The sequence below is a fragment of the Nicotiana attenuata genome, chromosome 7, assembly GCF_001879085.1.
Source record: "Nicotiana attenuata strain UT chromosome 7, NIATTr2, whole genome shotgun sequence".
Lineage (NCBI taxonomy): Eukaryota > Viridiplantae > Streptophyta > Magnoliopsida > Solanales > Solanaceae > Nicotiana > Nicotiana attenuata.
Genome location: NC_031995.1, coordinates 4019624 through 4147930, shown reverse-complemented (window position 1 = coordinate 4147930; position 128307 = coordinate 4019624). Strand labels below are relative to the sequence as shown.

Here is a 128307-nt window from a genome sequence, read left to right as displayed (position 1 = left end):
CTTAGCTAAAACTAGACCCCCCCCCCCCCATCTTATTCCTATTTATCTGTAAGTCAAGTGTTGAAAGTTTGTTGATAATAAAAAAAAAATTCCCGAACTCCTCGCTTTCTTTGTCTCCGTTTGTCTAACTAATTCATATAATTCAAGTTTGGCTAGGACCCATAGTTGTGGACCTCGAAGAGTGCCTAACACCTTCTCTTCGAGGTAATTTCGAGCTCTTACCCGATCTTTGGTGATGCAAACTAGTTAAAATAGAGTTATTTGCAAATAGGTGTCCTAACGCACCTTAAACCTATTAGGTGGCGACTCTTCTTCTCTTTTAACACCTTCCTTAAAAGAGTTGTCACGACATCGAAACCCGATTTTGCGAGAAAAAGGGGCGCGACAGCATGGCGACTCTGCTGGGGATATTTTTAGGCTCTTACCATAAGCGAACTTGGTCTATATGAATTAGTCTTCTCTGATAAACGTGTCTTTATTATTTTTGCTGTTACATGAATATCCTGCTCTCGTTTCCCTTTTATTGCTACTTGTACACCCTTTTCCCTGTTTTCCCTTTATTTGAATTCGCATGCAAATCTCTGATCAATTTGGTCATAATATGCATTTTCCTTTAGACATTTTTTATGAATTGCTACATCATGTCTCTCCCCACCCTCACTCCCTTGTCTACTTTATTACAATTTCCACATTGCGCGTACTAACTTCTTCCTTGTTTTCCTTTCTTTTTATGTCTTTACGTTTCATTCAACATTACATTTACTGTTTTCATCATGCAAAATATTTGACAACGTGTTGTTTTATCTTTTCATAAAGCATGCTCCACATCATATTCCACTCGTGCGAAATTAATACCATGCGACGCTTGATGAGTGTCCGCGCTCTTCCTAAATCACCTTTTAAATTTGGAAAGGCTTATTTGCGGTAAAACTAGTCGATCAGCGGTGCAGTCAACGGTTCCGTGTCTTTCCCTCTCAAGTTGTCCGCTTGAGGGTACCGGTCTAGAATCTTCTAGAAACCCCCACTCTAATATTAACTGTGCATGCATCATGTCCAAACCTAGTATAGGTTAGAAGTCCGCGTAATAACTCGCTAAGGGAAGCCTTGTCCAATGTCCGTCGGGATTTCCATAATTCCAATGGACACAATCACGATCTATGCATTATTTGGAGAAAATGTGCCAATATGTTGATCATTAACATGCAACTAGCCAAATTCGGAGGGGAAAGGGCTAACTCTATTTGTTTTGCAGAAATGAGGCATGAAGTCCCCAGGTTCGGCATGGTTCAAAATATCCCACATTTGCTGCTGGATTGGTGGGAAAATCTCCCATCAAGTGACAAAAATCATGTGAAAAGAGTCCTCGGAAATTTACCCTCTTTGTTTCAGCCAAACAATGCATTAATTGAGGCCACCACCATGTTTTGGGATGAGAAGACAGCCGTCTTCCGTTTTGGCGACCTAAAAATGACTCCACTTCTAGAAGAAATAGGAGGCTTCGCTGGGCTCCCATGGGATAGCCCTGGTTTGTTGGTACCGGAAAACCGCACTTCTCGAGGTTTCTTGAAAATGATGGGTTATAGGTAAAATGATGAGTTAGTCTGTCAGAAGAAGTCTTACATACCATTCGATTTCCTTTATGAGCGTTATGGGCACAACAAGTCATATCGCCTTTATCATGATGAGTTTGCCATTATTTCTTTGGGTTGGACTCACCGCCGAGTTTTTGTATTCATTGTTTGCTTTCTGGGGATGCTGGTATTTTCAATACAGGGAGAAAGGATCTACACTCGCCTAGCTATGGTCACTAAGACCTTAATGGGGGGGAATGAGGGGCAAACTTACACTATTGTCCCTATGTTTTTGGCTGAGGTGTACCGGGCTTTAGACCATTGCAAAAAGGGGTATAGGCATTTCGAGGGTTGCAATTTGTTGCTGCAAGTATGGTTGTTGGAACACCTTCAGAGAGGAGAATACCGTCAAGAACTTTCGCGACGACCATGGAATGACCATATAGCCTATCACCATCCAAAGAGAATGACTTTTATCCCAAACAGGTTTAGGCAACCGGAAAAACGCTTTGAGCTGGGTACATTTCTTTAGCAATTTGACTGATGACAAGGTACATTGGATGTTCGAGTGGTTCCCTAGCAGTGAATTCATCATCAGGTCAAGAGATACTTATCATTTAGTGCTAATCGGATTGAGGGGGATCTATCCTTATGCTCCTATCAGGGTTATGAGGCAAGCTGGGAGAAAACAGGTTATACCACGAGTTTCTAAAATGATTCAGTACGAAGCGGACTTCTAAGGGAACGCCATTCCATTCAAGTTTGAGGCACAACATATGTGGCATCAAAAATTCATTGTGGAGAAAGATACCATCGAGCCAAATCGGTATCATGCCGGCCATGTGCACTTCTTCCATCATGGTTGGTAGATGATATAGTGGGAGAAGTCAAGCCAGGGATTAATCTGAAAAATAAGGTTATAGACGATGCTACTGAAGCACAAGTCAAATACACGATGTTGCACAAAAGGGTTTCGAGTCTGAAGCCAGGCGTTTGGAACAACATAAAGTAGACATGGAAGCAATCAATGAGTGGAGAGAAATCACTACTAAGTCAATAGAGAGGTTGGAGTATTTGGAGCAGGGGTTGATGGAGCTTGAGGGAAAGATGAGGAAAAGGATCTCGGACTATCAGAATGCAGAGGGCAACGAAGGAGGGCATCTAGCAAGGGCGTATCTACTGCTGGACATGCGCGACCTGGGAATCTGATTGATGGGGCAAAGAAGGCCAAGCATGGAGAAGGTCCCTATGGGACCAAATAGATTAGGAATAATGTTTTTACTTGCTTTCTAGACTCGTTTTAGACCTTGGTTGTAATAAGGCAAATGCCATTAGTGACTCTTTATAATTATTGTCGTTTTAGTAGAGATTTTGTTCATTTATCATATTAATGAAATGATGCAGTTAATAGCATCGATTTTCTCCAAATATATATGTCGCTTAGGCCTACCTCGGGCATAATAAGGTCCCCAAACTAGGACGCGAATTTATAATTCTGCAATATGTGTTTAGATACTGCAAATATCCCTTTAATGCTCCTTACTGACTCGTTTACCTTTTTGTTTTCTTCTTTTCTTTGTTTGTTTATTCCCATCCCCTAAGGTTGGTTTGTGCATACTCGCATCATCAGCATATCATACCAGATCTAGAGGTCTTCCACCTCCTCATCCTCCAAGTGATCCTAAAAGCAAAGGAAAAGCCAGAATGGATGATATGAGCGGTATCAAGAAAGATAATGCTACGCATGCAGAGAATGTCGATACTTCGGATGGTTGGAGTACTCCGGCACAGAATGACTTGGTTTTACAGTTAGAATAGAAGATATTGGAGTTACAAGGGGAACTTGAGCAGGTCCAGAACTTGGCAAATTTTTCCCTTACCCTGAACATCCCCGAAGTCAACCAACAAAACGCCCAAAACCCAGCACCTCCTAGAACACACAAAATCAACAAAATCCTCCCGCACCTCATCAGTATGCCACACCTCCTCAAAATCCTAATCCTCCGCCAGTACTGACCCCTCTACACATCATCACCATCCGACCCAGTATCCACAAAACTACCATACACCACACTCCTCAAAACGCACCACAATCTACCCCTGATCCCCAAAACTCAACCAACGACCACCACTACGCCCAAATTCCTGGAGTCCATCAAAACAACCCTATATACGTGGAAACCTTACCCCACACTCCACAACACACCCTGCACACAATGGAGTCAGCCAAAAAGCACGTGCTCATCAAGAATATAGCAGAGGGGCTCAAGAAACGTACTAGTCGAGTCCAAGGTGTTGAAGGCGATAAAGGCAATGAAGGTTTGAATTATAAGGATTTGTGTATTCAGCCGGACGTAGAACTACCAGAGGGTTACAAACCTTCTATGTTCTAAATGTTCGACGGGACAGGTGATCCGAAGGTACACTTGAGAACATATTGTGACAAGCTCGTAAGGGTTGGTAAAGATGAAAGAATTCGCATGAAGCTGTTCATGAGGAGCCTCACTGGAGACGCCATGTCCTAGTACATCAGTCAAAACCCAAAGAAATGGGTTAACTAGGTAAGTATGGCGTCAGATTTTATGGATCGGTTCAGGTTCAATACAGAAAAGGCGCCAGATGTCTTCTACATTCAGAATCTTAAGAAGAAGCCAACAGAAACTTTCTGCGAATATGCTACTCGATGGAGATCAGAAGCTACGAAAGTAAGGCCAGCACTGGAAGAAGAACAAATGAATAAGTTCTTTGCCAGAGCTCAAGATCCACAATACTATGAAAGGTTGATGGTTATTGAAAACCATAAGTTCTCCGATATCATCAAACTGGGAGAAAGAATAGAGGAAGGAAGTAAAAGCGGAATGGTGACAAATTTTGAGGCACTACAGGCTACAAACAAAGCCTTGCAGTTAGGCGGTATTTCTAAAAAGAAGGAAATAGGGGCAGTGATGGTAGCCCAAGGTCCGAAGTCTCCCCTCACATACCAAACACCACCACCCACATATCAGCCTTCACCTCCCTGATACCAACAACCCTCCGCCACTTACCATACTTATAACACTTAGCCAGCATACTACCACTCACCACCAGCCCGCTAAAACTACCAAAAACCCAAACCAAATTTCGACCGTAGACCGCCCAGACAATACACTCCTATTGCTAACCCATCGATCAATTGTATGAGAGACTGAAGGTTGCCGATTATGTCACTCCCATTCCCGTCGTTGCCATGGAAAATTCCTCTCAGTCGGTCAATCCAAACAGGACATGTGCCTACCACTCGAGCATGAAGGGTCATACTATCGATGAATATCGCACTTTGAAGGATAAGATCCAGACGCTGATTGACACCAAGGTTATACAAGAAAAAGAGGTTGCACCTAATGTCCGTAACAATCCCCTCCCGGATCACAGGGGCGAGGGGGTAAATGTGATCAAAATTGATGAAGAATGGGATCCGGAAGGATCAATCGGGCTCATTCGTGAAGGGGATGAACCTAAAATACCTCCAGTCGTTCTCGCACCTATTGTGGTACAGATTCAGTCACCAATTGAGGTTGAAGTAACCGCACCGACCCCATTTGAGGTTGAAGTAACAACGCCCTCAGCTACGCCAACTCTGTTTGAGGTGGAAGTGATCACACCCTTCACCGTGACAGTAGCACCCACACCGTCCTTTAATTCCAATACCATACCTTGGGACTATGCTGCAGAGGCGAGAAGGAAAGGAAAGGGGAAAATGGAAGAAACCGGTGCAGCACAAGGTATGACAAGGACCGGTAGGATTTACACGCCCGAGCATTTGGGAGGAACAAGTAAAGAAGCCACTCCCAAGAAACCTATTATTGAAACTGGCCCGGATGATCTTTGGAGAAAGGTGCAAGCAAGAGAGTATTCTGTGGTTGACCATCTGAACAAAACCCCTGCTCAGATATCCATTCTATCACTACTACAGAATTCTGAGGCGCATAGGAATGGATTGATAAAAGTGTTCAACGAAGCTTATGTACCCAATAACATCACTAGTGGAGAAATGGCCGAGATGGTGGGGCAAGTGTTGGAAAGCCACAAGATCACTTTTCACGAAGACGAGCTGCCACCGGAAGGACTGAGTCACAACAGGGCACTACATATCACAGTGCAATTTGAGGACAAATTCCTTGCCAGGATCCTGGTAGATGGGGGTTCAAGACTCAACATTTGTCCATTGACTACTTTGAAGAGAATGGGTAAAGGTTTGCATGGAACACGAGCAGGAACTATGAACGTGAAAGCATTCGATGGGTCCCAAAGGGCCACGATTGGGGAAATCAACCCATGTTCGCAGATAGTCCCGGCTTGGTTTGATGTTGAATTTCAAGTATTGGACATATCCGCCACATATAATCTGCTGTTAGGATGACCGTGGATACATGCTGCCGGGGCCGTAGCCTCCACTCTACACCATGCCGTAAAGTTTGAATGGAATCATCAGGAAGTAATCATCCACGGAGACGGAAGCAATCCTATTTATACCAATCAGACTGTTCTGGTCGTGGAGAATAGAAGGAAGTTAGGTGGAGAAATATACCATCGCATCGAGCGCGTCAATGAATTGAGAAAGACAAGTGGTGGAGTAACAAGATTGAAAGCATATTATTATGGACAGGGTATGAACCTGGCAAGGGTCTCGGCAAGAATATTCAAGGGATCACCAAGCCGGTACAATTAAAGCGTCATGGTACGACTTTTGGACTTGGATATCAGTACACCTAGCAGGAGTACAATGATTGGTCGCCGCCTTGGCATGGTTCTTATTGCCCTCTTGAACAGCCACGCATTTGCACCAGAAATTTCAATAGACTGACTTGATATGGGGATCTGAAGAAGATGAGGCTTTAGCTGGCCTGAGGAATCTATTTCTGGACGATGAAGACATAGATTGCAATGCAATAGTTGAGGAGGAGGAGGGGGAGGAAGACCTTACTATTCACACCATGGGAAAAGGAGTTGTTCTCAAGAACTGGACTGCCACACCGTCCCGGGCTTGTCGAATTCCTGGGTAGCCTAGCAATTAGCATAATTTATTTTTAAAAGCAATGTTAAGCATTTAAGACATTCTCAGTATTTTGTTTTAGACGTATTTTGTTTTGAAATAATTGCTCGAGTCATCGAGCCGTACTTGTTTTGATGTTTTCAAGATTTATTTAACGTATTGCTATTTTAGTATTTATTATTATCCTTTACATTTTCTCTCTACAGCATTATTATCACCTATCTTGATAAAGCGACGATTGTGACGTATAATGAGACAATGCAACATAAGGATAGTGATTCAGAGGAAATAGAAGAAGAAGAAGATATAATACCTGAGGAAATTGTTAGAAAATTTTGAGAACAAGTCTAAATTTAATCTGGACGAAACTGAGATAGTCAATTTGGGAGATTCTGCAACAGTCAAAGTCAAAGAAACTCGCATAAGCATTCACCTGTCACTATCAGAGAAGCAAGAGTACATTCAGTTCCTGAAAGAGTATGAAGACATCTTTGCATGGTCTTACGATGATATGACTGGTCTGAGCACATCCATAGTGGCTCATAAGCGTGATTACAAACAATGGCACGAGAAGTTGCCGTTCGCCCTACTTGGATATCGTACCACGATTCGCACATCAATCGGGGCAACTCTTTATTTGTTGGTCTATGGTACTGAAGCCATCATTCCCACCGAAGTAGAAATTCCTTCTTTGAGAATCATACAAAAGGTCGAACTCAATGATGTAGAATGGATACAAAGTCGTTATGAACAACTGGCTCTTATTGACGGAAAAAGAATGAATGCGGTATGTCACGGTCAACTTTACCAGAACAGAATGTCCAGAGCCATCAACAAAAAGGTCAGACCCAGACAGTTCATACAGGGGCAACTAGTCTTGAAGCGAATCTTTCCACATCAAGATGAATCCAAAGGGAAATTTTCACCCAATTGGCAAGGGCCCTACATAGTTCATCGAGTACTAACAGGAGGAGCACTCATACTTGCAGAAATGGACGGAGAAATTTGGACAAAACCTATCAACTCATACGCAGTCAAAAGATACTATGTTTAGGATTGTTTACATTTCTTCATTTGATGTTACTGAACTACGCTTGACCTGATTCCCGTTTAAGAGGGGATACGTAGGCAGCCCTGTGGGTTCGGTCACATCTTAATAAAATCTTCATTTTCCCCATGGTCAGAAACTGGGGCAGAATTTTGAGGAGGACCCTCAAAATTTCGGAGCAAGTCCAGCCAATTTCATCATATGCGGAACGGTCAAAGAATCACTTATTAAACTGGGCCAGAATTTTGGGGAGGACCTCCAAAATTCTAATGCAAAGAAATCGCAATGTCTCTAAAGTGTCACAGTCATTGGTTCATCTAATTTACTTGATATTGTATACTACTATGTTTTTAAATAACTACGTTCATCAAATGCACACCTATTTTTCGAAAACTTTATTTCTATGACAGCCAGACGTTACCCAGGGTAACTCAAACAGAATCGCAAGACAGGAAATACAGGCAAGACAGAAGACAAAAGCATGAACCAACCTTCCCCCATAGAACTCACAATTTTTCTTTGAATGCAGGAATAATAAGACAATGATATTCACAGATACATCAAGACACCTCCTTCGAGGCAACAAACAATCCAGCACGAACACCTTCAGCTAATAAATACTTTACTTTCCATTTGTCCTTGTCCCTNAAAGCATGCATAATTCTAGACTTCATTGTCACTTAGTGCATAAATCACTTAGGCACAACATCTACAAAGATTAATGACCGGAAATCTGCGATTCTTCTTAATAATCAGTATGCGACATTCGTATATCTTGTCAATGAATAACACAGGTTCTTCAAATTGCTTGCATGTTTGGATGCCTATCGCTTAGAAATCATGTTTGTAGGTTTTATAACACCTATAATCTGTAAATCAGTTAATTTAGAACAGTAGCATCGCATATACGATATTGGAATTTAGAATCACCTAGAATCCATGCATATAAGACTCTAAGTCTCTATTCCGAAATTATGTACCGCTTAAACTGCCTGCGTGCATTTGCTTGTTTATGTGTGGAGGATAACTTGGACCTTTAACTGTCTTTATGTGAAGTCCTACATGTTTTGCTTGTCGCCTGGTTTTTGCATTTTTAGCAGCCTAGATAAAGTCTAGAACCATCCAAATAGAGGTCCAAAACCTCCTAGACCATAGGTATGAGACGGGTAGTGCACGCATAGGGTATGACTTATAATTGAACTAGTGGGCTTTAAGTAACAACTTGAAGATAGTAATGGGGTAGCAGGAGATGATAGTCTGTACCCACTTGATAATATGAGTAACACCCCATTCGGAGGGAGTTACGAAGTAATATTTATGTTGCATGGGATGATCCTTTAGCCTAAAAAACTTAGGACCCCACCCCATCTTATTCCTATTTATCTGTAAGTCAAGTGTTGAAAGTTTGTTGATAATAAAAAAAACTTCCCGAACTCCTCGCTTTCTTTGCCTCCGTTTGTCTAACTAATTCATATAATTCAAGTTCGGCTGGGACCCACAGTTGTGGACCTCGAAGAGTGCCTAACATCTTCTCTTCGAGGTAATTTTGAGCCCTTACCCGAAGACACCATGTCATGGCCTGAGGATCTCTCAATATTGCACATCATTATTCAAGGGCGTCATAGTTCAGAGGCACCATTTTCATGGCCCTAGAACATCATATCTTGGCCTGTGAATCCCTTATCACGCGATTCATGGCCCAGGACGTCATGGTCTAAGGACATCATCCTCACCATCCAAAGACAACCTTCATGGTCCAAAGGGAATTTGCATCATGTTTAAATTCTCGCAATAATCCATATATATCTGCATGCATCGTGTTTTATGTTGTGACGACCCGGCTGGTCGTCTAAAGAATTAACGCCCCGATCCCTTATTAACTGCTTCCCCTAAGTTCATTTCTGCTAGTCTGGTTTGCCGGGACGTTCGGTGTTGGGTTTCAGCGAGTTTTGGGACACTTAGTCCCTAAATGAGAGCTTAAGTGTTGAAAAGTAGTCTGTAGTCGGAACAGTGGGAAGAAGACCTCAAAATGGAAATATGATGGTTTCGTTAGCTCTGTTAGGTGATTTCGGGGTTGGGAGCGTGTTCGGAATGTATTTTGGAAGTCCGTAGCTCATTTAGGCTTGGAATGCTGAAGTTTGAGTTTTTGAAGTTTCCGGCCCGATAGCGAGTTTTTGATCCGAGGGTCGGATTGGAATTCCGAAAGTTGTAGTAGCTCCGTCATGTCATTTGGGACGTGTGTGCAAAATTTCAGGTCATTCGGACGTGTTTTAGTTAGGTTTTTAATCGAAAGTGTATTTTGATGAAATGTGAGGTTCTTAGGATCAAATCCATGATTTAATCGAGTTTCCGACATTGTTTTAGGTGGTTTAAGGAGTGGTACAAGTTTGAATGAGGTATTAGGTGTTATTGGTGCTTTTGTTTGAGGTCCCGGGGGCCTCAGGTGTGTTTTCGGATGCTCAACGGGCAATTGTTGGTGTTGGAAAAGTGTACAGCAGCTGAAGGTTTCTGTCATCTGGTATTTCCGCTTCTGCGGCTTGGGAACCGCAGAAGCGGCCTTGGCTTCGCAAAAGCGACTTTTGGTCATCCTCCAAGAACCCGCAGAAGCGGTAGGATTTCCGCAGAAGCGGAAGTTGGGATTTTAAAGGAAGCCGTAGAAGCGGCCAGAGTTCCGCATAAGCTGGACCGTAGAAGTGGTCCCTTGACCACAGAAGCGGTATTCACTGTTCAGAAAAGGGAGTTTCGAGGGTAGAGTTTTAAAAGTTGGAAAAAATCAATTGAGAGCTCGGGAGAGGGCGATTTCGAGTGGGTTTAGAAGAGAAGATCATTGGGTAACGTTTCTTTAATCCTTTATAGTTATATTTCATCATTATGTAGCTAAATCCATCATCTAATTTCAAATGTGGAATCAAAATTGGGGAAAACTTCATAGGCTAAACTATTGGGTTTTGAGTGGGTGCTTGACCTCCGATTTGGGAGATTTTTATATGGTTAGACTCGTGAGAGTACGAGGGTTCTGAAAATGTGAAAATTATTCGATTCCGAGACGTTGGCATGAGGGGCGTTTTGGGCTTTTTGCCTAATTTCGCGCTTTAGCTTTGAATTAAATAGTAGAATCCGTTGCTTGAGATGTTATTTACAATGTGTGATTTAATTAAATAGATTTGGGCCATTTGGAGCCGAGTACTCGTCAAGAACGTGGTTGCTAGATGATTTTAGCCGGTTCGAGGTAAGTATCTTGCCTAACCTTGTGTGGGGGATTCCCCCTTAGGATTTGAGTCTTCTTTACTGATTGTATTCCTTGTACGCGAGGTGACGAGTGCGTGCTCGGATTTATTTGTGGAAAATTTGTCCCTTTTAGGCTCTTAGATCCTTGTAGTGACCGAATATGAAGTTGTTCTTGATACGATTGAGTTCTCTGTTATTAGCTTCACCTTTACATGTCTTACTTGGAATTTATTTGCCCTTTTTGGCTTATTCTTTTTGCCTGATTCACTTTTACTTGTTTTACTGTAGACATTACCCTTCTATAGTCACATTATCATTCCTAACTGCTTGTATTTATTTGGAAAGCATTATTTCTATCTCTCGTGTAATTAATTGGTCTTAATTGGAAAGACGTTAGATATCCTATGTCTAGTTGATATTTTCCTTAATTGTAATTATTTGATTCTCTTATTTTGTTCCTGTATATATTGTCATTTGTTGTGTTGTACTTGAGACTGTGATGCACGAGGTTTCTGCCGTGCGGTTGTTGAGACTGTGATGCACGAGGTTTCTGCCGTGCGGCTGTCGGTACTGTGATGCACGAGGTCTCTGCCGTGCGGTTGTTGTTGAAGGGTTGCACGAGGTCTTTGCCATGCTATTGTTGCTATTGATGTGTTGCACATGCGGCGTAATAAGGCGGGATATGTTATATGCTTATATATGGGATGCGCATGTGGCAGAATAAGGTGGGAACATTGTGATGCACGTGTGGCGAAATAAGGTGGTGCTTATTATATTATTTGCACACGTGGGGAAATAAGGTGGGCTATGTCAGGGGTTGACTGTAGAGAATTGTGACGGCCTGTGGAGGCATTACTATTTGTTTAATAATGTGATTGTGGGTTGCTTACCTGTATGAGCTTTACCACTTGGTAGTTGTGAGGAAACATCGTACGTGCGGTCCGTTCTCTTTTTTCATGTTGCTAGTTGGTAAATATTCTTGTTAAAAGCACTTGCACAAGCATACACGTAATTGGACATCCCCATTAGAAGGGAATTCCTTCTGATCCTACTAAGGGTGGAGATACGCCTTCGTTATCCATTATATATGTGAGAGTGGACCTAATTGGCCAGTTTGTTGTCAGTATGAATGTGAGATTAATGAGGCACAGGCTGCCAAGTGATAGATTTCAGATGCTGGGTTTTTTCGTGAGTTGTGGTTTGTCCGAGATTTTGATAAAATTGTGGAAGGAGTTGAATAAGACCTTATGTGATCATCATTGTAGGATATGAGTTATTGACTTGTTTTCCCCTTGCTGTGTTGTGACCTTAGGATTTGGATTAAGATTCTGCCGTCATTTCGTATCATTATTTATTATAGTCTTGTTGTTACTTGTTGCCCTTTTTCCCTTACCGTGAATTGTAGCACTTGTAGTCATTCATGCAGTCTTTACATGTTACATATCGTTCCCATTATTCCTATGATTATACTGTTTATTTGAGTGGTAGGTGCCTTGACTGTTCCTCGTCACTACTTTACCGAGGTTAGTCTTGATACTTACTGGGCACCGCCGTGGTGTGCTCATGCTACTCTTCTGCACATTTTTGTTGTGCAGATACAGGTACTCCCACTCAGTTCTGTCAGCCTTGGAAGGAGGCGTATCGGTAGAGACTTCGAGGTATATCTGCTACGTCCGCAGACCGAGGAGTCCCTTTTCCAACTTTCTGTAATAAGTATAGCTCTTTCAGTATTTCTCCCTTATATAGACATTCTTGAGTCAGAGCCTCTTATGTATCCCTTAGCTTGTGATTTGTGAGTTTTCGGGTTTTGGGAATGTTGTTAGCTTCGAGAATTGTTGTGGTATGTGCCGAGCGGCACCTTAAACACCGTTTTATTTTTCTAGTTCAGTTTATTTACTTTCTTCCGCAACTATGGTTTATCTTCCGCATTGTTAGGCTTACCTAGTCGTATGGACTAGGTGCCGTCACGACATATTCACAGAGGGCGAACTGGGGTCGTGACAAGTGGGTATCAGAGCTCTAGGTTGATAGGAGTCACAGATCGCAAGTCGGTTTATTTGAGTCTCGTGGATCGGTGCGGAGACTTCTGTACTTATCTGCGAGAGGCGATGTAACCGTTAGGAAAATTCCACTTCATTTGATTTCCCTGTCGTGCGAGATTTTGGCATCCACAATCCTAAACCTCTGTCTTCTACTCTCTCACAGATGGTGAGGACACGTACTACCCGAGTTGATCAGGCACCGGCGCCCCCTGCTGCAGCCGTTGGAGGTCGGGGCCGGGGTAGAGTTCGAGGACGCGCACGTGGTGCAACGAGAGCACCTGCGCGAGCTTCCGCCGAGGTACCACCAGCAGATCCAGCCGGAGTCCAGGCACCTTACACGCCTACTGCTACTACTACTCCAGCCCTTCAGGAGACTTTGGCACAGTTCATGAGTATGTACACCACTTTGGCTCAGGCAGGATTGCTTCCCCTTGCTGCAGCCACATCCTAGGCCGGGGGAGGAGCACAGACTCCCGCCGCCCGCACTCTTGAGCAGCGAGCACATGTTGAGTGGGTCCAAGAGATTATTCCTGCGCCGCCTGCGACACCAGTTCAGCCCGAGGGCATGGCAGCGACTTCCGAGCAGGAGCAGATGAGACTAGAGAGGTTCAAGAAATATGATCCTCCGGTGTTCAGTGGATTAGCATCAGACGATGCCTTGGGGTTTCTTGATGAGTGTTATCGTATTCTCCGTACTATGGGTATCTCTGGATCGAGCGCGGTTTCTTTCACTACTTTTCAACTTTGAGGAGCCGCCTATGATTGGTGGCGCACCTATGAGTTAGACAACCCAGACGAGGCAGCTTCAGTGACTTGGACCCAGTTTTCAGATATGTTTCTGAGAGACTTTGTTCCTCAGAGCCTTAGGGATGCATGGTGCGCGGAGTTTGAGCATTTGCATCAGGGTGCTATGACCGTCTCGGAGTATGCTGTCCGTTACACCAATTTGGCTAGATATGCCTCAGCCTTAGTTTCTACTGTTCGCGAGAAGGTTCGCCGGTTCATTGAGGGGCTATTCCGAGCATCAGGTCCAGCATAGCCCGTAAGTTGGAGATGGATATTCCGTATCAGTAGGTGGTGAACATTGCTAGGAGAATAGAGGGTATGCATGCTAGAGAAAGAGAGGGTAGGCAGGGTCATGAGAGAGAGAGCACACGAGATCAGGAGAGAGAGTTTGAGGAGGCGAGGAGTCCTCGTAGACCGAGGAGATATACTGGTCCTTATTTTGGAGGCAAGGTGCGTCATGGTAGAGGTTTTGCGGGTCAGCCAGTCCAGTTCGCATTTCAGGCTTTGCATGGTGACTCAGGTGTTCATGGGTCTCGGAGTACCCGTATCGCACAGTTTCCACCGCCTCGTCAGCAGATAGGGTGCTTTGAGTGTGGAGATTCTAGCCACATGGTGAGAGATTGTCCCAGACTTCGGACCGATGTGTCACAGCGAGGTATTCAGGCCGGTAGAGAGCGCCCAAGAGGGGGAGGCCCGGCTCGTTGATGGGTTTCATATGGTAGGTTTGAGGGCGATGCGCCAGCTAATGTCACTCAGGTACGAATTCAGTTTGTTATAGAGGGGCACTATCTGTAGTTCAGCACAGTTCTGCTTATTGGAGCGAGTCTCCTTGTTTGTTGTTCCATTTATGGGGGCGTTTCATGATTTGCACTCTGTTACGTGATTATTCTGTTGGGAGGTTCTATGAGTGACAGCCGTGTCTATCGTCCGTTTCTAGTTATTGTCGAGAGTTATGAGGCTAGCAGTAAATTCATGTTGTCTGTTCCGGTAGGTTTGATGTGGTCTCTGAGTATTCTTGGTTACGAGCTGTGATTTCTATGCTCCACTGGTGTGGGAGCCAGCCTGTGTTGTAATTTGTAGACGGAATTGATCTAGTGAGAGTCTCTAGATGGGTTGATGTGTGCCCTACTTGTGATTCAGTGTTGAGGGCGGGACCCTCGTGATTTTAGGTGTTTTGATATGTTGAGACTAGGCTGTGTACTGCAGTGAGAGTTATATCAGTATAAGATCCTTGTGAGTCTTTTATATATTTTAATTCTTTCTTGTTAGATGTTTTTGTCGATTTGTGTTTTAGAAGAATTTGTGCTAGTTTGATTTGCTTGTTAGTTCCCTTATGTGTTTCCTTTCTCATATTCAGTCATTTCCGTTCTATGCTTCTTGAGTTTTAGCTTGTGGGGTGTGTACCCGTTGGTGTTGGCTAAGATTTGATTATTCGGGTGTTTTGTTATGCGGTTTTTGTGGTTATTGTATCATCGCCAGTGTTGTGGAGGTTTGCAAAGAGTTCCTGTTGAATATGAGGCGTATGGCCGGTACGGATTTGATCTCAGGCAAGTATTGCTATCAGAAATGTTATTGTGGGCCTATGTGTGATATGGCATGTTGTGTGGTTGTACCCTGTGTGTGTTGGCTGGTATTGAAGTAGCTAGTTGAGACTGATACCGGATATGAATGTAGGATCGGGTCTTTTGGAAATGGATGGAAGGTAAGAGTTCTGGCTTGTAAGCTTAGTGGTGTTGCTAGGAAGGCTAAATTTCAGTTGAGATGGTGTCGTCATGCTTAAGTGGATTGGGGTGACGTGGGATCACCCGCGTGTGTATGTTGGAAGTGCGCACTCAGTGACTTGAGGACTTCAGGTATGTCTCTATGCTCGTTCGAGGACGAACGAATGTTTAAGTGTAGGAGGATGTGACGACCCGGCTGGTCGTCTTAAGAATTAACGCCCCGATCCCCTATTAACTGCTTCCCCTAAGTTCATTTCTGCTAGTCTGGTTTTCCGCGACGTTCGGTGTTGGGTTTCAGCGAGTTTTGGGACACTTAGTCCCTAAATGAGAGCTTAAGCGTTGAAAAGTGGCCCGTAGTCGGAACAGTGGGAAGACGACCTCGGAATAGAAATCCGATGGTTCCGTTAGCTCCGTTAGGTGATTTCTGGGTTGGGAGCGTGTTCGGAATGTATTTTGGAAGTCCGTAGCTCATTTAGGCTTGGAATGCCGAAGTTTGAGATTTTGAAGTTTCCGGTCCGATAGCGAGTTTTTGATCTGAGGGTCGGATTGGAATTCCGAAAGTTGCAGTAGCTCCGTCATGTCATTTGGGACGTGTGTGCAAAATTTCAGGTCATTCGGACGTGTTTTGGTTAGGTTTTTGATCGAAAGTGTATTTTGATGAAATGTGAGGTTCTTAGGCTCAAATCCATGATTTAATCGAGTTTCCGACGTTGTTTTAGGTGGTTTAAGGAGTGGTACAAGTTTGAATGAGGTATTAGGTGTTATTGGTGCTTTTGTTTGAGGTCCTGGGGGCCTCGGGTGTGTTTTCGGGTGCTCAACGGGCAATTGTTGGTGTTGGAAAAGTGTACAGCAGCTGAAGGTTTCTATCATCTGGTATTTCCGCTTCTGCGGCTTGGGAACCGCAGAAGCGGAGCCGTAGAAGCGGAGCCGTAGAAGCGGCCTTGGCTTCGCACAAGCGACTTTTGGTCATCCTCTAGGAACCCGCAGAAGCGGTAGGATTTCCGCAGAAGCGGAAGTTGGGATTTTAAAGGAAGCCGCAGAAGCGGCCAGAGTTCCGCATAAGCAGGACCGCAGAAGCGGTATTCACTGTTCAGAAAAGGGAGTTTCAAGGGTTGAGTTTCAAAAGTTGGAAAAAATCAATTGAGAGCTCGGGAGAGGGCGATTTCGAGTGGGTTTTGAAGAGAAGATCATTGGGTAACGTTTATTTAATCCTTTCTAGTTATATTTCATCATTATGTAGCTAAATCCATCATCTAATTTCGAATTTGGAATCAAAATTGGGGAAAACTTCATAGGCTAAACTATTGGGTTTTGAGTGGGTGTTTGACCTCCGATTCGGGAGATTTTTATATGGTTAGACTCGTGAGAGTACGAGGGTTCTGAAAATGTAAAAATTATTCGATTTCGAGACGTTGGCCTGAGGGGCATTTTGGTCTTTTTGCCTAATTTCGCGCTTTAGCTTTGAATTAAATAGTAGATCCGTTGCTTGAGATGTTATTTACAATGTGTGATTTAATTAAATAGATTTGGGCCATTTGGAGTCGAGTACTCGTGGCAAGAACGTGGTTGCTAGTTGATTTTAGCTGGTTCGAGGTAAGTATCTTGCCTAACCTTGTGTGGGGGACTCCCCTTTAGGATTTGAGTCTTCTTTGTTGATTGTATTCCTTGTACGCGAGGTAACGAGTGCGTGCTCGGATATATTTTTGGAAAATTTGTCCCTTTTAGGCTCTTAGATCCTTGTAGTCACCGAATATGAAGTTGTTCTTGGTACGATTGAGTTCCCTGTTATTAGCTTCACCTTTACATGTCTTACTTGGAATTTATTTGCCCTTTTTGGCTTATTCTTGTTGCCTGATTGACTTTTACTTGTTTCACTGTAGACATTACCCTTCTATTGTCACATTATCATTCCTAACTGCTTGTCTTTATTTGGAAAGCATTATTTCTATCTCTCGTGTAATTAATTGGTCTTAATTGGAAAGACGTTAGATATCCTATGTCTAGTTGATATTTTCCCTAATTGTAATTATTTGATTCTCTTGATTTGTTCCTGTATATATTGTCATTTGTTGTGTTGTACTTGAGACTGTGATGCACGAGGTTTCTGCCGTGCGGTTGTTGAGACTGTGATGCACGAGGTTTCTGCCGTGCGGCTGTCGGTACTGTGATGCACGAGGTCTCTGTCGTGCGGTTGTTGTTGAAGGGTTGCACGAGGTCTTTGCCGTGCTATTGTTGCTATTGATGTGTTCCACATGCGGCGTAATAAGGCGGGATATGTTATATGCTTATATATGGGTTGCGCATGTGGCGGAATAAGGTGGGGACATTGTGATGCACGTGTGGCGAAATAAGGTGGTGCTTATTATATTATTCTTTGCACACGTGGCGAAATAAGGTGGGCTATGTCAGGGGTTGAGTGTAGAGAATTGTAACGGCCTGTGGAGGCATTCCTATTTGTTTAATAATGTGATTGTGGGTTGCTTACCTGTATGAGCTTTACCGCTTGGTAGCTGTGAGGAAACATCGTACGTGCGGTCCGTTCTCCTTTTTCATGTTGCTAGTTGGTAAATATTCTTGTTAAAAGCACTTGCACAAGCATACACGTAATTGGACATCCCCATTAGAAGGGAATTCCTTCTGATCCTACTAAGGGTGGAGATACGCCTTCGTTATCCATTATATATGTGAGAGTGGCCCTAATTGGCTAGTTAGTTGTCAGTATGAATGTGAGATTGATAAGGCACAGGGTGCCAAGTGATAGATTTCAGATGCTGGGTTTTTTCGTGAGTTGTGGTTTGTCCGAGATTTTGATAAAATTGTGGAAGGAGTTGAATAAGACCTTATGTGATCATCATTGTAGGATATGAGTTATTGACTTGTTTTCCCTTGCTGTGTTGTGACCTTAGGATTTGGATTAAGATTCTGTCGTCATTTCGTATCATTATTTATTATAGTCTTGTTGTTACTTGTTGCCCTTTTTCCCTTACCGTGAATTGTAGCACTTGTAGTCATTCATGCAGTCTTTACATGTTACATACCGTTCCCATTATTCCTATGATTATACTGTTTATTTGACGGTAGGTGCCTTAACTGTTCCTCGTCACTACTCCACCGAGGTTAGTCTTGATACTTACTGGGCACCGCCGTGGTGTGCTCATGCTACTCTTCTGCACATTTTTGTTGTGCAGATACAGGTACTCCCACTCAGTTCTGTCAGCCTTGGAAGGAGGCGTATCGGTAGAGACTTCGAGGTATAGCTGCTACGTTCGCAGACCGAGGAGTCCCTTTCCAGCTTTCTGTAATAAGTATAGCTCTTTCAGTATTTCTCCCTTATATAGATATTCTTGAGTCAGGGCCTCTTATGTATCCCTTAGCTTGTGATTTGTGAGTTTCCGGGTTTTGGGAATGTTGTTAGCTTCGAGAACTGTTGTGGTATGTGCCGAGCGGCACCTTAAACACCGTTTTATTTTTCTAGTTCAGTTTATTTACTTTCTTCCGCAACTATGGTTTATCTTCCGCATTGTTAGGCTTACCTAGTCGTAGGGACTAGGTGCCGTCACGACATGTTCACGGAGGGCGAACTGGGGTCGTGACATATGTTTTGCAGGTAATCCAGGGAGTAACTGTTCCTCAAACAGGAGCAATCTTTGCTCCGATTTCCGTTTATAACGTCCACATTCTGAAACTATTTCAAAACGTAACCGACCATCATCAATGCCCGCTTCTTACTCTATGATCGTTCGAATATCTACTGATTGACATAGCCATAACGTCTCAAATTCACTCATGATTTCACATAAATTCATCTTATACTATCCTACCCCAAAAAAACCTTTTCCGAAACATGTAACCATTCATATAACAACTCCATCGGTTTCATTCATCGTTGGATCCAAAACTACACACAACCTGATTCCTGTAATACTAGGGATATGTAGGCAACTCAGGAACTAGGGTTCGGCCCCCATTTTTTCAAAATCACATCGTCTCTCATTCAATTCGGCCAAAATTGGTCATCATTTCTTTACCTGACAATTCTTTCATCATTCCCGGGTAAAGAGGGGCAGCTGTTGATACCCAATTTCGCCCCCATATATATATACATACTTTCAAAATAATATTTTGGCATCATTATTTAGTTTACAAATCTATACAAGCATTTTCTATAATTTTTCATAAATTTTAGAGCTTTAAATTAATTTTTTCTGCATTTAAATTACTTGAATAATTATTAATTATTCCTTCAGTTTATTTTGTGATGACTTAATCATCCAAATTACTATTTTGAATCCTCCGATATGCTTCATAATATTTTTACTTTATTTCGTAGAATTATGTTTGTATTTTTTAAGCTATTTACCTAATTTTGCAATAATAGCCTATATTCATGTATAATTGCTTTTATCTATACTATTTGTGCCAAAATAACCTTCTATATTTTCATAATGATAAATTATTATTGTTAATCATTTTATTGCATAAATAATATTTTTATTAAGTATTTTTTATAAATTATTTTTGCTAAATTTTGTGTATTTAAATAATAGCCCATTTTTAAGACCGAAATTCGGACCCAAATTATTCCAATTACCCCTGGCCGAAGACCAAACGACCCTATCTGATACCCGGTGGGTACCCATTTCCAAAACCCGACCCAACCCTTTTTTAAATACTGGTCGTTGATCTTAGAGATCAACGGCCCACATCTAATCCGCCCCTTTAACTAACCAAACCCCCCAAACCCTAACCATTCCCTCTAAAACCGCCGCCTCATAATCCTCCCTACTCTCATCTCCTCTAACCCTAGCCGCCTCACTCAAACTTTCTCCAAATTCGTCTCAATCATGGATTCCTTCCATGATTTTCTTACCTTTTATGTGATTCCTCGGTATTCCTTGCAAGATTATGATGTTATATGGTACTTGCCCCAAATTTGGCAAGTACCAATACCCAAGCGGGATTCCACCGCCTTCAATCTGTGAAATTTAGACGATATTTCATCTATATACATTCTATATGGTCCGATTCAGTAAGATCTTCGACTATCCATGCTTCCTTTTGAACCGGGGTTTGAAATGTTCCCTCATCTCTTACTGGTTCTTGATTGATACTTTTCCTTTTCCGTGTTTGACTATTCATTTCCGTATCTCTATTTAATTTGCCATGTTTCCCTATTTTCTACTTTATTTTTACCCTAAATCTAACTCAAAATAATTTTTGGTATGATTTTTCTCGTTCTCCGTTTAATCTTCTGTATTCCTTTATTTTTTGTATAATTTGTGTGATAATCTACACTCTGCACTCTTTTAATCCTGCTACTGGTTAGTGTTTAAACCCTCATAGTGTTTAGTTTCTCTCCTGCACATGTGTCTGAACTCTGATTCAACTGTGATGGTGTTCAACTTTGATGCCATTCTGTGACACATGAGAATAGGCTACTGTTCATGCCATGCTTCACTATAATTTGCATTCTGTGATCTCTTATCTCCTAAGACTAGCTCTAGATCCTGTAGCATCTTAACATGTTAATTTTGGGCTTCAATATTGTGTTTGTGTGATGTATTTGCATATTGTGATTAGCCAATGCCCTAGCTCTGTGGAAACCTCTTTACTTGAATGAACTTTTATTGGGTCCTGTGTATATCAGAGTGTTTTGTAATATTGCTCTGAGACTTGTTTAAACCATTTTCATGCTATCCTGATTCTCTAAAGGCAAACACTCTATTCTCTATGAATCTTGTGCTAGCATGTTTTTCCGGTGTGACTTGGTTCATCTGTTGTTCTCTCCTTTCCATGGTTATCAATATATGTATCCTTCCATTATGTTCAAGTATAGATTAATATGGCATTAGATTAGACCTAACCCAATTTAAACCTTTAATTGTCAACCTATGTTTTACAAACCTGCTTCTTCTCCTAATTCATATGATGACTGATTATGTGGTACTTTGATTATGTGAACCTGGCTTGAATTTGCTGGTCTACTTGAGCAGTTGTGATGTATGATCCATCTATGAATTTATGTCCATCCTCCTTACCTGTTACTTTGGTATTTTGAATCCCTATTCTTAACCGGCTGAAAGTCAAGGCTACCTAGGTTCTTTGTTGGCATCCCTAGTGTGAGCACTGCTCGGGGTCCATCTGAGGCCCTTGTGAACTCTGACACACTAGGGATTTGGCCTTAGTCATTCCTCTAACCCCAAGCCATCCCTGTTGCTCTATTCCCCTATCATGTGTTGTGTTTTGTGCTGGTTGTCCCAAGTGATGCATTACTTGGTGTTGTGGCTCATTGGAAGGGGGTTGAACTCCCCTATGGACCTGTGATCGTGTGGTATCTATGTTGAAGGCCCAATAAGGCTGGGTATTAAGTTGTTTTACTTGGGCCCGCTATAGGCCTGTCTATTGCCATGTAATATTATGATGTTTATTTGTTCATTTGGCAGTATTAATACCATTGTATAAACGATTGGGGTGCGAGTAAAAGAGGAAATGGGTTGAATGTAATATTTGCATGCAAACTGGGTAAATAACGTGCCTATAGGACTTGATCATTATGTGATATACGTGTTGTCCAATTACTATGTGCACTACAGAAACCATGCCATTAGAGGAAGCACACACACACACACACATACTGTCTGCTAGCAAACACAAGTAGAAAATGCTGCAATTACGTTTATTGCTATGTGTATTAGAAATACGGCCTATAGGAACAAATGTCAATGGACTATCCTTCAATTCACCTCAGCATATTCACTAGAAATCATGCCTATAGGACTCTTGTTATCTTGCAATATACACTAGAAATCACGCCAATAGGATTCTTGATCGCCTTCTTGCTATTGTCTCGCACTATTCACTAGAAATAATGCCTACAGGACCAAGTATAACCATAAAATCAGTCCCAGGCGCTAATCATTAGAGACCACGTCTATAAGATATCATTATTCGTTTAATAACCGCTAATGATGCACCTCTCAACTCTGTTCACTTAGACCACTATCAAAAGCATGCATAATTCTAGACTTCATTGTCACTTAGTGCATAAATCACTTAGGCACAACATCTACAAAGATTAATGACCGGAAATCTGCGATTCTTCTTAATAATCAGTATGCGACATTCGTATATCTTGTCAATGAATAACACAGGTTCTTCAAATTGCTTGCATGTTTGGATGCCTATCGCTTAGAAATCATGTTTGTAGGTTTTATAACACCTATAATCTGTAAATCAGTTAATTTAGAACAGTAGCATCGCATATACGATATTGGAATTTAGAATCACCTAGAATCCATGCATATAAGACTCTAAGTCTCTATTCCGAAATTATGTACCGCTTAAACTGCCTGCGTGCATTTGCTTGTTTATGTGTGGAGGATAACTTGGACCTTTAACTGTCTTTATGTGAAGTCCTACATGTTTTGCTTGTCGCCTGGTTTTTGCATTTTTAGCAGCCTAGATAAAGTCTAGAACCATCCAAATAGAGGTCCAAAACCTCCTAGACCATAGGTATGAGACGGGTAGTGCACGCATAGGGTACGACTTATAATTGAACTAGTGGGCTTTAAGTAACAACTTGAAGATAGTAATGGGGTAGCAGGAGATGATAGTCTGTACCCACTTGATAATATGAGTAACACCCCATTCGGAGGGAGTTACGAAGTAATATTTATGTTGCATGGGATGATCCTTTAGCCTAAAAAACTTAGGACCCCACCCCCATCTTATTCCTATTTATCTGTAAGTCAAGTGTTGAAAGTTTGTTGATAATAAAAAAAACTTCCCGAACTCCTCGCTTTCTTTGCCTCCGTTTGTCTAACTAATTCATATAATTCAAGTTCGGCTGGGACCCACAGTTGTGGACCTCGAAGAGTGCCTAACATCTTCTCTTCGAGGTAATTTTGAGCCCTTACCCGATCTGTGGTTATGCAAACTAGTTAATATAGAGTTATTTGCAAATAGGTGTCCTAACGCACCTTAAACCTATTAGGTGGCAACTCTTTTTCTCTTTTAACACCTTCCTTAAAAGAGTTGTCACGACGTCGAAACCCGATTTCGCGAGAAAAAGGGGCGCGACAAATACAAGTGCATCTCCTCTTCTCAAGATTCATAGTATGTTTACCTTCTGTGATTTCAAAGCCATAGTCTCCATTAAAGTTCAAAGTGCAAGCATGTGATATTGCCCTACAGTCATTGTATAGTTTCATACATGGCGGACTGAAATTGGCATCCCAGCTTATAACTTTGCCTTCATAATCTGCAAGCCTTTCCATTACCTTGATCTTTATTGCCTCCAACATCTTGATAATTGGCATATGTCTAGCATCTAGAATCCATGCATTAAAGGACTCGGTAAAGTTGTTATACACCATTAGATTTTTACAATGTGTATCAAAGTAGGCTCTACACCATGCTTTTGGTGGATAGTTGATCAAGTCCCTTGCAGAATCCTTTGACATCCCCCCAAGCTTCAACAATTGATCTTTAAACTATTCTTCATAAGTGCTTCAAGCACACCACCACATCAACTTCCTCATTTCTCCACTCCTCCATTTTTTAACCAGTTGGCTTCAATGTGTCTAGCACAATACTTGTGATGAGCATCAGGTAGTACAGTGCTCACATCATCCAATAATCCCTATGATAACATCAAAAGCTAAAGAAATCAGAAGGCATTGACAAACTGAAGAAACAGAAGTGAAAACAGAAGAAAATCAACAAGTTAGTTGAAATTTCAGAAGTGAAATTTGGTACCTTTTGCATATCTAATATAAATGTCACTCTAGCCCCATTATTTAGGTCCAAAGACCTCTTCAAAAGCTCAACAAACCAACTCCAGGTTCTGCTTGTTTCCTTGTCAACCACTGCCCAAGCAAGTGGATAGAACTGATTCATAGAATCCTCTCCCATGGTCACTAATAGCTGACCCTTGTATTTTCCTTTCAAGAAAGTACCATCCAAACCAATAAGTGGTCTCAATACACTTTTGAAGCCTAGCTTCAAAGCTTGGAAACATATCTACAATCTCAAGAACCTCCTTTTTCCTTCTTCCAAAGCATCCTTTGATATGTTGAATGCAACATCACTCCCAGGATTAGACTGTCTTAGTTCTTGACCATAAGCTTCAAGCTTGTTATATTCATCCTTGAAACTCCCATCTAACTTCTCAAGGACCATCACCTTAGCCCTTTTAAGCTTAGATTTTGTCATATTAAGCTTAAAATCTCTAATTCCCCTCTCATATCCTTAATAGTATACTTGAGATTGTTTTGTAGTTTATTCTTAAAGTATTGTGCTAATGTCTTAGCATCATCCCTTGGATTTTTATAACAAGGATTACAATTATGGATTGCTTTCAAGTTTTTGATACTAAAATCATTAGTATTTTATCCCTTGAGATAGAACATATAAAAGGGCATCCAACATCACAAACATATTTAGCCCTAGTAGGATCTGTTTTTTCAGTCTTCAAGTCATACCCATTAGCAATTGCATAATAGTTCACTACCCTTCTAGCTTCCACAATATCCTTAAATGTCATACCCTTATCCAACTCCTTAAAGTTCTCCAACCCATCACTCACTACCCTCCTCCTTTGTTTGCCAATCACCTCAAGTCTTTCAGAATCATATTCAACATCAGATGGAGCATCAACATCAAAATCATAATCCCCAATAACATGTTTATTTTCAGATACTGCTTCAACATCTACATGACATGTTTCAGTATGATACAGAATACTTTGAGTATGGATAGTCAAATCTAACTCATCTACAACAAACAAGTTTATGGTTTTGAACTCCAAACATATAAGACACAGTAATGCCCTGATACCATCATGTCCATCAATTATATAGAACCCATCCGACGGCCTAACAACTAATCGTTGTTTCACTTTAGTAAACCCTAACTCTTTTCTGAACTCTTCACATAAATCTTTATAAGACAACAAATTTGAGTCAAACCTATTCCACATATGGACCAGCTTCTTACTATACAATAAATCTGGAGAAATTACCCATTCACCCCCATAGTTGAAATACACATCCACTGTTTCAGTCATGGTTCAATAAAGTTCACATGCAAATGGAAAATAAAATAGAAAATTGAGCGAATAAATCAGAATTACACGTCCGCAATTAAAAAAATACAAGACTAACAAAACCCTAGAAAGACAATTTTGGGGGACCAGAATAGAAAAGAACAAAAATATAAAAGGATGGAACTTCAGAGAATAAACAATGATTTACACTATATTTATGAAAGACAAAAACAAGTAACCCCACGTGCACAGCCATCCCCACATGAACAGAATTTACACCCACCCTATTAAACCCCACCCACCAAATTAAATAAGTTTTTTCATCTTTAAATATGCTACTAACCTTGATAAGTTACATCAATATTCCGACAAAAGCAAATTTTGAAGCCACCGTCGACAATAGCTTGGCTTCCGTTCGAAAACCTAGTAAGACTAAAGAGGGATTTTTTAGAAAGGGGATTTGTTTGAAGAAAGAGATGACTGGGGTGAAGGAATTAAGGGTTGGGTTAAAAGATGGGTTTGTTTTATCGGGTTGGGTATGGGTAAGTAATTAAACATAATCAGGGTTAAAAGAAATGTAGGGTCGGGTAAAGACGGACCAATAACATACATACACGTGAAAATGTGGGGTCTAAAAATTAATTTTAATTATTTAAAAACAAAAAAATTGAACCGTTTGGCAATAAATGGCATAAATAGGCCAAAAAAATAACGGTAGTGGCATGGAAATAGCGCCTTTTAACGGATGATATTGATAGGCCATTTCTGTAAGTTGAGTGGCATTTTTAGGCCTTCTCCGTTCCAACAATTCCCCGTGGTTAGGTTCAATCCAAATCTTCAAATAATAATAGATCTGCTTAGTCTTCTTTAAGAAGGATATAAAAGTTAACACCAACGCTCAAAAAGCACATGCAGTAAAATCTATAATCTCATCCATCCCGTCACACTTAAAGGTAAAAAAATTTCGATACTATAGTTCACATCACTTAAAGGCTCCTTTCCATTTTTGTATAAGGAAAATATTCTTGTCATGAAATTAAGTATTATTAATGCATTATTTAATTTTTTTGTATAAGATTTTAAATTACAAATACCATATCATTATAGTCATTTCAATATAAAACTACATAAAATAATATATATAAAACGTTTGTAAATATATGTGTTATATATTACAGAATGTTAAATAGGTATATGCATATTAGTAGCCTCTGACTTTTTTTGCAAACATGTAAGCAATTTATTAAAATAAGTACTATGAAGATATTATCAAGTTTTATTCGTGATAATACAAACAAGATTTGTTTATTCGGCAAAATATGAAAATATTTAACAAGGTAGGTGAAACAAATATAGCGGTACCAAATTCTATCCTGCCTAGCAAAGCTTATGAACAACTAAACAAGCGTATATTTTTCATTCTTCCGATTATGTAGCTCCAAGTCCATTTTTGCCAAAACTTCCTTGAAATAAGGACAAAATATAAATAGTAGCGTCAAATCATCCTATTTGTACAAATCACCCACTAAGCTAGGATAAAGTGAACCAAAATCTATCCACAAACATTACACAGGAATGACAATGTATAGCCGTTTTTAAAATGGTCTTATTCAAGACTCCATTCGAATAATGCACCAAAGAGAATATTCTTCTCGAATGTTGTCAAAAAAGCTTGCAGAATTAAATGAACCAAATGTATTTGCTTCGTTTACTTATAAATGGCTCCTAAAAATCAAAGGAAAATATCATAAGTTTGGCACATTCAGCTATTAGTGAGACTTATTTTCTTGAGAAATTTTTTTGACTTCGTAGAGAGAGGTAGATTAGTTTAGATCGTTCATAGTAATTCTACCTATAGAAAAGATCATCAGAGAGAAGACAATCCATTTATGATTTCAGCCGAGAAGACTAGTAAAAGGAAGGATCAAGAATATAGTCTAAAAATATATATTATTTATATTTATATATATTTTTGTATATTATACAAAAGATATACAAATTTTATACATTTTACGACTATCGAACGTAAATAATTTCGACCACGGGCTAAAAGTGATATTTGCCCAAACATTTCCAAGCCCAACTTTTCCAAGCAATCCAGGCCTCACAACTTACCCATTCTAAGGCAAAGAAACCTCAGCCCAATCTTATTTGGACCCTAAATGTAGTTAGTTTTCATACTCTTCTTAAACCCTTCAAAATTTGTTATGATACAGCAAAAACCCCTTTCTCTTGCTCCTCAAAACCTCTTTATAGCTCAAAAAAATATCTCTACCCAAAGATCTCCAACCGCCTTCACATTTTGCTGAAGGGTAAACCAGTTGCCTCTTCTTCCCTCCTTTTCATAAACCCTAATAAAACCCTCTATATAAACATCAAGATCTTACTCTCTTGGCATATTTTGAAAAAAAAAAATGAATAGTCTTTTTGTGTTGAAAAAGTCTTCATCTTCTTTACATACCTCAAAAAGGGTTGCTCTTAATGCCCTCACTCATCTATTATTCTCGCCGTCAACGTCGTCCGGCGACAAGTTTATTACCGGAAATGCCCTCCCGACTTCCCAATTTAACAGCTTTACCACTGCTACTAGTTCAGTAACTGAGAAATGGGTTGATAGTAAATTTAGGTTTTCTCTTAGAAGGTTTCACTCTAGTGGTAAATTACAAGCTGGATATGCTGTGGCGGATTTGCCTGAAGATGATGAAGGGCTTGAGATATCAAAACTTGGTATTTCTCAGGAGATCGTTTCTGCTTTGGCCAAAAAAGGAATTACTAAACTCTTCCCTATTCAGGTTTTAACCCCCAAAAAATTTACTTTCTTTTAGCTTTTTTGGAAATGTTATGTTAATTGTATTGTATCTAAGTTGACTACAAAGTCTATGTGTTGATTGAATCAATGTTGATTGAATCAAGCTATATGAGTAAGGAGTTGGTAATAAATAACATAGTTGAGGTGCACAAAAAAAAAAGATGGATATATAATGATGTAAAGTGAATGATGCCATTTTCCCTCTATTGGTTGAATATTTCCAAGTGTGTGACCATTTCGTCTAAAAGCTTAAGGTGTTTAAGTTGAAGTTGTTAGAGACACCGCGTTTTTATTTATCTAATTTTGTCTTCTACATAATATATGTTCATTGGAGAAAACATTTTTGCCATTACCAAACAAACCCTTTAATGTATGTTTTTGCTTGTCTTTCTGTTAATGAAGTTAAAATATTATCCAGGGATGAGTAACTTAGAGTTGTATGGTGTACTCTCATGGGGTGGCTTTTTTAGTTTTTATAGTAAAGCACTTAACAGTTATTTCAATAATGGCACACCTCAACTATTCCACAGGTACACGTAACATTTATTTTAATAAACCTCGATTATTCCACTTAGTAGACGCTACCCGACCATCACAGGTATTTGGTAACTTTGCACCAGCATAGGCAGATGTGAAGATATCACGTAGTTTTTTTTTTGGTCTCATCACAGGTATTTGGTAACTTTGCACCAGCTTAGGCAGATGTGAAGATATCACGTAGTTTTTTTTTTTTGGTCTATGTTAGGATTTGAATCTTGGTCTTTTTAACCACTTCATTAGTGAGGCACTTACCATATCAAGATTTTCTCTCCTAAAGTCGCGTTTAGAATGTGATGTCCTTTTGTGTTTTAATTTGTAGAATGAGCTTAATTTAGTCATTTACTGCATGGTTTAATGCGTAGCCTTAGGTTAATTTGGTCATGTGATGCAAGGCAAAGAGAGATGCGGACTTTAATTCTTTTTGGGTTGTACAGAGAGCTGTTATGGAACCAGCAATGCAAGGATCTGACATGATTGGTCGAGCTAGAACTGGAACTGGAAAGACACTAGCTTTTGGCATTCCCATCATGGATAAGATCATTCGCTTCAACGAGAAGCATGGGTTTGTTCAGTTTGCTTTCTCCTCTGGGTTTATATATTAATAGTATAAATGTGCTAGCAGCATGATATATAGATTTGTCATCTGCTAGGTTTGGCTAGTGTTATTAAAGTTTGATTCTGAATATTTCTTGAGAATTTGAAACTTGTTACACTTGAGAAATTCTGCTTATTTTTAATTGTGCAGACGTGGAAGGAACCCATTGGCTATAGTCTTGGCACCTACAAGAGAACTTGCAAAACAAGTGGATAAAGAATTTTTTGAATCTGCTCCTGGTCTGGATACCCTGTGTGTTTATGGTGGTGTCCCCATTTCACGCCAGATGAGCTCCCTTGATAGAGGAGTAGATATTATTGTGGGTACACCAGGTCGGGTTATTGATCTGCTGAAGAGGGGTGCTTTGAATTTGTCAGAGATCCAGTTTGTTGTTCTAGATGAAGCTGATCAAATGCTTAATGTGGGGTTCGCGGAGGATGTTGAGACCATTTTAGAAAATGTTCGACAGAAACATCAGACAATGATGTTCTCAGCCACAATGCCGAGTTGGATATTAAAGATTACCAACAAGTTCCTGAAGAATCCTATTCACATTGATCTTGTGAGGCCAAAATGCTCAACATTTTAATACGAATTTCCTTCTTAATTTGTAAGAACCCTGGAGGCTAATTATTCAAATAATTTATGTCTAATGTTTATCCCAGGTAGGAGATTCTGATCAGAAATTGGCTGATGGGATTTCCTTGTTTTCAATTGCTTGTGAGATGCATCAAAAACCAGCAATTCTGGGTCCTCTTATAACCGTATGGATATAAACCCTCAGTCTCCTCTCTGTCCTACTTTATGTCCAACATATTGTTCTAAGCCATTCTCTATTTTTTTTTGCCACCACCATAAAGAGAATGGTCTTTCTGCTATCTACTTTTTCGACAATCATTAATATCTGAAACTAATTGAGCATTTCATTTTTTCTGCAGGAGCATGCAAAGGGAGGGAAGTGCATTGTTTTCACTCAAACTAAACGTGATGCTGATAGATTGGCTTATGTAATGCAAAAGAGTTTAAAATGTGAAGCTTTACATGGGGACATCTCACAAAACCAAAGGGAGAGAACTCTATCAGGATTTCGCCAAGGTCAATTCAATGTCTTGGTGGCCACTGATGTTGCTGCTCGAGGACTTGATGTACCTAATGTTGATCTGGTTGGTCTTTTATTCTCCTACTTGTGATTCTGGGTTGCAATATTCTTTTTCTTCATCTGCACTTTCCAACAAAGAGAGCATATATCAGAAAACCTTCTGTTAGAACCGTTGATCAACAAACCAACAAATATACCTGTAATAGAAGGCGTTAGGTGGAAGCTGCATATCAAAGTATCAAATCTTGCCTGATCTTTCATATTTTAAAGGTTTAAACGTCATTTTAGAACTCAGTACAACTTTACACGTGTGCTGACTAAGCAATTGCGCCAGTTCCCTTTCCTATGTTTTTTTCCCCGGCAGCTGCACCACCGTCTATTGAGTGATTTATCCTGTGTGCATTGCTTTCTCCTACTTCTCCTCTGAACCTTTCTAGGGGAAAGGAACAAAAACTTGAAACCAATATCTGGCCAGTGCATCAAGTCTGCTGTGTATACCAGGGAAATAATTGAATATTGGAGGATAATACCTTTTCTAATTTTTTTTTTTGCATATTAGAGGACAAATTATTAACTGAAATAGGATGCTGCCAAGAGTATGTAAGATGCGTCTAAGACATCTCTGCTTTCTATGCGTGACACCAATTAGGTATCATGAGAAGCTTCTGCTGATGATATTGAGTCTCTTCAATTGCAGTCTGCTTTTTGTCTTTTTCTTTCTGAAGGTAAAGTAGATATTTTGCTGCTCAGGTGGTACATTATGAGCTTCCAAACTCATCAGAGATCTTTGTTCATCGATCCGGTCGAACAGGGCGTGCTGGGAAGAAAGGAAATGCAATTCTGATATATTCTTCAAGCCAACATAGGGATGTGAAAGGCATTGAACGCGATGTGGGATGCAGATTTATCGAGGTTAGACTGCTCATATCTCTGGTGCTCTTACTTTTTGATGTCCTCCAATCACATTTTACCCTCATTGTCACCTATGATGGCACTGGTGAATGTGAACCTTATATGGAAACAGTTGGAGAAAACAGCTGTATGCTCTAAAGACTGCAATTGCCACGTGAGTTGTGGCTGCTGTAACTGTTAGTAGCTCTGCAAGCCTCCTTTATCATGGGGTCCAAAAAGTTGACTTGTTTTACTCCCTGTCTCCATTTATGTGACACTCTTTCTTTTTTAGTAAGAATGACATCTTTCTATATTTATGAACAATTTAACTTTAAAATTTTCATTTTATCCTACAGTCACACAAATGTCTATGTCTTGTTTTAGAATACAAGTTTCAAAAGTTTTTCTTTCTTTCTTAAATTATGTGCGCAGTCCAACACCATCACATAAATTTGGACAGAGGGAGTAATAAAGATCAAAAGTTCTTGCCCGAATGTTTTATGATTGCAGTGAAATAGCGTAATGCATTGTCGTACTTTGATCTTTTAGACATATTCAACGTTCTTTTCACTTGCTGTTACTATTATTTTTTTGAAATCTCCGAGGACCAGTAGCGCCACTGTTTGAAACTTATAATGGGCTCGTCCCTCTACACTTCTTCACTTAAATGCCATGCTTTTGTTTGTGGCAAGGTTACTGTTACTATTACTTTTGAAGATATCTCTTGATGATTTCAATGTAGTAACTCAGGTAGATATCTTTACCTTGGGTGCCAAGTGAAATAATGTCACAGAAAATGGGGGTGATTGGCATAGATTCAATGGGGCATATTGTAAATGGAGGTAGTTAGATCTAGTACTTCATTGGCATGCAAACTATGTGAGGGAGATGTGGTGTGCAATTATTTGAATACTAGCGTAGACGAACTAAAATTTAATTTCATGTAGACCTTTGAAGTAGTTCAGGTACTTGTGTCGTTTACTTCATGGAGCATGGTTTCCCACTCTCTATGTCTTCTGTTCTTTCCCTTTTGTTGAGAAAGTCAGACGCAGGGCTGAATCTTTATTTCTTTGTGAGGTTCAAATTAAGTGATTTTCTACTTTCTATCACTATTTTCATTGGTCTAAATGGTTACTTTGTCTTTTGATAATCGAGAAATCGTGAGGGTCGGTAGCAAGTGGTTTGAAACTCAATGGATAATGAGCCCATCGCCTTATCCTGATGTGTGTCTAGCCCACACAGTACATGCTGCACTTTACGTCTAGACCAAAGCCTTGGGGCCAGTCCGATGGATACTTAACTCAATAATATTGAACATGAGAGTACATAAACTGGAAAAGAGCTGAAAATGAAGCGTTTTAGTGCTGGCTCCAGCAATTTTCAAAATCTTGTCACATAAGTATCATAGTACTCCCTGTTCTTGCTTGGCCAAATTAGGTTATTTGTACAGTGGTAACCAAGGTTATTTTCTTATTTTATCATCTTATCAAATTATCTTGTTTCCATGTATTTTTCTGAAAAAAGCTTCCAAGGATAGAAGTGGAGGCTGGAGCAACAGACATGTTCGGTGACATGGGCAGAAGTGGTGGTCGCTTTGGCTCTTATGGTGGCACGGGAAGTGGTCGCTTTGGTGATTCAGGTTCAGGTCGTTCTGGTGGCTATGGAAATTTTGGCGGCAGGTTTGGTGGGCAAGGCGGATTTTCTGGTCGAACAGGTGGATTTGGTGGATCTGATTCTGGACGATCAGGGGGTAGCTATGGTGGACCGAGCTCAGGCCGCTCAGGGAATTTTGGTGGCTCCAATCGTCAGGGAGGATTCGGTAATTTTGGTGGTTCAGACCGTAGTGGTGGTTTCGGAAGCTTTGGAAGTTCAAATCGGACTGGTGGCTTTGGAAATTCCGAGAGTTCAGATCGCTCAACTGGTTTTGGAGGATTTGGTTCAGGCCGCTCTAGTGGATTTGGTGGTGTCCGTTCTGATAATGAAAATCGTTCGAGCCGTTCTGATGACTTTGGAGATGGCAAGGCTAGTGGTGACCAAGGTTTTGGGAGGAAATTTTTCTAGTTCTTTCTGTAAGGCAAGTTCCTTGTTCTCCACTGATGAATTTGATACTGCCATCCATATGGTGATCGATAATTCTCCACTTGTTCCTACTTGTATAAAAAATTGTTAAGCAGGACTTACTCCTTTACCAACAATAATAATATAATAATCATAACAACAATAACAACTGGACACAGAAGTTGGAAAAGTGGAAATAGAAGCGTGAGTCTGATATATGAAAGCACGTGAGGCTGGTCTGTATAGGTGGGCATGCATGACTTTTAAATCGTTTGCCCCTTCTAAGAATGGTTGTTTTTGTTTGAAACAGTTCCAGCTATAAAAGCTTTCTAAAGGTTCCTGTTGTCAAACGGTCATAAAACATCTTAGAATGGAGTGATGGTGTTAAAAAAGGATAGTATGGTTAACTGGCAATTGTCTTCCACATATAAAATGAGAAGAGTTTAAACCAGTTTCTGTGACTGTTGAAACCTGTGGATATGCTGCAACTGTAGCTATACTCAGATGTTACATGTGGTTGTTTTGGCTATGGTGTTCCATGCTATCTCCTACTCAAGAAAATAAGGGGGGAGGGGTTAGCCAAACATAGTATAATTTCTTTTGTCCGTGTTTGAATGAAATGCTGCATTTTATCCTATTATGTCCACCATAGAAGGCTTCTCAGGATTTGCCCTTAGGACTATGTTTTGATGTAACAGCACTGGTTTGTTTAACAGGCGTGGACTCTGTGAATATGGCTATTTGGGAATGACCATAAAGAGAGAAATGCGCGACTGATGTCCAATTTGTGAAGCATCTGTGTTGATTGCCAGGCTCCGTGTTTAGAGTTGCTGTAGCTTCAGATTTTATAACTCAATTGCTATACTTAGAATTCCATAAGAACAACCATTTTATATCCACTTGGTAACACCTATATGTAATCTACAGCTATCGAGAAAGTCGTTCTCTTGCATGCTATTATATTGTTTAATGGTCGTAATTTTTGTTCTCAAGCTTGATATTAAGTTGTGTTATCCGAGCTGTTGATTGATTATCCTGCAGTATGTAGAGACAGTTTAGATGTTCTACTCTCAATTTCTAAAAACAATGTATCGGTATTTCCTTTCCGGTTATTATACCAAATGTACAAAGGATGCTTTGATTTCTCATTCCAGTAGGAGATAAAGGTGCGTCAGGAACACTTTGTTGGTGAGTGTTTTACATTTGATTGACGTTCATATTTTGCCTTGACGTTTGTTAATTCGTCGTGTGTCAAGTGTAGTTAATTTTAGAAGCCAAAATAAACATCTTTTGTTTCCGTTGCATATGGTTCCATTTTATTGTTAACACTACATTTTGTAGCAACGGTCAAGTTGTCTCCGTGTGACCGATAGGTTACAGGTTAAAGCCATAGAATCAGCCACGGATGCTTGAATCATGTCACACCCCCTTGGGGTGCGGCTCTTCCCTGGACCTTGCATGAACGCGGGATGCTTCGTGTGTCAGGCTGCCTTTTACTACATTGCCTCCTTATATAGGGCGGCCACTTTGAGATATTGTTGCATTTCCAGTTTTAAACTACAGCATCGACATGTACGGAGTAGTGCGTGTTTTCGCTTCCAAAACCAATATTTTCTTGTACTCTAATGGAGTTCCAAAAAAAAAAAAAATAATGTGTATGCGCTAAAGCATACTAATATTTGGTTAATTGATAAAATTACGTAAGAGTACATATTAATTAACTATGATCATGTGATAAATTTTATGTGAAAAGACTAATGTCATATGTTTTCTCATGAACGCACATTGAGTACTAGTGAGTTTTTCCTTGTTCATATAGTCCTTCCACACAGGAAAAAATATAGTTACTCTAGGTAATTGTGACAAGTCAGACTTAAAATGTTAGTTCTTGATATAGTTTGATGTTAGGAAAAAATTCTGTATCAAATACAGTGCGAATACGATATAGTTTATTATATTATTATTAGCAATATATGAAGTATTTAAAGCAAGATTTTAATCCAAAATTAATTAAAAATACTTGCCAGAAAATATGCTTCTTGTCCCCCAAAGGTCTGTTCGGCTGGTCGGCAGTTCGGCCTGTCATTTGTGTAGTGAAATACTAAATCAAACCAAAATTATTGAGTCTTTTAGGTTTTATATTTTCTAATTGCAGTTTGTCTAGTTGATTATGTACGTTAAGTTTTGAAATCTTATATTGAAAAGTTCCATAATAAAAACGAACTATTTGCCTGCCTTGAATTTAATATCTATTTTTCCCCGTCCAGTCATAGTTTTTTTACAAATATAAAAATAAAGAATATAAATTGGAGAATTCATATTTTACTGTCACAATACAGGAAAATTTTTATTATACCAAATATTTACATCAAACCAATAAGTACATGCAACAATGTGTCTTTATATACAACATTATCATTAATTAATACATATTTTGATATTAGTTTATTATTTAATTATGATAAATTAATATGATCTGACTTAAATGTCAGAGTGCAAATGTTTCTTCAACCCTCAGAACACTATAACTTAACAATTTGAATTACCTCATAGCAGTGGACATAGTGAACGAAGATGGACAGATTAAATGACATTATATACCAAATATTTATTTGAATTTGGTCAGAACATTATCTAGAGAAAATAGTTGGCATGTAATGCAATTCTTCACAATTAAACCATTTTTAATCCTATAACAAACAAATAAGTAGGTTAATGCAACTAATCAAGAATTCATGCCTTTTGGCTGGCTTGAAGTTAATATTTTTTAATAGTTTATGCTTGCAATTGGCTTGACACATGCCATTTTTTGAAGGAGGAATTAAGAGAGGCGGACCTAGGTTAGAAGTTATAAGTTTACGTGTACCCAATAGTTTTTTGCCCATATCTCATATATGTATTAGAAAATTATAAATTAATTATAAAATTAGTTATTATTGTATATTACTTGAGATTGATTTAAGAACCCAGAAATTTAAAATCTTGAGTCCGCGTTATAGTATTTGATAGGCTTTCTCATTTTATCTGTTAAAATAGCATGGCATAGCCAGTTTTCGGACTGGTCATTCAAAAATAGCTAGCGTTTACCAAGTCAATGCAAAATAGCCACTATTTTGCTGCAGCAGAAACCGGTCCAGCATAATATACTGGAGTTCGGTGCACCTGTGTATGAACTCCAGCATATTATGTTGGACCGGTATACTTGCTGGAACTCCAGTATATTATGCTGGAATTCTAGTGTACTTATGCTGGAGCTCCATCATATTATGCTGGAGTTCCAGTATACTTATCTTGGAACTCCAGTATAATATGCTGGAGTTCAAGTATATTTATGCTGGAACTCCAGCATAATATGCTGGCGTATTTTCCGGGTTTTGAACAGTGTTTTCACTCAGATTTATCTTTACATGAAAAGTGGCTAAATATCGATTACTTTTGAAACTGAGCTATTTTTGAACGACCAGTTGTAAATCTGGTTATTTTTGAATTTCACCCAATTTATCTTGGACTGCTTTTATTATCTTCAAAATTCAACTCAATGTGGATAATTTTAAAATCTTGATTGAGATTCTCGTGAAAAAAGAAAAACGCATGTTGACTAAATTTGAAACTTTATTTGCTAAAAGAGAGGTCCCTTATTATTACACTACTAATGAAGTAAAGTGGGAATCTTAAATTTGAAGTAAAGTTAACTGTAAAAAAATATTTTTCAATTAGCAGATTAACCCTTGCCAGTGCATGTGATAATAGTAATTATGAGAAGATAGTTTTGATATTAATTCAAAACTTTCTAGATTAGATAGATCAATAATAAAATGACAAGTTCTCATGCCCACCATAAAAGTAGAAAAAATAAAAATATTCCATTCTAAAAATGTAAAATTTCTATTTTTAGTAGACTTTCCTTCTTAGTCTTTATATTTTAGACCTCTCAACCTCAACGCTAAAAAAGGCAGCCCAGTGCACAAAGTATATCACGTTTATGTACGATTCGGGAATGGGTCGCACCCGCACCTTGTTTGAAGCGGTGTCACATGACATCGGTTCGTCGAATTTTTTTCGTATATCTGTATGTATAAATAATAAATAAAATTAAAATATTGGGTACACATATAAAAAATAACACCGCTTGTCGTTATAATAATTTATTCATTTGTTTACTTCTGCAAATATTGACGCCGATTACAAAAATTCTTGTGTACGCCATTGCCCCTAGGGATGTGATGTTGACATTCTATCTTAATACAAGCATTAGTGACTACTTTCACGACTTGGACTCGTAACTTATAGATCACTATTTTACCGTTGCTCAAGGCTCCATGCACCTTAACACTGATAAAATAAAATAAAAAAAGGATGCATTGATTTGCAAAAAGTGAGTGACAGATAATTCTAGTAATCTAGTCAAGAACAGTCAAACAAAAGTAACTAATTAAAGGACAATAAAACCCAAAAGCATATAATATAACTACAAAAAGCGACAAAAGAAAAGTATAATAACAAGACAAATATTAGAATTTAAAACAAAACTCAAGAAATAAGAACGAATCTGAACTCAGCTGGCAAAACCAAATAAGGTTGGCGGGTAATAATACAATCCATACAAAATTATAAATTGTTTTTATGTTATTGAAAAGGTAAAAATACTTTGTTTTTGTCTACAAAGCTAGATAATTTTTGGTGATGAACACAAAAATATATATTAAAAATAAAAAAGATAGTAGCTTTTCTTTTTCTTTTGTTTCTTTTCTTGTTTTCATCATTACTGTCTCAGAAATTTGAAACAGTTTTACTTCTCTTTGATAAGAAAATAGAATTAAAATTTAGTAAATCACCAAATCCAAATGATTTTATGATCTGGGGTTCTTGATTCTTCTCCTAGTGCTACAGCTACTTGTTCTGTAAGTGAAAATGGAAAATTCCGTGGTTGTTTCTGTTCAAGAAATGCATCAGCCACCTTCAGCTGAATTTGATTCTTCTGCTCATTCTAATCTTGTAAGTATCTCCTTTTCTTTCTTTTATATTATGCTTCTTATTTACTGTTTATCTTGTTGTTTTTTTCCTCACCTTTTTGTAAGGGTTGGTGAGTGTGTTTGTGTAAAGAGGGTTGCTAAAGGAATGATAAAGAAGTGATTTTTCTTCTTTTTCTGTTGTGGGGTTTTCTTGAATTTAATGTTTTTGGTAGTTTGAGGAAGAAAGATGTGACATTTCTGGTAGTGGTGGAAGCTGGAATGTGAAAGGTTTGATTTTTTAAACCTTTCTGATAAGTGAGTTTGAATGTTGGATAAGTGGTGGAAGCTGGAATGTGAATTAGCTGGTTTGAGATTTTTATGGAATTACTTTAGCTAGTTTGGTGCTTCAATTTTTTTTTTGGGCATTTCTTCCTTTTATGTCCTTGTGCCATCTATTGGAAACAAACTCTCTAAATTCACGGTAGGGGTTAGGTCTGCATACTCGCTACCCTCTCCAGACTGTGGGATTATACTGGGTTTGGTGTTGTTGTATTTCTTCCTTTTATGAAGTAGAAAAAAATAGGGAAAGAAATAATCGGAGTAATGTGTGCCAAGAAGGCCTAGAGTCTCATTTTTGCTGACCTATATTAAGATTTTAGTTTTACTTATTCCACTGTTCTTCAGAAGTAAAGGGTCTAGACAAAGTTGCAACGTTTTGCTTTTAAATGAATTTGTCATTAGATAACACCAATTTGTCAACTCATTATGATCTATGGTTCTCAAACCGCTCGTGGCGGATCAGTTTGTGCTGCAATATAAGTTAAACATGCTGATTATTTCTTGCGTTTGTGGTTGTTGGTGCCTTTGGTCTGAATTTTACTTCGTGTTAATAGAAAGGAGAGAGAGAGGAAGCCACTTTACTGCGGCAGCAGTCAACAAGACGGCCAAATCTCTCCTCTCTGCAAATACCTACAAGATCTTTGGAAAATGCATTATCCAGTTTTACAAGAATAGATGTTCCAAGTCCTAACTCCGCCCGATCAGGGTTGCCCCCGAGGCCCCACTCTGCTAAGTTCATGTCATCTATGAAGAATCTGATTCCACAGAAGAGCACTAGGACAAAAAATGTAACCCACGATGGCGAAAAGACAGTTCTCATTATCCCAGACACGCCACTTTCGGATAAGCCTTCAACTTCAAGATCGTTTTCTCTGAATAAAGTTTTGTTCTCTTCGACGACAAGATCAATCCGCTCTTTACCAGAGACACCATTGGGAACTGTGCTAAAGCCTGCAGTGGACAATCATTTGGATGCTCAGTTAGAGTTAATTGTATGTCATATATCCTAATATTTGCCTTATTTGGATGCAATTTTTGTGTGTACTCTTTCTTACTTTTTTCTTTTTGTACCATTGATATATTTACTGACAGAAACCTGAAGCTCAACAGCATATGAAGCGTTCATTTTCAGTGCCTATACATGTTAAAAGCAGAAGCTTAAGGCGGACAGATACTAGTGGCAGTCTCATCCGTGTCATTTCGAAAGCTGTTCGCCCAACTACGGATTCTGATGCCTCAGCAGACATATCACAGGAAACAGAAAATGGTATGCCAAATTTTGTCTCGTCCTAGCTCTTATAAATTTTATACTCACTTGTCACTAGCTGCTCCAATTTGCTAATGCTTCACGAGTGTACTTAATAGTGCATATGCGAAAACCTATTTTGATCATTTTCTGGACTAAAAAGGTTCTTGGTACAAGCCTACAACACTAACTGTTTTACATGTATGTCTGCCTATTGAGATGTTAACTCTGTATACATGTCTGTCTCTGCCTATTTGTGGCAAGCTATACTGAAACATCCTTTTATGGTAAGAGCTTCTTTTATTTGCTCATGTTTTACTCCCTCAATCCCAGTTTATATGATGCTCTTTCCATTTTGGTTCATGCCAAACTTTTTGACACCAATCCGAAAATATTAGTGTTCTATACAACTTCAAGAATTCAAATTCAATTAACTATTTCTTAAATTTTGATGTGATAAGACTAACATTTCAACCGTGAACTTTAATATTTTGTTGCACTACCACTAACATCATACATAAGTCACTATTCTGGTCTCAGTGTCTAGTCAAGGGAGTATCATTTGTAGACCGCATTTTCAATTAAAGAGCTCTTTATCTCAACAATTTTGGTAGAAACGATCACGGCTTTAAATTAGTAAGAAATAGAATCGGCTGTGTTAAATTGGAAGTATTCCTTTACAAGGATTAAGAATACTGAATGGTGAATGTTTCTTACTTATCGCAATTTACTAATTTCTATTTGGTCGTGTTCACTTTCTTTGGCTCTTTGGAGTAGACAGAATGCTTGGATCGAGTAGGATGGTAGATACTTCATCATAGGTAGGAGTGGCAAACGGGCTGAGCGGGTCGGATATGGTTCGGGTCGAAAATGGATAATGAAAAACGGATAAATTATCCGGCCCGACCCATATTTAATACAGATAAAAAACGGATTAACCGGCGGATAATATGGGTAACCATATTATCCATGACTTCTTGCATATGATCACTTTTGGGAGAATTCTTAGTCTCCCTAACTTGAGGAACCCCCAATTTGAGGCTTTACAAATGTAAAAGTTAGACCCATTGGTTATCCATTGGTAACCCATTCGTTATCCATTTTCTAAATGGATAATATGGTTCTTATCCATATTTGACCCATTTTTAAATAGCTCATTATCCAACCCTTTTTTTAGTGGATAATATGGGTGGTTAACTGTTTTCTTTTAACCATTTTGCCACCCCTAATCATAGGCAATAGTTAAGAGTAAAGGACATGACTACTGCTGTCTCCTTTCCTTGTTCCAGTACATCCTATGACATCTTCACTGATTATCTTTTGGTGACTATAATGGCTTTTTTCCTTCGCTATCTACAGCCACGGATAATAGTGGTGAAGATATTCCTGAGGAAGAGGCTGTTTGCAGAATTTGTTTTGTTGAACTTGGTGAAGAAAGTGAAACATTTAAAATGGAATGCAGCTGCAAAGGAGAGCTTGCACTTGCTCACAAGGAGTGCACTTTGAAGTGGTTTAGTATTAAGGGTAACAAGATCTGTGATGTTTGCAAGCAGGAAGTGCGAAACCTCCCTGTAACATTATTAAAAATTCAAAATCCTCCAACTGCTGCCAGAAGGTCCCAAACTGTTACACAGCAGAGGGAAGTGCCTCGCTACAGGCAAGTTCAGCTAATAATGTTTTACGGCTTCCTTTACTTTGGCTTGAATTTTACGTGAACTTCCAACTTAACAAGATGTTAGATAAGTACCTCTGATCTAGTACTTTGTTAATCAAGGCAGATGCTTTCTGTTAGGAAATGTAGCTTCATGCGTTGAGATTCTATATGCCTTTGTAATTCAGTCAATAACAGATATGACATAAACATTGGAAGCTTTCGATTCTTTATGTGATAGAGTCACTAGGATCTTCTAATCCTAAAACCTTATCAAGTACTTATGTTTTCCTGAGGTGGGGGTCTATTGGAAACAACCTCTCTATCTCCACAAGGTAGGGTTAAGGTCTGCGTACACACTACCCTCCCTAGACCCCACTGTGTGGGATTATACTGGGTATGTTGTTATTATTATCTAAACATTTGGAAGCTTTTGATTCTTTACATGATGCACTGTAAAGCATAGTTTCTTTTAATAATAAATCCTTCCCAAATATTGAAATCATGAATGCCCTGGATCTTGATAAACATTACTAGGTTTCTTCACAAGTGTAGAACAGATTTTAAAATGAGATTCAACTAATTCGTTTCCATCTATCCTTGTGTATAAAATGCTTGAAGATAAGGGAGGGGGAGGAAAGGGAAAGTTGTGGAGTCACAAAATCTGGCACCTTTTCTCCGTGTTGCTTCAGGCAACTGAGTGAAAAGTACACACAACAAATAAAAATATTTAAAATTTAATTAAGATTGAGGAAGGAGATTCAATCAGTAGAAGTGAAATTGGACAAATTGAAGAAGCTTAAACCCTCTGATATCTGAAGATTATGCGTTTAAATCATCAAACTAAAACTTTCCTTGCACTTGTTTGGTGACTTGTCAGTATTCACACCATGATAATTGGTGTCAATAGTTTCTCATTTATTTCGTGATACCTTTAACCAGGTTAATCTAAATGTTAATGAATGTCGCATGGAAATTTATTTGTCACACTTATTTGGGTGTTTCCTCTTTTCATTGCCGTCAACAGAGTCTGGCAAGACGTACCGATCCTTGTCATGGTCAGCATGCTTGCCTACTTTTGCTTTCTGGAGCAGCTTCTGGTACTTTCCTTTTGTTTCTTCATTGTTAAATATCTTCCAATGTGAGTTAAAGTCTAGCTAATCCAGTAAATTTCACCTAAATTGCATTTCTTGGTACATTTCTGTCCTTTTCCAGAATGTGCATTCTGTACTTATTTCATAGGGTTTGTGCATTTCTTGACTCTTGTCCTACTTTTTTGGACTCTGTGCATAATACCAACTTTCTTAAAGAAATGCTAAAATAGGACTTCCTCTAACGACATTACTTTCTGATGCAAAAATTCATGTACAACCTGTTGATCAGCCATTTGAGAGTTCAAAACCCATATTCATTTATACATTATATTTGTGTGGATATTTGAGGACTTGAAAGATAAAAAGAGATCAAATGTTATCGTAAATATTGTTAAAATAAAATAATTATTAGTACTATATTAAAACGTCTTAATTTGTGTGCATATTAAGGTAAGGGGGAGATGTTGGAAATTTGATGCTTTTTATTACTTCAAGAAATAATATTTGAATGAATATAGGTTTTGAGCATCAAAAAGACTGATAAAAGAATCATGTGCAAGGCAGATTACTTTTCCATCTAATATTAGCACCACTAAGAGGAAAATCTCATTTTTACACATTTTTAGAACGTTGGGGTTTTATGTGCACATATAAAATAGTAGGAAAACAAATGCAGAAACTCTATAAACTAGGTACTGCACATTTGAAAGTAGTAGGCCAAAAAGGGATGACTCTTATAAACTAGGTTATAAGATGCAACTTTAGCTTTATTTTATCACCGGTTTCTTTGTTCAGCTTGCGTAACCATCATGACATTCATATTCTACATTCATGTTATCATATTTTAAGAGGGTATGTAACAATTTCGTGTTAAACCACGAACTTCTTGAAAGCCTAGATGGAAAATTGGTATATTATGTCGTGTGTGTGTCAATAGGTTCAGCTTGTTGCGCATGTCATAACTCAGTATGGACTAAAAAGAATTGGATAGTGAGTCTCTTCAAGTGTCAACATTTGTAGTGATGTTTAGAACTGTCCAAAAAATATTTAGGAATCCTATTAAAGTCACAACCATTTCTTTGATCATATTTCATATAGCATTCACATTTCTGTCTGATGTTAGAATATTGTGTTTATCATTTTCTTTTTTTTTGTATTGTGACAGGTGACTGACTTAGGCGCTCGTGCTCTTGCTATCTCTTTACCTTTCTCTTGTGTTTTAGGTCTCCTTTCTTCTATGATAGCTTCTACAATGGGTACGATTGTTTTCCCTTCTCTATTTTCTTCTCATCCAATGTCATCTCTGAAATGATTCCACATATAAAACCTCTACTTCCTGGCCTTTTCCTTTAACTTAATTGAATAAACAACAAATATATTATGGCTAGAGAGACAAAGGGGGCTGTTAATCCGCTGAATTTTTGTTGGATTTTGTCTCTTAGATATCAAGTTAGCAAGAACTATCAAATCACAATCAATTCAATTTCACCATTTCTTAACTGGAAATGAACTTTATATTAAAGGATTTAGAGCCTGTTTGGATTGGCTTAAATTTTTTTTAGCAGAAATAGCTTTTAAGCCAAAAGGCAATAAGTTGGGGTTGTCCAGCTTCTTGCTTTTGGCTTGTTTTAAGCAGTTTTTAACTTATTTTTAGCACTTTTTGACTTTGCCAAACAGTGAAAAGCTAAAAAGAGCTTAAAAGCTGATTTGACCGGCTTAAAAGCCAATTCAAACACCCTCTTAGTGATTTACACACGACTCTTAATTAGCCATATATAGTGGAATTTTGACCTTCAGTAAACATGGTTAACGTGTTTGGATAAACACTTTGTGTCATGCCAGAGCCTGCTTGGGTAAAAGTTTTCTGTTTTTGCACTTTAGCTATTCCATTTTCGCAAGCCCCTCTCTATTGCAAGGGAGACATCTCTCTTTTGAGGATCAGTCCTAAGTAAAAGAAAAAAAGGAAGGAAGATCTCAAACTGCTTATCATGCTGTAATACATACCTCATCAATAGCCATGAATATAATGAAATTGACCTGACAGACAAAGTAACTGAATGGCTCTGTCTTTTAGAATTTCGACATGTTTTTATTGTTGGCTCATTCGTCGATGTTCTTTACGTCATTTTGATATTTTTTGGGCCGACACGTTCTTTGTCCATTTGCAGTCAGCAAGAGTTACATATGGGCTTATGCTTCATTTCAGTTCGCAATTGTTATCCTCTTCGCCCATATATTCTATGCAGTGGTAAGAGATCTTTCACTCTTTAATTTCTTGCATTTCTTAGCGTCCTTCTCTCTTATGTATGTTAGCAGCCGAGGGAGGGGGGAGGGGAGGAAGTGAGGTTCCTTGTTTGGACGATAGGGGAAGAATGCTGTTGTTTTCACCTGCAAAAATAACTGATACATAAAGATTTGCATAATTGCTGTATCTGCAGCTTAATGTTAGTGCACTCCTATCGGTGCTGCTGTCCTCCTTCACTGGGTTCGGTATTGCAATTAGTACCAACTCGCTCCTTGTAGAGTATTTGAGGTGGAGAGCAAGCAGACGTCTACGATCTTCCCCTGCACAGGCAACCAGTGCCGTGCAACCACATGTTCTGCCTGATCAAAGATATTATAGCTACATTGACAACACCTCACGCCAACAACGCCATAATAATAGTCAGCAGCAACAACACCAATCATTGCATAATCCTGTTGTTGGACAATCAGAGAATCCGGGGCTGCAAGAGATTAGGATTCAGAGTTCTTAACTCAGACTTCTAACATTTTCACAGCATTGGGCAAATAGTTTGAAGTCAAATCAGTGGTTGATGCTGATTAATTTCCAGCATTTTTGTATTTTGAGGAATTCCTTATCTTGTGCTGCTACTTTAAGTAGTACCATGAAAATTCACTTGGTACTTAGCTGCACAAGGAATAGGCCACATAGAAAATGTGCCATTAAGGGTGGAAAAAATTGCAGAAATGGGATAGTATAGGGAGCTTGTAGCCGTAGGAGTTATTTTATCATGAAAGTATTTGGAAGCATGGAATTTTGAATACTTTTGATATTTTATGAAATATAAAAAGGCTTATGCTTGGGTGTCTACAACTATCAATTCTCCTCTTTCTTTTTTTTTTTTTAAATTTTCTAGAAAGTTAGCCTGGTTTTTATGCTTTTATTCATTCATTTTGCAAATTCAAGGCGAATAGGGGTGGGCGTTCGGATTGGATATGAGAATTTCGGTTTGGATTTTCGATTTTTAGATTGAAAAAATTTCAATCCAAATAAGTTCGGATTGGATCGGATTTTTTAAGTTCGGTTTCAGATTAATCGGTTTGGATATTATGGATTTTTGGTTTTGAGCATATAAGTTGAGATGTTTCTACTTTTTACAAAAATGAATATCCAAATGAAGTACTCATATTAAATTGCTTGAAAAGTTCCTCATTCTTGCTGCAATCATCCAAATAAAGTATTGAAGTAATAAAATTATGATTTTAAAAAAAAATAACAGAGACATTGCTACGGCCGATAAGAAGTAGCAATAGTAAAATCATGTCCAAATAGAAAGTATTCAGACAATAACTTATTATTAATATTAAATTTATGAGATAATATCAACTTGGTATTTGGTAGGGTATTGAACTTATTACTATTGACATATAGATATGGACTAAATATAAAGTATAAAAAATTGGTTTTTCGGATACCCAAAAATCCGAAGTATCAAATCCAATATTCAATCCGAAATCCAAAAGTTTTAAAAATTAAATCCAAAATCCAATCCGTAATCCGAAAATCCAAAAAACTTGGATTCCGGTTTGGAATTCGGATTCGCCCAAACTATGCCTACCCCAAGCAAACATCGTTGAATAGATAGACTTACACTTGGGGAAAAATGACATTGTATAGTCGTTCTCAAACTAATAGCCGAGATTTTTTTTTTGTGTGTGTATGTATATACATTCTGTATGTTATATACAAATTTTATGCACTTTTTTGACTACCGAAAGTAAATAGTTTCTGACGCGAGCTAAAAGTGATAATACCTCAATAAACTTCTGGACCCTGGATTGGCGGCTTCCAAATCTATTTAAAGACCCTTCTTGTATTGATGCATGCTTTATTCGATTCGACTCCATCCCCACTCTATTCTAGTACTAATGGCATCAAGTATTTGGTCAACTACTATCTTTCTAAAACTGATAAAAGGAAGAAATAGGTTTTACTCCAATTTACAAGATCTACCAGACTATCTACTTTCCAGGTACTGCATTAAACAAGAGTTACATAATAAAGAAGCATCACATAGAAGTCCATCTCTCTCAGTTACAGCAAGTTTTTCAACTAAAATTGAGAAACAAAACCTGGAAATGTTCATTTCCTTTGAACTACAAACTACATTATGTTACAACGACCAGTAAGTAAATCTTTTCTCAGACTGCTAGAATGGCTTGGATACACCATGGTATATTTGTGTAAAGTGCTATCAAAATTAAAGGATAAAAAGAAAGTCAGAAAAACAAAATACACAGGGAATAAATTATACACAAGCCTCATTTATCGATTTCCCTTGTTCGCTAAAAGCTTCCACATATAGTGCTCTGGGAATTTGGGATTTCCTCAGCTGAATACTACTCTGTAGGTGCAACATGTCACTAGGTAACCTTAAATTATCGCACAAGACTTCTGCTGTTTTTCTTCATAACTGCTTCAAGGAACCTGTACATCCATTTATCTAGCATGCCTATTATACAGAAAACATTAGGCAAATATGTGAGGATGTGTGATCACTGATTAGATTAAAGATTTCCTACTAATTTCACAGTCCAGTTTCTTAACTGCAAGAAACAGCTTTAGGGGAATATCCCTGAAATTCCAAACAAAAAAAGATCCTAAGAGGAAGCCAAAAGAATCAGGGGAAAACACGTTGTCCATACGTAAATCTACGACAGACTTCTCAGGGAAAGTTTAAAAACTTGCCAATATTAGGCCACTCCCTAAACCTATGACTGTTATAACCCCACATAAAAAAAAATCGGTATCTAACTAAACAGACACAATATAAACTCCAAATCATTGGCAGATGCCAGGTCTATGTTATTTCAGCGAAATGCGTGAATGGAGATAATGTTTGAATGGAGATCCCTCAACTGCAAACATGGGGGAAAAAAAGATTATAGAACACGGGAGAAAATTTCCCAAGTATTGGTTGAGACTCTTAGAAGATGATCTCCCCAGCAAACACTCCGTTCTGAATATGCAAGAAAGAAATAAGAATAAAAGATAAGAATAAAGAAGTCTAAAGTATCGCATTTCCTGGCACCAAAATACTTGTAAGCATTTTCCACACACCAGAGCAAATGATCAACAATTTCTTCCCACACAACAAAATGCAGAGCATTAAGATCAACCTTCAAATGACAAGAATGTATGTGCAAAAAGAAGAGTAGAATAATAGCAGGGACTTCTGGCTTATAAGAGAATGTTTAACTTCAAAAAATCCTACAGGCTACAGCTAAGTGTTGGAGGCAAACCTGTCAAGGCAAATGTACCACCCAGAACTGCACAGAGCCGAGTAATAAAGTGCAGAAAACTGCGACGTTCTTCTCTGATGGTCACAGTGATTGGTGATAAATCATATAAGAAATATACAGCTGCATTAATTGAGAAAGACAATAAGCAAAAAAGTACAACGAGAGAAAGAGAAAAGGCAACAATTGATAGAAAGAATTTGTTTTTTGAGTATTTAAGACTTAAGAGATGCACCTGGCCATGTCCGATCAAACTCATTGATGGGAGAAAAGTATTCCGTTACAGAGAACTGATTAGTTGGCAAAACTTCTTTTGATAAATACCTGTATTCAGTGGGAACAATCTACAAGACAAAAACCAGAACTTCAAAATGCAGAATAGCAAAACAACAGAACATTAGCTTCAAAGAAAAACTTGGTATGAGATCCGCACAACTTAACTAGACCATACATTTCAGCTAAATGTTAATTACTCACCATAAATCCATGGAAATTTCTCACACTTTATGGTATACTTAAAAGATAATTTGGCTAAGGATAGTGGGAGGTACCAGGAACAGAAATTACTCCAGTTATAGAACTGCATATTTATAAAATTGCTCCTTCGGTCCAAATGCAGGTGTCAAATTTAGTTTCGACTCGACTACTAAGGTTACAGTGGGAAATTTATCATATTTAAATTAAAGTGGGCCCAAAAGTGAAGATAAAGTTGACTTCCAAAAAAATTGAATATCGTTAAAGAGTGAAAACAGGACTCATATTAACCTTTTTTTATACTAAAGTGATTAAAAAGTATTAATAATGATAGACAAAAAGTTCTCATTTCAAGTGGATACGATTTTGAGACAACCTAAAAATGGAAGTAGGACAGGACAGACGACACAGATGAAAATATATGTTGTTAAACGATCATTTTTTAGCTAAATATATACGCTGTTGACAATCATGGCCTGATGCAGAAAAAATAGTCTCCTCACTTTCAGTTCAAAGTGGATATGAAGATCATGCACTGCAGTGCATGTCTCCACGAACCCCATTCACCCATTTAGTGCAGCTGTTGGGCAGCGCAAAAGCTAATTAAGTTATTCTGGGACTATAATTACAAAAAAAAAAAGGGACACTTAAGGTCCGGATTACCAAGTCATTCTATTTAATATCGTTCTTTTGTGGAGAAAGTATGATTTATGATCTGTATAAACAATCAATTGCACAAAAGTGGAGCTCCGCAGTACAACGGAAAAGGTACCTAAATTCAGCGATATCTCCTTTTCACAACGATTCCAGAAAGACTAGTGATAAAAAGTTAAAACAAAATATTAAAAAACATGTACAGAAAATAAACTAAAGCGAGCAGTTATACAATTCATTTCATCAGTTCGAGAAAGATGTATGGCTATGTCCAAATACTGTAGGCAACATATTCAAACTAAACATCAAATAAATGTCTATAATCTCAAACGAGGGCTACAACTCAAACCTTAATGTAATATTTGAATGTTCCACTTGCCCCACGCAGAATTCGTTCTGTTCCATCAAGCGGGTTGTGAATACCTGGATATTTGGGCCCAAATGATAAGTCATGGATGATATGGCTCACATTGACATGAGTAGAACCTCCAAAAATCTGCAGTGGTTAAAAACAGATACAAACAGGAGTAAGCAAAAAAAAGAAACAGGACAAATCTGATTTATATAAGAACTTCCAATAAACTAATTCCTAAAGGTCATTATTTTCAAGTCTATTATAATTTTAGCATCTTCCAACTAGAAACCTCCAAAGATAGCTGTTTCATACATAAATAGAAAAGAAAGATAAATGGAGAAGTCAATGTCTTTTAACAGGTTGAGTATCATTGTAAAAATCACACCATAAAAGAACATAGAATCCACGAGAGCTAACCATTTGAGCAACAAAAATATTCAACCCATGAACAGATATATGGAAATTCCCAGCAACACGTTGGACATCCAAAACACCATAGACCTGCAATAAACAATACAATTACCATTGCTTATTTAGTCCAAGTGGTATAACGGTATGAATCTCCAAACCTTTTTCATAATCTTATTTCCGAGGCACAAAGGAGAAAGAGAGAAGAATAACAAATAAAATAATAAAGCTAAAAATGAAAGAGGCACATACTCTGCATCCCTCCCCATTAGCCAATGCTTGCTTAACCTTCTTAATCATATTTTCAGCATCTTGATCGAACCCTTGCAGATGGGTTTTGTTATCTGAATCTTCATGATGGTCTTTGTGGTCATCTGGTTAAAGTTGTCATTTAAAACCATGTTATTAAACATATACTAATATATTTTTATCCAACAAAAAGCATAATTAAAGTTCACTAATGTGAGGAGGAAAAAGTTTATACGAGAGTCAGAGCAGAAAAGGAAGACATTACCATGTTTATGTTCCTTTTCCACAAGGTCTGACAAATACTCAGTTCCAGTAATATGGCCATCACTGTTCAAGCGAAGCTGCAAAAACTCTCAACCATTAAGCAAAGGCTATGCTATATATATATATATATATATATACTGTTTTCAAATTTTACTAAAATAAAAACAAAAACTTAATTAAGTATTTCATGAAAAATATTAAAATCATTTCTCTATTTAAATTATACTTATTGTAAAATGAAGCTTGATACTGTTTAGATCCTCAGGTTAATTTATTTGATCTATCGATTCATTACCAAAGTAAGTGTTGGGCAATCAATGCTGTCCTGCGTGGAGCATGTTGCCTAGAAGTTGTTACAGTTTTTCTTGTCATTAGATATAATTGGAATTCTCTTTATTTTAGCAACTTGCAAACAAAGCAGAAATATTATGACGTAATGTCCTACTTCTTTTCTCGTAATTTGACACCCAAAACCACTTTTTGGAAAGATTGGCCAAACACAATCTATTTATCAAAAAATTAGAAAAACACTTCTCAAATGAATTGGCCAAACACAAACTACTTCTCTCCCAAAGTACTACTCAGAAAAGCAATTTTGACAAAAGTACTTCTCAAATGAATTCAACAGTTTTTAGAAGCTTGGCCAACCAGGCTCTAACTACTGTACGATCAATGTATCTTCAGCCTCGCATAAAAGCATGGTACCTGCAGTACTGCAAGTTGTAACTTATAACTATAAAAACTAAACAAATATGCATCAATGACGGGTTAGTAGGATTGGCTACATGAATCCTCAGCAACTATTTCACATTTAGGTCCATTTCATTCAAATACTAAGTATTTATCTTTTAATGCTAATTAGGGGTTCACAAAAGCTAGAGGTTTTCTAAATCTCACAGCTAATCCTAAACAGATATACAAGTCTCTAACCAGGAAAAAAAGATTTCTCACAAACATCGGATTGTCAAAAACAACTAGGCCTTAATCCAAACCATTGTTATTGCCAACTGTTTTCAGTGTAACTTGTAACCATAAACACTCAAACTATTTTTAATAGTTCAGTTCTCTTCAGATGCTAATATGTGACTAAAGCAACTAGCCAACATAAATATGCCAAACATGTCTGGCAGAAGAAAACAATGGCGAAATACTAAGTGAAAACAGAAACAGCTTTCGTTGTCATACCCCGCTACTGCTGCATCTTATCCCTCCCACCGTAAAACAAACACGAAAAAAGAAAAAAAATCTAACAAAAATAATATTACCAGATTAAGTCTAATAAAGGCACAAAGTAGTTGCTAGTGAAAGTACGGTTAACATACTACAAGCTAAGGTGTTATGCATCATCTTTTCATGCGAAACATGGTCACTTTCTTTTCAGTTTAATGGGCAGAGCACCTTTTTCTAAAGGTAAGGCAGAGCACGAATTTTCTCAATTCAAAAAGACCAGTTACCTTCCATATGTTTGTATCAAGGTCTACTTCATGCTTCCCCGACATATCAATTGCATCCACACTTAGAACTACCACGGTTGAAGAAATTAGTCAATGCCTGAAGCATTTAGATAGTAGATATTCACACAAAAAAAAAATCTTAAAGAGTGTACGCAAACATAAGACCATATGGGGGATCATTTTCCGTACCATCACAAGGTAAAGAGGGGAATGTCATATTAATGTGTATGGGTAGAGTCTCTCCACGTCTCAAGTCAACAGCCATCTGTAAAAGCATAAGTCAGAGCAGAAACCTTTAAACAACCCTTAAGTGGGATAGCAATTATCGAATAAGGTAAACAATGACGAGAAAGCAGCATTGAAGAGGAGGATACCTGATGAACTGTATTTGTACTAAGATAGTAACTCAGTTCATGCAAAAATAGTGTTGCCATGATAACCAGCCCCACAATGGAAACTAGTGAGAGAGAAAAACAAAGGAGTAAAGTTAGTAAAGAATCAAATTAAAAGAAAAAATTGCAGAATAGAGTAAGCATGATTTCTACTAATGGTCAATTCAAAATTAGCGCCAACTGAAGCAACCAACAACCGTCGCAATTCAGTACCATCCCCTATGCACTTGACCAGGCGCAGGGACCAACTTGGACAGAAGTGCAGGAAAAACGTTTATAGAATCAAACAACCAAGGAATGACCAGAAGTAGCATCAATAACTTTAATAATGAAAAAAAGCATCTCCAAAAGTCGTAGCAGGTCTAAATATAGTTTAGAGTCAACTAACTATACAACAACAACTACTCAGTAAAATCCCACAAGTAGGGTCTGGGGAGAGTAGAGTGTACGCAGACCTTACCCCTACCCCAGAGGGGTAGATAGGCTGTTTCCGAAAGACCCTCGGCTCAAGAAAAACATGAACTAGCACAATTTAGATATAAAGACACAACACATTTAAAGAAATACTGGGTATCTGAAGTTCAGTTACTTAACTGGCCCGGGTACCTACATCTACCATATATCTACGGGATAATTATCATTTCACCCTTTACATTTAACATGGTATGCTGTGGTAAAGCTGCTCGACGTGTTAAACATATGATGTATGTACATTAATCAGTTAGCATCAGTCCTAATTCAAATAATGAAAAGCAGTTAGCACTATCTTTCCTTTTCCCTAAAACAAAAAGGGGGGGTCATGATCATCCCCAGCAATAAGAAACAATTCCTAGTTACCCATATGAAGACAAGACTGGGAGTAAGGAGATAATATTAATAATAATAGTAATAATACCAAAGGCGCCAGATTTAGTCTTCTGTAACAAATGATCTTCTGCACGGGGAAAAGCATCCAGGGCTTTTAGAACTTGCTTCACCCCCATCTCTTCTCTATATTTTCTTCTCAATTTTATAATACTGCAACCAATCAATCAACTAGAAGACTGCCGTACAAAAATGAAATAACGCTCGTCGATTAGATCAAAGCTAAAAATCAGACATTTCTGGGGAAGAAAAAATCATAAAATTTAAGAAAATTCAATGATGTGAGGAGTTGTAAATTGTAGAGAGAGAAAGTACCTTGATAGGAGAGAGAAGAGAGAGCAGGCCGCGGGAGGAGAATCCGATCTCTGATACTTCTCGGAGGGAAAACGACGACGACAAAGATCCTTCAAGAGACCAAGCAAGACTTTGTTTTCCTATTGGGTTTGGGCCTTTTGGGGTTGAACCGGGTGAAATGTGCAGAGATAGCCATTCTCAGATATACTATTTAGATATTAGCCAGTACTTGTATCTTTAAACTAAAAGTCTTAACTTCACTACAATTCAGAATATTTTTGTCCTGAAAATTTGAACGAGAAAACTAAAATTTAGGACACACTAGCTAACTAGTAAATAGCAACTCTTTAAAGTGGCTATCTGGTGTCATTTATACGGTGAAATGCACATAAAGCTGTTTTTAGGATCGTTAGTTATTTAAATAATAATAGACAAAATTTACAAAGTATTTAGTATTTAGCCATCCAGAATAGGTGAAGTACATAAATAACCCTCAAAGTGGATGATCATAAATCTTTATCTCTGTTACCTATAGCCAAAACTTCAAGTTTAATAACTATTGCCTATCGCTTGTCCCATGGCAACACTTTTAATTTTTATCTTGAAGTTTTGTCTATGGGATAAGCGGAAGTCAAAAGTTAAATATCACCAAAAAAAATATCATATTTCTATAAATTCTTTTATCCTGAATCAAACTCCAATATGAAAGTTTCAATTTCGGTCAAGAAAATTTATATTTTCATAGCTTAGGCAGAAGTTAGTTTTTGCATAGCCTAATTTCAGACCCTAAGGTCTGAAGAAGAAGCAGTAGCAGCAACGACATCTTTAAGAAGGGTCTGAAGTTGCCAAATCTGGCCAAATGTTAAATAATTTTTTAAAACTAATTACTCCTATATTTAAAATAGTGTACGGATGCGTTCAATTCTAAAAATCTTTCTTCCCCTTTCCCATTTCATCTAAATGCTTGAGTCTTTCGAAATTCTTGATGTCTACAATCATATAATATTTTTAAATTGGGGATCATAGTAACTCAATTGATTGGCTATTAGTGTTCGATTTTTTATATTGTTAGTCCCTTCTTCATTTCTCACTTCCTTCCCCTATATGTATAAAAAATAAATAAATAAGTGATACAATGTTACTTTTAATTTTTTTTAAATATTTGTTTATCCGTTACATAACTAGACTGAGATAAAAAATTGTATGTCACATTAACTATGACGTATCGTGTTACAAAACTACAATTTTGACAGCAACATAACTTTTGAGCTCTTTCTGATTCAAGTTAAACCAAATTTTCAATAAAATCCAAATATACTTGTTAAATATTCACATTTTAGGCACCTCATCACATAATCTTCACAAGACAATTACTCCTTGTATACAAAGCATGACAATATCACAAGCTTTTTACTTTCTTCATACCATGAACCATGCCATATAAGGATAATGCCTTTTCTTTATATAATATATATATATATATATATATATATATATATATATATATATATAATAATTATAAACAACAACAACAACAATAATCCAGTAAAATTCCATTAATGGGTCTGGGGAGGGTAGTGTGTACGCAAACCTTACCCCGACCCCGAAGGAGTAGAGAGTTGTTTCCGAAAGACCCTCGGCTGTTTTCCGAAATCATAAAATATATATATATATTTGTTGTGTGTGTATTTTTTTTTTTTGGGGGTGGGGGGTGGGGGTGGGGGGGGGTGGGGTGGGTGCTGTGGTCTATTTAAGAAGCACAGAATCCGTTTTCTTGAGTATTCAAACTTGGCTCCTTTTGTCTAAACGGTCAATGACACACCTTTTATATCATTTTCTAAACTAGGATGCTGAGGAGGAAGCTGCTTTTGGTTTCTTTATCTTCGTTTGTTATACTTCTTTTTATCTTGTTTATATCATTTAATATTCGCTTAAACTTTTCGTTAACAACTTCGTTAAACAACACCATTTTATTGCAACAATCGACCCAAATGAACACACAGTTCACCCTCTTAATAGGAATCTTTACACAACCAAAAAATTTCGATAGACGTCATTTCCTTCGTCTGGTTTATGGAATTCAATCCACACCCATAGCTCGTGTCGACGTGAAGTTCATTTTCTGCAACATTACTAACGCAGAACATCGGACTTTCATCGCCTTAGAAATCATGCGTTTTAATGACATTATCGTCCTCAACTGCTCCGAAAACATGAATAGTGGCAAAACTTACACTTACTTTTCTACCCTTCCTCGAATCCTTCCTACACGTTACGACTACATCATGAAGGCGGATGATGATGTGTATTTGAGGCTAGCACCATTAGCAACATCTCTCCAACCATTACCTAGGGCTGATTTATATTATGGCTTTGTTATACCTTGTCCTAGCATGAACGCGTTCGTGCATTACATGTCTGGGATGGGGTTTATTTTATCGTGGGATCTGGTGGAATGGATTGGAAGATCGAATATTCCTGTGAATAATACTTATGGTCCTGAAGATAAGTTGGTTGGTCAATGGCTAAAATGGGGAAATAAAGCAAAAAATAGATTTTCTAACAAGCCACAAATGTATGATTATCCAGGAACTAATGGGAGATGTTCACATGAGCTAATCCCAGATACAATAGCTGTTCATAGGCTAAAGAAATGGGAGCAATGGATAGATGTTCTAAGATTTTTCAATGTAACTAAACAAATTCAGCCTTCTGATCTTTATAGTATATCATTTGATTAATGAAATTGAAATTTTTGTCTATGTTGTTGGTTTTAACTAAGATTGACTACTTTGCAAGATATAAGTCTTTTATCTCCCATTTTATCACAATTAAAAATAAGATTTTAGTAATAACGTTCTGTGGCGACCTCTTTAGTCGTGACCAAAAGTAACTGCCAAGTTGTCGCAATAAATAACGGCTTAGCGTTGGACTATATGTCGCCATTTTGAGTAGCGACCAGTAGCGTAGCCAGGAATTCCATCAAGGGTGTCCAAAATTTAAACAAATCAATAATGTTTTTATCGATGATTGGTGTACCAAATTTTTTAGATCTAATTACGCAACATTTTGCAAAAAAAAATATTGAAATTTTATAAAAGCAAGCATAAAACCAAAAGAAAGAGAGAGATTTCGAGAGGAGTTGTAGTTTGTAGAGAGTTTTTGTTGAAGAAGTTTTGTAGAGCTTGACTTTTAAATTATAAAATTTATTTAAGAAATAACTTTTAGGTAAAAAATTACTTATAAGATTAGTTGTTTATTTCTACCAAATTTTAAGTTTTAAGAGTTATTTTATTAGGAAATTTTTTAGATTGAAAAAGAATCAAAAGACCATATGGTGGTCTTTATTTTGTTTTGGCAAATAAAATGGGCAAAACTTTGAACCCGTAAACAACACGTTACTTTGAACACCTGAATCGCTATATTGCTTCACTTAACTCTACTAAGGATGTTCAAAATATAATATATAACCATATAAAATAGTATTTATCTTATACACGCATTATAATTTTTAAAGGCAGAGGATGTGCGCTTGACCACCCTTATCATTGAGCGGCTACGCCACTGGTAGTGACCTACCTTAAATTTATTTGTGAGGCATTGTTACCTTTTTGTGGCAATTTTAGTCGCCACAAAAACTTTATTAATAAATTATCTTTTGTGGCGACATATCTCGCCACAATAAGTTAAAGAAATGCGCCACAAATAAAGTTACATAGGTCGCTTTTGTGACTGGCGACATATTTGTGGCGTATTCTTTTACCGCTTTTGTGGTAGTCGCCAAAAGAATTAAATGGCTTCTTACGTTTTTTTTTTCCCCGAATAAAATTCATTCTAAAATATTTTCTCTTGCCTGAACTCATATAAAAAGGACTGTATCAAATAGGGGTGTGCATTCGAATCGGTTTATTGATAAATCGAATCGATTATTTGTTATCGATTTATCGATTTTGATTTCGAAATTTTCCTTATCGAGTTATCGATTTCGATTTCAATTTTGTCCTCTTCGGTTATCGGTTTATCGATAAACCGATAAGATATACTAAAAAGATAAATATACCCTTATTGTATAATACCTTTCCTTGTAAAAGAATGTGATGTATTACAAAGTTCTTAATATTTTTCTTAATTTCTTCCAGGTTTAAAGGTTAGGACTTTCAGCAAGGGATACCACATTTAAGGAATGATCATATTTAAAGCTCAAGGGAATGAAGTTCAAATTAATGGAAAACAGAATTAGCCGTGATGATGTATTTTTTTTTATACCGTTGGAGTGTCGGTGGCATACATTTGATCCCTTACATTAGTTTCGTTGCATGTGCTTGTTGACACAATTTTTATGTTATAAATGGTGTTCGTCTTATTTTAGCTTCTTTTTGTTCATATTAGTTAGGCGTGTTTATAGCGATATACTTTCCGTGTAATCCCGCAAATTTTCTTATTGGTGTAATCGATAACCGAATCGATAAGTCCCAAAAATCGATAAATCGAAATCGAAAAAATCGAAACCTTATCGAAACGATAACGATAAGCATATGTACAAATCGATAATCGATAAGTAATTATCGATAAGGGTCAAAATCGAATCAATAAATCGAATGCACACCTCTAGTTTCAAAGTTCAACTCACCTGGTTGTGAAAGTCAAAACTTTCAATTCTCCACAATAGACTGAAAAATCAAGTTTTTTTTTTTATAAAAAAAGTTTGTTTTTAAACAATAAGTAAAACTCGTAATTTTCAAAAGACACAATTCATTCAACAAGAAAAGGCTGATGAAGGAGCAAATACTATACAATTCTCTGCCAAGTAAGCACAATTGAAGTAGCTGCGAACGAGAAAGTTGGTGACTTTTGACTTTTGAATCCTCAGTAAAGGGTGAAAATGCGCTGGTCTCCATTTTTAGGGATTCCTCTAATAGTGGCACTTCTCTCTTTACTCCTTTTCAAGATTTTCCCTCTCAAATCACTCTACTCTACTCCACAAGTTTGTCTCTTTAACTCCATAATCTTAATTGTATCAGTATCTTTTGTTGTATAATTTGTATCTGAATCTCAAAATCACTTTTTTATTTTGTGGGGTTCTTTTTTTTTTTTTTTTTGAATTTTCAGAGACTTTTTACTGTTGAAGAACTTGCAATTTACAATGGGTCTGATCCAAGCTTGCCCATTTTTCTTGGTATTATTGGGTACATGTTAAATCTGCTATACTACTCTTGTGTCATTTAAAGATTGCATTTTTTGAACATTTGGGTGATTTTATTGCTTTTGATTTGGTTGCTATTATTAGGTCAGTATTTGATGTGAGCAAAGGAAAGAGTCACTATGGAGTAGAAGGTGGCTACAACCATTTTGCTGGAAGGTCTTTTTTTTTTTTCAAATTCTTTTGCAATTGTTGTATTTATGCTTCATAATTTGTAATCCTTATTGAAAGCTTAATGTAATCTTTGATTCTATCACTTTTGGTTGTTTATGTGGGGAAAATCAGTTATAAACTTTTGCTAGTTCTGTGTCATATAAGGCTAATCTCATTGGAGTATTTTTAACTGCTCGGTGGTTTTCAACTAATATATGTTGTTTCTACAATTTTCAAATTTCAGAGATGCTTCGCGTGCATTTGTATCCGGAAACTTTACAGGTTAGAATCTTTTGATTATATTTCCAATTTTTTTGGAATATATATATATATATATATTCTTTCATATTATTTCTGTGGTGGTACTAATATTGTCTTCTTTTGTCTTTTGTCTTCTTGAGCCGAGGGTCTTTCGGAAACAGCCTCTCTACTCCTTCGGGGTAGGGGTAAGGTCTGCGTACACACTACCCTCCCCAGACCCCACTAGTGGGATTTCACTGGGTTGTTGTTGTTGTTGTTGTTGTCGTCTACTGCACATCACATTTTGACTGCGAATAGTGCGAATGAGATTTCATGGAGGAAGCACAACCAACTTAATAAATCAGCCTTCCTTTCTAATAGATGAAAGATCTTAATAGCTTCAGATTAAGTCCAGCCTTGAGAAAAAAGAGGGTTCCTTTGCTATGCTAGCAAACTGCTAGATAAAGTAAATTAGCTTGATTGGAAGACCTGATGATATGTATGCCATTATTTGGAGAGTGGTGGGAATTATGGTTTATCGCTAGAGTTCTGTTATGCTTTTGCTTACTTGAAGGAGGAAACAATTACTGTAGGGTTAGGGTTAGCCACTGTCATTCTTTTTCCTTTTTCTTTCTCTTTGAAAGGTTAGTAAGCAATTAGGGATTATGGTTTATCGCTAGTATGCTTTGCTTAGTGGTTTAGCACCAATGGCATCTGTAAGGAGGAAACAATTGTTGTAGGGTTAGCCGCTGTCATTCTTTTTCCTTTTTCTTTTTCTTTGAAAGGTCAGTAAGCAATTAGGGATTATGGTTTATCGCTAGTATGCTTTGCTTAGTGGTTTAGCACCAGTTGCATCTGTAAGGTGGAAACAATTGTTGTAGGGTTAGGCGCTGTCATTCTTTTCTCTTTTTGTTTTTGTTTCAAATAATATTTGAACTGTTATCTGATCAAAATTCATCTTCTATATTTATCCCCTTGGATCAAACAGTGTTCTTTTATGTTGTACAAACAGGTTGCTTGTACTAAACTTAAAAGAGTTTCAAATCCTATAGGAAATTTTAGTATGCAAAGGAGTAAACTAGCAGATATTGTGACACATCAATTCTCCCCGCGGTTCTTTACCATATTGTGAAGTGGGATATGGACATTCATTGGCCAAGAATTATCCTATCTTAAGTTTAATATTGTTGTGATCAACTTCTAAGGACCAAGAGGTCTTTTGAACAACCAATAACTAACCATATATTGATATACTGAAACTGGGCAAAAGCTTCAGCTAGAAGGCGAATGCAGAATGAAAGCAGTAAATTGGGGAGCTTCACAACATCCGTAGTGAAAGAGGCTAGAAATTGAAAGTTATGCTCTCTGGTTTTCTATCAATTGAATTATTGTTATGACAGTACGAACTTTAACTTGTTCTCTTTTACGGGGCTTCATAGAAGGGAAAAGAATACCTATTATTCCTGCTTCTAAGTAAGGACTAGACTCTTTAGACTTAATCAAGTGCAACTTATCAAAAACAAAGTTTAGTCAAGCTTGAAATCTATATAATTTAAAGAATGTGCTTGATCTTGTCTATTTCTGTAAATCTTTCGATTTCCTACAACAATTTATATTAGGAAAAGAAACGGAGAACTATGAATTATGATGTTTGAAGCCATTTAAGCAATAAATTTTGCCTTTTAAAGAATTCCAGCTGTGATTTTCACTCTGGACACAAATAATAACCTGCTAAAGAGAATTCCCTTTTCTTGCTTCTACATAGTTTGAAACCAGTAAAGTGTAACAAGACTGATGCCTAAATAGCTAAATGCAGTACTTGTGATATTTGAACTTCTTGCTTGCTTGCTCTCTCTATTTCCGTGATATAAATGAAATATGATTCTTATATTTTGGTTTTGTCTTGATGATTTGTGGCTTCTAAAATTAAGTTCTTTTCTTCTATATTAATTCAGGAGATGGACTTACTGACTCACTGCACGGTTTATCCAGTGCCGAGGTAGTATGATGTTCTGTTGTCATTCAGTGGGTCTGCTTCCTTTTATTGAATTGTACTGAAGTTGTATTAATATCAGTCTGCAGGTTTATCTTTTAAGTGTGCTGTGTCTTTTTTTGTCTTGATATGGAAGAACTTATTTTCGACATCTCACTTGTATAGGTTAAAAGTATTGTTGACTGGAGAGACTTCTACTTCAGAACATACACGTGAGTAATTCATCTTCAAATTTCTTAATCTCTAGTTTGGCAATGTAAAATGCAAACAGTTAATCTGTTTGAAAGGTTATCAGCAATGTTTTCACTTTCTTATTCAAAACTCCGATTTATTACTATTTAATTTCCATGATATTTCTGCAGAACATCAAGGAATAGTTTCTTCCTAATGGAGGATTAGACTTTACTCTTCTCTGCTAATTAAAATGGAGAACAACAACAACAACCCAGTAATAATCCCACTAGTGGGGTCTGGGGAGGGTAGAGTGTATGTATACCTTACCCCTATCCCTTAGGGTAGAGAGGCTGTTTCCGGGAGACCCTCGGCTCAAAATGGAGAACAAAATAAAATAAATTAAATCCTGGTTCATATCTCATGTTTTTTGGCGACTAAAAAGCAATAACAAAGAATTGAATGGATCTCTAACTCGCTTCCCTTCTGGCAGATTTGTCGGTAAGCTAGTGGGACGCTATTATGACAGTGAAGGCAATCCAACAAAGTACTTAAAAGGTGCTGAAGCAAAGGCCGCTAGAGGTGCTCAGCTGATGGAAAAACAGAAGAATGAAGAGGCCAAACTACCTAGCTGTAATTCAAGATGGAGTCAAGAAGAGGGTTCAGAGGTATAATTCTTTTTTCAGTGTTCCAAACTCCGTACCTCAAAGATTTTCCTTTTAAAAATTAGGTATCGGTAGGGGAAGAATGAAAGGAAGACGAAAGGTAATAGCTTTCCTTTCCCTGTTTGCTTTAGGGTGAGAACGCGGAGTTTCGTAGGATAATACATTATCCCTTTGCTTGGAGCCCAATTGAAAGTGATTATTTTGGTTGAGGCCAATGATAATGGTTTTTTATTTTCCAATGAATTTTTTTATTTCTCTGTTTTGTCCTGACTTTCTCCTTGGGAGACAATTTGATGGGGAAGGAGATGTTTTTGTATGCAAGTCATCTTGGTTCGTCCCACTCTTTCCTAACCAAATAAGGGAAGGGAAAACTTTCAACTTTCCCTCCGTCTGCTTCCCCTGTCTTCAGACAATGGACAGGGACGAAAAGTAAAAGGTAATGGGATCGATACAATTTTTCAGTTCAAACTTAAGAGAGGAGGGACGTATCCTGTCGTGCTTCTCCAAGAAACAAGTGATTGTTGTGATATGATTGTACATTAGTTCGTATTCTTCAAAAGTTAAGCGTACGAAAAATGGATTTCCAACTAGCACATTCCTGCAAATGTCTCTTCTCCGCAATTGAATTTTCAAATAGTTTGTGTGTCATTCTCGATAAAGGGAACAAAATTAGATGGGCAGGCTCTTGTTCCTGAATCCTGTATGCTGTACAGAATGAAACTTCAATTTTATGTACTGCTGTAATGGTAGAGATATTGCAGATAATGTCATTGCATGCTTCTAAACGCTTGCTAAGTAGCAATATTATTTCATTTTTCAGGTTTGGTGCGACGATGGATATCCAAGATTAGTTCAACGACCTGAGCAGATTGCATTGACCGGAAAAATGAGCAAACGATGTGCTTGCTTTAAAGAGGATGATCTTGGCCAGCCAGGTTTGGAGGTCTACGAAGGATGTGATTATTTAGCCAAAACATGCCGGCTATAAAAACTGCAGCTGGGGTTTTATAGCACATCTGATATCAATTCCACAGACATTTATAAAAATTTCCATGTCAGGAAATTTTGTAACATTACCAATATTTCTTGGGACAGTAATTTCCCCATCTTCGAAAAGCGTAAGTTTATTTTTAAACTTTTTTTTTTTGTTTGCAACTCTTGGAGCATTAAGTCGTTTATTCATTAGTTGGAAATTACATTGTTGTGCATGTAAAGTAAATGGACCTTGGACCATACTTTCTTTCTTTCTTGCGATATTTTTAGGAAATTTTACATCCTATAACAAACTATTACACCTTATTTATTATAAACCAAAATAATTTTAAAATATTACTTATAGCTACCTTCTTATTTTACTGACTGTATGTAATATCAGTCAGTAAAATAAGAATAAACTACCCGATTTTCCTCGTCGTTGAACATGCCATTCATCAAATAAGCAAATGGTGGTTGGTTGTCAGTGGACTTCCAATTGAGTATTCTGGGAATCTGGTTGTCAACTCGGAGTGCAATTTTGGGATCGACCTTTGAACAACACTCGTACAGCCATACTTGCATAGCAAGAGGCATGCCAGCAATCCTGTAATATTTCTTCTAGGAATCCATCTTCCGGCTAATAGATTTGAGAAGGGCGATGAATGTCTCTTTAGCCCATGGGTAATCACAATATCTCTCGCTCTTGACCAAGTCAAAATGTTGTCTTGGAATGGTTGTGCAATTTTTCTCATTTGATAATATGAATGTATGTATGAAATACGACACAATTATTTTAACCACCCAAATTCTCGGCATTAAAGCATTTTATCAAATTATTCTTCATAGTCTTTGCTCCGCCAAAGTATGTATCCACAAGCCTGTTATGCCTCATTGTGTGGAACTTAAAATCTTTGACACCACCAACACAATTTAGACCAGTGACTAACGCAAACTCCCTGAGTGAAAAGCACAATGTTGTGCCATTTACATGTATAAGAAATGCGTCAAGAGAACCTTTTTTAAGCTCTTGTGCCATGAAGCATCTGAACAATTGATGTTGAACTTTACAATGCTTTATACCGAGGACTATACCAAAACAGGTTTGACCAAAGAGTTGGTATTGTTGTGGACTAAGCTTTTCTTTGAGGTCGGAGATCATGTCGGTGTTAGTGTATGAACAAGTATGCGGCGATGAAGTAAGCGGGTGTTTAACAAAGAATTTTATTTCCTTCATACAAACACCACAAAAAAGTAAATACAGATAAATACAACTAGGTTGGTACAATACTTTGATTGTGTTTAAAATAGATGGTTTCTAACTTCGAATACATGTATACATGAATACATTATTTTCATTGTATCCCAAAATACAGACAAAATACAAGCTTGAATCATGACAATATTAATACAATATTGAGGATTTTAGTGGATATACCTTGTGCATACTTCTTCAGGGTTCTTGAATCAACCATTAAGGAAGTTTCTTCCTCAAAACCTAACAATGGCAAAAATTAAAAAGGAGAGCAAAGAGAAAAATAAGAATGGCAGAGTAGTAAGGAAGAACCAGCCATGTACTTTACCAATTAGTAATGAACCTCGGTTTTTAGGAGCAAAATCGTGGTGGATTCATTCTAAGAAATTTGCTCCAAAAATCTTTTGCTGAGAGAGAGAAAAATCGTGTGCTAACGGGCAGAGAGAGATAGAAAAAACATAATTAGCATATTTCACGCCTCATCTGTAGTGTATATAATAAATATATATTTTGCTATAAAATATAAAAAATAGCTATAAGTAATAATACTTTGAAATTGTTTTGATTTATAAATAGGGTGTTTAATAATGAGAGCTTATTATAAAAAATATGCATAGTTTCTAATTTACCCGTTCTGTCCATATTTTTTCTACAGTTATTATACCAATCATTAAATACTAATTAATAGTAGCTGAATCTTCCTAATTTGTCGAGCTAAAATTGAGGAACAGAATATTCTAAAAAGATTTGGCGTAAATCAGATCAAATTATATTCTTCCAGATATTCCTATTTAGGCGCGCTACAATTATGGAAGTAAATATTCTTCCACATATTTTCCACCATTGATAGCCATTAAAAAGCTTGAAAGCTTTGAATTCAAATATGGGTTTTCAAAATCATTATTTGTTTGGATTGGGTGTTGTTGAAAATAATTGGGAATATGGTTTGGAGTTTATATCTCAATTTTGAGGGGTTTTGGTGAAGATTGGACTTGGTTTTGACTGAAATTCAGATTGAAACTCGAAGAAGAAGAAGAAAACATATTGCAGAAATTGTAGATAAATTGTATTCTGATTGTAGATGCTTTATTTTCTGTTTTCACAAATAAAAAACGGCTAAAACTTCTACAAATCTTCTGAAAAACGTAATTATGTCAAAATCACAATTATGCTACAATTTGATGGGAATTGGGATATAAAAATTCAATGTACCCAGTTTGTAGATATTTTGTAGATAAATTGTAGATTATTTGTATTCTAATTGTAGGTGCTTTGTTTTCTGTTTTCACAAATCAAAAACGACTAAAACTTCTACAAATCTTCTGCAAAAAATGCAATTATGTCGAAAATGCCAATTATGTTACAATTGAAATGGGAATTGGGATATTAAAATTCAATGTATCCAGTTTGTAGATATTTTGTAGATAAATTGTAGATTATTTGTATTCTGATTGTAGATGCATTGTTTTCTGTTTTCACAAATCCAAAACGACTAAAACTTCTACAAAATCTTCTGCAAAAAACAGTCTACAATTTATCTACAATTTTTCAATAATTTTTCTACAATTTCTGCAATATGTCTTCTTCTTCTTCTTCTTCTTCTTCTTCGAGTTTCAATCTGAATTTCAGTCAAAACCAAGTCTAATCTTCACCAAAACCCCTCAAAATTGAGATATAAACTCCAAAACATATTTTCAATTATTTTAAAGAACACCCAATCAAAATAAATAATGATTTTTGAAAACCCAAATTTGAATTCAAAAGCTTCAACGCTTTTTAATGGCTGTCAATGGTGGAATTGCTGCTCTCTTGTCTCTTTGAAGGTTTGTTCTTCTTCATTGAGAAAATTTGAAGCTGAAGGTAAATGTGTGTATGAACTTTGAAGATTTGACTTCAATTTTGATGAACTTTGTTGTTCTTCATTGATGAACTTCAACTGGAGTAAAATGGGGAACCAACTTTGTTGAAGGGTTTCTTCAATTTTCTGTGAATTTAGAGGGAGAATTCGGTTTTAGAAGATGGAAAATGATAAAAAGAACGTGGGTATGGTAAAACGTGGGTGGGACTGAGGGGTTAGGAGAGAAAAACGTGCAGATTCCTTTAATTAAGGAGTAAAAAATGTACAATTAATTATACCTATAATTAATTATGATATAGAATTGGTAATTTGGTATATTAAGTGTAATTAAGTCAAACTTTAAACATTGAGGGTAATAAGGTTTCCTATGTGGCATAGGAATGTAAAAATCTCTTAATAATTTGCTACAGGAGTAAAATTTTCTTTCAACAATATGTTGACTGTTGTCCATATTTGAAAATAAGCCCAATAGTAGTGGGCTCTTAAGCACTGGTCCAGCAGAATTCTAAACCAGTATATAGTCTACACAGTTGCCTTTACAAACCCCTCTCAAAAACCCTAGTCTCGTCCCCTTTCCTGTTCTCTCTGTCCAGCGCCAACCATGGAAATCGACAATCCTCCTCCGACAGAGAAACCGGCGGTAACTCTACCGGTAAAACCCAATTTCCAACCTCTAAAAGCCCACGAAATCTCCGACGGCCAAGTTCAGTTCCGGAAAGTGACAGTCCCACAGCACCGCTACACTCCGTTAAAAAAAGCTTGGCTTGAAATCTACAATCCAATCTACGAGCAGATGAAAATCGATATCCGAATGAACCTCAAGAAACGTCGGGTTGAGCTCAAAACCCGACCCGACACACCCGATATCAGCAACCTCCAAAAATCTGCCGACTTCGTCCACGCTTTCATGCTAGGGTTCGACACATGTGATGCCGTAGCATTGCTCCGTCTCGACGAGTTGTACGTTGATTCGTTTGAGATTAAGGATGTGAAGACGCTGCGAGGGGAGCATTTGTCTAGGGCTATTGGTAGATTGTCAGGGAAAGGAGGAAAGACGAAATTTGCTATAGAGAACGCGACGAAGACGAGGATTGTAATTGCGGATACTAAGATTCATATATTGGGATCGTTTACCAATATTAAGATTGCTAGGGATTCGCTCTGTAGCCTTATCATGGGGTCTCCTGCTGGTAAGGTTTATTCTAAGCTTCGATCTGTTACTGCCAGATTGAACGAGATGTTTTAATTTATGTTTTTTTTAATTATAGCAATGTTTAATTGTATTAAAATTTTGAGCTGATTGGAAAATTTAGGCTGAGATATGTATGTGGCTCTGTTTTTGTGGTCTTTAATTTTATGCAATTTTAGTAGTGGAATATAATATACTCCATTGTATTGGTTTAGCTTGGCTTAATATGAATTGGTTTGGGTCTTTTGAGTGATCGCTTGTTTAAATTGTTAAATGTATTTGATCATTCCATTGATTTTTATGATCATGAACTTGTAAAGCGGGCTATTAGGAAAGAGGAGCTATCATGAGTGGCTTTTGAAAGTTATAAATATTTGAGACTGCCGCAGGTATCCCGGATTTATGCTATTGTTTACATGTCTTTTGCCTGAAAGTTGCATTTCTTGTATGTCAGTCCATTATAAGTGGCATAATAAGGGATAGTTGTTGAGTGAATGTACTGCGGTAGCTGGAAGTTTGTAACTGATTTTGATCAAGTTGAAGATTAGTTACATTTGCTGTTTCTAATCTTATGAATTCACTATGCAGCTCAATTTTCCCCTTGGTATTTAAATGTTAAAAATTAATTATTGTATGCTTTTATGCATGAAGTTCTATTACTTGAGATATTGCATATGTTACATCCTAGCAGATACAACAATTGTGACTTCGGCATTATTCAAAATTATTTTTCCCATTGCTGCATTATTCCTCTCCTCACACAAAAAAAGGAGACTGAAAGGAGAAATTTGTTTCATTCAAAAGTGCTTTATTGGTTTAATGTTCTTTGGTGGCTCTTTGAAGAGTTACTCGGGCTTGGATTGTTCTTTAACCAGTGTATGATACCAGAAGAACTTGGTTTGTTCAAAAGTGCTTTATTGGTTAAATGTTCTTTGGTAGCTCTTTGAAGAGTTACTCAGGCTTGGATTGATCTTTAACTAGTTTATGCAATGGCCACTTAGAAGGGAAGGAACATGACGTTAGTTGCTTAGAAATTCAGTTAGTTACAAAATGAAGTGTTTGGTTACATATTAGCGTTAATGATGGTAGTTATAATACAAGTGTTTTTATAGATATTGAGCTGTACATAAATACTGAGTTGTACACGAGAAGCAAAGCATGAATTGAGCCTTGGGGCTGAAGTCATTTGTAAATTCTGTATTGCCCATGGGGCTGAAGTCATTTGTAAATTCTGGATTGCCTTGAACATTTTTATTTGAAGGCACCAGTACTATGGTTGCAACCTAGTGAGTTTATGATCTCAGATGTGCAGAATACTGACCATTAAATCGTAAGAAAATAGTTGATGCACATGGATGTGTGGGAGCACTGATGGTCTTTATGCTAAATGTGTGGGTTGAAAATGGAGCTGTTAGGAAACCCATACAAAACCAATTTGCAGCATTGTTTTTTGGACCATTGTCATATGTGCTTTTGCCCTAAATAGTGATCTTTCTTCCTCTATTTATTTCCTTAATGACACGAGTCAGATGCGAGCTTGCATTGCTACATAATTGGGTACTTGATCAATTTACCCAATAAAAAAAGGCAGCTCGGTACACAAAGCATTCCTCGTTGGTTCGGGGAAGAGCCGCAGTCACACAGAGATAACTTTATTGTTGCTCCAAGGATTCCTTCTTGATAGATCTAAATTTGAGGAACACTTCGGACGTGTGGATGGTGTTAATGTAGATCAAAGAGAAGAAAATGTGATGACTAAAGAATAATAAAAATGTGGAGCTAATTATGTTAAAATTGGTATTGGAATTCTGCGAACACTCAATTGCAGGCGAACCCGAATGCTTTATGTGACCCATATGGAATTTTCTTTCATGAAAGAAAAAAAAACCCATAGATGCCTCAAATGTTATCTGTATGAGCTTTGCTACTAGATCTCACTCATAGTTATGGTTTCATTAGTTTTCCATGTGAAATCCCTAATATATGGAAGATCAAATTCATAGTGTTTGGTCGAAGGAAAATTGGATGAAAAAGATTTTGGCCAATTTATTTTTGGATTGATTTTTTTTTAATTTTTTTTTTTGAAGTTGGTGTTCGCTCGACAGTTTTTGCAAAACAGGTTACACTTCTCTTCAATTTTTGGAAAACTTAAAAGGAACTTTTAGGAGTTTTTCAAAAGCTTAAAAAAATTCAAAGTTTGTAAAAAGATATATTACGTAGTAACTTTTTTTGCAAACCCTATCAAACGCAAACTTTTGACAGAAAAAAATAGACACCTTTCATTGATTTTTCCAACCAAAAGTTAAAGTGACAGAAATATGTTTCGAGGAGGGGAAAATTCGCGACACATCAAACATTTATACTGTATTTATCACTCGCAGCTTCAGTAAATTTACTATTTGTAGCTATATTTGAATTTCCTAGGAAATTCATGAAATAAGATATTAATTATTTTGAACTAAAACAAGAGGGCAACTAGCTCTTTCAACTCCATAGGTTAGAGCTCCTGCTTAGTTAGCGGAGGTTTTGAGTTCAACTTTCAATAAGAGCATTTTATTTTTTTGTATTTTTGTATTTCGCCTTAGTTGTATCCGTTGCGCAAACAAATACAATTCATGGTTGCGCGTTTGAATATAAGTGATACAAATAAATGATAATTAAATAGTAGTTACGAATAATAATTAGATAAACTATAGTGATTTATGAAAATTACTAAGCTGCCTCCTGAAACATCACTTTCTTGCTGGTCAAGCATAACTACTTCGGCACATTTAGCATATACCCTCCCTTTGTTTATTTAAGAAAAAAAAAAAGAAAAAGGAAAAACGTAATAAACATATTTTTTGTATAATAATTTCCTAAAAATAACAGCGTAATTCATCACCATTCACGCCTAACTCTTTTTTCCCCCTTTGACTTAAAACAATTATTCACAATTATTCCATTTTAATAATTGTTTTCTCAAAAACAACGTGAACCATCACTATTAATACGTAGCTTTTTTCTTTTCTTCCGTTTTTATTTTCTTTTCCCTTCTCCACTCAAAATAATATTTTTTCCTTTTACTTGTTTTTGTACTATTGGTGCACCAGTCATGCATCTTTAGATCTTTCTCCTTATCACCAAAACTAAAAAAGACTTTTAACTTATATACACCTGTAAATCATATTACAGGTAATCATGTAAAAAATTTATTTTTAAAAATAAATTAAATTATTATTATAATATGTAAAAGTATGCTATAACAGTATAACATTTTTTTACATCGTCCATAGTTAAACACTTAAATAAAAATCTAAATATTCTTTCAAGATTCTCACGTGTTAGCTCACGTGACATACCTAACTCATCTCACTTTTCTCGAGTTTTCCTTTTTTTTTTTGTTGTGAATTTTCTACAATATTCTTTTTTTATTTGTTCAACAAGTGTAGGCTTCCGATTTTTCAGCTCAGCAATCCAATAAAAACCCCCATCACTCGTTCATTAGTTTCTCCACTACAACACTTTTTGCTCTCTCTTCTCCTCTACTATATCGCCTCATCTGTATTAAGGTAGTTCCTCTTTTACATAAATCTATGTTTATATCTTTTATGTTCTTAGATTTGACCGTACAGATCTGATTGATGTACTAATTTTCTTGTTTTTTTTTTTTTGGGTGAAGAAAATTTTAAGATCTGAGATATGGGAAGTTCAGGAGATGCATGGAAATTGAAAGACCACCCTAAACTTCCAAAGGGAAAGACAGTAGCTGTGATTGTTTTGGATGGTTGGGGTGAGGCTAAACCTAATGAGTTTAATGCTATCCATGTTGCTGAAACTCCTGTTATGGACTCTCTCAAAAATGTAAGATTTTATTTTTTGGGTTAAATTGTAACTTATGGATTTATTATTTGTTTTTTTTATCTGGGTTTTTCCTAAAAATCTTTTATATGGTGTTCCTAGAAAAGCTCATGTAAATGCTTTTTTTAATTTCTTTGTTTAAAGATTGTTGCTTTATGGATTTATGATTTGTTTTCTTTGTCTGGGTTTTTGCTAAAAAATTATTTTATAGGGTGCTTCTAAATAATGGAGATTGATTAAGCTCATTGAACTGATTTATTTGAATTTCTTTGGTTAAAGATTGTTGCTTTATGGATTTAAGATTTGTTTTATTCATCTGGGTGTTTGCTAAATTTTGTTTCATACATGCTCTGAAAAATGGAGACCGATTAAGCTGTTTTATTCTTTGTTGTTTTATGAATTTATGATTTGTTTTATTTATCTGGGTGTTTGATAAAATCTTTTTATAGGGTGCTCCTGAAAAATGGAGATTGATTAAGGCACATGGTAATGCTGTGGGGCTTCCCACAGAGGATGACATGGGCAACAGTGAGGTTGGTCACAATGCTCTTGGTGCTGGAAGGATCTTTGCTCAAGGGTGAGCTCTTTGCTTCTCTTTTTAACCCATATACATATGAAAGACAATTCCTTTACATGTTATTCTTTTGTTGTCTTTTGAAAACATGTTTTTGCTGGACTATTCAGACATCTTGTAGGTTGTTTAAATTTTTGTTTTTTGTTGGGGATTCTTATCTGTTTAATTCAGTTTGAGATTGGTTGTTTATAGTTAATGTTATATGATTCATGCAACAAAGTTGTGATGTCCTTACTTTCAACCAATATGTTAGGGAAAAAAAATCGTTACTTTAGAACTGAGTGGAGTTTAGTCCAAAACACTCAGTCTCAACTAATCAAACAAAAGAGAAAGAAAATAAACAGAAATAGGAAGCAAACACCAATCTGTGGATTAATTGTTTTCTCTCCTTTATTGGCTCCGCCGTTGCTGTACCTCCGTACACGGCTCCACATCGCAGAACAAGCGGTTTTGTTTTTGAGCCTATTTCTAGCACCATTCGTGATTAAGGACTTGGTCATACTTGCCTGATTCCATATGATTTTATGCAATCACTGGGCTAGGGTAGCTATTCTTACGTTGGTATTTTTTCTTTTAAAAAAAAAAGGTAGTTGCTTATTATTGTCTCTGATGTATTTCTTTGTAGTGCAAAGCTTGTTGATCTGGCCCTTGCCTCTGGTAAAATATATGAGGGAGAAGGTTTCAAGTACGTTAAAGAATGTTTTGAAAAAGGAACTTTGCACCTCATTGGACTCTTGAGTGATGGAGGTGTCCACTCCAGGCTTGATCAAGTGCAGGTATGCATGTCAGTTTTTTAAACAATACAGTGATGATTGATTTACGTTTTCCAGATACCTATTGGTTTCCACTCACTTCAAAGTCAATAACAATCACTCACTCCGTCCACTCTATGTGAACCTTCTCGGAGTACGAGGGTCAAACAGACTAAATTTTGGTGTGAATTCGAGCATAGAATTCTCAATTTTTTAAAAATAATATGTTACCTTCTCAATTTTTTTTTTGAAATAATATGTATAGAAACTGTACAAAAAGTAATAATTCGTAATTAAATATTTAAAAGTATTTTCAACTGACGTGGTCAAATGAATGTTGTTCGACTCCCCAAATAGCAATAGTGTCACATAAAGTGGAATAAAGGGAGTACGTTTTTTTCCTTAAGTCGGTATATTAATTGAATTTTCTAGTGCCAAAAGAGGTTGCTACATGTAATCTTGATTTTTGTTGCAGTTGTTGCTGAAAGGTGCTGCTGAGCATGGTGCCAAAAGAATTCGCGTCCATGCCCTCACTGATGGGCGTGATGTTCTAGATGGTTCTAGTGTGGGTTTCATGGAGGATCTTGAGAATTCTCTTGCACAATTACGTGAAAAAGGTATTGATGCCCAGGTTGCATCTGGCGGAGGTCGTATGTATGTTACCATGGATCGATATGAGGTAAATTTGTGGCTTTTAATATTGGTCAAAGCTTCTGATGTCCTGCGTAAAGCTAGAAGCACCCTTCATCAGAGTTCATCTCAATAATCTGTTAAAGAGACTTTTAGTCAACACTGGCTTGATAGAATTTCATTTAATTTTATTTCTTCAACTTGTCTAGGTATATGATTGGTGTTGAATAATATAATCAGATAAAATTTATTGTTGTTGCTCAGTGCTACTGCTTCCTTAACTGTCTTCTGTCTTAATTTCCTTGTTCAAGAAGCAAATCCGTTTCATTGCTCTCCAGTCTTAGTTTTAACTGTATATTGTTGTACCAACTCTTTTTGACATCAACATTTAATGTCTGTAGCTGTCTCATAAATAAAATGAGATGGGACCTAACTCAACTCCAAAAGCTAGTTCACGAGGTGAAGACTTTGTTCAAGACCATATAAAGAAACTAGAACCCATTCCTTCAACTAATGTGGGATATTCAAACACCTGTACGCCCAGAACTAAACAACTACAGCGTGGATAACATAACATAGAGGCTCAACATTGGATAACCAAACAATAGGGATAGATCTGGCTATACCATGTAATGAATGAAGAGATGAAGAGATTTTGATAATTCTGAGCTTGAATATTCCTTCGAGCTATGGGGCTCAAAAGGTGTAGAGGAATGTGCTAAGCTAGGATAGAATCAGAATTTACATCATAGAATCCTCTAGTATACTAACAATCTCACTCCCTAATTGGTCCTAACTGTATATACAATATTCTCCTCAATTATAGTTTATTTACCTTATAGTATTCCTAACAGACACCAATAACACATCGCTGCTTATCAAAAAAGGGAAAAAAAAAGAGTTTCAAAATACAATACTTTTCGGGTACTACCATACTACATTGACATTGACGTGTTCTGTTGTTTGTGATATAAACAGTTCTTCTGAACCTTCTAGAGTACTTTTTCCTTCGGTTGCTTTTCTCTGCTGTTCTGAGCAGGCCGATTTGATCAAGTTGACTTGATCAACTGTCATTAGTTGTCATACCAATTTCTATGCTTTAAACAAACTTTCTGGGATTTCATTCTTCGTATCCTATTGTTACTTATCATTTATTCGTTTAATGCCAGAATGACTGGGATGTCGTAAAAAGAGGTTGGGATGCTCAAGTTCTTGGTGAGGCTCCACACAAGTTCAAGGATCCCGTTGAAGCAGTTAAAAAGTTGAGGCAGGAACCCAACGCCAACGACCAGTACTTAGCCCCTTTTGTTATTGTTGACGATAATGGAAAGCCCGTTGGGCCTATTTTAGACGGTGATGCTGTTGTGACTTTCAACTTCAGAGCAGATCGTATGGTCATGCTTGCAAAGGCCCTTGAATACGAGAACTTTGATAAATTTGATCGTGTACGAGTCCCTAAAATCCGTTATGCTGGTATGCTCCAATATGATGGTGAGTTGCAGCTTCCAAGCCACTACCTCGTTTCTCCTCCAGAAATTGACAGGACATCTGGGGAGTATTTAGTGCGCAATGGTGTTCGGACTTTTGCTTGCAGGTAAGTTGATGTGATATCTTATTATTTGTTCATGTCTGATTTTCGTATAGGCTGCTGCTATTTTTATTAACATAAACCTGGAAGTAAAACAACCTTTAGTGTTCGAAAAAAGGAATTAGAGATACAATTAAGAGTTTATTCGATAGATTGATATGCCATTTACATAATAAAATATTCCACATGAAGAAACATCTATACTAGAGTTTATAATTATTTTTGAGCTAGTATTAACAACTCTTACTCTTGTTTAAACAGCGAGACTGTTAAATTTGGTCATGTCACCTTCTTTTGGAATGGAAATCGCTCCGGGTATTTTAACGAGAAATTGGAAGAGTACGTGGAAATTCCAAGTGACAGTGGAATTACATTTAACGTTAAGCCAAAAATGAAGGCGCTGGAGATTGCTGAAAGGACTAGAGATGCCATCCTTAGCGGGAAATTTGACCAGGTAATATATGGAGTTGCTTTATCAGTGTTCATGTTTTCAAACAAGACTTTCTTTTTTTAAAATAGCAAGCTTACCGTGGTTTCAAATTATTTATTAGGTACGTGTGAACCTACCTAATGGTGATATGGTGGGGCATACTGGTGATATCAAAGCAACAATTGAAGCTTGCAAGTCTGCTGATGAGGCTGTCAAGGTAATGATGCTTCTTTGGATTCAATTGTTCCGAGTGTCATAAGATTTTTCTCTTACCTTTTTGTGATATCTTTAATGTTTTGCGATGATAGCTGTCATTGTACATCAGTAATGGTTGTGACTTATCTTTCTTGCAGATGATCCTTGATGCTATTGAACAAGTTGGTGGAATATATCTAGTTACTGCCGACCATGGAAATGCTGAAGATATGGTTAAGAGAAATAAGAAGGGAGAGCCAGCTCTTGACAAGAACGGGAATATTCAGATACTCACTTCTCACACTTGTGAACCTGTAAGTAATTCATTCATTTTTTTTTTTTTGCAATGAGAACCTAAATTTGTATCTGTTTTTTCTTTTTTCGCGTGGCGATCTGAGATATAGAAAACTGGAACAGCATGCATTATTCTAATACTTCCAGCAGTTCCTTACCCTAACATCAGATCCAGCTGTTTTAGAAGAATATTATTAGCGAGAAAGGAGACATTGATTAGTACAGAGAGGCGGAGGCGGAGCCAGAATTTCAACTTTATGAGTTCGGGAATTTAGAACGATGACTTTGAGTGCTAATATCTGGGTTCTGAATTTAATATTTCTACATATTTAATGAATATTTTAACGCAAATATATTGTTTGAGCAAAATTTACTGGGTTTGGCTGAACTCGTTGCCGGGCTTCTAGCTCCGCCCCAGTAGGGAGGAGGGTAAGGGGGACCTCCTGATTAGTAAATCTCAGGATTGTGTTTATTTATGAGGACAACATCAAATACTTATCTTTGTCATCTTTCCAGAGATTTTGTAATATGAAAATCTATTGAAACATATACTAAGAGTTATTGAAAACAGTGGTTAGAAATTCGGAAGAAAGGTTTAACTTAGCAACTGCATCATTGCATGTGTGCTCTCCTATTGTTGGTTTGGTTCGTGGGATCGATAATTCTTTTTTTCTCCTTATAGGTTCCTATTGCAATTGGTGGACCTGGACTGGCACCCGGTGTGAGATTCCGCCAAGATCTCCCTACTGGTGGGCTTGCTAACGTTGCTGCAACCTTTATGAATCTGCATGGCTACGAGGCACCAAGTGATTACGAGCCAAGCTTGATTGAGGTTGTTGACAACTAGATATCTCAGAGAATTTAGGGGGGTTGAAATTTTGGCGCAAGTTGAAAGTGATAATGACTACTACATTCTATACACTTTCCAGTTTATTTGAATAAGACATTTTTTGAGCTTATATTAATAGAAGTTGACATTCTACCACATGGCCTTTGTTAAGCTATGGTGGAAGAATGCAGTATACTTTTCATGTTAAACCCTGTAATCTTTCAATGCATCAAGTCATATCATGAGATTAAGTTTTCATTTGGTGGAAAAAATTCTTAATCCTTTACTATATGTAGCAAGAAATGCATAATCTGTTTGATGCTCCTTATTTTCTTCTTCTTTTTACCTTGTATTTTTCCGTGTGTAGTTGATATAAATTCGATAAATTTCTGTATCTTGGTCCTGTAACAATAAAGGCCAGTTCCTCTCGTAATATACTTTATATTCTCAACCAGTTTATCCTTTATAATTAATCAACGAAATATTTAGGGATAGAACTTAATTTTCACAAACTGGGGTCTGGAAGGGTAGTATATACGCATATCTTACCCCTACGTTGAGAAGATATATAGACTGTTTTCGGTACACTCTCAACTCAAGAAAGATGAAAAAGAAAGTTGTAGCAACAACCAATAATATTAGCACTCCAATAAGAAAACTGAAACAAAAGAAAAATAAAAAGTAGTAGAAAACCATGACTAAGAAAATACAACACTAACACTAATACTAATGTCCTTAGACCCGTCAACGTCAACTTCTCATACCTCATTATTGGGGCATTGCTGCCTCTCCTCTTTGTAAAAATAGAACGGGCTAACTAATTTTTGGATTGGTCATTGAAAAATAGTAGGCGTTTGCAAAGTCATTTAAAAATAACCACTATTTTGCTGCAACACGGAAAGTTCCAGCATAATATACTGGAGATTGGTGCACATGTGTATAACACACGGAAAGTTCCAGCATAATATACTGGAGATTGGAGCACCTGTGTATGAACTTCCAACATATTATGCTAGACCAGTATATTATACTGAAACTCCAGTATATTATGCTGGAATATTTTTCGGATTTTGAACAATGTTTTCGTTCAGATTTATTTTTACACGAAAAATGGCTAAATTTCGATTGCTTTTGAAACTGTGGCTATTTTCCAATTACCACTTATAAATCTGGTTATTTTTGAATTTCACCCCTCCTCTTTACGTACCGAAACCATCTAAGTCCGCTTCTTGCATCTTATCCTCCACAGAAACCACAATCACATTGTCACAAATTCCTAATCTTATCTATTCTGGTCTCTGTTTTAAAAGGCAGAATTGGGACTCGCCCCGGGGCGGAGCACTCGTAAAACGCCCCTGGACTTATGTGTGGGGCTTAGTTCCGTGAGACTTACGCTTCGGCCACCGGGGCTTACGCCCCGGACACGCCCAACGCCCAGGGTACTAGGCTCGCCTAATAGAACTTTATGCAATTGTATGTAACTAACCTTGTAAATCCTCAAATTTTCTTAACAAATCGTTGACTATTCAAAATTACGTATTTCTTAATCATAAATCATTTAGTTGAGAGTATTTTATGTCATAACTAAAATAAAAATTATAGCCTGTTATCCGCTAAGACTGCTATGATAGTAAATTTTAAATAAATCTTTCATTTCAAAAGTATTTACTTATTAGCTTTTGTTATGTCTTTACTATACAATAGTCCATAAATTTTTTTTATAATTATTTTTCTAAATATTATTTTTTTCACGTTTATGAGATACAATACTTATTAATTTAATATCTCAGTATTAGCTAGTAGCTATTTACAAATAATTAGTTATCATGATATTGTATGGTGAATTATGCGTCAGTTTATTAACTTATTGAAACTTAAAAATAGATGATGCTAGAGAATCATATTTAAATTGTGAATTATGTTTTTATATAAATTCTCTTTCGGATAGAAAGCATATTAAATAAAAGTAGTATTTTAAGTAAAATATCAAATGTATCGTATTGTATTGTATTTTATTATATTATTTTGATAAACGGACTACAACGTTTGGATAGATTGTATTATTTGTCGTTGTTTCATGTTGTCATGCACCGATAATATGAAGAATAAACTTGCATATTATGTGATAGAATTATTATATAAAAAAGTAGGATAAAATATAAAATATGATTATTTAATATTAAGGAAGGGCAAGATGAGAGAGGAAAGAATGTAACGATGCGACCACATCAAATTGGTCGTTACATAAAGTGATATTTTTTGTCATTATGTAACGATGAATTTAACGATACGATACAATAAAAGTTAAGTAACAAGCAAAATAAATATTGTATTTAAAGTAACAGTACGATACAATACAATAGCCAATAGGTAAACAACCATCCAAACAAGCTGTTAGTAAGTGACTATCACATGATTATATGTTGCTTTCTTTGAGCTGAGGTTCTATCGGAAACGACCTCTCTATTTTCACAAGGCATGAATAAGATCCACGTACGCATTATCCTTCTCCTACCTATTTATGCGATTATACTAGATATGTTGTTGTTGCCTTTGTTTTAAGTTCTACAAAAACATGTTTTTGCAGTTAAAATAGATGATAGCATATAAATCCTCTGTAAATTTGAATTCATCAATTAGGAGAGTTTGCATGAGTTTAAATTTTATGCATGTAAATAATCATATCATTTAATAGTTAATTACACGTAATTCTATTTAATAATATTGATCGATAACTTAGAATAAATAATAAGTAGCTTATTATAACATAGAGTCATTGAGTAGGGGTGCTTATCAGATTGATCGGGCGGATAATTATGCTTAACGGTTCAACTTAACGGTTATCGGATTATAAATATAGTACTCCGCTAGCCATCCAATAAGACAGCGGGCAGATTGGTATCATATTAACAATTATCGGGCGGTTATCGGCTAAACCAAATAGAAAGTTTTTGAACAATAATTCAATCAATACCAAACAATTTCAAATCAATACCAAAATTTTTATACCATCTAAGATCTAACCAAACGGTATTTTTTAATTGAAGAGTCTTCAAGACTACTCATACCGTTATACATCTATTAACCAAAATTTTAATACCATCAAGACTTCTCATACAAACATACACGTATTAATTATTGAGATTTTAATTTTTCGACTTCTCAGTTCTCAGTTCAAGAGAGAGACGAGACTGACGACTTCTCTGCCTCTAATGGCGGCAGACAGTAGAGAATTAGAAAATACTAGAAATTAGGGATTTAGCCATTTAGAGTTTCAATAGTACTTTATACACATAGGGGTACAAGTGTAAATATAATTTTTTTTAACGGGTCAGTGGTTTACCCGATAAGAAAATTAAGTAATCTGCCTTCAAACCATTAAACCGTTAATTATAAAATCTCAATCCGTTCACTATCAATTACTCCGATAATCCAATACTATGCCAATAAGTCATCAGTTCGATTCGGTTAATGGTTCTAGTTCTGATTTTGAACCGCCCTAGAGCCATGGAGAGAGGTGGTCCCCTAAAACCGCGCAAAAAATAATACCCTCACAAAGGGACCCTTAATAATATAAGTAAAAAGTAAAATAAAAATGCCAAACTACACTTTTCTCCATTTCTCTTTTCATACAATCTTGCCCCTAAAAACTCCATTAACAAATACCCAATTCTCTCTCTCTCTCTCTCTCTCTCTCTCTCTCTTACCACATTCTAACTTCCAACCCAACAATCAAATCATTTACCCTTCTTTAGCTCCTCTTTTGTTTCCCAATCAACTGCTTTTTTACCCACCTAAATCTACTACTCTTTCTTAGCTTGCCGACAACTTAAGGATACAATTTGCTCAATCAGTTTCTGTATCCATTTTGATCTGAATCTTCAAATTACTTTCTGGATAATTGCAGATTTTGCCCCAATCGCACTTCTTTATTTTCTGGTAATCTTTACTTTTCTTGTACGGAAATGCTTTTTGGTTTTCGTTCTTGATTTTGTTTGTTAGTGGATTATCTATAATCTGATTTCTGCGAGTTGGTTTTTGGGTGATTGTTTGTAGTATGCTTATTTTTACTAAAAAAAGATTATGGTTTGCATAAGTTAAGTTAGACTTCAGATGTATTTTGAGTTGAATTAGCTTTTGCAAGAAGTTTACTTTTATCGATTAGGACATTTACTATTTTACCTGCTTTACCTTAGTGACAGATTCTATAAAGTAGTGCCATTGTTGTTTTTGTAGTGTTGTAATGCACTAACTCTTTGTTTGTTATTGGATGACTTTGAATTCCCATTGAATCTTTTCATCAAGATGCGTAGTTTGTGCTGTTGATGGAGTTGACTGGTTTAGATGTACTGTAAATGCAATTGCATATTGGAGTTCAATTGTCCATAATTAGTTCATTGTTGATCATAGATACTAGGTTTAAAAGGCTTAAGATTCATTACTACCTTGTGCATATATGTGTGTCCGTTGCTATCACTCTTGATCAAAACAGGTTTGAGGGGTTAGGTGGGCGCGCTTATATATTGCTTAGGAGAGGAATTAACTTTTTTGGCAAGATCTGATATAACAGGTCAAAGAATCTTGTAGAGAAATAGGGTAGACCTTGTTTGTCGTTTTGAGAGAATGATTACCTTGTGTAGCCAGCTCTTGAAAATATTTGCAACGAATGAGTGAGAGATTGTGTTGATAACTCCAGTTCATTGTGGCTCAATTTATGGCCTCAAGGCATCCTTGCATATGATTAGGAGGACTAGACTTTTCCCGTTAGTGGCTAAGCTATTCTGGATAGAGTTATCAAGTCAGTAGTTGTAACGTATGTAGGATGTGTTTTCTTTTCTATTGAATTTGAACATCCAAGGGCAAACATCGAGAGGCAAATTTATTTATTCATTTTACAGTAACTACCTAGCTTGAGTGTTGATTAATGGAGGACTTGTGTGTTACCATGCTCACTGGTAAAAACATCTGTACTTTCTGTAATCTCCTTCTGGTGTTGCATCAGTTTTCATAATTTGGTATCTGTTTGATCTAGAGGCTAGTATTCAGAAGATTGAGTAGGTTATGCAAATAAAATGGTAGCAAATCCTTTGTTTATGTTAATGTGGACTTCCTGGGAGCAATACTCTGGCAGGTTGTTCAGTGGTTGGATATTAGTAGTCCTTCTTTCTGGATCTCTATTTTAGGCCGTATGTTTGTTAAGTTATTATTTCAGGCTGGCCCTCCCTCCTCTCTCGAATTGTTCTTAAAAAGAAAATTTTATGCACTGTGCCTTGTATATGGATCCAAATCTCTAGTACCGGAGGAGCCATCTGTTTATTGAGTTTTCAAGTTAAGCAGGAAAGAAACAAAAAAAAGGAAAGGCAGAAGCAATTACTGGTATCTGGCATCACGTCCTATATTACTAGTTGCACTTGTGATGGCATTTTATCTTGTAATTCTCTTTAATTCTAAGTTGTCTGTTTAAGGTGTTAATAGGGGATGGTTAAGAGCTCTTGACTGTTTGAAACTGGCAGTACTGTTTGTTGAGAATCTCTCCAAACAATTTTCTTTCATATAACTTATTGGGCACGTATGTGTGTTATAGATATCAACCGATGCTTTTGCTTAATGCTGCGCAATCTTCATCAATAAAATGATTTCGTACTTGTAAAAAACATTAGCCTATACTCTTTAATTGCAGATTTTTTCTTTCACCTCTGTGTTTTGCACTTTTGCGTGCTGTCTCATTACTATCGTTTTCTTTTTCTAATCTTTGATCATTCAAAGTTGCTCCCTTTTTTCTGTTTCTATTTAATTAATTTTATGTTATTTCCTTTTCTGGTGTTACATAGGAGTCTCTTTCGTTAATTGAAGGATTTAGGCATACAATTTCAACTTTTCAGTTTTTTCTTCCCCCTGTTATTATATATGGGCTGAGGTGTTTGTTTCATGGGAGGTGGGGAGGATGAGGAACCGCCATTAAAACGTGTGAAGTTATCCTCTGGACAATTGGTAGATATTTCGGACGGGACATTTGTTAGAGATCGTGCAAGTTGTTCATTGGGTGACTCAATGGCTCGGCCCCTGGATCTTCAAGGGGATGATGAGGTTGTTGGTACAAAAGGGGTTGTCAAGAAAGTTGAATTTGTTCGGATCATAACTGAGGCATTGTATTCTCTTGGTTATAATAAGGCTGGGGCCCATCTTGAGGAAGAGTCAGGGATACCCTTGCACTCTTCTGACATTAATTTGTTTATGCAGCAAATTCGTGATGGTAAATGGGATGAAAGTTTAACCACATTGAAAAAAATTGGTCTGGTGGATGAAAAAATTATAAAGTTGGCATCGTTTGTGATATTGGAGCAGAAGTTTTTTGAACTGCTGGACAAAGAAAAAGTCTTGGATGCCCTGAAGACACTGAGGACCGAGATTTCACCTCTTTCCATAGAAAATAATAGGGTCCATCAGCTTTCCTCCTTCATTATATCACCTTCTCAGCAGGTTCTTTCTGGGGTATCAGGTCAAGGTATAGTGAGAGTAAAGTCACGTACAAAGCTTTTAGAGGAATTGCAAAGTTTGCTTCCCCCGACAGTTATGATTCCAGAAAAGAGATTGGTACATCTTGTTCAACAGGCTCTTGACTTGCAACTAGATGCTTGTAGATTTCACAATTCTGTAGTAGGTGAAATGTCACTGCTCACTGATCATAAGTGCGGAAGAGATCATATTCCATCTCAAACTGTGCAGGTTAGATCTCATCAATATTTGGGTGTTTTTTTGTGCTACAAGCTTTTGCATTCCGCTGATTGTAAGACATGTTCAATGCATCTCGCAATCACACACTAGTTTGTCCTATCTTTATCTGAGAATATAAATGGTGGTTAATGAATATGATGGCAAGTGTTATTCAAGTTTATTCCTTTGCATTCTGAATCATTGTGGTTAAAACCCTTGCTACTGCTATTTTATATCACTGTTTGAATTACATATGATGGTGTTCTGTTGAAAAGCATTCACTGAATTCATGCTTGCTTCTTTTAACTTTTTTGTGGTTGAAGGTTTTGCCTTTTTTGCATATGCTCTTTCAAAAGGCTTGTTTTAATAAGCATGGACGGGATGTTTCTTAGATTGTTAAATTTCTGTAAGACATGTCGGGGAGCAATTAAATTGTTGCATCAAGTTTTAAAATAATATAAGTCTTTTATCTTTTTCGTATAAAAGGCAGCCCCGTGCATTAAGCTCCTCCTAGGAGTCTGAGGAAGGGCCAGACCACATGACAATCTTATCTTGATTTTTGCAAGATATTGTTTTCACGGGTTTTATCCACTGAACTTCTGCTCGCACGGCAGCAACTCTTACCATTACGCTTCCTTCAAAAAAGAACTTCCATTAATAATGTAACAAGTTAATATCCACACACAAAACGAAACCATTTAAACTGCTTCAGCGTATCTATAGTTCTATACACTAAAGTACATTTACAAACTATCTAGAAGCTAATGTAATCCTTCGTTCACCAAATAGCAAAGGAAGAACAGTGATTCGACTCCAGTTTTCAGTGCTGCTGATCTCCAAAATATCGGTTCGTTTTCAGTAGTCATCTACCATGAAACTCTAACTAAAAGCATATTCGTTCGTGCCCCTGTTTGTTCAGCAAATTAATATGAATAGTTCAGTCGTATCATAGCGAGCTTAATAGTGAATGCGGTTTCTTTCTTCGGTGCTGCAGTTAACGGTAAGCACTATTGGTTTCTGGGAGCTTTGTGCTTTCCTGGTCTTTAATGAGCTTGTTTCCACCATTTATGAGGCTTTTGTCACAAACTCACAATGATTTGAATCATTTGATGGATAGTTGCCAAACTTTTAAATCATGAAATTTAGCTCCCTTTCCTTTGTCGCTGTATGTTCAATGTGTAAACAAGTAAGTGCTTTTTATTCTCTAGTTTTTGGCTTTGTTTGGGATGAAGGCGTAGCTAGTGTTGTTCATCTTGTTTATACTATTTGCTAGTTGACCTAGTTGGGGTGTTTAACCAGAAGATGTGGTTGGATCCACTGTGAGTGAACGCAGAAAGTATGTGCCTTTGTTTTGGGAGGGTGGGGGATGGGGGGTTGTAAAAGTGCGAAATGTAAATGTGCGTGAGAATTTTGAGCTTCACTGGCTTTCCACTTGATATTTTTACCAGCTTTACATGTGTCAACTAGCTGTTTTTGTGTTCTCTGTCATTTTAGAACAATCGTTGGTACTGGAGTTTGATTTTTGAAGATCAAATTTGTTAGACACCTTAAGCTCTAATTGTTTCTTTGTTGCTTCTACTGCACCAGATTTTACAAGAACACAGTGATGAAGTCTGGTTCTTGCAGTTTTCCCATAATGGAAATTACTTAGCCTCGTCATCTGCTGATTGTTCGGTCATTATATGGGAGGTATGTTTAAATCCTCTTGATATTGTTGTCATAACAATTGTTGTTTTTTCAATTTAGATCAATTTTCACTTTGCTTTTTGTTGGATTTCTTTTCTCCACTTTGTGCATCTTATGTTGCAGTTCCTTTCGTATGGTCTTTTACTTCTGCCTTAAAGAATTAATATCCGGAGATGATGCCATTCTTGTATGCTTCAGAGTCTCATGGCATGCCACGTATGGGTCCTCAAACAAACAATTTACGTGGTTTCCCCAACCTCATATAGTAATACAACCAAAAGTTATTCATTTTGATTAAAATGGTGACCTACCTTGCCCCTTGGGGTTTTATATAAAGCAAAAGTTTGTGAATTAATGTATTACTCCCTCTGTTCCATTTTATGTGACACTGTTTCTTTTTTTAGTCTGTTAAAAAAAGAATGTCATGGCTTGTATTTTTGGGTCCACATGAATTGCAGTGAAGCCTATGTAGGCTGAGGTGTTAGTTGTCCAAAATTTATTTATTTAATGTCTCTTTTACTTGTCCATAATAAATTAAAAAGCAAAAAGCAAAAATCAGTTGCAAGCTGATTTTATATATAGACTGAGGAGTTAGTTTCATGGGGCTTGGGCTCTATGTAAAATATTTAGCCTCATAGATTGTCCATTATCACTGATTAGAATAGTGCAAGCTATTTCATGGTTCAAGTTAGACAATTATTGTAATAGATGTCTCATCCAGAACTGAATAAGGAATGCTAAAATATATTTTTCTGCCTGCAATAATATATTGATTTAGTTATTCATTATTATTCCATTGTTAAGAACAAAGTTATTATATTGGAATGGCTAAAGGTGAATATGTTGCCAAATAGTTATGGATGGCATGTTAAAACATTGATGTGCATGTCTATGTTAAATGTTGATGTGCATGTCTATGAATATTAGTTGAATACAACATCAATTTAAAGTATATTTTGGCTTTAGTTCCATTATAATTACTCCTTTCCTTCCAATTTATATGACACACTTCCCATTTGGCATGTTCCACTATTCTATTTTAAACAACTTTTAAGAATTTAAATTCACTAAAGTATTCACACTTTAACTTTGATGTGATGTTTGTTGTCTTTTCAATACTACTTTAATATACTCTTCCATCATCGCTAATGTATTGTATAAGTCAAAATAACATCTTTAAACTCTGTGGCCAATCAAACACCCTGACATAAAATGAGACGGAGGGAATAGTGTTTCATATCATGATTGATCCTTCCTTTTTAAGTTTCAAGAGAAATAAACACATGGAAGAGTTCCATGTACTTTTGAAAAAATGAAAGCTGAAGGCCAATATTACTTCACTATAAGGAGGAATTTTGAACAAACTGCCTAGAAAAGAAATGTTAAGGGTGTTCTAGATGCGATGATGTGCTTTATTCAGCTAGCTTTGTAAGTTGGAAATCAGAGTTTTATATTGTATTTACTCCTTAAATAATGGCTGGTACTTGTACTGCTTCTGTTTGCTTATCAACAGGATTAATATAGAACATATTGGGTTCATGTCCTCTTCTTTTTGATGCTTGATTATATTTTTGAGAGCTGTGATATGCAAGGTTCTTTCTCCTCCAAACTTTAAGATGCTAATATCAGGTGCATTTCATTTTGGTAAAAGTTAAATAGTAAAAGTTGGTGTTTAAAGGTTAAATAGAAAATATGTTACCTTTTTCAAAAAGAAAAGGTTAAATAGAAAAAAATGGTCTTTATGTGGGAGGGAGTGGTGGGTATGAAAGAAAAGAGAGCTGTTGATCATGAAGATTTGAACTAATCAGACAGTTGATAGCATTTAAGTTCATCCCTTAATTTTCTGCTCTTTATAGGTCAAATTGGACGGTGTCTTCTTAAGGCACCTATTTTCTGGTCATCAAAAACCTGTCTCCTATATATCATGGAGTCCTGACGACCATCAGATTCTCACTTGTGGTGTAGAAGAAGTTGTCAGACAGTGGGATGTCGAGTCCGGTGAATGTATACGCATTTATGAGAAAAATGGACTTGGTTTGATCTCATGCGGATGGGCTCCTGATGGCAAGAGGATATTCTGTGGTGTAACTGACAAAAGCATTAGCATGTGGGATTTGGAAGGGAAAGAGCTGGAATGTTGGAAAGGCAACAGGACTATTAGAATATCGGACTTGGGAATAACAAGTGATGGGAAGCATGTTGTCTCTGTTTGTAAAGAAAATACGATAGTATTATTTGAATGGGAATCAAGAACAGAGAAAGTAATTCAAGAGGATCAAGCAATAACCTCGTTTGTATTGTCCACGGACAATAAGTATGTATTGGTTAGTCTTTGGAACCAAGAAATTCATCTTTGGGATGTACAGGGAACTGTAAAACTCATAACCAAATATAAGGGGCATAAACGTTCTCGTTTTGTTGTGAGGTCTTGCTTTGGAGGACTAGATCAAGCTTTCGTTGCCAGTGGAAGCGAGGACTCACAGGTACTTCTTCTCTTATTGATCTAGAAGCACACTGCCTTTTTATGTTGCAGAACTTTTTGTTGTCGTTGGAGGTTTGCGTTGTATGCATATTAGCACATGAATAAATTGACAATTCTATTCCTCAAATCAGGTTTGCATATTGCAGATGGTCTGTCTTTTGACCATAAAAAGCTTCTTTCGTTTATTCATTCATACACCATGTTTTCCAGCATAAAAAAGTCCTGTGAACAAGTTATGATTTTTTAGAATATAATCATTTCATGTTTATGCTTCATATATGCAAGCAACATCATTATTTGTCTTGCATTTTCTAGGATTCTTGTAAAATGATGCCCTAAAGAGTTAATTCTGTTGTATTCCTGTTGTTTGAGTATTTCAAAATTGCCTTTGGCAATCTGCTTAATTTTCTTTTTGAGTTTCTTCTATCATGAGTAAAGTGTATTTTCCTATTTGGACCCACATCCTGCCTTTGTAATAACCACTGCTCTCAATAATCATGGTTTTCAAATGCTCTCTTCTTTCCATGTCATTGAGTGTCTCGTTATTGCAAAATTTCCAGTTTTTCAGAGTTTTTCGGACCATTTATATATCCTTGCCCACGTTATCTTTATTATCTGTAGACAGTTGGATTCGGACCTTGTATTCTCTATAGAGAGACTTTGATCTTAGTCTATACCATAAACTTAGTGTTAGTCTTATATCCTTGAGAGAGACTTTGATCTTGGTCTATACATTACTTTCAGGTTTATATATGGCATAGAGGCTCGGGTGAACTTGTTGGGACATTGGCGGGACATTCTGGGACAGTGAATTGTGTTAGCTGGAATCCAACAAATCCTCATATGCTGGCATCGGCAAGTGATGATCGTAGTATCCGTATATGGGGCTTGAATCGAGTAAATATGAATCAGCATGGCACTGTTACTAATGGCGCGAACTGCTGCAATGGGCGAAGCTGAAGCCAGATACAAAAGGACAGTGTGTAATGTTTACAAGATTGATCTCTTACCCCTGTTCACTGTTCTCTGTATATTCATTACGTTCATGTCAAAGCAAACATTTATGACAAACAAGAATGTGAAAATTGCATTCAGTCCATCAATAATTCATGTACTTTCTCCATATCTCTGTTCTCAGTGATTGCTTTGTCTTACTGAAGTTAAGCTGGGGAAGTAGTCAAATAGTTTGAACAGGTTGGATGCACTGTCATTTGCTCGTATCTCCCAAAAAAGTAGTGAAAAGAAGGGGTTTTAAGAGGGGATTTAACTGTTATTCGCGGGCATGTTATCGATACATAGTTATAAAACTTGCCTATGGTTTAGTAACTCAAAATTTGCATATGAGAAGTGAGTTTTGGTCCTTAGCATAACCTGAAAAAGAAGAGAAAACAGAAGCTGGAGTGATCAAACTCCTCTGTTTTCTCTTGCACTCAATTTGTGAACATAAAGTTTCCAGTTTTCTTTTTGAAGGGGAGCTTTGGTGTAACTGGTAAAGTTGCTGCCATGTGACTAGGAGGTCATAGGTTCGAGCCGTGGAAACAGCCTCTTGCGGAAATGCTGGGTAAGTCTGCGTACAATAGACTCTTGCGGTTTGCCCCTTTCCTGGACCCCGCGCATAGCGGGAGCTTAGTGTATCGGTCTGGTACCGGTCTGCCCTTTTTTTGTTGAGATGATTGCATAATTTTTCCTCAAGATTTATCTGTTACTAAAGCCTTGTGAGTTGAGTTGTTAAATGACTTCTCTTCTTGAACTACACTTTTTCCCTTCCAAACAATATAGATTAAGACCTTTAACAGAGTAAAAAACAGGGCTTTAAACATCTCTAAAAGGGTGTCAAATATATGCAAAGAAAATATTATATTATTAACATTAGCTTCCTCCAACAATACTTCAAACATCTCTACAAACTTTTTTGGGGTGGCTTGAAAAGAGAAAAAAGAAAGTCCAAATAAGCAACTCATCTCAGCACCATATGTTATTTTAAGAGGGGGGAGAACTAAGTACATACAAACTTAATACTAATGGTTTTACTATTTTCCATTTTTAAGCAACACTGAAAGAAGTGGTAGCATTCTCCACAAACTTCCTAGCACCCTTAAACCATCTCTTGTCACCAGCTTGTGCTTTGCAGATGTAAAGTTTGCTATCATTTACTGTAGCTGAGATCAATTGGTGCTTACCACCTTCATCTCCATCTGCAGTTCTTGTCAATACTGACAAGATATAGTACTCTTTTCCTCCCACAGTTGTGTTTGATGCCTCCAATAGGTTTGCAGTTGCCACTGCACCAGATTCAAATCCACCCTGCAGCAACAAATTCCCTCTTCATTTTTGTATTTGATACACTAGTATAGATAGTGCTTTAGCAAACAAATGTTGACAGGGCGGATCAATGATTTAGATTCTGTGGGTTCAACTTTTAAGATTTTTAACATTGAACCCATTGTATTTTTAAAGTTATGGGTTCAGACCTAACATTTATTGCAATTTTAATGAATTTGTACACATAAATTTATGCTATGCGACAAAAGTACTGGGTTCAGATGAACTCGACGGCCATACTCTACATCTGCTCTTGAATGTTGATAATTGTAGGGCATTTAGGCCGACATAGTTATCCGGTATCTCTGCTAGTAGGAAATAGCTGATACCTAATGGAATTAGGGGTGGACATAGCGCTTTGGCTACGAGCTCGGTTGAACCCAATAACTTTGATCCAGACTCTGTATTTGTCTTAAAAAATCTGTTGAATATGTATAAAATATTAATTTAGAACCGAATGGCTTAAAATATTAAAATCCTGAACCCATTAACTTCAAATCCTGGCTCCTCCTCTAAGTGGAATAGTGTAGGTGCGCGCAAGTTGGACCAGACACTATCGATATTAAAAAAACTATAGGGCATGTATTTCTAGGACTTACTTCACTTGTTCCATGTAAAAGTATTCCCACTCTACAAATAACCAGAACAACAAATCCTTTTTACAATCATTCACTGTAGTTATGACTACTTACCTCTGAATCAGTTTTACCAAAGTAAGCTTGCTTTCCTAGCAAAAAGTCCACCTGCTCAGACAAAATATGAACAAGGTCAAAACTCATCACTTTTTTGTGCAATTTTCAGTCTATAAAATGCATGCTTAGAGAGAGAGAGAGAGAAAAATGTAATTACTTGAGAGAGGAACTCTTCAGGGGAGCCATAGTCAGTGATGGATTTCTTGTCAGTTGGAGTGACAGTGACAATGAGATTGCTGGTGGAATCAAAGTTGTCTTCATATCTGAGAACTTGACCAGGGAACTCAACTTCTTTGCTGGGGTTCCATTTAGCTGGGACTTCCAACTTGAATCCATCTCCGTTGTATGCCAAGAAATCAGTGTTTTGCTTTGGCTTACCAAAAACATTTGCTGTATATATATATATATATCACAAAAACCATCGTTAAATTCCATCCAATGATCGTTTTAAGCCTCATCATGTTATTCCGTGAAAGAAGGGGAGCCTTGGCGTAACTAGTAAAGTTGTTGCCGCGTTACCCAGGGTAAGGCTGCGTATAATATACCCTTGTGGTCCGACCCTTCACCGGACCTCGCACATAGCGGGAGCTTAGTGCATCGGGCTGTCCTTTATGTTATTCCATGGAAGTTGTTTTATATAGGTTCGTCTGATCAATATTCTGATCATAATGAATGTGTTCAAAGGGATTTAGTTTATATACACTAACACCGTAAAGAATGAATTTACTGTCAGCGTATTTAACTAGTCTTGGATTATTAGTGGTGTAGGTTGTTCCACACTATTTTTCCGTTTTTTCATAGTACTGTGGCTTTATTACTGATTGTTGTTATTGCTTTTTCATCTATTTTCTGTTTCCTACGATGCTTATATTATTTTTTTGATTTTTCTATTGTCTATTTTCGTCTTCTTGAGTTGAGGGTCTCTCAGAAACAACCTCTTTATCCCTCCGGGGTAGGGATAAGATCTGCCTACATTCTATCCTCCCTGGACCCCATTTGTGGGATTTTACTGGGTTGTTGTTGTTGCAGCATATTTAACTCGTTATTACAGGTTGTATATACGTTCTACTTTCCAAACGGCTAATTTCACATATTATGGGCAAGTATGTGTAGTTATTTTTTAATTGATCAGATAGTATACAACATTCTTTGAGACAGTATGTCAAAATTGAACTTGACATACCAGCTTCTCCATAAGCAGCATCGGCTGGGGAAACTTTGGAACCAACGGCAGCAGCACCAATGAGGACAGTGAGAGCCAATCGTCGAGAGACGGCGACACTATTGCCATCATCTTCTTGAGCCGAGGACTGTTTTTGGGCACGGCAAGCCAATTGGTTAGGCTTGAGGGATGAAACGTACCTCTGTGATGACACTGAGGATGTTGTTCTAGCTGCTGAGTTAGAGAGTGCATGTTGGTGCAAGAAACATTGGGTTGAAGCCATTGCTTACAATTAGCCTTTCTTTTCTTTGTTTTTTGGATTGGTTTCCTCTTAATGTTTGTGGGAGGAATATGTTTTAGATTTTGTGATCAATATGTGAAGGGAGATTGCCTTGGTTTTTGAATGTGTGGGAAATGGATATTGGGAAGATTAGATTTATGATGTGGGATAAGGTTCTTGAGTCTTTGATTGGTGCCAAATGGACATTGTTTGTTCTAGTTTCCACTGCAATCTCCATGTCATAGAGTTGTGGGGCTTAGTTTTGAGCAAGTGTGTTTCCAACCACATTTCCTTTCAGCATATATATAGTACAAAATATATATATAGTTGAAGTGCAGCTTTTGTATGTTTATAGGACTAGGAGAGTGACTTGAACATTTTTTTTCTTTAGTGTAATAGACACCAAAAAAAAAAAAAAAAAAGATTTTTTCTATTGTTAGTCGCGCCAGAAACTATTTACATTTTATAATCGAAAAAGTGTATAAAATTTGTGTAACTTTTGTATATAACATACAAAAAATATACATTTTTTCGGCTATTATTTTAAGAGCGGCTATACAGTGTAGTGTACAAGTCACAAATGGAGCCAAGTTTAAAATAGTAAAACTTATTTCCGTGTGACCGATAGCCACAAGCTTATCGGTGACGGGTTCAAGCCGTGAAAGCAATTCTTTGGGTACGCCTTTCCCTGGACCCTACGTGAATACGAGATACTATGGTGCATTAGGCTGCCCCTGGATATAATGACACAATAAAAACAAGAGGTCCCCCAAGACCACTATTATACAAACAATGACAGGATTAAATTAAAACAAGGAGCTAATTGTCACGACCCAATTCTCAACCTGGTCGTGATGGCGCCCCTCGTGAAGTCAAGGTCAGCCAACAGAACATTAACACTTCTTTTAACAATTTCTTAGCATAAACAGGTCTAAATCATAGTTACTGAATAATCAATCATAAGTGCGGAAATAAAACGTAACATAACGGGAAAAAAACCATCCCAAACTCAGCCTGATGATCGGGGTGTCACAAGTCACGAGCTACTACAGAGTTGATGAAAATACTACAAGTCTGGGAACATAGTCTGAAGATGAATAAAATATGCAGAAGATAAGGAAGAAACGAGGCTGTGGACGTCGACAGCTACCTCGTCTCTCCTAGCCCGCCTGGTCTGGAAGGAAATCAGCGCTCAGGTACGAACTCAGCTGTGCCTGTCTCTGCACACATGGTGCAGGAAGTAATGTGAGTACTCCGACCCAGTGAGTAATAAAAATAAATAACGATTGAGAACATAAAATCCCACAAGGGCAAAATAATGCTATCTCAAGCAGCAACATAAGATAAACAGTAGAAGCCAGTGAAATATAGTAAGAAAAATCTTTTTGAAAACAGTTAAAAATCAATCATACTCAACCAGTAAGTCAGCCAATGTTACCTGACCGGTCAGCCATTGTTACCTGACCAAACGCGTATAACAGTGTCATTGTTACCACTGTTCAATATTTAATCACTCTAGATGGGTACCCGCGCTCACTGTGGGTGTGCAGACTCCGGAGGGGCTCCTACAACCCAAGCGCTATATTGTCATAAGGCCTGAAAGCCTGAACATATCAACATGAGGCCTGAAAGCCTTCTCACAATACACTCGAGGCCTGAAAGCCTCCTCTCATCACTCGACATACCCTCACATAAGGCCCTTGGCCTCAATCAGTCCAAAAATAGTCATAGCCCCTCGGGCATCATTAAACAATAATACCCAGCTCAACAATAGTTCAAATATCAGTTAAAACTCCAAGTTTGAGTAAAAATATAGCTGAGTTCATGAAACAGTGTAAATCACATGGACTGAGTTCAAATAGTATTTCAAATAGTGAGGGAAAACAGTGATAATAGCTCACAAAGAGTTCAAACAGTCGGCAACAAGCCCAAGTATGGCAATGAGCCCAAAACATAGTGAAAACAACAAGTCATAGTTGACACGCAGTAAAATATTATCCGGGCTGGACCAAGTCACAGCCCCCAATAGTAAATGACCCCGCGCTCGTCATTGAACGCGTGTCTCATCTCAACAAAGCACCAAGTTGTGCAAATCCGGGGTCTCAAGCCCTCAGAACATCATTTAAAATCATTACTCACCTCTAGCCGGTCAAAAGTCTACCTCGCTATGCCTTTTCCCCTCGAAACGACCTCCTTGCGCGTCGAATCTGATCAAAACCACAAGGAATACATCACAATAGGCTAATGGATCATAACCCAATCGAAAAGACTCGAAAAATATCAAAAATCACGAAGTTGGCAACACCCGAGCCCCGGGCCCACTTCTCGAAAAATTACGAAACTTACATCACCGGATTCCTCGTCTCGCCACGAGTCCATACATATCAATTTTACCAAAATCGGAGTCCATTTGGCCCTCCAAATTCCGTTTCAAAATTACAAATTCTCAAGCCCTAGCTTTATCCCCTTTTGGTGATTTCAACCAATTTTCATGTTAAATTTAGCATAATTTCATGTATTTGGGTCAAGGGACTTACCTCCAATCACACCTAGTCGAAATCCTCCTTCAAATCCGTCCAATAGCTCTCAAGCTCGTGTAAAAATGGTGGAAATAACTTAACCCTCGTGGATGAAAATGATATTATAAAACCCCTTCTGCCTACAGCGATTTTCGCTTATGCGGTCCCGCTTCCGCATATGCGGGACCGCTTCTGCGGCCATTTCACCGCTTATGCGGTTTTCACTTAACTTACCACTTTCGCCTTTGCGACATATTCTCCGCTTCTGCGGATTACCAAAGACCGCTTCTGCGGTTATTCACTCGCACCTGCGGACCCGCTGATGCGAAAAGGGGTCCGCTTATGCGGAACTCATCAATTCAACACACGATCGCTTCTGCGCTTTTCCACCCGCTTCTGCAGAACATTTCCGCAGAAGCGGAAATACCAGATGACAGAAATCTCAGACCTGAAGCAACTTCCAAAAACTCTCGTTTAACCACTCGAATTCACCCCGAGGCCCCCGGGACCTCAACCAAAAACACCAACACATCCTAACACCTCATTCAAACTTGTTCCAATCCCCAAAACACATCTAACAATGCTAAAACCATTAAATCACATCGGATTCAAGCCTAAGTTTCTTAAAAACTTCCGAATTACGCATTCGATCAAAAACCCAATCAAAACATCTCCGAATGACCTGAAATTTTGCACACACATCGAAAATCACCTAACGGAACTACTACAACTCTCGAAATTCCATTCCGACCCCCGGATCAAAATCTCACCCACCAACCGGAATTCGCCAAAATACTAACTTCGCCAATTCAAGCCTAATTNCTAATTCCACACCGGACCTCCAAAATCACTTCCGATCACGCTCTTAAGTCACAAATCATCCCCCGAAGCTAACCGAATCACCGGAAATCACATCCGAGCCCTCTAACTCAATAGTCAACTTCCGGTTGACTTTTCCAAAACAAGCTTTCCTTAAAGAGACTAAGTGTCTCATTTCCATCTAAAACCAATCCAATTCAACTCAATCACCTCAAATACCGATAATGAAGCATAGAGAAACATAATATGGGGAAAACGGGGCGGTAACTCACGTGACGACGGGCCGGATCGTCACACTAATATTTGATAAGAATGAGGTACAATCTAGAAATTTGAAGATCACAAATAATAGTAATGGTTAATTCATAGTACACTACAAACATTATTAGAATTAGATCAAATTTTATTAAAATTAATAAGACACAGTTGAGATAGTATAACATGAAGTACTTAAAACTATTAAATTATCACTGTTCCAGTGAGGCTATAATAATTTGAAGAGAATTGACAACTTGTAGGAACTTAGTTAATTTGTTCCACTTTAATTATTTTTTTTATTTTTTTTGTGGTCGATAATATTTGATTTTGTCAGATATCAAGAAGGAACTAACTTCTCTTTTCCAAAGTTGCCCTTGAAGTAATTAGCCTAGGAGTATTTGTTATATTTCTAATGAATAAATTAAGGTTAATATAATCAATTTTATTGTTAATTAATATTAAAAGGTAAATTCCTTCATATATGTAAAAATAACCAAAAATCAATTAAAGTGGACTGGAGGGAGTATTTCCTAAGTTGAAAAGATAAACTACTAAAATCTTTTTTTCTACAGTCTTCTCCTCTTTTTTTTTCTTAACTAGTTTTTAGAGTACGCGCGTTGCGCATGTGCCTCGTCTCAATAAATAATTTTTTTAAAAATTATATTGAAAATATTTTTTAAGTTATAAAAAATTTAAGTTCCTAAAATTAATGAATGTCTATCTTAAATAACTCAATAAATGGAAGAAAATAGGTCTCATAGATGTCCTCAATCATCATGCAATATATTCAATTTCACAAGCTATCACGTTTCTTCTTTAGTTTCAGCAAAAACAAATGGTTTGAAGATTTTAGAATTTCACTAAAAATATTTTCAGAAAACTATTCCCAAGTTCATTCGAGAAGACACATACGATGTTAACTATACTTTTATTATAGTTTTTTAAAAATTTGTCAAAAAACACAAACTGAAAATATCTTTTGATCTTTTAGAGATTTGGGAATGAAGAGGCTGACCCTATAACTCATGAAAAAATTAATAAATGACAATGTTAAGTGTAAAAATTAATTAATGGTGAGTTACTATTTCACAATAAAATAGATAAATAATGAAACTTATTTTAAATACATTTTATTTTCTACTATTTTATCTTTATTTCTTCAAGTTAGTACCTTTTCCAAATCTGAATCTTAATATTGTACTAAGAATTTTGTCAACTTGAAAAATAATTCTATTTATATGATGAATTTGGAAAATAATAGAATCCGATTCTTTTTCTATTATCGTATTTTAAAGATTTAATTATTTGTTCTTAATATTAAAGAAAATAGTTTATTTTTTCTGACTCAAACTTTTAAGATTAACTGTAATAATTATTTTATCAACTAAGAATTCTCTTTTGAAGGCTAAGAAATGATAAATGTATCTTAGGGTTCTTGTGTTATAGGTAAGACAACAAACGTGTAAAAGTGGATTCGCTATTTCATATTAGCTGTTTTAAATAGTTAAAATTGTATTGTTAATTTGATTCCTTTGATTATGTTCATTAATCAACTATTATGACAAAAATGAGTGTGTCTTTATTTTAGGACTCTTATATTACATATATTGCTATAATTTTTATATATGCTTCCTTATTTAATCGTATAAGTATTACGTATAATTTAGTGATTATTACATCCCTCAATTTGATTTATATATTTAATGTAAGTTGTAGAACGCTAGTGTTCTTTTTTATGTGTTTATTCGAATAAAATGGTAAAATTTAAATCGATTAAAGTTTTAAATTTTATGACTTGTTACATAGTTCAAACAAAAAAGAGTGTAATAATAGTTGATTGTCCTAAAAATTAGAAAAATAATTAAATGACTATTCTGTCTAGTGTAAAATAGATTATTTTTATAAGCGAAAAATATTTCACTAAGGTTATTTGTGCCTTTTTAATGTAGTATAAATATAGATATAGATTGATTCAAGTGTGCATTTTACCAACTTGACTCTTGATAATATACTATAACTCAAAATGACGAATGTTGTTCTCATTTAGTTAGCTCAATAAAGAAAGAAATAATCCCTAAAAGTCCTCAGACATCTTATTGTAATTTCTAAAAACTTCTATAGGAATATCTTATAAAAATTATTATAATTTTATGACCTAATACTAAAATAAGCAAACATCAAAATACTTTAATCAATAAAGGTTTCCCCGATAAAATAAATTAAAATTGAATTTCTCGTTTTTTTTGAGAAAGAAGAGGTTGACACTATAGCTAATTAAGAATTTACCGATAAATAACTTAATATATGAAATACATAGCGAGTTGTTATTTATTGAAACAAATATATGATATTAAATGCTAACTCATTTACGATATTTTTGTCTTTTGCTATTTAATCTTTATTGCTTCAAATTTGCATATTTATCAATTTGACTCTCAATACTATACTTTAACTAATTTTGTTCTATTTTTTATTTCCTTCACCGCTAATGATCTCGCTATCGAAATAAATTTATGTCCTACTTAAAATAATTGTACTTATATGTCAAATTCAAAAAATAATTAAATTAAATTCTTTTACTAATAGGTTAATTTAAATACTTAATTATTTTTTCTTAACCTTGAAGGAGATAGTTTAGTTTTTATTGATTCAAATTTTTCATATTAGCTCATCTGTAGTATTAATAATTTAATTTTAATTATAAATTTTATTCAATAAAAATTATATTTTTAAAGCGCAAAGCAATAATTTGATATTTCACGTTTAAACTTTTATGTTTGTCTACGACTTCTCTTCCTCTCTCACTCTTTATCTCTTTATTTTGTATTCTTAAATATTTTGTTAGTAATTTAATACAATTATTATCAGTGTACTTCTTAAAAATTATAATAACTTTCATTATTTCTATTTTATTACTATTAAAAGAAAAATTAGGAAGAAAGAATGAGAACGCATTTAAAATTTAACGTGGCAAGCTCAAGTTATTTTATGTCTGCAAGTTCTTTCGTTTCTTATGTGCCTTATCATATTCATAGTTGCTAACCCAAATTCCTAACTAATATAATTATCTAATATTATATAATAAATTTTATATTTTAAAGTATTGGTAAACTGTCCTATTCTAACTTGGATGGTCTATTTAGGATCGGAAGTTTAGATATAAAATCCTTAGATGAGTTAAGTTCTTATTAGGAATTTCCATATAGTCAAAATAAGAAAAGATTTAACAATTAAAGTTTTAGTTGATTTCAAAGTTTTAAATATTAGAAAAATAATTAACTTATAATTTTAGAAAATAATTAAATTACACTTTTATCCAATGTGAAATTTATTTTTAAGGGTAAAAAAGGCGAACAACATTTCGATAGGGCAATCGTGCTTTTAATATAGTATAGATAAATAAATAAATTAGTTTCTGTTTCCAAAATGGTTGATAAATAATGAAAATCAAGTCATCATTCAGTAGCATTAGATTCTAACTTGGCTCTTTGGCTAAATGGTGTTGAAATTTTCAACACAATCTAATTAATTTTCTTGGAACTTAATTTCCCTAATTAATCTCCTCCTTAAACATCTGTTCCATAGAAGACTAATTCAAATGAACCACTAAATTTCTACCATTTTGGTAGAAATTTGATGGTCTCAATTCATCTAGATAACACTATAAAAGAGCTTCAACCTTCACTTAGCATTTCAAACGCCAAAAAAGAAAAACAAAAACACAATAACGCAATAAAATACAATACAAAATAAAAAGACCAAAAAAATGGAATTAAAATTTACATCGTTTGCATTTTTATTGTTATTTTTAGCACGAATTGGAGACGCTCAGCCAACAGCTTCACCAGGAGTCTTTGATGTTACCAAATATGGTGCAACAACTAATGGAGATATCAGTAAGGTAAATCATGCATTTTTACCATATAATTGATTTACTTTTTACTAGAGACGAATTCAAGATTTAATGTGAACAGGTTAAGAATGAATGTGATCTAATATATGTTTATGCTTCGAAATATTTTTGCATATGTATAGGGATTCGAGTTCAATTTCGAGCTGAAAGTAGTGAGTTCTATGGAATTCGAAAAAAAAAAAAAAAAATTCAAAAATAACATGATTTACAACTGATAATTGAAAAATAGCCATAAGTTTTTCTAGTTGGATTTGCTCCCCCGCCGTCGTTCGATCCGACGGTGCGGAGTGGAAGGGCCGTCGCTCAACTAATTTTAAAAGTATTTGAAATTTAGCCACTTTTTCTGTAAAGATAAAATCCGAACAAAAACACCCTTAAAAATCCGGAAAAATTTCAGCATAATATGCTGGAGTTCGAATTTTTTACATATGATATTCCAGCATAATATGCTGGAATTTCATAATGTGATGCTGGAAGTTTTAATGACTTTGCGCAGACGCTAGCTATTTTTCGATTACCAGTCCGAAAACTGGCTAGAGATTTGCGTCTAACAGAAATTATAATGTATAGGCTGTGTTAGATGCATTTAAAGAGGCATGTGCAGCAACAAGCCCAAGTACAATAGTGATACCAAAAGGTACATATCAAATGAATCAAGTAAAACTACAAGGGCCATGCAAAGCACCAGTTGAGCTACAAGTTCAAGCCATTTTGAAAGCTCCTTCAGATCCTAAACAACTCAATGCAGATGTTGAATGGTTAACTGTTAATTATATTGATCGCTTCACACTTTCTGGTGGTGGTGTTTTTGATGGCCAAGGTAAACAAGCTTGGGATCAAAATAATTGTAAGGATTCCAAAAGTTGCAGCAATCTTCCCAATGTAAGTTATTACATGTATATTCCACTATATCTTGTGTTAGATCACTGTTTTTAATACGGATTTAACTTATATACATTGATAGTATATAGGCTGCAATTTTTAACTGCCGCAGTTTTCTACTCCTGCTAATAGTTTAGCACATTCGTTGCTGTTACTATGGGGTCCTAAAGCACAAGTAGATTTTACTCGTTGGTGTCAATTTGGGGGGGGGGGGGGGGTAGGGGGGGTAGTGGTCTGGTGGTNAGGAGATTTTACTCGTTGGTGGGGGGGAGGAGGTCTGTGGACTTTTGTTGCTCTCCATGGAGCTTTTGGCCTAATAAGTTTTATGTTACGTCAATTCGAGCTTGCTCGATCTGTTCAATTGAGACCTTATAATGCAATCACATTCTCTGGTCCAATTGTTGTTTTTCTTTTTGTTTTTCCGATTTATTCACTAGGTCAATCTGGTTGGTTCTTTGCACTAACAACCTCGTTTGTTCCGATATTGTTTAGTTGTTGTAGCAAAGTGTTGTTGCAGGGAACATATATATATAATAACATAACATGAAGAATAATTCCAACGAAAATTTGGTTGTTATATATAGGGAAGTGTTGTTATAGGTATGACTGTTATAGAGAGGTCTCACTGTATAATGATATTTTTACACTATCAGTGCAATTTAACTTGTTATACAAGATTACTTGCTTGTGTTTTCATCAAGTTACTCATTCCATCTATTACGAGTATTATCTTTTAAATGACCTGATACATAAGGATACAGAAGTCACTCTTTTAAACTTAACTAGTAAAACATTATCGAAATAGAATTTAAGTTATATACGTTGTAAGTTTTTTTTTTTTTTTTTATAGTATTAGCGTAGTTTAACATGTGATAGCAAGTACATTACCGTTTTTATCATGTTATCAACAAATGTTTAATTTATCACCGAATTTCACCTACAATTTTTTTATCCTGTCAGTGCATAAAACAACTTAAGCTTATCCAATTGTGCTCATTATTTTTACTCTTGTACAGAATTTGAGCTTCAACTTCCTTACAAACTCTACAATCCAAGACATAACTTCACAAGACAGCAAACTATTCCATATCAACGTGAATGGTTGCAAGAACTTGACATTCATCAGAGTAAACATCACAGCTCCACCAGAAAGTATCAACACAGATGGCATTCACGTCGCGCGATCGAGCAACGTGAACATTACAGATTGTGTAATTGGTACAGGAGATGACTGTATTTCTGTAGGAGATGAATTGGAACAGCTTCATATCACTAGAGTTACTTGTGGTCCTGGCCATGGTATTAGTGTTGGAAGTCTTGGAAAAACTCCAGGTGAAAAGCCAGTGGTTGGAGTTTATGTGAAAAATTGCACATTTATTAATACTGATAATGGTGTTAGAGTAAAGACATGGCCAGCTTCACATCAAGGTGTTGTCACAGATTTGCACTATGAAGATATCATTGTGCAAAATGTTAGCAACCCTATTGTCATTGATCAAGTCTATTGCCCTTACAATCAATGCAACAAAGATGTAAGAACACAACTTTATGCTGTTACTTGTACTTATCTTTTAAGTGACGATCTGATATATTATACTATAAAAATTCTGTTAGCTAACAGGTGAAGGGTGGTCACTTGAACCCCATTCGCCAGAAAATTATCCTATACATATAAATTTACATATTGGAAATAGGGTCGTATTAATCACCTTTGTCAAAAAAGTATACTGTGTATTTAAGTTGGATATGGCGAATAGTGGTTAGTTGAATACCATTCATAGAAAAATATGTTGTGTATATAAGTTAAAAATAGCGAAAGACGGTTAGTTGTACACCCTTTGCATTATACTTTACATATAGATTAAATATTACTACTTTATATATATATATATATATATATATAAAATCTTGAACACCTTTAACGAAATTTCTGACATTGCTATTGCTGTCAGTTGAACCTTGGCGTAACTGGTAAAATTGCTATCATGTGACCAGGAGGTCACGGGTTCGAGTCGTGGAAACAACCTCTTGCAGAAATGTAGGGGAATACTGTGTACAATAGACCCTTATGGTCCGGCACTTCTCCAGACCCTCGTGCATAGCGGGAACTTAGTGGACCGGGCTGCCCGCTACATCTCTTTGATAAAGTTATAGATTTGATTTTGCTATATTATGGTTCTTGTTTTGTAATTTTTGCAGTTGCCATCACAAGTGAAGATAAGCAAAGTGAGCATAAAGAACATAAGGGGAACATCAAGAACACAAGATGCAGTGCTTTTATTGTGCAGTAAAGGTGCACCATGTGATGGAGTGGAGGTTGGAGACATAGACATTACCTATAATGGAAAAGAAGGACCAGCCAAATCTAGTTGTGAAAATGTGAAGCCAAAGTTTGTAGGGAAGCAAAATCCACCAATTTGTGCTGGAGCTCAGTCTTCTTGAGCTTTGTTTAATTAGCTCCCAATTTTTGTGCAATTTTTAGCAAATTTTTTATATAGTTTTGAATCCACCAGTTTGCACTGGTCTAGCTCAGTCTAATTGAGCTTTATAGCTTCTAAATCTTTTTTAATTTTAGAGTTTTTATTTTTGGATATCCTAATTGAAATAGGATGTGTGCACGTATATAAGATGTGCAGTGTATTCAGAGTGTAGAAATTACACATGAATAATGGAGTAATAGGAAATCCTCTTGGCATTTTTGAACACGAGATTTTGATTGGTATATGATATTTAAACTACGACCCGCATTTGCATTTTTATTATTAGTGTTTACCTTAAAAAGTGAGCAACAATTAAATTTCTACGCGGTTTAAAGGATATGTGGTTTAATTTAATACGAATAATTAAGAGCAATAGGTAAATGAGTTAAAGATAAAATAAATGATCAACCCAATCGCAATGTAATGACCAAGCCTGATCTTAGATTGAACAGTGAAATTCGTCCTGGACTGGGCCCTTAATACAAGCTCGGTCGCGAAGGAAAAAACAAATGAATAATGTCTTGAACAATAGCTAGAAGACAAAAGTAAACTTTTATTGCTTTGATTTGTGTGTTACAATGTATCATAATAAAGAAAACCTTCCCCTTTATATAGTAGGAAATTTCAGTCCTAGTACAAGTCTAAAAAAGGTAAAAATCTTCTTTTTCCGGTAAATGTTGATTTACAGTTGATACTGAACGAGATTCGCGCTGTAATATCCGGTTGAGGGTGGATATTACGGCCCTCTACCCATCATGCATAACTGTTCCCCGCGCCTCCCGAGGTGCAGAAGCTATACTTGATCCGGCTACATCGTTTTACCGTGTCCGATCTTAGATACATCTTCATTCTTTCTGGGTCTCGATATGCGGGGCTCCTGGTCTCGATTATAATCACGTCGAGCCGTGCTTCTCCTTCATTCTCTCATCGGGGAGTTGGAAAAATTGCCCCCAATTTTACCCGTACACAGATAGTCCCCTTGTTTTTCGGAGAGTAGGTTTATCGAAGTGACAAATTAACCCCGGTTCCTTCTTCCGTACGCTACATCCGAGTTGACGGGTTAGCGAAATGCCCCATCAGTCACGTCGTTCTGACTTCAGACACGTGTCAGCCGCTGATTGACTATCCTCGAATGTGAAACGTCATGCATTGATTACCCTTCCTCTATAAAAGCTCTGACCCCTTTTTCACTTTTTTACTTTTCGATTCCAGAGGTCTTTGATTTACCCTAGAATTTTTCACTTAACTCTAACCCTTTCAAATCTTCATACATTGCTTTCTAGATCTTCATATCTTCATACTCCTTTAAATCTTCAAGTCAGACCTTTGTACCTTCATCCCCATCTTCAAATCTTCATCTTCATATTCAAACCTTCATATTTTTCCAGAATCCGGTGGCAAAAACTTCCAAATCCGTGCCTCAATAAACTGCCCCCTTCAACTTCCAACCCGGCCATGGATGTAGAGGTTGCCGTTACTGTGGTGGCCCGGGAGCCTCCTTTGAAGAGTTTCGTTCCCGGGGGCCTGTTCCATTGAAAATGACTTCAAAGTCGAGAAGGCCTCCAGTCAACAGGACCGAGGCGAGGGAGCTGGAGGTACATATCCTCCGTTACTGAGGACACACCCCCCACCGTTCGGGTGGACTATAATTGGGAGGGTAAAGAAGTGGTCATTCCTGGGCCCAACGAAGTATTCACCACTCACGTGGAGGGGTATCTAAGTGTTTACACTTACCCATTCATGCTCACCCTAGTGGACCCTATAATTCTCGGCTTCTACAAAAGGTACGAGGTCTGCCTCGGACAGATTCACCCGTCCTTTTGGAGGATCGTAATCCTCCTCTGCCACTTCGTCAACACCACCAAAGTACCCTGGTTCACCCTCGTCCACCTGCTTCGTCTCTACAGTCCTCGAGTCTTCTGACGGGGGTTGATCAAGCTCGTTCGTCGAGCTAGAAAAGCTCCATTCTCAAGAATCGACGAAGATCGAGATCGAGGTTGGCAAGGGAGGTTCGTTTGGGTGAAAACTGAAGACCTCATTTCCTCCGAATTTCTACCGTTCCCTGAAAAGTGGAACTTATCCCGTAAGTCTTGTCCTTCTTGAGTACTTGGTACTCCTTTTATTCTTTTTCTAATTGCCTGTGCCTACCATTGTACAACCGTCACCCAAGTTCCCAATGTAGTCCCATGCTTCAAGGAGTGGATCGAGGGGATCTGGAAACAAATGTCTTACTTCGAGCGCGAATGGCGCAAGATCTCGAAGGACAAGTGGGAGGCTCGTTCCCATGGTGAGTCTTCCTCCTGAATAATTATATTTTCATACTTAACTTTTATTTCTGCTAAGTCTTTTCCCTTTCACGGGTTTTCCCAAGACCACCGAGCTTTGGCCATTGGGATGAGGACGAAGCCCCGTACTCGCTTGCCGAACCCTCCACTTCGAGACAGCCCGGAGCTGCTGCAGAGAAGGAGAAAAAGAAGAAAAAGAGGAAATCCTCTGGCTCCCCGGATGCCGAGGTCAAGAAGAAGAGGGTAGTTGTCCGGGTCCGGAAAAGAAATAAAAAGAGCACCAAAGCCAGGGTACCAAACCCCGATTCCCTCTTCTGACTCAAGGATTACCCTGAGGACGATGATCTAGAGTTCGTCGCTCCTAGGTCGACCATCGACGAAGGAGAGCAGGCGGCAACCAGAGAAGGTGGCCGAGAGGCCAATCCCCCTCAAGCTCGGGAGCCGGAAGGAGAACCAGAGGCAACGGCCCCCCGAGAAGCTGCCCCTGCCTCGAAGGAAGTAGCCGATGTCATCGACATCATGGAGATGCCGTCCCACATAGAGTCTATGTTCGACGAGGCTCAAGCCAATAAAGAGAAATCAAATGAGACGTCACGGGGCCTAGATGATGCCCTCAACATGTTCTTTGACGGAATGGATATGAGCACATTGGAGGACTATTCTGGGATTGGTCACCTGGAGGTCCCAAAAAAAGATGTGCCATCAGGAGCGGGCGATCTGAGCTCGAGCCCGAAGCTAGTGAGGCAGTTCCCTGCTCCGAGTGTGGATCTCGACCGTAAAAGAATGATCGTGCTTACTATCCCAGCAGACGTCCGGGTGCTGTCCGCTTCGGTGGGTGTGACCAGCTATATTCGTTGCCTAGTGACCAAGGAAGACCAGGCGAAGATGAACGAAGCAGGCACATCGAGCCTGATCAACGAGGCATAACATGTACCGAACCGGGTAAGATGTCTACCCCTTGTTCCCTTTGTAATTCTTGCTTAGTCTCGGCACGCTTTTTACGATCTTGTCATTTTGCTTTTCAGGCTTCTGTGCTCCACATGAAAGCTTCCTTCGGTCTCGGATGTAAGTCAACCAGCTCGAGTTCTAGCTCAAAGAACAAGTCCGGCAGAAGGATATGTATATGGTTCTCAGTGAACAAAAAAATGAGGCCCTCAAAGATCTCCCAATTCTCCGAGCCGAGCTGGAAAAGCCACAAAATGAGGCCTTGTCCGTGAAATGGGAGCATGCCGAATTGGTCGAGAAGGTAAGGATTTTTTAGGTTAAAAATGAGAGGTTATGCGTAGTGACTAGCAACGCAACCTCGCAGGTCCAAGAGAAGATAGACTTGATTGACCAGCTTCGTGCCGAGATGAACGAGGCAAAGCCACGACTGAGGTTCCGCGAAGCAGGATGGACCTGCTCGCTTCGGAAAAGGAGGATATAAAGGAGGATCTAGCATCAGTCAAGGACCAACTCTAGGTGGCAATGGACAAGGCCGACAAGTGGTCTCGGCTAAATGATGAACTCTGGGCACAACTGGATTCGGCCGCCTCGGAACGGGATGCCTTGGCCGGGAATATATTGCACAGAAGTCCAAATTGGAGGAAACTTCGATTGATTCCTCCGAAGTCGAGGAAATATTGGCACAGTACAAAACTAATGTGGAGATAGTCGAGTCCCGCTTAAGAACGAAGACCGAATATGTGAAGCGGCTATCCCGGAGGGAGACTCTCGACGAGGTTCACACCGGGGGATTCGATCATTCAGCCGAGATTGAAGAAGCCAAGAGGCTTGAAGCCGAGGCAAAGGAAATTTACGAGCCTGAAGGTCCCGAAGGTTCTGAAGATCCCGGTGCCGAGTCGAGCTCTAGGAAGATCAGGCGTGTTCTTCTTTGTTTCCCTTTTGTCCATTTTCTTTCTTGTTTATTTTGATGCCGTTTTATCTTGCCTTTGTAAATATTTTTTGAGATATGAATATAAAATTTTCCCTTTGGCAACATCGTATTTTTACTTTTCAGCATCTGTTTGCCATTTTTTTATTTGCGTATCGTCCCTAATTCCTTAGCATTGAATCAAACATAATCTGGACCATCCGTTCTTCGAAAGTATGAATGGGGCAAGATTAGAAAGTCCGAATGCGAACGTAGCCTTTCATATTCGGGAACCGCCTAATAGGCTCGGTGCCTCTAGGATTCGATAGCCCGGGCTGTCCGATTTTTATCGGACAACAATCCCCGAGTCGGGGTAGCCCGTGGGCATAGGATTTAGGATCTGTTGTGAAGCATCGACGAAGCCAAATGCGTAGCAATAAAGTATGAAGGAAGCAAATATTTCTTTCATTGCTTTATATGTAGAGTACATAATCGGAGGTGCATAAGCCTTGTGTCGTGGCTAGAGTGGGCTAAATGGGTATGGTTCGTTCGACCGTTTGACCATTACAATGAATCCAGACCACCAAGCCTTGGCTTTAGATATATAAAATTTGCCCTTTCTAAAGATCTAACCCAGGGGTAATGGCCCCCAATATTTGAGGCCGAACTTGTGAGGGATCGAATACTGTTGGTTTGGTGCAAACGATCAACAATTCCGGTTTAAGGCCGGTCTTCAAAACTAAGGTAGCACGTTTTACTGTTTCCTCGTTAAAAAACCTTGCCAAAAAATCCACTTGGGACAAAACCGGTTCAAGGGAAAAAGAGTACAACACGTGCTTTTAGACCTAATAGTCACATTTGTCCTTGGTCGAGTACCTGCATAAGTTAGCCGTAATATAAAAAAATTGAAAAGGGAATTGAGTTCGTACCTTAGCAGTAGTACCGCTTTAAGTGTGCCCCATTCCAATTGTTCGGTAGTTGTACACCATTTCCCGACTCGAGTTTATACGATCCTTTTCCGATTATTCCGACAACTCTATACGGTCCTTCCCATTTCGGGCCCAGTTTCCCGTCGTTTGGGTTCCTGGTGTATTGCGTTACTTTTCTCAACACCAAGTCCCCAATTTGAAATGTCGAAGGTTGGCTCTTCGATTGTAGTACCTTCCTACTCGCTGCTTCTGGGCGGACAATTGGACCGGGGCGTCTTCCCGTCTTTTGTCTAATAATTCCAGCATCGTGGTCATGGCCTCGGCGTTTGACATTTTGGTAGCATACTAGAACCTGAAGCTCGGTTCCCCTACCTCGACTGGTATCAAGGATTTCGCTTCGTAGACTAGAGAGAATGGGGTCGCTTCGGTGCTCGACTTCAAAGTCGTACGGTATGCCCACAAGACTTCGGGCAAGATTTCCTTCCAGTTTCCTTTTGAATCGATCAATATCTTTTTCAAGTTTTGGAGTATAGTTTTGTTCGTCGATTTCGTTTGCCAATTTCCACTAGGGATGTAAGGTGTTGATAATATCTTCTTGATCTTATGGTCTTTGAAAAACTTACTTACCTTGCTGCCGACGAATTGTTTTCCGTTGTCGCAAAAAATCTCGGCCGGTATCCCAAATAGACATATTATGTGATCCTAGATGAAGTCGATGACTTCTTTCTCCCGGAACTTCTCGAACGCCTGGGCCTCGACCCATTTACAAAAATAATCGGTCATGAGTAGTATGTATAGGTCGTTACCCGGCGCCCATGTCAGGGGACTAACGATATCCATTCCCTATTTCGTAAACGACCATGGCGACAGGACCGGGTGACACATCTCTCTTGGTTGATGAATCATCGGGGCGTGTTTTTGACACTCGTTGCATTTTTGTATGAAGTCTTTCACATCCTTCTCCATTTTATTCCAGTAGTAGCCGGCTCTGATTAGCTTCCGTACCAAGGATTCTGCCCCCGAATAGTTCCCGCAAGTGCCCTCATGGACTTCTCTCATGGCGTATTTGGTCTCTCCAGGACCTAAGTATCTAGCCAGTGGGCCTAAGAAGGACCTTCTGAACTATTTCCCTTCAACTAAGCTAAACTTGGCAACTTCGGCATGTAGAGCCTTCGATTCGCTGGGATCTGATGGGAATTTTCCTGTCTTCAGGTAGTCTATATATTTGTTTCTCCAATCCTAGATCAAACTTGTCGAGTTTACTTCGGTGTGACCTTTTTCTAGCATCGATTTCATCAGCTGCACCACTGCCCCCGAGTTGAATTTATCGGAGTCGACAGACGACCCCAATTGGCCAGTGCATCGACCGCACTGTTATGATTTCGAGGTACGTGCTGCAGAGTCCATTCCTTGAATTGGTGTAGGGTTACCTGCATTTTGTCCAAGTACCTCTGCATCTGTTCCTCTTTTACTTTGAACGTTCCGTTGACTTGATTTACAATGAGAAGGGAGTCACATTTGGCTTCAATCACTTCGGCCCCGAGGCTTTTAGCCAGTTCTAGACCTGCAATTATAGCTTCATACTCGGTTGTTAGTCAATTTTATAGTTCTAATGGACTATCTAATTATTTTACTGACTAGTGGTTTTAATATGATATCGAGCCCAGTTATTGTAGACCCGTCACTTGTTGTTCTGGTAGAAACTATTGAGGTTAATGCAAAATTGACTTATGAGGAGATTCCGATTACCATTCTCGATAGCAGGTCCGAAAGCTGAGGAGTAAAGAGATTGCCTCCGTGAAAGTGTTATGGAGAAATCAACATGTGGAAGAGGCCACCTGGGAGGCCGAGGAAGAGATGAAGAAGAAGTTTCCACATTTATTTGACTAACTATGTAGTTGTGTTCTATGAAAATGTTAAGAGCTTAATTTCTATGAATTATGTTCCACTTGTAAAATTTATGTTAAGGATGCCCCTTTCCGGTAATATAATGCTTATAAGGTCACGGTTGTTGTTATTTTCATGATACGTTACGTCATTGGATTATATATATGTTGTTAGGATTGGTTTTGGATTCTCTGACAGGTGGATAGGCCCAATTACAAGAGAAACTCTGCCGAAATTTCTGGAAATTTAGGGAGGTAGCCAGAATTTAGGGGTTTGAGATGTGTGAAAGAAAAGATGAGATATGCTGGATGTTTTAGGCGGACTCTACTCCTCATTCGAGGATGAATGATCTTAAGTGAGGGAGGATGTAAGGCCCCGTAAAATTTTACCTAGAACTCGGGGTTTCATAGTGCAGAGGTAGGATATCGTGTTTGAAGGTTGTAGATAATCTTGCGGCTCGCAAGCTCACCACCGTACGAACTTTTTGGGTTGTGCAATGCGCTGGGGAGTTGGAAGAAAAATTGTTGTAGTACATGGCGTTTCTGCTGTCCATTATGCGATGGCAGAACTACTCCGCGGACCGCAGATCTATCGCGGAGTGGAGCAGAAGAAAAAGCCAATTTTGGAGGTCGTTTTGCGGTCAACTATGCGACCACATAATCATTTCGCGGGCCGACATGCGTCGTAGATTCAGTATGAAAAATTCCGGAGGGAGAATCTTGCGGTGCGTTATGCCACCGCATAACTGGTGTACGGACCACAGACTTGCCGTAGACCTAACCTGAACAGCCCAATTTTCGGGACCATTTCTGCGGTCCATTTTGCGGGCCGTACAGAATCATTCAGAGGGTTCTTCAAGTGGCTTACAGGCTTGAGCTACCTCCAAATATGTCTTTAGTTCACCTGGTGTTTCATGTATCCATGTTGAAGAAGGTGGTTAGAGACCCATCATTTATTGTTCCAGTAAAGTCTATTGAGGTCAATGAAGAATTGACTTATAAGGATATTCCGATTGCCATTTTCGATAGGTAGGTTTGAAATCTTAGGAGTAAAGAGATTGCCTCCGTGAAAGTGTTATGGCGAAATCAACATGTGGAAGAGGCCACCTGGAAGGACGAGGAAGAGATGAAGAAGAAGTATCCTCATTTGTTTGACTAACTATGTAGTTGTGTTCTATGAAAATGTTAAGAGCTTACTTTTTATGAATTATGTTCCACTTGCACAGTTTATGTTAAGGATGCTCCTTTCTGGTAATATAATGCTTATGAAGTCACGGTTGCTGTTGTTTTCATGATACGTCACGTCATTGGATTATATATATGTTCTTAGGATTGGTTTTGGATTCTCTGACAGGTGGATAAGCCAAATTACAGGAGAAACTCTGCCAAAATTTCTCGAAATTTAGGAAGGTAGCCAGAATTTGGGGGTTTGAGATGTGTGAAAGAAAAGATGAGATATGTTGGGTGTTTTAGGCGGACTCTTCTCCTCATTCGAGGACAAATGATCCTAAGCGGGGGAGGATGTAAGGCCCCGTAAAATATTACCTAGAACTCGGGGTTTTGTAGTGCCGAGGTAGGCTATTGTGTTTGAAGGTTGTAGATAATCTTTGCGGCTCACAAACTCGCCAAGGTACAGACTATTTGAGTTGTGCAACGTGCTGGGGAGTTGGAAGGAAAATTATTGCAGAACATGGCGTTTCTGCGGTCCATTGTGCGATCGCGAAACTATTCCACAGATCGCAGATTCGCCGCGGAGTGGAGCAGAAGAAAAAGCCAATTTTGGAGGACGTTTGCGGTCAACTATGCAACCGCATAATCATTTCACGGGCTTCACATCAGTTGCAGCTTCATCATGGAAATTTCTGGAGGGAGAATGTTGTGGTGCCTTTCGCATAATTGTTCTACGGACCGCAGACTTGCTGTAGACCTAACCCAAACAACCTAGTTTATGGGACCATATCTGCGGTCCATTTTTTTGGCTACAGACTTGATCTGCGGTGCACTTTGTGACCACATAGTTGAGTTTGGAGGGTCCATTTTCTATTTTTAGAATTTTGGCTAGTTTAAATAGCTATTTTAGAGAGAGAGAGAGAGGAGTGCTTTAGAGATAGAGAGGAGGAATCCCCAAGTGCTTCGATCATCAATTCTTTCCCCAATCTTGAAGATTCAAGGAAATCACTCACTAGTCCATCACCTATCCAGGTAAGACCTTTTCCTAAAACCTTCATGCAATTGCTATGGGTTTAAGTAAGTTGTGGAGTTGGAGATACGCCATGCATGTGCCAATATTAGGTAGTATGTGGGGTTGTTGAACTATTTCGGGTAGATTCTTGTTGAAATTGGTTCAGAGAGGAAGGGATTACCATTATAGAGCCTTGTAGTCAATTTTGCATAATAGGTGTTTCACAAAGAGACTTATATCATCAGAATCCTTCTAATTACGATTCGATTTTATCATTTTCCTATAGATTGAAATTGCTAGGAGTGTTTGGACGTTGTAGTAACCTAAGTAAAGCTCAAGCGAGGTATGTTGGATAAACTTCTCTTGAAGAGTCGAATTCCATGATGTTCTCGTAAGATTCAAGTATGATTGGCTCAAGTTCCTAATTCCCATGTTTCGAGTCATTTCGAGTATATTTAGCTAGTCCAAGAAAGCATTATGTCGAAAATTATATGCTCAAAATGTGTTTCATTTTCTCCTTTTATATTATGCTCTCCTTCGGGAATGTATTCAAGTATGGTTTGTGTATCATAATGCTATAACTTCAATTCATGGTTCAAATGCAAGATTTATTATGCCTTATTCTTGGAAGGAAAACTCAATGTGTTTAAGACTTCTATTGCTCATATACATGTTTAAAGTCTTGATTACAAATTCCCTTATCGTTGATAATCTATGATGATGCTTGAAGGTGAAAGAAGTGAGTATGAAATATAAAACGTGGCCATCGTGCCAAGAATGAAAATTACACATGTGGCCCATGGAGCTAATGCAATGAAAGAAAGTGTGAAAGATTATGAAATGAGCCGTAACTTCATTATATAATAAATGTTTTGGGAGTATTGTTTAGTCACCGAGGAAGGGTAGGTCGAAACGACCTAACCCCAAAACTACACGTGCCAGTGTAGGAGTGATTGAGAGGTAAACCCCCGTGATTGATGTGTCGAGATTATTCCCCTAATTGGGACGAGATTGATGTGTTGAGATTATTCCCCTTAATTGGAATGAGATGATTGCTAGCAGAATGTGGTGCCAACCCATACGGCATTGTGGTGAGACGGCTTAGCCGATCGGGTCGAGATCAGACGCCATACTGTGCACATGGTGGTGTTGTGATTGGATTTCTCGGGGTGAGACGGCTTAGCCGATCGGGCTGAGATCAGACTCCGTACTAAAAGCACGGTGGTGTGTCGGTACTAAAGATCTCCAATTTAAAAATATTGATGTTTACTTGAAAAATTATCTCTCTTAACTTGATGCTTTAATATTGTTTGAGACTCTCATTGATTTCATATTTCTTTCTCTTTGTACTGTTACCCGATTCATTGAGAGGGTGTTTAGTCTTACATACTAGTACTATTCCATATGTACTGACGTCCCTTTTTTCCGGGGGCGCTGCATAATGAATGCAGGTGGTTCCGTAGCAGGCGGCACTGATCAGTGATAGAAGTACACCTTCTTCTCAGCTGACTTGGTGATCCCCACTTCTTATCGGGGTCTTTTACCTTTTGTTCCCATTTGTATAGTGTTTTAAGGTGTAGCCGGGTCCTTGTTGCTGGAACCATCACATTACTCTTTTGTATCCATTAGAGGCTCCGTAGACATAATGTGGGTTGTATCTTGATTTTGGCAAGTCAAACTAGAAATGTTCTATATGTATCACATGTTCCCACTTCTAAACTATGAATTTGATGTATTTTGGGAAATAATAATGAAGTAACTAATGGTAATGAAATTGATGTTGTTCATGAAATCCCCTAATTGTCTAATGATTAGTACACTTTTTCACTTTATTCATGGGTAAGGTCGGGTAGAAGGCATCAAGTAGGCTTGCTTGACTAGGATATCTCGGTTGAGCGCCGGTCACGCTCCTCAAGGTCAGGTTGTGACAAGCTTGGTATCAGAGCCTAAGGTTTTAAAGTGTCCTAGGATGTCTCGGAGCCGTGTCTAGTAGAGTCCTTCTTATCGGTGTGTTGACCACATCTATAATTAGGAGGCTACTTGAACATTTAGGAATGTCACCCTTGTTTGATGTTCTAGATCGTGCAATAGAGCTAATTGTAAGACTGTTCCTCCTTTAACTTGTGCATTGTTTTAACTTTTCAGTATATGGCACCCAAGAAGAAGGCAAGAACGGGCCAAAGAGCCAATGCCACCCCAGGAGTGGCAGTTGATCCTATACCCAATGATGCGGGTGAGCACCCGAGGGGTGAGGATAATCCCCCAGCCACAACACTGCCTGATTCTACTACTCATGCTTAGGCTGCACCAATCCTACTCCTACTGAGGGTGCAGCGATTCCACCTCCAACAGATACTCTGGTTCCACCACCAGTCCCACTGTATCTGATGGGGACCTTAGGGGAGCCATACAAATGTTGGCTCAGATAGTGGCTTCTCAAGCCCAAAGATCGAATGTTGCACCTACTTCTTCCATCCAGCCAGGGGATTCTGCTAGCTCCAGGTGAACAGGTTTCTACAGTTGGATCCTATAGTATTCATAGGCACTGATCCCGAGGAGGTTCCCCAAGACTTTATTGATGAGATGCACAAGACTCTTTGAGTTATGCGTGCCACTGAGAGGGAAGTAGTGGAGCTAGCCTCCTAACGCCAGAAGGAGGTGGCCTATTCTTGGTTTGAACTGTGGGAGGATTCCCATGAGGAGGGGTGCCCTCCGGTAAAGTGGAATGAGTTTGCCGATGCCTTCATTGATCATTTCTTGCCTGCCGAGACTAAGGCAGCCCGTGCTGTCGAGTTTGAGACCTCAAACAAGGTAGCGTGAGTGTGTGGAATTACCATATGAAGTTCGCGCACCTTTCCAAGTATTCTGTCTACATGTTACCCACTCCGGAGGCTAGAGTGCGCCGATTTGTGTAGGGCCTCAGCCCTTTGGTTATTAATGAGGCCGCTACAGCTGCCTTGAATTTTGATATGTACTATGGGAAGATGGTGGCATTTTCTCAAGCCACAGAGACCCGCAAATTGAAGAACAGAATGGAGCGAGATGGTAGCAACAAGGCCCGGTCCGCGGGCAACTTTGGTGGTTCTTCCAGTGGTGGTAATGGTGGAAGGTCAGCATTTAGGGGAGGGTCATCCGGGCCATCCCAGTCCTTTTCTCAGTCTTCAATTAGTGCACCGCTATCAGGGCGTGGTCAGTAGCAGTGGAGCTGTTTCAGGTCCTGTCAGGGCAACAGGGGATCCTACCCGCAGGGTCGACCTGGAGGGAGGTTCCAGCAGCAACGGAGGCCCCCATGCCCTAGGTGTGGGAAGATGCATTTAGGGGCCTGCTACATGGACCTACCCATATGCTACGGGTGCGGTCTTAGAGGTCACATCCAAAGGGATTGCCATTTTTCCCACCAGAGTGTGGGCAAGGACATCCGTAGCACCTCCTCTAGCTCAAGGCACTCCAGCAACCGCAGGGTATGGTGAAGCTAGGGGTAGTGCATAGAGTTTGGGAGGACCCAACCGTTTCTATGCTATGAGGGGTAGCCAGAGTTTAGAGGCTTCTATAGATGTTGTCACAAGTATATTGACTGTCCAATCTCATAATGTATATGCTTTTATTGATCCTGGTTCTACCTTGCCATATGTCACTCCCTATGTTGCTATGGAATTCAGGATAGAAATGGAATAACTTCATGAGCCGTTCTCTGTATCTACTCCAGTTGGTGAGTCTATTGTGGCCGCGTGGGTTTATAGGGATTATGTTGTCACGGTGCATGGTCGAGACACTATGGCCGATCTCATTGAATTAGGGATGGTTGATTATGATGTAATAATGGGGATGGACTAGCTTTATTCATGTTTTGCCAAGCTTGATTGCCGAACCAGAACAGTTAGGTGTGAATTTCCAAATGAGCCAGTCATTGAGTAGAAGGGGGATGATGTAGTGCCGAAGGGTAGATTTTTTTCTTACCTTAAGGCCGCAAAGATGAACAACAAGGGGTGCATTTACCATTTGGTCCGGGTTACGGACACCGATGCTGAGGCACCTACACTTACGTCCGTGCCAGTAGTGAACAAATTTTCGGAGGTCTTTCCTGATGATCTCCCTAGGATCCCACCAGATAGGGAGATTGATTTTGGGATCGATGTGATGCCAGGCACGCAACCTCTATCTATTCCAACCTACAGAATGGCACCGGCAGAATTGAAGGAACTAAAGGAACATTTGAAAGATTTGCTAGACAAGGGTTTTATTCGGCCGAGTGTGTCGCCTTGGGGTGCATCAATTCTCTTTGTAAGGAAGAAAGATGGGTCGCTAAGAATGTGTATTGACTATCAGTATCTCAAAAAAGTCGTAATCAAGAATAAATATCCACTATCGTAGATAGATGACTTGTTCGATCAATTGAAGGGTGCTAAATATATCTCCAAGATTGACCTAAGATCGGGGTATCACCAATTGAAAATCAGGGAGCAGGATATTCCGAAAATAGCTTTCAGGACCCGATATGGGCACTTCGAATTTCTGGTAATGTCTTTTGGGCTAACAAATGCCCTGGCAGCTTTCATGGACCTTATGAATCGAGTATTCAAGCCTTTTCTCGACCCCTTTGTGATATTGTTCATTGATGATATTTTTGTACATTCACAAAGTCGAGTGGACCATGCCGATCATCTTAGGGCAATTCTGTAGACTCTGTATCAACACAAGTTGTATGCAAAGTTTTCGAAGTGTGAATTTTGGCTTGAATCTGTCACATTCTTGGGTCATGTCGTCTCTAGTGAAGAATCAAGGTTGATCATCAGAAGATCACATCAGTGAAGAATTGGCCTAGATCTACAACTCCAATAGAGATTCGCATCTTCTTGGGCTTAGGTGGGTATTAGAGGAGGTTTGTGGTAGGGTTCTCTACTCTTGCCTCTCCATTGACTAAATTGACGTAGAAGGCAGTTAAATTCCAATAGTCAGACGCTTGCGAAAAGAACTTCCAAGAGTTGAAGTCAAGATTGACTACGGCTCCGGTGTTTCTCCCTACCGGAGGGTTATCCACTCCCAATCCACACTCAACAATAAGTGAAAGAGTTCGTTGGAAGAATAGTACCCAACTATGAGTTGGGGTCAATTTCCTCAAGGAGCTAACAATGGGTGTTAGCAACTTAAATACACTTCCAATCACGTTTGTTTTGAAAATTACTTCTATAAACTACACTATCAAGGCTCAATCAGAGAAATGAAACTAGAGATTGACTAATTGTTTTTTGTTATTTTCAAAAAGGTAAAAATCCTAGGGACGTAACCATCGCCTAGGTGTTCGCCTAATGTGTTAATTAGGTTAACACTTATTTTATTGATTGGGGTGTATTATGGATCTCAACTCTAAGTTACCCACTCAATACCTCTCGGGCATAGAGTGATTTTGCCCAATTTGGCTTTCTCAAGCCCAAATGGGTATCAAGTTAAATAGTTGATATGAGTTCAAGTTGGATTTACCCTATCTCTATTTCAAACCTTATAATTAGGCTAGTCAAATCCTTAACTAGCCCAATTTCTTGTTAGTCAAAAAGGCATGAATCAATATTTACAACCATTAATTCTAAAATTAAAGCATGAACAAGGCTAAATGACAAACACTCAGTCATAAACAAGCATTAATTAAATACCCATGAGGTTTACACACTAGGGTTGGATCGCAAACCTAGTAAGTATCTAGCTACTCATAGTATAAAATGAAGAAAACAAAAAAGAAATACTAATTAAACCCATAGTATAAAATTAAAATGATAAACTATGATGTTTTTGTACCAAAATGATCATAAATACCCAAAATGGTATACTACAATAGCTACAACTAAGAAAACTTCAAAACTTTACCTAAAAATGTGATTCCCGTCTATTTATAGTGGCCCACAATTTACTAACAAAAATGCCCTTCGGGAGGTTCTACGGCCGCACAATTCATGTGCAGTCCGCACTTCAGGCAAGTCTTCAGTCTTGGTCATTTTCCACACTCTTTGAACTTTTTGAATTCTTGTCAGTGTGACCATGTTCTGCGGCCGCATATATTGTGTGCGGTTCGCACATCTTCTTATTACTTTTGGGCTTCTACATCAGATCTGCGACCGGAGAGAGAATTATGCGGTCCGCACTTGCTTCTGTTTCTGTTGCGCCCCTTCTTGCCTTGTGAGTCAGAATACTCCTTTTTTAGTCGGATTTCTTGATAAGAGCCCAAATCTCCACATTCCTGCAATTTGCACACTTTCATTAGTTTTGGGAACATAAATCAATACTTTCGGACTAAAAGAAAAGTAAAAAGGTACTAATAAGTGGTCAAAATCCAAACTTATGAACTCACCCAAACTTAAGTCTTTGCTTGTCCTCAAGCAAATAAATTAGTTCCCACCTCCTCAAAGTGAAAGGTCATTTTAGCGAGTCAATTGTAAGCCATCCATACTCAGTTGGGACCAACAATTACCCATACTACTCATGTATTATCAACAAGGTGACAAGTCAAGTATCATGCACATATAGTTCTAACGTGACATTTGAGATTCAAGAATTGACTTTACTCATCAAGGACTCTTGTTCTATCATGTACGTTATGGTGGACCCCAAACTCTTCCTCCTCTAGCTTCCATTTGCCAAGCTCACTTCAGAAGTTAGCACTCAATCTTAAGATTCATGAAAGGTTCACTCTTCTCTCACAAGAGAATGTCACAAGTACGGCTTCAGGTACCACAAGCTTGCCCCTCATGTGGATCACCATTAATGTAAGATCACTCGGTTCGAAATCAAGTAGACTTCTTTCGGGTTGTAATGAAGGATTTGGATTAGGGTGGGATACCATATGGGTAAGTGGTTACACCTTTCCTTAAGCACTCCACATTTTCATTCTTGGCTTACAATTACCAATTCTTAGAGGCATTCTCTTTTTATGGGGGCTAGAGAGACTTGACATCACTCTTTCTTGTTCATTTCATTCTTTTTCTCTCTTGATGCTATTTTCATAGTGATCATTTCTTTTCTATTTTTGTGCCTTGATACCTCTTTCAAATTCCTCAACTCTCCCCCCAAACTTATGCCTTAAGCCATTTATTTCACAAGAGTGTTAAGGAAGGTCCGGATACCAAGAGAGTATCATGACAAAACGAGTAAAGACTTATAACAAGGTTATCAAATAAGAAAGGCTAGAGGCTCAAAGGGGTTGACTAGGGATAAAGATATTGGTTGGCAATAGAAAGCTCAAACGGGTCAAGGAAAGCCTACAATTATTTCTCAAACCAAGCAAAACTTAGGATTTCCCCTTGAAACACATTCGGGGCAAGTTCTAGACCATTTGCACCGATGCTTAGACTAGAAACAAATCACCTCACCCCTCACGCAACTAGACCGTAAAAGAGGATAGAGTCGAGAGCCTACAATAACCACACTCAAGTTAAAGATCACTATGGTCCAATAAACCACTCGATGATTACCAAAGTCAACTCAAGAGTCTCAAAGTCACTAACTAGAGCTATTTTCTTTCAAAAACCTTATTTCAAACCATAAGCATGTAATTAAGTGTGTTGATTCCAAATGAAACATGAATAACTCTTTTTAGAAAATGACTTGATTATGCCTTTTATTCATTACTACGACTATTATTATTACCTAAACACAAAAACAGCCTCTTTCCCTTAAAAAGGTTATCATGCCATCCATTGTTGGGATGAGTCACCCGGTTCATACAAAACTACCTTTGAAAAGAATCATGGCGTTATGAAACCAAGGGCTTATTATCTAAAAAAACGTAAAAAGAAGTTACTAATAAAACAAGAACTAAAGTAGAAAAATAAAGAAGCTAATGAACAATAACTACTAAAGATAGATAAACTACAAACAATAAAAGGAGCAAAATCATCCAATTATTACAGTCCAAATGTATCCAAAATGTGTCAATGTCAAATCAAATAAACTCCACCCCCCTCCCCGAATAAAAGTAAGCATTGTCCCCAGTGCTTAACGAAATAAGAGTGAAAGGAGAGAGGGTGAAGAAAACTCCCTAAGGATCCTTGGACATCTCAACGTCACCAGCAACATCATCTTCCGTTGAATCATCCAATTGTGTCTCATCATCATCATATCTGGGCGTGGCAGGAGCGGTAAACATCGCACGTACTGCCTCAGCAGTGTCGGTACCAAGGTCTGGCTCCTCAGACTGGCCAGCAGGTGCAATCGGTGCAGATGGTGCCAATGGATCTGGGACGGGCTGGAGCAGGGGCTTCCTTGGGGGCTGTAGTAGGATATGAAGGTGGTGGAAGAGGCATAGCAGCAGCACTAGAAGAGGGCTCAGTAGAGGTGGATGGAATGTCAGTTGTCTCAGTAACTACCGCTGCCGGCTCATCAAACTGACATGTGGTGGTAGAAGGCTGAGCTCTCTTCATTAGGTTGGTCGCATCCATCAATGAATACCAGTCAAATGGCTTCTTTGGCTTCACCTTGGTGTCATATGATCTTGGCTCTACCTTTGTATCACTGAGGTACTCTGTGATAGTGTTAGGATAAGGGTAGGCCGAGCTAGTCTGTTGTGCTACCAATAAAATGTTGGCCGACATCATGACACCCACATTAATTGGGTACCCTACCATGATAGAAGCCACATGAACAGCCCGAGGAAGAGGCAGATGAGTCTCATTCTAGTACGGATCAAGTCTACTGCAAACAAAGGTCTGCCATCCCTTTGCCTCGAAGCTCAACGTGTTCCGCTAAATGGGAACCCCAACAGTGATCCATGGTGGTGGTGGCCCTGGTGGTGCTAAGATCTCTGCTAGCTAAGGTCGGACTTCTTCTTTCATTGCATACTTCTCCAGATACTCCTTTGGCTCCAAGTCCTCAAACCCCAAGTACGAGTTTAGTGTATGCTGATCAAACCTCACCTTGAGGTTGCGTACTTTAGTCACCTTCATCCCCTTCTTGATGTGAGAAACATTTGCGTAGAACTCTCAGACGAGGTACTCCTTGGCATCCTCAACTTTCTTAGTAAATCATATCCAACCCTTTCGTGCTCTGAACTGCCTCAACACCGCGGGGTTGTATTTATCCAAATCCTTCAATAGAAACAGCCGCTCAAGTGTCAAGGATCTTACCAGCCACCACATATGAAAATAAGTGAAGGCAGACAAGATGACTAAACTATCCTCCCATATCTCATTTTTCTTCGATCTCTCCACACCCATGGATGTACCATCTCCCCCCTACCATAATCGGGGATATCCTGTACAGTCTGTGCATCAGTGTCTGGGGAAGCTGATGGCTTAGAGGTCTAGCTAGAACTTTCCAACCCCTCGAAAGTGCTGTGAGAAGAAGAGGCCTCATCCTTGAGTTGGAATCTCCCCTGTGGCCTAGAGTGTGTGGCTGTCTGCTCTTCCTGAATAGAGGCTGAGTTGCCCTCTGAAGCTTCCCTAGACGGGACATAGGAACTAGACTCGGAGAGGTCTACACCTCTCCCTTTGCCTGTTTTGGCCTTCTTCCTGATTGTTTTGGGCTGGCCAAGGGGCAAGGTACCTCTACCTCGACCCTGGAAGATTCACCTCTTCCTTTTGTAGTGTCGTCGCGGCCTCGCGATCAAACTATTGGTTGTATCAAAGCAAAGAAGATTGTTAGTTGCAAGTCATCATTCAACACATTCAAGAATTATGTAGGTAAGGGAGAACAATGTGGAATTAATACAAAAACAACAGGCTGCTGAAACTGGGGTCTGTGGTCCGCAGATTTTTGAAGTGCGGCTACAAACTGGAAGTGTGGACCGTACAATTACAAGTGCGGCCGCACTCCTCTCTGAAGACAGTACAAAGCCTGTTTTGCGGCCGCATGAGAAAGCTGAGGTCCGCACGTTTTAGGCGTGGTCAGCACATAGGGGTGTCAAACAGGATAGACCTCTAATGGCTAAGTGCGGTCGCTCTCAGAATTCTGCGATCCGCACATTTTAAGTGCGGCCGCAGAAGCACTAGCCTTCAATAATTTGTTCAAAATACCAAACTGCGGACTGCACAATTTCAAGTGTGGCCGCAGATTTCAAACATTACTTACATGTAGTCTTTTCCTACTTAAATTTTGCAATTACTTGTACAATTCGCTATGGTAACATGGTATAAACATGAAATTTCACTAACCCAATCCCATTAGAGCATGTATTATCAATTACCCAGTTTAGATCTACCCCACATGGGCACATGGATGAACTCTAATAACAGATGGTCTTAAAAGAAACTAAAATTTTAAAAATTAAACTAACACAAAAATTTAACATGAAATAAAGCATACCAGACAGAGTTAGTGCATTGGGTGTATAAACACATGTGGTTGTGTGGGGACAATGAAAATCTCTCAAGAGGTTGTAGAGTAACAGTGATTTTTAGGAGAGGGAAAAGTGTAAAATGAACTCAAGTTTCCTATTTATACTAAAAATCTTAAGAGGGAAAAGGGTCGAGTGCGGCTGCAGATTTTCACTTGCAGTTCACACTCTATCACCTGGGGTAGCCGTCTCTGCTTTTAATGTGTTGTCCGTACATTTTTGGGTGTGGCTACAAATTTCCACTTGCGGTCGCACATTAGCCTCCGTACTAACAGGCTCAAACTTCATAGAGTTAACATTTTTACACTTTTGCAATATTCCAATTGTGCGGTCCGCATGAGAAATGTGCGGCCGCGAATGCCCTCCTACTGTGGCACCCAGAAATGTGATGTCCGCACAAATAAAGTGTGGTCCGCAGATCATTGAACATTTGGTTATTTTTAAGTTCACCCTTCTTGCAAGTCACACTCAACCCTGTAGAACACTTCAAATCAAGTTAGAATACAAATAACACCTAACTACAAAAGAAAAAGGAAAAGAACATGGGTTGCTTCCCAAGAAGCGCCTGATTTAACGTCGCGGCACGACGGAAAATACCCTCAAGTGAAGTAAATGACCGCCACCATGTGGCTATCTCCACCGTTGCCCAAGTAGTGCTTCACCCGGTGACCATTGACTTGGAATACTTTATTGTTTTTGTTCTTCAAGTCTAATGCACCAAAAGGTGTCACACCAACAATTTCAAATGGATCACTCCACTTGGATTTTAGCTTCCCGGGAAACATACTCAACCTTGAGTTAGACAACAATACAAGATCGCTGACCTTGAACTCTTTGTTCCAAATGTATTTGTCAAGAAGATATTTCATCTTTTCTTTGTACAAAGACAAACTCGCATATGCATGGTACCAGAACCCATACAATTCATTCAAATGTGCAACCCTGAAGTTAGCGGCTACATCCCAATCAAGATTCAACTTATTCAGAGCCCACATTGCCTTGTGCTCTAGTTCCACCGGAAGATGACAAGTTTTCCCGAACACCAACCGATATGGAGACATTCCGATAGGTGTTTCGTAAGCCGTCCAATAAGCCCATAACGCATCATCAAGCTTCTTGGACCAATCCGTCCGATTAGCATTCACTATTTTAGACAAGATACTCTTTATCTCCCGGTTGGAGACTTCCACTTTCCCACTATCTTGTGGGTGATAGGGAGTCGTGACTTTGTGAGTAACACTATACTTGCTAAGTAAAGTGTCAAAACCTTTGCTGCAAAAGTGTGACCCCCCATCACTTGTGATTGCACGTGGAGTACCAAATTAATCTTGTGAAAATATTCTTCTTCAAGAAAACCACTACACTTCTCACCTCATTGTTGGGTAAAGCGACGACCTCAACCCATTTGGAAACATAATCCACTGCGACCAAGATGTAGATGGTTCCACAAGAACACACAAAAGGGCCCATGAAGTCAATGCCCCAAACATCGAAAATATCAATCTCCAAGATGGTTGTGAGAGTCATTTCATTTTTCTTTGAGATTCCACTAGTCCGTTGACATTCATCACATCTTTTACCAACTCACTAGCATCCTTGTAAAGAGTAAGCCAAAAGAAACCACAACTAAGCACTTTGCCTTCCGTTCTTGCTCTACCATGATGACCACCATATGGGGAAGAATGACAAGCCCCAAGAATATCACCTTGCTCTTCTTCCGGTACACACATCCTAATCACCCCATCCGTACAAATCAAAAAAGGTATGGTGCATCCCAATAATAATCTTGACAATCTCTTTTGAACTTCTTCCTTTGGCTTGAAGAGAACTCATCCGGAATAATTCCACACATAAAAGAATTTGCCAAGTCCGCCAACCATGGTACCTCTTTTATTGAAATTGCCAAAAGTTGCTCACTGGAGAAGAAGTCATTGATTTCAAGGCCATCATGCGGCCTCCCCTCCTCCTCCAAACGAGACTAGTGGTCCGCCACTTGGTTTTCACTTTCCTATCTTGGATGTCAATATCAAATTCTTATAACAAGAGTAACCCTATCATCAATCGAGATTTGGAGTCCTTTTTGCTCATAAGATATCGAAGCACCGCATGGTCCGTGTGGACAATAACTTTTGCACCCATCAAGTTCGGGCGGAACTTTTCAATTGCAAACACAATAGCAATGAGCTCTTTCTCAGTAACGATATAGTTGACTTGGGCACTATTCATGGTCTTACTAGCTTAGTAGACCGGGTGAAAAATCTTGTTGATGTGTTGCCCCAAAACAGCCCTAACTTCTACGTCACTTGCATCACACATGAGTTCAAAAGGCACACTCCAATGTGAAGCGGTGATGATGGGAGTAGTTGTCAACTTGAGCTTCAACAATTCATAATCTCTCATACAATCATCATTGAAATTGAACTTGGCCTCCTTCTCAAGGAGCTTGCACAACGGGTTCACCATTTTAGTGAAATCTTTGATAAAACACCGGTAAAAACTCGCATGACCTAGGAAAGTCCGCACACCCTTTACCAAAGTTGGGGTGGTAGCTTAGAGATCACCGCAATCTTTGCCTTGTCAAATTCGATTCCATTTCTTGAGATTTTATGGCCAAGAACAATACCTTCCTCAACCAGGAAATGATTTTTCTCCCAATTGAGTACCAAGTTGGTTTCTTCACTTCGAGCCAACACTTTGTCCAAATTTGCAAGACAATCATCAAAAGAATCCCCAACCACCGATAAGTCATCCATGAAAACTTCAAGGTAGTCCTCCATCATGTTCGTGAAAATAGCCATCATACATCGTTGAAAAGTTGCTGGTGCATTGCACAAACCAAATGGCATCTGCTTGAAAGCAAAAGTACCATAGTGACATGTAAAGGTTGTTTTCTCTTGATCTTCCGGGGCAATGAGAATTTGGTCGTAGCCAGAGCACCCGTCAAGAAAGCAATATAAAGAACGACCGGCCAATCATCGAGCATTTGATCTAAGAAAGGAAGTGGAAAGTGATCCTTCCTTGTTACTTTGTTAAGCTTGCGATAATCCATACACACCCTCCAACTGGTCACGGTTCTCATAGGAACCAATTCATTCTTATTATTGGTGACCACCGTCATGCCCCCTTCTTTGGGACACATTGAACCGTGAAAGTCCATAAACTGTCACAGATAGGGTAGACAACCCCGGCATCCAACCACTTGATAATCTCCTTCTTGACAACTTCTTGCATAGCCTCATGAGTCTTCTTTTATGTTCAATAGGTGGTTTAGCTCCATCCTTCAACTTGATCTTATGTATGCAAAAATCGGGGCTTATACCCCGAATATCCGCCATGGTCCACCCAATATTCTTCTTCCTCTTTTGTAACACCGCCAATGTGGAATCTACCTGCAAGTTAGTCAAAGATTGCTTGGTCCTTGAAGAGTTCTTTCAAAAAAAAGGATTGATTGAATTGTCTTATTAGGACAATTCATGGTTCATATGCTTAGTCAGAAGGAATAGTCCAATGGAGGAAAGAATAACTGGTAAAGTAGAACAAAGGCCAAGAAATTCATACTGAAGGTATGGAGGCAATGGCTTCAACTCCAAGGTAGGTGTATCTTCAATAGAAGGCTTTGTAGGAGGAGTCTTCCTATTTTCAAGATCTAAAGACAATTTTTGGGGTGCATAGTTGTACGACCCCATTCCTTGCAAATAATTCACATTCCATGAAACCATCCATCTCGTCATCATCAAAGTTGAGAAAGACGGCCTCCAACATATCACCAACATTGATGTAACGACCCGACCGGTCGTTTTTAGAATTCACGCCTCGATCCCCTATTAAACTGCTTCCCCTAAGTTTATTCTGCTATTTTGGTTTGCCGGGACATTCGGTGTTGGGATTCGGAGTGTTTTGGGACACTTAGTCCCTAAATGAGAGCTTAAGAGTTGAAAAATGGTCCGTAATCAGAACAGTGTGAAGACGGCCTCGAAATGGAAATCCGACGGTTCCGTTAGCTCCGTTAGGTGATTTCGGGGTTGGGAGCGTGTTCGGAATGTATTTTAGGAGCTCGTAGCTCATTTAGGCTTGAAATGCCGAAGTTTGAATTTTTGAAGTTTCCGGTCCAATAATGAGTTTTTGATCCGAGGGTCAGATTGGAATTTCGGAAGTTACAGCAGTTCCGTCATGTCATTTGGGATGTGTGTGCAAAATTTCAGGTCATTTGGACGAGGTTCGGGTAGGTTTTTGATCGAAAACGTGTTTTGTTGGAACTTGTAGTTCTTAGGCTTGAATCTTTGATTTTATCGGGTTTTCGGTGTTGTTTTAGGCGTTTTAAGGATTGGTACAAGTTTGAATGAGGTATTAGGTGCTATTGGTACTTTTGGTTGGGGTCCCGGGGGCCTCGGGATGATTTTGGGTGGTTAACGGAAGAAATTTTGAAGTGTTGCAGCAGCTGGTTTTTCTCTCTTCTGGTATTTTCGCTTCTGCGGCTTGGGAACCGCAGAAGCGGAGCCGCATAAGCGGCCATCCCATCGCAGGAGCAGAATTTGGTCTCCCTTCAATTTCCGCATGTGCGGAAGTTTGACCGCAGAAGTGGTTACGCACCGACGAGGTATAAGTCGCAGATGCGGCCCAGGGTCATTGGTGAGAAACCGCAGAAGCGGCAAGTATTTCGCAGAAGCGGCCACCGCAGGTGCGGTTTAAGACCGCAGAAGCGGAACCCCTGGATTTTAGTTAATAGCCGCAGAAGCGGCATTTGTTTCGCACAAGCGGGACCGCAGATGCGGTCCCTTATCCGCAGAAGCGAAAATGACTGTTCAGAAATATCAATTTCGAGGGTTTAATTTCATAAGTTTGAAAATCGATTGAGAGCTCGGGAGAAGGCGATTTTGAGTGGGTTTTGAAGAGAAAATCACTGGGTAACATTTCCTTGATCCCTTTTCATTATATTTCATCATTATATAGCTGAATACATCATTGGAATTCGAATTTAGGATCAAAAGTTGGTTAATTTGGGGTAAAACTTCATACACCAAACTATTGGGTTTTGAGGGGGTATTTGACCTCCGATTTGGGAGATTTTTATATGGTTAGACTCGTGAGAGTACGAGGGTTCTGATAATGCAAAAATTATTTGATTCCGAGATGTTGGATGGAGGGGCATTTTGGTCATTTTACCTATTTTCGCACCCTAGCTTTAATTTTTATAGTGGAATCAGTTGTTTACAATATTATTTACGATATGTAATTGAATTGAATAGATTTGGGCCATTTGGAGTCGGATACTCGTGGCAAAGGCGTGGTTTCTATTGATTTTGAGTCGGTTCGAGGTAAGTGGCTTGTCTAACCTTGTGTGGGGGACTTCCCTTTAGGATTTGAGTCTTCTTTGTTGATTGTATTCCTTGTATGCGAGGTGACGAGTGCGTGCTAGGATTTATTTGTGGAAAATTGCCCCTTTTAGTCTCTTAGATCCTTGTAGTCACCGAATATAAAGTTGTTCTTGATACGATTGAGTTCCCTGTTATTAGCTTCACCTTTACATGTCTTACTTGGAATTTATTTGCCCCTTTTTGGCTTATTCTTGTTGCCAAATTGACTTTTACTTGTTTCACTGTAGACACTACCCTTCAATAGTCACATTATCATTCCTAACTGCTTGTTTTTATTTGGAAAGCATTATTTCTATCTCTCGTGTAATTAATTGGTCTTAATTGGAAAGAAGTTAGATATCCTATATTCAGTTGATATTTCCTTAATTGTAATTATTTGATTCATGTTAACTTCCTTGTTGTTGAACTTAGTATTATAGAATCGTTGTTTCATATTATTTCTCCCTTGTTGAGTTGTTCTTATTGCGCTTAGTATTTCTCTGTTACGGTTATTCCTTGTGAGTTAGTTGTACCGTCTTTTGGTGAACGGAAATACCTGAGTTGATTCTCTTGCCTTGTTCCTGTATATATTGTCGTTTGTTGTGTAGTACTTGAGATTGTGACGCACGAGGTTTCTGCCGTGCGGTTGAAAATACTGTGATGCATGAGGTTTCTGCCGTGCGATTGTGAATATTGTGATGCACGAGGTTTCTGCCGTGCGGTTGTTGATACTGTGATGCACGAGGTTTCTGCCGTGCGGTTGATTTTGAAGGTTGCACGAGGTCT

General features: G+C 38.0%; 10 protein-coding genes across 11 annotated transcripts; 8 read left to right on the top strand and 2 right to left on the bottom strand.

The window, feature by feature from the left end:
* LOC109228567 (DEAD-box ATP-dependent RNA helicase 53-like) lies at positions 27675 to 34643 on the top strand. The gene is made up of 8 exons (XM_019393695.1): positions 27675 to 28265; positions 29257 to 29384; positions 29568 to 29979; positions 30083 to 30181; positions 30356 to 30580; positions 31267 to 31428; positions 32932 to 33481; positions 34182 to 34643. The coding sequence occupies exons 1-7, from the start codon at positions 27888 to 27890 to the stop codon at positions 33466 to 33468; spliced, it is 1941 nt and encodes a 646-aa protein (XP_019249240.1). The 5' UTR covers positions 27675 to 27887; the 3' UTR covers positions 33469 to 33481; positions 34182 to 34643.
* Positions 38013 to 45839, top strand: LOC109228566. Its single transcript, XM_019393694.1, has 8 exons — positions 38013 to 38460; positions 39311 to 39748; positions 39849 to 40023; positions 41362 to 41659; positions 42681 to 42753; positions 43913 to 44003; positions 44916 to 44995; positions 45186 to 45839. The coding sequence occupies exons 1-8, from the start codon at positions 38377 to 38379 to the stop codon at positions 45501 to 45503; spliced, it is 1557 nt and encodes a 518-aa protein (XP_019249239.1). The 5' UTR covers positions 38013 to 38376; the 3' UTR covers positions 45504 to 45839.
* On the bottom strand, positions 47008 to 53810 carry LOC109228565 (endoplasmic reticulum-Golgi intermediate compartment protein 3-like). The gene is made up of 12 exons (XM_019393693.1): positions 53700 to 53810; positions 53416 to 53563; positions 52503 to 52585; positions 52318 to 52393; positions 52129 to 52196; positions 50676 to 50751; positions 50414 to 50535; positions 50171 to 50254; positions 49748 to 49894; positions 48506 to 48614; positions 48274 to 48393; positions 47008 to 47483 (listed from the first exon to the last, which is right to left on the bottom strand). The coding sequence occupies exons 2-12, from the start codon at positions 53501 to 53503 to the stop codon at positions 47410 to 47412; spliced, it is 1047 nt and encodes a 348-aa protein (XP_019249238.1). The 5' UTR covers positions 53504 to 53563; positions 53700 to 53810; the 3' UTR covers positions 47008 to 47409.
* LOC109229788 lies at positions 55892 to 56419 on the top strand. The gene has a single exon (XM_019395341.1). It carries the CDS (start codon positions 55892 to 55894, stop codon positions 56417 to 56419), a length of 528 nt encoding a protein of 175 aa, XP_019250886.1.
* On the top strand, positions 58408 to 63344 carry LOC109228564 (membrane-associated progesterone-binding protein 4). Its single transcript, XM_019393692.1, has 8 exons — positions 58408 to 58662; positions 58788 to 58864; positions 58966 to 59037; positions 59276 to 59313; positions 61227 to 61270; positions 61430 to 61476; positions 61929 to 62103; positions 62921 to 63344. Exons 1-8 carry the CDS (start codon positions 58561 to 58563, stop codon positions 63086 to 63088), a joined length of 723 nt encoding a protein of 240 aa, XP_019249237.1. The 5' UTR covers positions 58408 to 58560; the 3' UTR covers positions 63089 to 63344.
* LOC109228563 (RNA-binding protein pno1) lies at positions 66718 to 67627 on the top strand. Its single transcript, XM_019393691.1, has one exon. The coding sequence runs from the start codon at positions 66787 to 66789 to the stop codon at positions 67429 to 67431; it is 645 nt and encodes a 214-aa protein (XP_019249236.1). The 5' UTR covers positions 66718 to 66786; the 3' UTR covers positions 67432 to 67627.
* On the top strand, positions 70816 to 76834 carry LOC109228560 (2,3-bisphosphoglycerate-independent phosphoglycerate mutase). Its single transcript, XM_019393690.1, has 10 exons — positions 70816 to 70925; positions 71036 to 71217; positions 71664 to 71791; positions 72414 to 72564; positions 73016 to 73219; positions 74340 to 74764; positions 75020 to 75212; positions 75310 to 75405; positions 75542 to 75697; positions 76360 to 76834. The coding sequence occupies exons 2-10, from the start codon at positions 71056 to 71058 to the stop codon at positions 76522 to 76524; spliced, it is 1680 nt and encodes a 559-aa protein (XP_019249235.1). The 5' UTR covers positions 70816 to 70925; positions 71036 to 71055; the 3' UTR covers positions 76525 to 76834.
* Positions 80106 to 88513, top strand: LOC109228558 (WD repeat-containing protein 26-like). Of its 2 annotated transcripts, none has more exons than XM_019393688.1 (5): positions 80106 to 80445; positions 82442 to 83232; positions 84808 to 84909; positions 86763 to 87389; positions 88133 to 88513. In XM_019393688.1, the coding sequence occupies exons 2-5, from the start codon at positions 82558 to 82560 to the stop codon at positions 88346 to 88348; spliced, it is 1620 nt and encodes a 539-aa protein (XP_019249233.1). In that variant the 5' UTR covers positions 80106 to 80445; positions 82442 to 82557; the 3' UTR covers positions 88349 to 88513. The 2 variants fall into 2 exon arrangements, with proteins under 2 accessions (XP_019249233.1, XP_019249232.1); XM_019393687.1 differs by having other exon boundaries at positions 82338 to 83232.
* LOC109228559 (oxygen-evolving enhancer protein 2-1, chloroplastic) lies at positions 89227 to 91965 on the bottom strand. Its single transcript, XM_019393689.1, has 4 exons — positions 91586 to 91965; positions 90560 to 90792; positions 90403 to 90453; positions 89227 to 89692 (listed from the first exon to the last, which is right to left on the bottom strand). The coding sequence occupies exons 1-4, from the start codon at positions 91845 to 91847 to the stop codon at positions 89432 to 89434; spliced, it is 807 nt and encodes a 268-aa protein (XP_019249234.1). The 5' UTR covers positions 91848 to 91965; the 3' UTR covers positions 89227 to 89431.
* On the top strand, positions 99155 to 102962 carry LOC109228557 (polygalacturonase-like). Its single transcript, XM_019393686.1, has 4 exons — positions 99155 to 99341; positions 99924 to 100235; positions 101252 to 101767; positions 102435 to 102962. The coding sequence occupies exons 1-4, from the start codon at positions 99207 to 99209 to the stop codon at positions 102675 to 102677; spliced, it is 1206 nt and encodes a 401-aa protein (XP_019249231.1). The 5' UTR covers positions 99155 to 99206; the 3' UTR covers positions 102678 to 102962.

What these genes read in the sequence shown, in the direction of transcription:
- LOC109228567 (XM_019393695.1), top strand. Translation starts at nt 27,888, where the DNA reads ATGAATAGTCTTTTTGTGTTGAAAAAGTCTTCATCTTCTTTACATACC. An exon ending in ATCCTATTCACATTGATCTT is followed by an intron (nt 29,980 to 30,082) that starts GTGAGGCCAAAA and finishes TGTTTATCCCAG; the next exon opens with GTAGGAGATTCTGATCAGAA. An exon ending in TTCTGGGTCCTCTTATAACC is followed by an intron (nt 30,182 to 30,355) that starts GTATGGATATAA and finishes TTTTTTCTGCAG; the next exon opens with GAGCATGCAAAGGGAGGGAA.
- LOC109228566 (XM_019393694.1), top strand. Translation starts at nt 38,377, where the DNA reads ATGGAAAATTCCGTGGTTGTTTCTGTTCAAGAAATGCATCAGCCACCT. An exon ending in GCTTTCTGGAGCAGCTTCTG is followed by an intron (nt 42,754 to 43,912) that starts GTACTTTCCTTT and finishes GTATTGTGACAG; the next exon opens with GTGACTGACTTAGGCGCTCG. An exon ending in CCCATATATTCTATGCAGTG is followed by an intron (nt 44,996 to 45,185) that starts GTAAGAGATCTT and finishes CTGTATCTGCAG; the next exon opens with CTTAATGTTAGTGCACTCCT.
- LOC109228565 (XM_019393693.1), bottom strand. Translation starts at nt 53,503, where the DNA reads ATGGGGGTGAAGCAAGTTCTAAAAGCCCTGGATGCTTTTCCCCGTGCA. An exon ending in CTAATGGGGAGGGATGCAGA is followed by an intron (nt 50,255 to 50,413) that starts GTATGTGCCTCT and finishes TGTTTATTGCAG; the next exon opens with GTCTATGGTGTTTTGGATGT. An exon ending in ATATTTTTGTTGCTCAAATG is followed by an intron (nt 49,895 to 50,170) that starts GTTAGCTCTCGT and finishes TAACCACTGCAG; the next exon opens with ATTTTTGGAGGTTCTACTCA.
- LOC109229788 (XM_019395341.1), top strand. Translation starts at nt 55,892, where the DNA reads ATGAATAGTGGCAAAACTTACACTTACTTTTCTACCCTTCCTCGAATC.
- LOC109228564 (XM_019393692.1), top strand. Translation starts at nt 58,561, where the DNA reads ATGCGCTGGTCTCCATTTTTAGGGATTCCTCTAATAGTGGCACTTCTC. An exon ending in ATTTTTCTTGGTATTATTGG is followed by an intron (nt 58,865 to 58,965) that starts GTACATGTTAAA and finishes TGCTATTATTAG; the next exon opens with GTCAGTATTTGATGTGAGCA. An exon ending in GTCAAGAAGAGGGTTCAGAG is followed by an intron (nt 62,104 to 62,920) that starts GTATAATTCTTT and finishes TTCATTTTTCAG; the next exon opens with GTTTGGTGCGACGATGGATA.
- LOC109228563 (XM_019393691.1), top strand. Translation starts at nt 66,787, where the DNA reads ATGGAAATCGACAATCCTCCTCCGACAGAGAAACCGGCGGTAACTCTA.
- LOC109228560 (XM_019393690.1), top strand. Translation starts at nt 71,056, where the DNA reads ATGGGAAGTTCAGGAGATGCATGGAAATTGAAAGACCACCCTAAACTT. An exon ending in GTTCGGACTTTTGCTTGCAG is followed by an intron (nt 74,765 to 75,019) that starts GTAAGTTGATGT and finishes TTGTTTAAACAG; the next exon opens with CGAGACTGTTAAATTTGGTC. An exon ending in CTTCTCACACTTGTGAACCT is followed by an intron (nt 75,698 to 76,359) that starts GTAAGTAATTCA and finishes TTCTCCTTATAG; the next exon opens with GTTCCTATTGCAATTGGTGG.
- LOC109228558 (XM_019393687.1), top strand. Translation starts at nt 82,435, where the DNA reads ATGGGAGGTGGGGAGGATGAGGAACCGCCATTAAAACGTGTGAAGTTA. An exon ending in GTTCGGTCATTATATGGGAG is followed by an intron (nt 84,910 to 86,762) that starts GTATGTTTAAAT and finishes TGCTCTTTATAG; the next exon opens with GTCAAATTGGACGGTGTCTT. An exon ending in GTGGAAGCGAGGACTCACAG is followed by an intron (nt 87,390 to 88,132) that starts GTACTTCTTCTC and finishes CATTACTTTCAG; the next exon opens with GTTTATATATGGCATAGAGG.
- LOC109228559 (XM_019393689.1), bottom strand. Translation starts at nt 91,847, where the DNA reads ATGGCTTCAACCCAATGTTTCTTGCACCAACATGCACTCTCTAACTCA. An exon ending in TGCTGCTTATGGAGAAGCTG is followed by an intron (nt 90,793 to 91,585) that starts GTATGTCAAGTT and finishes ATATATATACAG; the next exon opens with CAAATGTTTTTGGTAAGCCA. An exon ending in TTGGTAAAACTGATTCAGAG is followed by an intron (nt 89,693 to 90,402) that starts GTAAGTAGTCAT and finishes TTGTTGCTGCAG; the next exon opens with GGTGGATTTGAATCTGGTGC.
- LOC109228557 (XM_019393686.1), top strand. Translation starts at nt 99,207, where the DNA reads ATGGAATTAAAATTTACATCGTTTGCATTTTTATTGTTATTTTTAGCA. An exon ending in CTAATGGAGATATCAGTAAG is followed by an intron (nt 99,342 to 99,923) that starts GTAAATCATGCA and finishes TATAATGTATAG; the next exon opens with GCTGTGTTAGATGCATTTAA. An exon ending in ACAATCAATGCAACAAAGAT is followed by an intron (nt 101,768 to 102,434) that starts GTAAGAACACAA and finishes TAATTTTTGCAG; the next exon opens with TTGCCATCACAAGTGAAGAT.